This window comes from Ranitomeya imitator, chromosome 2 (genome assembly GCF_032444005.1).
Source record: "Ranitomeya imitator isolate aRanImi1 chromosome 2, aRanImi1.pri, whole genome shotgun sequence".
In the NCBI taxonomy this organism is placed as follows: domain Eukaryota; kingdom Metazoa; phylum Chordata; class Amphibia; order Anura; family Dendrobatidae; genus Ranitomeya; species Ranitomeya imitator.
In genome coordinates, this window is record NC_091283.1 from 478,557,288 (window position 1) to 478,701,466 (window position 144,179).

The 144,179-nt window shown below is 44.6% G+C and overlaps 3 protein-coding genes across 4 annotated transcripts in view; 2 read left to right on the top strand and 1 right to left on the bottom strand.

The window, feature by feature from the left end:
* Positions 1-26,744: 26,744 nt before the first annotated feature.
* Positions 26,745-92,869, top strand: SMARCD2 (SWI/SNF related BAF chromatin remodeling complex subunit D2). Its single transcript, XM_069751321.1, has 13 exons — positions 26,745-27,396; positions 65,459-65,643; positions 66,806-66,848; positions 75,704-75,826; positions 78,628-78,747; positions 82,626-82,721; positions 85,127-85,228; positions 85,686-85,847; positions 87,038-87,135; positions 87,230-87,365; positions 87,482-87,604; positions 88,184-88,285; positions 90,765-92,869. Exons 1-13 carry the CDS (start codon positions 27,337-27,339, stop codon positions 90,816-90,818), a joined length of 1,404 nt encoding a protein of 467 aa, XP_069607422.1. The 5' UTR covers positions 26,745-27,336; the 3' UTR covers positions 90,819-92,869.
* A 1,902-nt stretch (positions 92,870-94,771) lies between these two features.
* Positions 94,772-124,362, bottom strand: PSMC5 (proteasome 26S subunit, ATPase 5). The gene is made up of 12 exons (XM_069751322.1): positions 124,208-124,362; positions 122,549-122,620; positions 122,194-122,263; positions 119,022-119,119; positions 118,889-118,945; positions 118,570-118,800; positions 118,098-118,224; positions 117,534-117,724; positions 115,562-115,660; positions 115,205-115,315; positions 110,511-110,597; positions 94,772-95,213 (listed from the first exon to the last, which is right to left on the bottom strand). Exons 1-12 carry the CDS (start codon positions 124,253-124,255, stop codon positions 95,160-95,162), a joined length of 1,245 nt encoding a protein of 414 aa, XP_069607423.1. The 5' UTR covers positions 124,256-124,362; the 3' UTR covers positions 94,772-95,159.
* Positions 124,363-133,449: 9,087 nt separating this feature from the next.
* The window catches only part of LOC138664536 (uncharacterized), a 20,348-nt gene continuing 9,618 nt past the window's right edge, over positions 133,450-144,179 (top strand). For both annotated transcript variants that reach the window (XR_011318360.1, XM_069751323.1), the window contains exons 1-2: positions 133,450-133,587; positions 137,280-138,777. Coding sequence is in view for 1 of the 2 variants with exons in the window: in XM_069751323.1 (XP_069607424.1) it covers positions 133,473-133,587; positions 137,280-138,777 (1,613 nt within the window). In the remaining variant the exon portion in view is untranslated. The remainder of the gene's footprint in view (positions 133,588-137,279; positions 138,778-144,179) is intronic.

The window sequence follows — 144,179 nt, forward strand, 5'->3', positions numbered from 1 at the left end:
GCAAAATTGACTGGAATTGAGATAGGACGCTATGTCGCGTTTAGAGAGCCTCAGATGTGCCTAAACATTGAAACCCCCCACAAGTGATACCATTTTGGAAAGTAGACCCCCTAAGGAACTTATCTAGATGTGTGGTGAGCACTTTGACCCACCAAGTGCTTCACAGAAGTTTATAATGTAGAGACGTAAAAATAAAAAATCATATTTTCACAAAAATGATCTTTTTGCCCCCAATTTTTTATTTTCCCAAGGGTAACAGAAGAACTTGGACCCCAAACGCTGTTTTGCAATTTGTCCTGAGAACGCTAATCCCCCATATGTGGGGGGAACCACCGTTTGGGCGCATGGCAGAGCTCAGAAGGGAAGGAGCGCCGTTTGGAATGCAGACTTTGATGGAATGGTCTGAAGGCGTCACGTTGCATTTGCAGAGCCCCTGATGTACGTAAACAGTAGAAACCCCCCACAAGTGACCCCATATTGGAAACTAGACCCCCAAGGAACTTATCTAGATGTGTTGTGAGAACTTTGAACCCCCAAGTGTTTCACTACAGTTTATAACGGAGAACCGTTTTTTCCCACAAAAATGATTTTTTAGCCCCAAAATTTTTATTTTCCCAAGGGTAACAAAAAAAATTGGACCCCAAAAGTTGTTGTCCAATTTATTATCTTTATCATGAGTACGCTGATACCCCATATGTCGGGGTACACCCCTGGTTGGGCACACGGGAGAGCTCGGAAGGGAAGGAGCACTGTTTTACTTTTTCAATGCAGAATTGGCTGGAATTGAGATCGGACGCCATGTCGCGTTTGGAGAGCCCCTGATGTGCCTAAACAGTGAAAAAAAAACAATTCTAACTGAAACTCTAACCCAAACACACCCCTAACCCTATTACCAACTCTAACCATAACCCTAACCACACCCCTAACCCGAACACGCCCCTAACCCTAATCCCAACCATACCCCTAACCCCAACATACCTCTAACCCTAATCCCAGCCCTAACCAGAGCCCTAACTCCAACAAACCCCTATCCCTAATCCCAACTATAACCCTAACCACACCCCTAACCCTGACACACCCCTAACCCTAATCCCAACCATAAATGTAATCCAAACCCTAACTTTAGCCCTAACACAAACTTTAGCCCCAACCCTAACTCTAACTTTAGCCCCAACCCTAACTGTGGCCACAACCCTAACTTTAGCCCCAACACTAACCCCTAATCCATATTTTGGTCTACAGAGTAATTATTTTTTGCAGGACGAGTTGACGTTTTTATTGGTACCATTTTCGGGCACGTGACATTTTTTGATCGCTTTTTATTCCGATTTTTGTGAGGCAGAATGACCAAAAACCAGCTATTCATGAATTTATTTTGGGGGGTGCGTTTATACCGTTCCACGTTTTGTAAAATTGATAAAGCAGTTTTATTTTTCTGGTCAGTCCGATTAAAGCAATACCTCATTTATATTTTTTTATGTTTTGGCGCTTTTATATGATAAAAAACTATTTTATACTGTATAAAAAATAATTATTTTTGCATCGCTTTATTCTGAGGACTATAACTTTTTGATTTTTTCGCTGATAATGCTGTATGGCGGCTCGTTTTTGTGAGACAAGATGACCATCTGTCTTTTTGATCGCATGTTATTCCACTTTTTGTTCGGTGGTATGACAATAAAGCGTTTTTTGTCCCGTTTTTTTTTTATGGTGTTCACTGGAGGGGTTAACTAGTCGGACAGTTTTATAGGTCGGGTCGTTATGGACGCGGCAATACTAAATATGCGTACTTTTATTGTTTTTTTTTTTTATTTAGATAAAGAAATTTATTTGTTGGAACAATATTTTTTTTTCTTTATTTAGGATTTTTTTTTATTTATTTTTTTTTACACATGTAAATATTTTTTTTTTACTTTGTCCCAGGGTGGAACATTATGCTATTGTGTCAGATTGCTGATGTGACACTTTGCAAAGCGCTGTGTCAGATCAGAAATCTCACAGGCAGTGCTGCAGTCTTGCCGGCGCCTGCTCTGAGTAGGCGCTTGCAAGCCACCTCCCTGCAGGACCTGGAAGGTGCCCCACGGCCATTTTGGTTTTGGGCCTGCAGGGAGGAGACGCGCGTTGTTCCAAGGGTCTCAGGGAAGCATGCAGGGAGCCACCTCCCTGCGCGATGCTTCCCTATGCCGCCGGAAGGCTGCGATCATATTTGATCGCAGTGTTCCGGGGGTTAATGTGCCAGGAGCGGTCCATGACCGCTCATAGTGCCGGATGTCAGCTGTGATAGTCAGCTGACACCCGGCCGCGATCGGCCAAGCTCCCCCCGTGAGGGCGGCTGATCGTTGATGACGTCATAGGGGCCCAGACGGGATAGTACGTCAGATGTCAGAAAGGGGCAAGAGAAAAAAAAACTACTTCCTGTAGAACCATATCTCCAGATCCTTTGAAAAGTTGGCAATTCATTTGCCGTGTACAGTAAAATCACAGTGACAGGTTAGAATAGAATAGATAGAATAGATATATACACATAGAATACATAGCTATATAGATATCAATGACACACACATATGCAGCGCCCCAGGGTTTTAGTCGTTGCAGTAATGTAATTTTCCTCTAGGGGAGAGTGATATTACGTTTGGAGGCAAAGAAGGACAACTGAATCCAGGTATCACAAACATGCAACACATTTCGCACTCCAGGCCACCAGGGGGAGCTCTGTTCCTATTTATTAGAGCACTCCTCACACTTAGGTAAAACTGGTTGCCTGGGGGGGAAGTTAGTTAGTTGCTGGCTGAGCTTTGCTCAGTTAGTTAGTCCCTCACAGGGGTGGGATCCTGTCAGAGATCCAGACAGAAGGACATGGAGCTGTGCATGCCCTGAGAGCTGCAGCTTCCAGAACTTGACACTGAAGGAGAACTGTATTGTAGAGAGGGTGAAGAATTTGTAGCAAAGGAGTGGATATCAGATGAGAACAGCCTTACACAGGCTGCCTCCTTCTGAGGCGCAGGATCCCGGTAGCCGGAACACCGAGGGAGCAACAATCCTTTATGCCTTGCTCCAGAGACCGGCAGGTCAGCTAATTTCATGAAACCTGTCCACCCCTACACCCAGGAGGCAAGGTGGCACCCCTTAGAGGCTGGAGCATGATAGAGTCCCTGTAAAACGCCTTTAGCCACCGGTCATACGGGTTGTTCTATCCATCTGGGGGAGAGAGAGAGAGACATAACATCTACAACATCTGTGCGGACCTTATGAGAAGCTTAGCAGTAAGGGACTACAACACACGGCACTAGAGGAAGGCTACTGATTTCTACCTGGACAAGGGGACTCTGGATTTGCCTCCAAACTGGCCGGACTCTGCCTGCCCTGTGATCTGGTGCCCTGGACTGTCGATGCTGAAGTCTTCAGTAAAGGTAAAGAGACTGCAACATTGTGTCCTCGCTATTCTCTGCGCCATTCACCATCCCACCATCTACACATCGGGAAGCCCTGGAGAAATACTTCACCTGTGGGAAGGTATACTATCTAGCTGCCATAACATCACCCCAGCGGACCCCTTAAGGCAGCATCGGTCATTCTGACCGAATACCACAGGTGGCATCACGAACTATCTCTTTAAAGACCTTTCCCTTTTTACACGGACGTCCCAGGGCCACGGACCAGGTCAGCCACCGTGACATCCCCCTGTGAACCGAAGGACCCAGTACCGAGTACCCCACTGCCCTTAGGGACGATCCACATATATATGTATATATTACATAGATAGATAGATAGAAGCCGTCAATTCATCTGCCGTGTACTGTAAAAATCACTGCAGGAGCCAACAGGATAGAATAGATGGATTACATACAGTAAATACATGTAGAATAAGTAGATATATAGATGTCAGTGACAAATACAATTAGTACAGTGTGTGCAACATACTGTATTTAATTATTAAAAGATTTTTCTGAAAAAATGTTGTGGGATCCTGCATAATTTTCATAACCAGCAGAGGGAAAGCTGATGGCTGGGGGCCGATGTTTATAGCCTGGGAAGGCTGTAATACCCATAGAAATTTCCAGGCTATTAATATCAGCTCATAGCTGTATACTTAGCCTTTACTGGTTATTAAAATGGGGAACAAAAAAAATGACATAGGGTCCCCCTATAATTAATAACCAGCACAGGCTATGCAGACAGCTGGGGGCTGATATTAATAGTCTAGGAAGGTGCCATTGATATTTGGCCCCCCAGGCTAAAAACATCAACTCTCAGCCCCCTAGAAAAGGTGCATCTATAAGATGATGTGCCAATTCTGGCACTTAGCCTCACTCTTGCCACTTGTCCTGTAGTGGTGGCAATTGGGGTGATAGTTGGGGGGGTTGATGTCACCTTTGTATTGTCAGGTGACATCACGTCCTGAGATTAGTAATGAAGAGGCGTCAATAAAACACCCCAATTACTAACCACATAATCATATTAAATAAAAACACACACACCAAGAATAAAGTCCTTTAATTGAAAGAAAGATATAGACTCCTTTAATAAATCTTAATTAAACCATACTTATGACCTAACCTATTCCACCGACGCCATTGTCTACTGCAAGCGAAGTAAAATAAAAAAACAACCATATCCCTCACCTGTCCATCGTTCTGTCCCACACCATAATCCATGTCTAGGGAATAAACAGTTTTCAACCTGGATGGTGCCAAGATGTGACAGTCCAGGCTGAGAACTACTGATGAATGAGCTGCTGCGAGTGCAGCCTGAGTGATTAGTGGTGACATCATTGAGGCTGAGTTCCCAGCTGGGCTGAACTGCGGTGATCTCAGTGAGATCCCCGCTAGCACCGTGTTGCTTTTTATTTTTGTTTTATTACAGAAGATGAGGGCTTCGGTGGAATTAGGTGAGCATGTGCTGTTCCATGTATATTCCTCAGTTTCCATGTATGTTGTTATATTTTACTCTGCTGCCACCCAATGGCCTTTTTCTGTATGGCAGCTTGTTTTTCATGTATTTCTTGTGGGCATGTCTTACATCCGGTTCAGGGGTCAAATCTTCTCTTCCTCTGGCAGCCATTTCCAGTTTACTTTCTGTTGTGAGAGGACATGCTTTTGAACTGGGCTTAGGAAGGCATCAGTCTTTCGACCACACTCTCTCATGCTGCTCACACTTGCAGACACACTTGGTGCTACATCTTACTGTACCCTGTCTACCCTGCATTTCTGGAGAAGTTCTGTATTACCAGTTATACGCTGTATGTCCAGATCTACAAAATAAACAAGTCTGGATTACACAATCCCTGGAGTGCATCATCTCTCTGGACGCTGAGCAGCATTGGTCCTGTCTGCCTCATATCGAGGAAATACGAAGGTACGATTATCTCTCTCACAACTCTTATTAGTCTGCGGCACCTTCATTCGCCTCATGTGGGGACAGAACAGTCGAAAGACTGCCTTGAAGCCCGGCCAGAATCACCCTTATATCACTATTCACGTGCCCGCTCTCTGCCCGCTCACATACTGCAGCCCTGCTCTGCTAAGAAATCTCCTGCAGCATCACCTCAGACTGCATTGTACATAAAGACTCTCTGTGTATTATACCACACTGCTGCAGATCGTCGGACCGCAGAACCCCACAATTCTCCAACAACACCTTGGGAATCTTATCAGGGGGTCGCAACTAAGCTGCACCGCAATTTCCAGCCCCCAATTCAAAGGTTCAGTTTCTTAAAGGGACAGCGCACCTTAAATCAAAATGGCCGAAAAGGACCTTCCACAGTTCCCCAATGCTGAAACAGAGCAAATACAACCTGATACTGTCCATTATGAAGACCAGAAAGCAGAGCCCGCTTCCACAGCAGACCCAGATGCACGACCAGTACGTTCCATCAAGCCAACATTAAAGGTCCTCGAGAATTACTGTTCCACAAGGGATGAGTTCAATGACAACTTGGACGACCTATGGGAACGAGTCGCCTCCCTTATGTCAAGCGTCCAACGCCATAAAAATGATGCAGCGGGTTTACAGGACACTATAAGACAGCTAGACGTGGCCCACGGCAGATACAAGAGACTGTCCGCGAAGTATGCTGCCTTCCTAAAAGAATCTAAAATCGACGAAGCCCTATCAGAGTTAAGCAAGGCAGATTCCACAGACAGAGAAAGGGACGCCGCCGTGCAAGACGCCAAAGATAAAGCGGAGCTTCGTATCACCCATCTGCAAGAAACTAGATCGCACAGGTCAGCCTCGTCTAAACACTCTGCTCGGTCATACAAATCATCCTGCTCAAGAACTTCAGCCCTCAGCGACAGAATCCTAGAGGCCCGTTTAAATGCAGAGCGGTCCAAGCTAAGACGTTCATACACCGAAAAGAAAACAGAAGCAGAAGCGAAGAGAGCAGAAGCAGAGGCTAGAGCAAAGATTCTTCAAACAGAAATGGAGGAAGAAATTGCATTAGCCGAAGTAAAAATACTCGAGCAAGCATTGAAGCAAAACCTCGACCCAATTTGCCTGCCACCACAGGAAGAAGACGACCCAGCTGTTCGTACCAGAGACTACGTGCAGAAACAGATACCTGCAGCGCACACCTTCTCCAGTGACGTTCAACCCAACATTGTGGAAACGTCCAAGTCAGCCCAACCTATGGTGCCAGTATCGCCCACAGCCCCTACAGAGACCCAAGACCAACGCCGTGATGTACCCCCTCAGGAACAATCATCATCGCAAGACGACCACAAGGCACACTCCAGCCCGCCTCCACAGTTCAAGCAGCAGTCATCGGAATCTCTAGAGGTTAAACCTCAGCTCAACCCTGCAGCGACATCATTCTACCCGGGAACAATTCACCCTTCCACGCCACACGGCTTATACGCCCGAGGGGCACCACAAGCTAATATGGTAACAAGGAGTGAAGGATCAGACATGTCCGAGTTTGCCAGGTTCATGGTGAGCAGGGAGCTAATCAGCACTAGCCTCTCAAAATTCGACGACTGTGCAGAGAACTACAGAGCCTGGAAAGCAACCTTCAAGGCCGCCATTGCTGATCTCAACCTATCCGCGGAGCAGGAGCTCGACCTCATGGTAAAATGGTTGGGTCCTGAATCCACAAACCGTATCAAGAGTCTTAGGACCGTCTATGTGGGGCAAGCTGAAGCAGGTCTCGCTGCTGCCTGGCAGAGACTCGAAAGAACTTACGGCAGCGCTGAAGCCATAGAAAAGTCCCTATTCAAGAGACTGCAGAACGTTCCAAGGATCAACCTTAAGGAAGCCCACAAGCTTCTGGATTTAAGTGACCTGCTTATGGAGCTGGAACTTGCTAAAAGAGACCCTCGTCTGTCTGGACTGTGCTACCTGGACACTGCCCACGGGGTGAACCCGATCATCTCAAAGCTGCCACACAGTCTGCAAGAGAAGTGGGCAGTGTGCGTCTCCAGGTATAAAAGGTCACATGACGTCACCTTTCCTCCGTTCATTCAGTTCTGCAAGTTCATTGACGAACAAGCCCAAATGAGGAACGACCCTAGCCTCGACTTCCTGGAGTCTAACACTGCAGCTCCAGCAACACCTTCATCAAGGTATGAAAGCGTCGCACATAGACGCAAGGACTCAAGGAACAGTGTAAGCATCAGAAAGACTAACCTGCCATCACCTGCAGTACCTGCCGACAAGCAGTACACTATTCCGTCGAGGGATAAGTCTTTCAATCGTGAGTGTCCCATTCACAAAAATCCACACTCACTGAACAAATGTAGAGGCTTCAGGTCCAAAACCATGCAGGAGCGCAAGAAAATCCTCAAAGAACTTGGGATATGTTTCAAATGCTGCGCTTCATCAGAACACATGGCCAAGGACTGTAAATCTGCCATTAAGTGTGAAGAGTGTCATAGCGACAGACACCCATCAGCCTTGCACCCAGGCTCAGTCACCAGCGATCCAGCAGTCGCAGTTACCTCTGGTCCCGCTACAAACCATGGCGGGGAGCCACAGAATCACGCCAAGTCCACCACAGCTGTGTCCTGCTCATGCTCAGAGGTATGTGGGGAGAATCAAAGTGCTAAATGCTGTGCCAGGATATGCCTAATCAGAGTCTATCCAGAAGGGCAACCAGAGAAGGCTGTAAAAATGTATGCCATCATTGACGATCAGAGCAATCGATCCCTAGCTGGACCTAAGTTCTTTGAAGCCTTTAGAATCAAGGGACCAGCAACGCCCTACACTCTGAATACTTGCTCGGGGCGCATAGAGACTAGCGGCAGAAGAGCACAAGGTTTCATCGCTTCTCCTGTCAATGAAGACGTAGAAATACCCCTACCTACGCTAATTGAATTAAATCAAATACCAGACCAAAGGGATGAGATCCCTACCCCGGAAGCTGCTTTCCACCAACCACACTTAAGGCACCTAGCCAGCGTTATCCCACCTTTGGACACAGATGCTGAAATCCTACTTCTGCTCGGCAGAGACAATTTGAGGATACATAAGGTCCGCCAACAGTGTAATGGTCCTGACTACGCCCCCTACGCCCAGAGACTTGACTTGGGGTGGGTAGTCATAGGAAATGTATGCTTGGACCAAACAGGAGTCCATTCCTTTAAGACGTACGTACGCCGAGACGGGCGCACTACCTTCTGCAAGCCATGTCCTCATCACTATGAGGTGAAGGAAAAGCTTCCAGATTCTGTACAGCTGCCTGATGTTATCCCTTCTCCCTATGCAGACGACTTGGGAAAATTGGTGTTTCATACCACTAAGGATGACAACAAAGTAGCCCCATCTATGGAAGACAAGGAATTTGTCAGGATAATGGACAATGAGTTCCTTAAGGACGAAACCAATCACTGGGTTTTCCCCTTACCCTTCCGAGCTACCAGGGTAAGGCTCCCGAACAATCGTGAACAAGCCTTGTCCAGATTTAACTCTCTCCAGCGCACGCTAAGCAATAAACCGGAGATGAAAGAACACATTGTCACCTTTATGGGCAAAATATTCCATAACAACCATGCGGAGCCAGCGTCTCCCTTAAAGGAAAACGAGGAGTGCTGGTACCTACCCTCATTTGGAGTATATCACCCGAAGAAACCTAAACAAACTAGAGTTGTCTTTGATTCAAGCGCCAAACATCAAGGCGTATCTCTCAATGATGTCCTCCTCACAGGTCCTAATCTGACAAACAACCTAGTAGGAGTGTTGATGAGGTTCAGGAAAGAGCCCATTGCCATCACCGCCGACATTGAACAGATGTTCCACTGTTTCATAGTCCGAGAGGACCACAGGAATTTCCTCAGGTTCCTGTGGTACAAGGACAATGACCCCAGCAAAGAGATGGTGGAGTATCGCATGCGGGTGCACGTATTCGGGAACAGCCCTTCACCCGCTGTGGCAACATATGGCCTGCGGAGAACCGCACAAGAAGGAGAGTCCGAGTATGGAACAGACGCCAGAGACTTTGTAGAGAAAGACTTCTACGTAGATGATGGACTAAAATCTCTACCTACAGAAGAAGCTGCAATCGACCTACTCAAAAGGACCCAACATATGCTGTACCGAGCTAAGCTTAGACTGCACAAAATTGCCTCAAACAGCCCAGCTGTCATGAGAGCCTTTGAGTCAAGCGACCACGCACCTGGATTCAAGGACATAGACCTGGGACCAGACCGTCTGCCTGTGCAGAGAAGCTTAGGCCTGAGGTGGAACCTGTCAGCCGACACCTTCGGTTTCCAAATCAACTGTGCAGACAAACCATTCACTAAACGTGGTGTCCTGTCAGTGGTAAATAGCCTGTATGACCCACTGGGATTCGTAGCACCAATTACCATACAATGTAAATCCCTTCTGAGACAGCTGTCCGAAACTGTCAAGGACTGGGATGCCCATCTACCTCCTGATAAGGAACCAAAATGGGAAACCTGGAAGCAGTCTTTGTGTGCCTTGGATAAAATCCATATACCGAGATGCTACGCTGGAATCTCACTTGCTGCTAGCACCAGGACGGAACTCCATGTGTTCTCGGATGCATCCACGGAGGCCATTGCAGCTGTTGTCTACCTGAAGGTAACGGGATCTGACAATCAAGATCATGTTGGGTTCGTTTTCGGCAAAGCTAAGTTGGCTCCCAAGCCTGACCACACTATTCCCAGGCTGGAACTCTGTGGGACTGTGCTTGCAGTAGAACTCGCAGACTTTATTCAGCATGAGTTGGACACTCACATAGATGACGTACAATACTACAGTGACAGTAAAGTTGTCTTAGGTTACATCTACAACCAAACAAGGCGCTTCTACGTGTACGTCAGTAACCGCATTGAGAGAATAAGAAGGTCTTCCAAACCTGAACAGTGGCACTATATCCCATCTGAACTTAATCCAGCCGACCGTGCCACTAGACCTATGTCTATAAATTCCTTTGCTAACTCTTCTTGGCTTTCAGGTCCAAAGTTTCTGCTGGAACAGAAGGGAAGTGAATGTGTTCAGGAATTCTTCAGCATCCAGGATCCGGACGATGATCCAGAAGTCCGCTCCGAGGTCAGTGCTCTGGCCACGAATGCAAAACCAACCTCCACCCTCGGTTGTCAGCACTTCGAACACTTCTCCAATTGGATGAAACTCATTAAGACTATTGCAAGGTTAGTCCACATTGCGAGATCTTATCACAAGCCACATGGAGACAAAGACTGTCATGGTTGGCACGTCTGCCAAAAAATACTACCGATCGAGGACATTCCGGTAGGATAAACTATGAACAGAACACTGCACTAGTACTTTACCCATTGGATTACAGTGGGTCAGAGATAGTTTGGCCTAGTGCGGCTTCTCTGATCCGAAGATGGGTTTTCCATTGGATTATCTCAGGAACTGACTTAATGTCTTGTTTAAAGTTATTATTGCATTACATGCATGTTTGGTTTCATTTTCTAGGTTGTTGGACTTTTTAAGGACATTGATATAGTGAAATCCCTTTCGGAATTTCAGACGGGGAGTGTGCTGTTCCATGTATATTCCTCAGTTTCCATGTATGTTGTTATATTTTACTCTGCTGCCACCCAATGGCCTTTTTCTGTATGGCAGCTTGTTTTTCATGTATTTCTTGTGGGCATGTCTTACATCCGGTTCAGGGGTCAAATCTTCTCTTCCTCTGGCAGCCATTTCCAGTTTACTTTCTGTTGTGAGAGGACATGCTTTTGAACTGGGCTTAGGAAGGCATCAGTCTTTCAACCACACTCTCTCATGCTGCTCACACTTGCAGACACACTTGGTGCTACATCTTACTGTACCCTGTCTACCCTGCATTTCTGGAGAAGTTCTGTATTACCAGTTATACGCTGTATGTCCAGATCTACAAAATAAACAAGTCTGGATTACACAATCCCTGGAGTGCATCATCTCTTCAGACGCTGAGCAGCATTGGTCCTGTCTGCCTCACATCGAAAAAATACGGAGGTACGTTTCTCTCTCACAACACTTATTAATCAACCACACCTCCATTCGCCTCATGTGGGGACAGAACAGAGCATAATTGTGTCTTTTATTTTTAAATAAAATAGTAAAACTGTGTTTTGTTTTATTTGAAATAAAATAATTTATTCTGGCTGTGTCTTTATTTACAATATAACTATAGGATTAGTAATGGAAGGGTGTCTTACAGATGCCTCTCCGTTACTAAGCCATGGGCTTGATGTCAACTGACAATACAAAGGTGACATTAACTCCACAGATATGAACCCCACTTGCCACCGCTACAGGGCAAGTAGGAAGAGCTGGGCAAAGCACCAGAATTGGTGCATCTAACAGATGTGTCTTTTGTGGTTGTCTGCGGGCTACTATTTTTAGGCTGGGGAAGTTGGCAATATCCATGGCCCCTTACCAGCCTGAAAATACCAGCCTCCAGCTCTCTGCTTTAGCAAGACTGGTTGTCAAAAATGGGGGGACCCCACGCCGAATTCTTAAATGATATTCTTAAGTAATTATAAAACAGCATGGGAACCCCTCTATTCTTGATTACCAGCTTTGCAAACCCTGACAGCTGAGGGTTGCAGCCCCCAGCTGTGAGTTTTGCCTGGCTGGTTATCAAAAATAAGGGGGAACCCATGCATGTTTTGTTTTTAATTATTTATTGACAGCGCAGGAGTGGCTGATGAACACATACATCAGTCGCTCCTGCTCTCGCTGTTATTAGCGGCATGATGGGAGCAGTTGTCCCATCAGCTGACACCAGTGACCACAGGTAAACTGTATTCTTCCGATCACAGCTGAGTGCTCACGCTGTCTTTTGACAGTGTGGGAACCGTGGCTCTCTGACCGGCAAGAATGGTTTTACTGCCGATCAGAAGCGGTGTTTGCCAAGCTGTCATGCATATGTCAGCATGTCAAACACTGTATTGCTGGGCCCCCCATTCAAGTGAATGGTGTTCGGTGTTATGATTAGGTAATTCAGAACCACAATGGACCTTGAAGTTCAGAGCACACAAAGTGACCTGACAATAACCAAAAGACATAGGACGAGCTCTGAGACGTGGGAACTCTGCTGACCGCAATCCCTAATCCTATCCAACCACACTAGAGGCAGCCGTGGATTGCGCCTAACGCTCCCTATGCAACTCGGCACAGCCTGAGAAACTAGCTAGGCCTAAGATAGAAAAATAAGCCTACCTTGCCTCAGAGAAATACCCCAAAGGAAAAGGCAGCCCCCCACATATAATGACTGTGAGTAGAGATGAAAATACAAACGCAGAGATGAAATAGATTTAGCAAAGTGAGGCCCAACTTACTGAACAGACCGAAGATAGGAAAGATAACTTTGCGGTCAACACAAAACCCTACAAACAACCACGCAGAGGGGGCAAAAAGACCCTCCGCACCGACTAACGGTACGGAGGTGCTCCCTCTGCGTCCCAGAGCTTCCAGCAAGCCAGAAAAACCAATTAAGCAAGCTGGACAGAAAAAATAGCAAACAAAAATAACACAAGCAAAACTTAGCTTATGCAGAGCAGACAGGCCACAGGAACGATCCAGGAGGAAGCAAGACCAATACTAGAACATTGACTGGAGGCCAGGAGCAAAGCACTAGGTGGAGTTAAATAGAGCAGCACCTAACGACTTCACCACAACACCTGAGGAAGGAAACTCAGAAGCCGCAGTACCACTCACCTCCACAAACGGAAGCTCATAGACAGAATCAGCCGAAGTACCACTTGTGACCACAGGAGGGAGCTCTGCCACAGAATTCACAACAGTACCCCCCCCCTTGAGGAGGGGTCACCGAACTCTCACCAGAGCCCCCAGGCCGACCAGGATGAGCCATATGAAAGGCACGAACAAGATCGGCAGCATGGACATCAGAGGCAAAGACCCAGGAATTATCTTCCTGACCATAACCCTTCCACTTAACCAGATACTGGAGTTTCCGTCTCGAAACACGAGAATCCAAAATCTTCTCCACAATATACTCCAACTCCCCCTCCACCAAAACCGGGGCAGGAGGATCAACAGATGGAACCATAGGTGCCACGTATCTCCGCAACAATGACCTATGGAATACGTTATGGATGGAAAAAGAATCTGGCAGGGTAAAACGAAAAGACAGGATTAAGAACCTCAGAAATCCTATACGGACCAATGAAACGAGGCTTAAACTTAGGAGAGGAAACCTTCATAGGAATATGACGAGATGACAACCAAACCAAATCCCCAACACGAAGTCGGGGACCCACACAGCGTCTGCGATTAGCGAAACGTTGAGCCTTCTCCTGGGACAAGGTCAAATTGTCCGCTACATGAGTCCAAATCTGCTGTAACCTGTCCACCACCGTATCCACACCAGGACAGTCCGAAGACTCAACCTGCCCTGAAGAGAAACGAGGATGGAACCCAGAGTTGCAGAAAAACGGCGAAACCAAGGTAGCCGAGCTGGCCCGATTATTAACCCTGCTGTTCTGTTCGGTCTGGGGAGACCTATTTTGAACTTTGGTATTTTTTGGGGTGTTCAAGATGCGGTTCTGAAACTTGTGGTTGATTGACTTAAATGAGGATGGGTCGGTCGGCCACGGGTTTCAGAGCCGCATCTTGAATATTTTAAAGAATATTGAAGTTCAAAGTCGGTCATTTTTGACCAACAGAACAGCAGGGTTAAGGGCGAACTCAGCCAAAGGCAAGAAGGACACCCAATCATCCTGATCAGCAGAAACAAAGCATCTCAGATATGTTTCCAAGGTCTGATTGGTTCGTTCGGTCTGGCCATTAGTCTGAGGATGGAAAGCCGAGGAAAAAGACAAATCAATGCCCATCCTAGCACAAAAAGCTCGCCAAAACCTCGAAACAAACTGGGAACCTCTGTCAGAAACGATGTTCTCTGGAATGCCATGTAAACGAACCACATGCTGGAAGAACAATGGCACCAAATCAGAGGAGGATGGTAATTTAGACAAGGGTACCAAATGGATCATCTTAGAGAAGCAATCACAAACCACCCAAATGACCGACATTTTTTGAGAGACGGGGAGATCCGAAATAAAATCCATAGAGATATGTGTTCAAGGCCTTTTCGGGACCGGCAAGGGCAAAAGCAACCCACTGGCACGAGAACAGCAGGGCTTAGCCCGAGCACAAATCCCACAGGACTGCACAAAAGAACGCACATCCCGCGACAGAGACGGCCACCAAAAGGATCTAGCCACTAAATCTCTGGTACCAAAGATTCCAGGATGACCAGCCAACACCGAACAATGAACCTCAGAGATAACTTTATTCGTCCACCTATCAGGGACAAACAGTTTCTCCGCTGGGCAACGATCAGGTTTATTAGCCTGAAATTTTTGCAGCACCCGCCGCAAATCAGGGGAGATGGCAGACAAAATTACTCCCTCTTTGAGAATACCCGCCGGCTCAGACAAACCCGGAGAGTCGGGCACAAAACTCCTAGACAGGGCATCCGCCTTCACATTTTTAGAGCCCGGAAGGTACGAAACCACAAAGTCAAAACGGGAGAAAAACAGCGACCAACGAGCCTGTCTAGGATTCAACCGTTTGGCAGACTCGAGATAAGTCAAGTTCTTGTGATCAGTCAAGACCACCACGCGATGCTTAGCTGCTTCAAGCCAATGACGCCACTCCTCGAATGCCCACTTCATGGCCAGCAACTCTCGATTGCCAACATCATAATTTCGCTCAGCAGGCGAAAACTTCCTGGAAAAGAAGGCGCATGGTTTCATCACCGAGCAATCAAAACTTCTCTGCGACAAAACAGCCCCTGCTCCAATCTCAGAAGCATCAACCTCGACCTGGAACGGAAGCGAAACATCTGGTTGACACAACACAGGGGCAGAAGAAAAACGACGCTTTAACTCTTGAAAAGCTTCCACAGCAGCAGAAGACCAATTGACCACATCAGCACCCTTCTTGGTCAAATCGGTCAATGGTTTAGCAATACTAGAAAAATTACAGATGAAGCGACGATAAAAATTAGCAAAGCCCAGGAACTTTTGCAGACTCTTCAGAGATGTCGGCTGAGTCCAATCATAGATGGCCTGGACCTTAACAGGGTCCATGTCGATAGTAGAAGGGGAAAAAATGAACCCCAAAAATGAAACCTTCTGAACACCAAAGAGACACTTTGATCCCTTCACAAACAAAGAATTAGCACGCAGGACCTGGAACACCATTCTGACCTGCTTCACATGAGACTCCCAATCATCCGAGAAGACCAAAATATCATTCAAGTATACAATCAGGAATTTATCCAGGTACTCTCGGAAGATGTTATGCAAAAAGGACTGAAACACCGATGGAGCATTGGCAAGTCCGAAAGGCATAACTAGGTACTCAAAATGGCCCTCGGGCGTATTAAATGCAGTTTTCCATTCATCGCCCCGCTTAATACGCACAAGATTATACGCACCACGAAGATCTATCTTGGTGAACCAACTAGCCCCCTTGATCCGAGCAAACAAATCAGATAGCAGCGGCAAGGGGTACTGAAATTTGACCGTGATTTTATTTAGAAGGCGGTAATCTATACAAGGTCTCAGCGAACCATCCTTCTTGGCCACAAAAAAGAACCCCGCTCCCAATGGCGACGATGACAGGCGAATATGTCCTTTCTCCAAGGACTCCTTCACGTAACTCCGCATAGCGGCGTGCTCAGGTACAGATAAATTAAACAGTCGACCTTTAGGAAACTTACTACCAGGAATCAAATCGATAGCACAATCACAATCCCTATGCGGAGGTAGGGCATTGGACTTGGGCTCATCAAATACATCCCGGTAATCAGACAAGAACTCTGGGACCTCAGAAGGGGTAGATGACGAAATAGACAGAAATGGAACATCACCATGTACCCCCTGACAACCCCAGCTGGACACAGACATTGATTTCCAATCTAATACTGGGTTATGGACTTGTAGCCATGGCAACCCCAACACGACCACATCATGCAGATTATGCAACACCAGAAAGCGAATATCCTCCTGATGTGCAGGAGCCATGCACATGGTCAGCTGGGTCCAGTACTGAGGCTTATTCTTGGCCAAAGGCGTAGCATCAATTCCTCTCAATGGAATAGGACACTGCAAGGGCTCCAAGAAAAACCCACAACGCCTAGCATACTCCAAGTCCATCAAATTCAGGGCAGCGCCTGAATCCACAAATGCCATGACAGAATAAGATGACAAAGAGCAGATCAAAGTAACGGACAAAAGAAATTTTGACTGTACCGTACCAATGGTGGCAGACCTAGCGAACCGCTTGGTGCGCTTAGGACAATCGGAGATAGCATGAGTGGAATCACCACAGTAGAAACACAGCCCATTCTGACGTCTGTGTTCTTGCCGTTCAACTCTGGTCAAAGTCCTATCGCACTTTATAGGCTCAGGTTTATGCTCGGATAATACCGCCAAATGGTGCACAGATTTACGCTCACGCAAGCGTCGACCGATCTGAATGGCCAAAGACATAGACTCATTCAGACCAGCAGGCATGGGAAATCCCACCATGACATCCTTAAGGGCTTCAGAGAGACCCTTTCTGAAAATAGCTGCCAGCGCACCTTCATTCCATTGAGTGAGCATCGACCACTTTCTAAACTTCTGACAATAAATCTCTATCTCATCCTGACCCTGACACAGAGCCAGCAAATTTTTCTCTGCCTGATCCACCGAATTAGGTTCATCGTACAGCAATCCGAGCGCCAGGAAAAACGCATCAATATTACATAATGCAGGATTTCCTGGCGCAAGGGAAAATGCCCAGTCTTGAGGGTCGCCACGTAATAAAGAAATAATGATCCTAACTTGTTGAACTGGGTCACCAGAGGAGCGAGGTTTCAAAGCCAGAAACAGTTTACAATTATTTTTGAAACTCAGAAATTTAGCTCTATCTCCAGAAAACAAATCAGGAATAGGATTTCTTGGTTCTAACATAGAATTCTGAACCACAAAGTCTTAAATATTTTGTACTCTTGCAGTGAGATGATCCACACATGAAGACAGACCTTTAATGTCCATCACTACACCTGTGTCCTGAACCACCCAAATGTCTAGGGGAAAAAAAAGGCAAAACACAGTGCAAAGAAAAAAAAATGGTCTCAGAACTTCTTTTTTCCCTCTATTGAGAAGCATTAGTACTTTGGGCCTCCAGTACTGTTATGATTAGGTAATTCAGAACCACAATGGACCTTGAAGTTCAGAGCACACAAAGTGACCTGACAATAACCAAAAGACATAGGACGAGCTCTGAGACGTGGGAACTCTGCTGACCGCAATCCCTAATCCTATCCAACCACACTAGAGGCAGCCGTGGATTGCGTCTAACGCTCCCTATGCAACTCGGCACAGCCTGAGAAACTAGCTAGGCCTAAGATAGAAAAATAAGCCTACCTTGCCTCAGAGAAATACCCCAAAGGAAAAGGCAGCCCCCCACATATAATGACTGTGAGTAGAGATGAAAATACAAACGCAGAGATGAAATAGATTTAGCAAAGTGAGGCCCAACTTACTGAACAGACCGAAGATAGGAAAGATAACTTTGCGGTCAACACAAAACCCTACAAACAACCACGCAGAGGGGGCAAAAAGACCCTCCGCACCGACTAACGGTACGGAGGTGCTCCCTCTGCGTCCCAGAGCTTCCAGCAAGCCAGAAAAACCAATTAAGCAAGCTGGACAGAAAAAATAGCAAAATAGCTTATGCAGAGCAGACAGGCCACAGGAACGATCCAGGAGGAAGCAAGACCAATACTAGAACATTGACTGGAGGCCAGGAGCAAAGCACTAGGTGGAGTTAAATAGAGCAGCACCTAACGATTTCACCACATCACCTGAGGAAGGAAACTCAGAAGCCGCAGTACCACTCACCTCCACCAACGGAAGCTCATAGACAGAATCAGCCGAAGTACCACTTGTGACCACAGGAGGGAGCTCTGCCACAGAATTCACAACAGTTCGGGTCCACTGCTCAGTGTCTCTACTGGATGACAGGCTGTTTCGACACATCATGCAACCATGCAGCCTGCCATCTAGAAGTAGCGGAGCTGACTGTGAGGTCACATCCTGCTGTACTTGACAAATTAGCATAAAAAAGCAGCAAAAAAAACGCCCAGTGTGAACATACCTATAGAGTTGAATGGGTGAATCTCATCCGAGATTCAGGAGAAAGTAGCACATGCCGCAATTTTTTTCTCAACGACTGTCGGTCCGAGAGAAAAATCGTTCATTTGAATAACTGTTATGAACAGGTAATTCAGAACCACAATGGACCTTGAAGTTCAGAGCACACAAAGTGACCTGACAATTACCAAAAACATAGGACGAGCTCTGAGACATGGAAACTCTGCTGACCGCAATCCCTAATCCTATCCAACCACACTAAAGGTAGCCGTGGAGCGCTCCTGACCAGTCCTATGCGCCTCGAGCACAGCCTGAGAAACTAGCTAGCCCTAAGAAAGAAAAATAAGCCTACCTTGCCTCAGAGAAATACCCCAAAGGAAAAGGAAGCCCCCCACATATAATGACTGTGAGTTGAGATGAAAATACAAACGCAGAGATGAAATTTAGAGATTTAGCAAATGAGATTTAGCAAAGTGAGGCCCAACTTACTGAACAGACCGAAGATAGGAAAGATTGCTTTGCGGTCAACACAAAACCCTACAAACAACCACGCAGAGGGGGCAAAAAGACCCTCCGCACCGACTAACGGTACGGAGGTGCTCCCTCTGCGTCCCAGAGCTTCCAGCAAGCAAGAAAAACCAATATAGCAAGCTGGACAGAAAAAATAGCAAACAAAATAACACAAGCAAAACTTAGCTTATGCAGGATAGCCAGGCCACAGGAACGATCCAGGAGAAAGCAAGACCAATACTAGAACATTGACTGGAGGCCAGGATCAAAGCACTAGGTGGAGTTAAATAGAGCAGCACCTAACGACTTAACCTCATCACCTGAGGAAGGAAACTCAGAAGCCGCAGTACCACTCTCATCCACCAAAGGAAGCTCATAGACAGAACCAGCCGAAGTACCACTCACGACCACAGGAGGGAGCTTGGCCACAGAATTCACAACAAATAACCCATTTACATAATTGATCTAAAATTGGGCAGCACACATTCGATCTATATGCTTGTCTGCATGAGTCCTTCATGCATATAAATCGGACATGTGCTACTGACTCATGTTATTTAGTAATGTTGCTCAGATTTCTTTCTTGGGCCAAGCGTTCGTAAGAACAAAATTGCAGCATGCACTACTTTCATCTGAGTCTCAGATGAGAGTCACACATTCAAGTCTATGGGTGCAAAAAAAAATTTGGATCCCCCACGGACCATCAGAGTGGCATCTTATTTTTACAGATAGATATTATATTATTACTATTATAATATAATTATAATATTTTATAATATATTATATTATACTAGATGGTGGCCCGATTCTAACGCATCGGGTATTCTATAATATGCATGTCCACGTAGTATATTGCCCAGCGCCGTAGTATATTGCCCAGTCACGTAGTATATTGCCCAGCCACGTAGTATATTGCCCAGCCACGTAGTATATTGCCCAGCCACGTAGTATATTGGCCAGTCACGTAGTATATTGCCCAGTCACGTAGTATATTGGCCAGTCACATAGTATATTGCCCAGTCACGTAGTATATTGCCCAGTCACATAGTATACTGCCCAGTCACGTAGTATATTGCCCAGCCACGTAGTATATTGCCCAGTCACGAAGTATATTGCCCAGCCACGTAGTATATTGCCCAGCCCACGTAGTATATTGCCCAGCAGCGTAGTATATTGCCCAGTCACGTAGTATAATGCCCAGCCATGTAGTATATTGCCCAGCCACGTAGTATATTGGCCAGTCACGTAGTATATTGCCCAGTCACGTAGTATAATGCCCAGCCACGTAGTATATTGCCCAGCCACGTAGTATATTGGCCAGCCACGTAGTATATTGCCCAGTCACAAAGCGACAGAGTATATTGTCCAGTCACGTAGTATATTGCACAGCCCACGTAGTATATTGCCCAGCGACGTAGTATATTGCCCAGTCACGTAGTATATTGCACAGCGACAGAGTATATTGTCCAGCCACATAGTATATTGCCCAGGCACGTAGTATATTGCACAGCGACAGAGTATACAGCACAGAGCCACGTAGTATAGAGACTTAAAAAAAATAAATTAGCATATACTCACCTTCCAAAGGCCCATTGAAGTCCTGCTATACTTGCCATCCGCCGCCTTTCCGGCTCCTCGGGATGCTCCGGTGACCGCTCCATTGCAAGCTGCAGCTTCCGGTCCCAGGGCTGGTATGAGCAGGACCTGTGATGACGTCACGGTAGGTCCTTGTCGCACACCAGCCCTGGGACTGGAAGCTGCCACTTGCAATGGAGCGGTCCCGGGAGCGTCGCGAGGAGCGGGAAAGGCGGCGAATGGTGAGTATAGCAGGTTTTTTTAAATTATTTTTAACATGACATATTTTTACTATTGATGCTGCATAGGCAGTATCAATAGTAAATAGTTGGGGACACACAGGGTTAATAGCAGCGGTAACGGAGTGCGTTACACCGCGGGCCATTACCGCTGCCATTAACCCTGTGTGAGCGGTGAGTGGAGGGGATTATGGAGCGGGCGCCGGGCACTGACTGCAGGGGAGTAGGGGAGGGACTAATCGGACTGTGGCCGTCGCTGATTGGTCGCGGCAGCCATGACAGGCAGCTGCCGAGACCAATCAGCGAATGAATAACCATGACAGAAGGACAGACAGACAGACGGAAGTGACCCTTAGACAATTATATAGTAGATATATTATTATAATAATATAATATTACTATTATAAAAGTAGGAAACTGTATGTGATCATATACTGTACATGTTTTAATGTAGTTGTATGAAAAGGGATCCCACACGAATGTAAAAAAATACACGTATGACCCATGGATGAAAATGAGAAAAAAAATCTTCCAACTTTTCTGTTTGATTTTTCATATGCTCATCTGCGCCATCCCATCTGAGGATGGTGCTGCGTGATATTTGACAATGCCACGGTTTTTATTCATACAAATATAGTTTCTATTCAGTTTAAATTTGAGATGTAAACTGCCATAAGTGGTTAGTGCAAAACATATGAGTTTTAGGGCTCGTTTAGACAAGCGTATTATGTGGACATCTGCTGTCCCTGTAATATTCAGACAGCACTTGGATCAATGTAATTCAGTAGGGCTGTTCAGATTAATCTTTCACATGGACTGAGCACAGAAAACACTAACTACGGTAGCTCCTTCCGTATTTCGGATGAGACTCGCCTACACTTATAAAAGTCTGTGGATACGCACAAATCATTGAAACCCATACAGATCATCCACATGACGTCGGATTATTACAGATACGTTGCCATTGTTAACCTGAGAAACTGTATTTGATCATGAACACCTTAAAGGGAACGTGTCAGCAGTTTTGGCCGATATAATATGTGTCCACTACTTTTCAGGGTTGATATACAACATTCTATAATGCTGTAGATAAGCCCCCGGTCCGACCTGAAAGATAAAAAAATAAGTTTTATTATACTCACCCGGGGGGCAGTCCGGTCCGATGGATGTTGCAGGTCCAGCGCCTCCCATACGATGCTGTCCCCTTTGCTTCCTGCTGTGGCTCTGGCGCAGGCGTACTTTGTCTGCCTTGTTGAGGGCAGAGCAAATTCCTGCAGTGCGCAGGCTCCGGGCCTCTCTGACCTTTCCCGGCGCCTGCACACTGCAGTACTTTGCTCTGCCCTCAACAAGGCAGATAAGCATGCCTGCGCAGGAGCACGATGCCAGGAAGCGATGAAGCAACAGGAGGGTGGCATCGCAAGAAGATGGGAGGCGCCGGACCCGGACCTGCGACACTCATCTGACCGGACCGCACAGGACCGCCCCTGGGTGAGTATAATAAAAATTATTTTTCTTATCTTTCAGGTCGGATAGGGGGCATATCTACAACATTATTAAATGCTGTAGATAAACCCTGAAAAGCAGTGGCCTCATCTTATATCGGCCAAAACAGCTGATTAGAGTTGAGCGACTTTTACTTTCTTCGGATCGAGTCGGGTTTCGCGAAACCCGACTTTGTTAAAAGTCGGGTCGGGTGAAATCGGCCGTTTATTGCGAAAAGTCGGGGGCCGACTGAAACACGAAACCGAATGCAAGTCAATGGGGAATCAAAGTTGGCAGTGAGTGGAGGACAGGAAAACACCTACAGTGCCCATTTTAATGCCAAAAACATCAATTCTTATTACTTAAGCTTGTCAATCTTAATTTATTTTATAATAATAGTTAGGCATTGAAAACTGGGGGTCATTTGGCTAAAGTTGTGGGGGGGTAGGGCTGGCTCAAGATTTTCGTGGGCCCAGGAAACGCGGAATACGTCACAGCGGTGGAGCAGGGAGAGGTAAGTATTTCAACTTTGCAAGTGCTGTGATCCTGAGTAAGCAGGGGGGGCCCACTCGTTGGCACTGGCACAGGGCCCCTCATAGTACGGCGGTGTGTTTGACGGCGGGTGGTGCCTCCCACTGGCAGAGACACTTTTACATACTATGAGGGGCCCTGTGCCAGTGACGTCGCCAACGAGTATGCCCCCCCCCACCTGATGAAGGAACCTGCACTTTCATCTCCATCTTCCTCTTTGTCCCCGTGTAAGGTGGTATAGTATGCGGGAAGGGGAACCTGACTTTCAGCAGGGTCAGATTCTGGCTGTGTAGAGTGCAAGGGGAATGTAGTAGTCTGGGTCAATGTAGCAGCAGACTCATCTAGCAGTTGCTGGGCAATGGGCAGGGTGAGGAGGAAACACAGATATAGGCCCAAATAATAAAGTAGGCTAAATGCAGTTCAAAGTTGGTAACAGGACTAAACAGGCGGCATTGCTTTGTTCAGTGGAGGAAAACTGTAATGAGTGGCAGACACAGTTAGTAGGCCCAAATAATAAAGTGGGCTAAATGTCTGCCAAAAAATTGTTCATAAATAAACAGGTGGCATAGCTAGGTACAGGGGTGGGTTCCTCTTCTGAGCAGCAGACAGTGGTAGTAGGTGCAAAGTATTAACTGGTCTAAATGGAGGCCAGGGCCCCTGTATATTTTAACTATCATCTATCATTTCAACAAATTTGTATTGGCAGTGCCATTGAAGGATTTAACAGCACAGACTACACAGTGGTGGAGCAGGGAGAGGTAAGTATTGCAAGTGGTAGAGCTTGGGGGGGGAACACTCTCTCGTGGGCGGCGGTACTGGCTCAGGGCCCCTCATATTACGACGGTGTGTCTGACGTTGGTTGTGCACCACCACTGTCAGAGACACTTCATTGTACTATGAGGGACCCTGTGCCAGTGCCGTTGCCCAAGAGTGGGCCCACCCACCTGTCCAGGCAAACGGCACTCGCACGGTTGCTTGCGCCAAGTGGTGACCACGGCCCTGTGGGGGGAGTCAGCCCATTTAGGGAGGTATAAAAATGGCCTATGGTGGACATTCAGCAGCTGCAAATGGAGGAATTGGAGAAGTCAGTAAGAGGAGGCCAAAAGCAAGACATTTTTCAGGCAAGCTACGTGTCAGCAGGGGAAGGTGGGGCAAAATAATTTGACCTCCAGCCTTAGGTGCTATTGTGCTTTTGCCACTACCACCAGATGCACCACCACCACCATCAGTACCAGCTGGCAACCACCGCCCACGGGCTCTACCACCAGACTTCTTCATTTTTTGGAAAATCTAACCAAAATAACAACAATTTTATGTTACTGTAAAACAAGGTAGAAGGTAAATATAAACTTGTTGAGAATTAAAATCTCCCTTTTTTTGGGAGACTGAACCAAAACTCAGGCCCTGTGCATAAAACAACACAATGTAAGTGGCAGAAAGTGGCTGGCTGATATACGACAAACTAACAGGACTGAAGTATATCCACTTTGTGAGAATTTGAATCTCCCTTTTTTTTGGGAGACTGAACCACAACTTAGGTCCAGTGTATATAACAATGCTATCTAAGTGGCAGAAAGTGGCTGGCTGACATACGACAAACTAACAGGACTGAAGAATATCCACTTTGTGAGAATTTGAATCTCCCTTTTTTTTGGGAGACTGAACCAAAACTCAGGCCCAGTGTATATAACAACACAATGTAAGTGGCAGAACGTGGCTGGCTGATATACGACAAACTAACAGAACTGACGTAGATCCACTTAGTGCCAATTTAAATCTCCCTTTTTTGGGGGGAGACTGCACCAAAACTCAGTCCCAGTGTATAACACTACACAATATAAGTGGCAGAAAGTGGCTGGAAGATATATGAAAAAGTACAAGGGCTGTAGTACAATTTCAATCTCCCTACAATGATCTCAGGACAAGTATGGCAACACTAAAAAGGACTGCTGCACACAAAAGGGTGGACAAATAAACAAGATAACTGTGCTGAAAGGAGCAACAGGATTTGTGCTTTTAAAAAAGCAGTTGGTTTGCACAGCAGCGTGCACACAGCAATGCAGCTATCAGGGAGCCTTATAACGCAGCCTAATAAGCTACAGCGCTGAGGGAAAAAAATGTAGCCTCCACTGTCCCTGCAAAAAAATGGTGGTGTTGGACAGTGGAAATCGCTACAGCACAAGCAGTTTCGGGGTCAATCTTCCCTCCCTAACTATATCCCTTCTTCTGATGCAGCTGCAGCAACCTCTCCTTATACTACGATCGGCAGAAGTAAGATGGTGGCCGGCGTGCACGCCCCTTTATAGCCCCTGTGACGCTGCAAAAAGCAAGCCAATCACTGTCATGCCCTTCTCTAAGATGGTGGGGACCGAGACCTATGTCATCACGCTGCCCTCACTCTGCGTTCTCCTTCATTGGCTGAAAAATGGCGCTGAAAGAGTCATATGAAACGCAACTTTTGCGAGCAGATCGCCGACCTCATGGCCGATCACACACTAGGATCTGGTCGGGTTTCATGCCACTTACTTTGTCCGATCCGTTTCGCTCAACCCTACAGCTGATAGGTTACCTTTAATATGTTCATTTATTAACACGAATGGCACATGGCTATCACATTGACATAAAATACAGTACTGATCACACTTATAGTGACAGGTTTTTAAAGAGCTTGGAGGTATACACAGGCACCATACATTTTGCTTTTAGGCTACTTTCCGACGCTAGCGTTTGATGCGCCGCACAACGGGTGCAGCGGATGCATTTCTCCGGCGCATCCGCTGCCCCATTGTGAGGTGCGGGGAGGTGGGGGCAGAGTTCCGGCCGCGCATGCGTGGTCAGAAAAAGCGGTCCTTCGGCAGCAAAAAACGTTACATTTAACTTTTTTGCTCCCGGCAGTCCGCCACAACACGGCGCAACCGTCGCACGACGGTTGCGACGTGTGACAATACGTCGCAATGCGTCGGTAATGTTACTCTATGGGGCAAAAACGCATCCTGCAAACAACTTTGCAGGATGCGTTTTTTCCCCTAAACGACGCATTGCGACGTAGTCAAAAAAATGCCAGTGTGAAAGTAGCCTAAAGCTTAGTGAAAAGTATCCATTCTACCTATTTAATTGTGGAATACGTTAGCACTATATAAAATAAAATTATTATTACTATGTAGAGTCACAAAATGTATTATTTGTCTAATAGTAATAAGGCTATGTTCCCATAATGAGCTTTTGATGTTGCAGATTTTCTGCATCCATTACGTAAAATATTTTTCTAAAAGTCGCAGCGTAAAAAACTCATCATGGGAACATAGCCTAAGCGTATGCGTCCTTTAATAATACTGATTTATCTCCCCAATAGGGGCAAATAAGAAGCAACTAATAGGAAATGCACAGTCAGGCGGTATTACATTAGTTGTATATTAATGCACTCAGACAGGGAGGAGCAGATAAAAACCAGAGGCAAAGAGGTGAGGACAAACCAGATCAAAGTCTGCAAAGCACATGGGACACAAAACAGTGGAGGGGTCCTAAAAGGGGGTGAGAGGGCAGGGAAAGGGTGTAGAACCAGAGAGCTGTGTCAGAGCCCAGGACAGTGAGAGGGAAGGGAAAGCTGGGAAGGAGGAGAGAAGACGATCACAAGGAAAGAAACACTGTGTGCACAAGTAAGTGACACACAACAGACACACACCAAGGGGAAGAAAGGGTAGGAGTGGCAGCAACAGGGGTGAGAGGTGGAGTGAGGGCAGGGGATCATTCAAGAGGGTAGAAAGGGAGGAGATGGCAGAAGGAGGAGAAGCTGAAGGGAGGGGAGAGATAAGAAGAGGAGGAAAGGGGTGAAAGAGGGAGGGCAGAGATGAGATGGGAGGTTTGTTGCAAAACAGCTCTCTGGAAGTGATGACACCAACAGAAAAACCTTCCAATAACTTCCTATGAGACCAACAGCAGAAGCCTGAGCACAGGACCAGATACACAGTGGGGGAGGCTGCACAGGAGGAGGCACACGCATGAGGCTGGCTGCACAGCATACAGCACACATAGGAGGCTACACAAAACTTGTGCACATGGAGGCTAGACAGCACAGATGGGAGGCTGGATTACACAAGAGTTGTACAAAGGAGGTGCCTGAATACTGAGGACACACAAGGAAGACTGTGCTGGAGGTGGCATACAGGTTACACATACAGCCAGGAGCCCATGTTATAGCAGGCTGCAGTGTATGAAAGATACCAGGAACAGGAAGAATACAAGAAGTGACTAAGGAGGAGGGCGGCTGCTGATACACAGAAGGTAGAGGATCATAGCTAAAAGGGCAGCAGGGCGCCCACAGTGTATATACAGGGTCAGCAGAAAACGCTTGTGTAAGGGCATCGTCCCTCTGAAACTTGGTGTCCTGCAGAGGTCCACCTCTCCCACCTGGAAGCCCAATGAATATGATGCGAGGACCAAACCCAGGACTGTACAGGAGTCCGCCAGGACCTTACCAGGTAATCTTTATGGTGATCATACCAGAAATCCGAAATAACTACGGCCATATAGTGTCTGACTTTTATTGGTCCTATGACAATATGTAAGAAAATGGTTTAAGTAGTAATTCTTGAATAAGCGTAGCAGCACAAAATGTGAGGATGGATTCCCCAACACCGTGAACGTCCTCCTGTCCATCTAACGATGTCTGATAATCCGCCACTAACGGCACAAAGATGGAACATGAAATGGGATGTCACACAGCAGGGATAGATTTCCTTTTTGTGGAGAAGAATCCATAAAGATTCTTTACCCAACAAATGAGTTTCATATACTTTTTTATGACTGTCTTAAAAATCCAGAATGTATTAGGCCATAATGATTAGGAATAAAATAATTTTCCTTTATAATCTGGTAGGTTCACCACGCATTACACTCTAGGGCCTCACAACTGTAGCCAAAATAATACATGGATCCCATTCGCTAGCCAAATGTACTTCTATGGGAGCCCAGCTCTATACATAGGCCGCCACTGGTCTCATACGGCCCCATGGTGCAGAGCTGTACAGGACTCCATGTGGCACCATACAGGCGCTGTGCCATGTGCATAAAGATCTGCCATGGTCCAGGCATAGAGAACAATATTGGTATTTCTCTATTCCAGTAACTGAACCATTTAGGATTTTCCATGACTGGTTAGAATACTCAGTACATTGTTTTCTTTATGAAAGGAAAAAAAAACTTGTTTACATCTAAATACAGACTAAGGAAACACAATTTGTAAGAAAATCCCCCCTTTCCTCCTGGAGATGTCTCTCGAGGCTGCTGATTTCAGCTGCCATTTATTCACCATGTTCTTTTGATTAATATTATTTTATATCTGTGGCACTGACAATATTCTGCAGCACTTTACAATTCAGAGCGGACATGTGCAAACAAAATAAGACATTACAGAGAAATAAATAATTCAACATATACCAAGGAGACTGAGGGCTCTGCTCGCAGGCTTACAGTCTACCAAGAAATTGGAGTTTGATTTGCAAGGTTTAAAGGGAATCTGTCAGCAGGATTTCATCCCCCAAATTATATGTTCTATGTGCATGTAGCTCTTTCGATCACAAGTCAAGCAATACTTTTACATGGTCAGTCAGTTCCTCTGTTACTGAAAAATCAGCATTTGAATTGATATGAGGTTGAAGATCTGAAGCCTCTGTCACTCCAGCTCTATTCCCCACCAAGCACCGCCTCCTCCTGCTTGACTGGCATCTCTGTGCTTTGTGACTTCAGGCAAAGGAGCTTTAAAGGGACACTGTCACCTGAATTTGGAGGGAACAATCTTCAGCCATGGAGGCGGGGTTTGGGGGTTTTTGATTCACCCTTTCCTTACCCGCTGGCTGCATGCTGGCTGCAATATTGGATTGAAGTTCACTCTCTGTCCTCTGTAGTACATGCCTGCACAAGGCAATCTTGCCTTGCGCAGGCGTGTACTATGGAGGACAGAGAATGAACTTCAATCCAATATTGCAGCCCGCATGCAGCCAGCGGGTAAGGAAAGGGTGAATCAAAAACCCCGCCTCCATGGCTGAAGATTGTTCCCTCCAAATTCAGGTGACAGTGTCCCTTTAAGTGAAGCAGGACGAGGCAGCACTGGTGGGGAATAGACCTGGAGTGACAGAATAGCGGACACATAGTGTGACAAAAAAGGCAGAGGGAGTTTTGTCCTCATGAATGCATCAGATTCTGTAAAATCTCATGCACATGATTGTGGCTGATAGCATTACAGACTAAACTATGGAGGGATTCTTACATAAAAGCCATCAAAGCGGAATACAATTAATTTTACACTGCATTATAAATTATGTTGGTGTCCGAAGAAGAGGCTTTAATGTCAGATGCTGCTGTTGGTAAATGATCACAGCAAATTGGTCTTGGACAACTACTTTAAATAACACGACTTAGGCTACGTTAACATTTGCGCTGTGCGGGGCTGCGTCGGCGACGCAACGCACAACACAAACAAAAACGCATGCAAAACGCATTGTTTTGTGATGCATGCGTCCTTTTTTGGCATGATTTTGGACACAAAAAAAATGCAACTTGCTGCGTCCTCTGTGCCCTGACGCTTGCGCCAAAAAAGACGCATGCGTCACAAAATGCAAGACAACGCATGTCCATGCGCCCACATGTTAAATATAGGGACGCATGATGCATGCGTCGCCTCGGCTGCGCCCGACGCAGCCCCGCAAAACGCTAATGTGAACGTACCCTTACTGATGGCCACTTTTCTATTTTTGTTTGTGAATTACTAAGCTTTGTTTTGGCAAGTTTAACTTTTAATAGGTCATATCTAGTGATGAGCAAATATACTCGTTAATCGAGATTTCTCAAGCATGCTCGGGAGTCCTCCGAGTATTTTTTAGTGCTCGGAGATTTCGTTTTTCTTGCTGCAGCTGAATGATTTACATCTGTTAGCCAGCATAAGTACATGTGGGGATTCCCTAGCAACCAGGCAACCCCCACATGTACTTATTCTGGCTAACAGATGTAAATCATTCAGCTGCGGCAAGAAAAACTAAATCTCCGAGCAATAAAAAATACTCGGAGGACCCCAAGCATGCTCGAGAAATCTCGAGTAACGAGTATATTCGCTCATCACTAGTCATATCATAACACTTAATGAAGACGTACAGCAAAAATACAACTTTCCATTGTTGCTTCCCCTACCTTATTTTTGTGGAAGCTCTGGACTTCTTGTATAGTGCACTCATTTCCCTGCAGTTCACTCTTTGTCTTCTTTTGGTCAGAAACCATATTGAAATTTCATCATAGCTGTGTGAAGGAGCCGTCTAATCATCATCAATAACTGTGATGGAAGATCATGTTCCCTTATGTGAATGGCTAGTATAGAATAGTGTGAAAATTTATTGTACAGGAACTTCTGGTGCCTGTATCAAAGACAGATCCTCTTAGGCTACTTTCACACTGGCGTTTTTTTGAATACGTCGCAATGTGTCGTTTAGGGGTAAAAACGCATCCTGCAAAGTTGTTTGCAGGATGCATTTTTGCCCATAGAGTAACATTACCGATGCATTGCGATGTATTGTCACACGTCGCAACCGTCGTGCGACGGTTGCGCCGTGTTGTGGCGGACCGCCGGGAGCAAAAGACGTTAAATGTAATGTTTTTTGCTGCCGACGGACCGCTTTTTCCGACCGCGCATGCACGGCCGGAACTCCACCCCCACCTCCCCGCACCTCACAACGGGGCAGCGGATGCGCCGGAGAAATGCATCCGCTGCACCCGTTGTGCGGCGCATCAAACGCTAGCGTTGGAATCTGGGTCCGACGCAACTCGATGGGCCGAATCCGACGCTAGTGTGAAAGTAGCCTTAGACTCAAGTGAAAAAAAAAAAGCATTTCACCAAAACCTGATTCAACTATTAGTATGGAACGGTTCCATAAGTGGCAACAAAAAGAGCAGGTAAGTAGTGCTGAACAAAAAGATTTGCAGAACCCTGAGCAAGAGGCCACATTGGTATTCTGGGGATGCCAGACATGACCCCTGCTGAATTACTTCTATATGCTAGCATTTCCAATGCCTCTTCTGATCACTCAGTAGGCCAGGCTTGATGTCATGCCATAACAATGACTGCATCGGGCCTACTAATCAGAAGAGGTCGGAGATGCTGGCAGGTAGGAGAAGGTTTGCCGGGGCTCTGGTTTGTCAGTCACAGAATTCCAACATGGCCTTTGAACCAGCATCCATAAAATCTTTTTGCTCAACTCTACAGATAAGAGATTGACACATAATTCTATAGTGTACTATATGAGAAACTTTAGTTGTAGGTGAAGTTTCCCTTTAATTAATAATAGTAATGTGTACAGTCAAACTTTGCACCAACTGTTTATTTAAAGGATATGTACCAAGATTAGAAGTTACCTTCTATCAGGAGGATAGGGAATAGCTTTGGGTCCAACAACTAGGACCCCCGCTGATCCTGAAAACGATTCTCTGAAAAAACCCACCTAAATGGAGCTTAGGTCGGGCATGCACACCTCTGCTCCATTCATTAGTAAAGGGCCCGCCAGAGGGACCTGAGCGCTCCAGAGTCTGATGCTGAAATGCTTGGACTTTTCTGACTGTGAACTTCCGTTTAGGTCTTCTGTATTTCTTGGGAAATGGTTTAACAAACCACATGCAAGTCTTTTTCAAAGCAGACCTGTTATCAAATTTCAAAACACAAACTAGCAGCATTATTAAATAAATCTCTTAGACCTGATGAAACTGGTGTAGTTGCTTTGAGACACCTGCATATTTAATTTGAAAGCAAGTACATCTTACACCTGATCAAACATTTCGATTATGTATGTACTTTATATTGTGCTTTATATTGTGAAATAAGGTGACCAATTTCTGGGAGTTTCCAGGGTGGAACGTGTACAATCTGAAGCAGAATTGCTCAGAAAGCTAGTAGACGGCAGACAAATCTGAATACTGAGTGGTGGTACTAACTAGGCCTTTGTTTGACTGCTGTGCCTCAACTTGTCTAAGCCCGGTGGTGTTGAGTGATTTATAGGCTGTGCAGGTGAAAAAATAGGAGATCAGGCAGATAGTGATTTTTTTTTCTCTTTGAAAAAGTCCGTAAAAGCCCTCCAGAGGCGAAAGAAAGCTCATCCACACAAATTGTGCCAAAAAGGAAAAAAATAAATATGTTGGGTTTTTTTGTACAGTTTTAGGAAGTTGATGTAAAGTTATTGAAAGACAGTATCAAGGAATTAGGGTTTAAATTGATTTAAAGGGGTAGTCTTGTGAAAAGAGTCATGGAATGGAGGGTTCCTCGATCAGAACTACCAAAGTAGACTTTTTACGGGTGTCTTATGTTTTTGCAGACTCAAAATGTCTTTATATTATATCAGCTGTTGGCCGGGGCTGCCAGGAGTCAAACCAGAATGTGATCACCTGATTGCCCTTCTGGACCAATCTTGAAAGGGTTGTCTTCGTTGATGAATTGTGCCCAGTTTTACAACCACATTAGACAGCCAACACCAAGTTGCAGACTTAAATCTTTACACCCTTCTACTAGAAACTTGTTGGGAGTACTGAGGAATAAAATCCTAGTTCCCAGTGAGGAATTTGGCTATGTTCACACAGAGTCAGAAACTGTGCGGAAACTCTCCTAATCCTCCTCCAAAAAAATGGAGTTTCTGCTCAGTTTTTGCTCTGAAAACTCAGCAAAAAGACTTTGTGTGCACATACCCTTAAGCTTTTTACCAACTGTGCTTTTTTGAGAAATGTTGTAGGCAGATCTGCTCTAAATACTCCTCAAAAAAGCTTGCAAAATTGTTTGCTCTTCATTTTTATGGCAAATCAACTTTGCTCGTCATGTTGGAGCTTTTTTTAGCTTTTTTTTTCTTAATTTCCTGAAGAGATTTGGGAAAAACAAGGAAGGAATCCACTCCGAACTAGATAGACACTGTCAAATCAAAAGCTCTTCAAGAAAAGAATAACTTCCCAAAAAAATAAACACTTCCTGAAGTGGTTTATGCTAAAAAAAAAAAATAAAAATTAAACTTGACAATCTGGAGTAAAATGCGTTAATATCCAAAATAATATCCAAAATAATATCCAAAATGACAAGAATTTGCTTTCTGATAAAATATTGTATCTTTCGTTTTCTTCTAACTCCTATTTCCCCTCCCCGACTTCTAAACAGCAGTATCGTATGACTACCACATGACAAAACCACAAGATTAATATTTGCAACGCAAGAAAGAAAAAAACAACTACAAATGTACGAAATAAACTCACACAGATAATATAGAGAACTTGTTCTATGTAAAAAGGGAAGTAAGTGATACAGTAATTGTAGCGTGGAGCGAGAGGGATTGAGAGTCACTACGTGCAGCCATACTCCATAACATCTTACAATAAACCTTGGCCCCACGTTCGTCAGATTTCCCTCCCACATTAGCAATAGAAGTGTTAAGTGTAACAGCCACTTCCCGGCATGCACTGGGCAGTCTTTGGAGAGGAATCTGGTCTTTCCAGCTAGGTGAGGCATGCAAACAGCACACCTGGTCTAGGGGAGTGGAGAGGGAGGTGGTAAGAAGTCAGTGGAGAGAAAGGCCTCCTGAGAAAAGCATAAAAACTGCAATAATACAGCATAAAACAATGGCTTTGCCTAGAGAATACAATGCATGTATAAGGCCCTAAGGCCTCGGAAATAAATCGTACTAAGGTTCCAATTTGTACAATGCTGTAACAGGAACGGCATCCATTCCATAAATGTTACCAAGGGTTGTGGTGGTACACAGGGCTTTACTGATGAGAACGTCGCGTGCATTATTTGCTGTGATTTTTGGTGTTTATTTTTAGTCAGAGATCTTTTTTTTCTTGCGTTTTCTTATCCTATTGAGAAGCCTATGAAAAACCCATGACAAAAAAAACAACACCTAGCATATTCCTAGTTTAGATAACTAAGAAATGTATCAAAAGTATAAAAATACACTGCAAAAATGCACCATTAGTAGGGTGAAAAAACATAAAAAAAGAAAGTTTTGTGTGACCCCCCATCCCCTCCCCAGCGCCATCCCACAAAGCATTTTGAGAAAGTGATGGTGGCTTTTATTTCCACTGCCACCAGATGTTGGCTGTAAAGGTTTACACCTCCATGATATATGGTCTGTGCTCAGATTGAGGATCTCCTGACCTGACATAAATGCCTCATAGGCATATACTGTATGAGGCAGTTAGTTCAGGTAAACAGAACTGTACGTAATTTGGGTTAGGAGACTCGCTGGTTGGACCAGGTATTTGAATCCGAGCAAGGACTGTATATTTCAGGAGGAAATATTTCTGAGCACATGAAGTCATTTGCACAACCAAACCATGACTGTCTTCAATACAGTGCCCCCTGAGGCTTCGTAGATCACGAGCATCCAATTTTAACCATCAAACATGTCCCTTGTGCACATGGATTTCTCCAGAATCTGATTTTTTTTATATTATGTGCTGTAGATGATGAAATATTCAAAGTCTTTGTAATTTTACATTGAAGAACATTTTCTGAAATTGTTCCACAGTTTTTAGATGCAGGTGTTCACATATTTGTGAGCCTCTAACCATCTTTGCTTCTGAGAGACTACGCCTCTCAAACATGCTTTTTTTATCCACAATCATGTGACTTATGGTAGTTTAAAATGAACCCTTTAGCTGTTTTTCATTAATACCACTTACCTTTCCAACCCTTTGCTAATCCTGTCCCAACTTTTTTGAGATATGTTGGTACCAACCACCATGTTTTTGTGAGATGCAGAAGAGGTGGGCGGATGGTTTCTACAACCCCAATTCCAAAAATATTGGGTTGCTGCCATCAACTTAAATTACTTTTATTTTTTCTTCTGAAATGTCAACTTCTGATCTGTGTTCTATGTTCTGTTAAGAATATGCGTAAAAAAGATTTCCAAATTCTTGCATGTTTGTTTTTATTATATTTTACGTGGTGTCCCAAGTTTTTTTTAAATTGGAGTTGTAGAAACCATCTACTCACCTTTTATGTATCACACAGACACAGCGATTGGCAAGAAAAATCTCAAATTTGGACTCGTCAGAACACGGTACAGATTTTCACTTCTCTAATATCCAGTCCTTTTATTGCTTGGCCCAAACAAATCTCCTTTTCCAGTTTGTGGTCCTCAGTAGTGGATTCAACCATAAAGGTCTGCTTCGCACAGTCTCCTCTGGACATTTCATCTTTAGATGTGTCTACTTGATGTGTGTGCATCATTTATGAGGGTTGTTATCTGGGGTGCTGTCAATTAGCGGTTTCTGAGGCTGGTAACTGATTAATTTACCCTTTGCAACAGAGGTATTTTTTTGTCTTCCATTCATGGGGCTGGTCCTCATGATTCTTCATAGCAATTCATTGTTTTTAATGCTGCATTACAGTTTACCTTCAAGGTTCTAGCAATTTTCCAGATTAACTGATGTCAGGTTATGCTCCCAATGTGTTTTGTAGGTTAAGCGCACAGACACAGTATGGACATCGCATTAGGCACATGCGAATTTCACAGTGTGAGTAAAGACAGCGTTGTCCAGACTTGCTTTGGGTCTCCTGACTAGAATTGAATGGGCCTAGTCATAGTCACATGTTTCTCTCAGTTTGGTTATGATATGCACCTTCATCGCTGTGACATAGGAGCATGTTGTGAAAATTATATGGATATGATCTACCAAAAACAAATTTCTTCAGGTACTAATTTTCTATTTGACATGTTCAGTCTCTACATGTACATAGTCAGTGGCTTAACCATAAAAAGTGCAGAGGTTGCAGATGCATCTGGGACCTGATGTCAATAGGGGCCCAAAATGTCTCTTTGACCCATATGAAAAGACCAATATTAATAAAGATAGTTGAGGGCCTTGTTGGAGATTTTGCATTGGTGCCTATGAGCTTCAAGTTATGCTACTGTATATACAGTAGTTCTACAGATTATCAGCTAAACTATTACCACAGATGACATGCTGCATACCAGTCATGTTATTTCCATTCCATTGGTGCATCAAGTACAATGTGGACCACAAAAGGATGTGAGACACTTCGCATCAAATGTGATTACGTGTAACTCAGCAGCATGGTACTTTCTCTGGTTATTGACTTCATGCTCGTGAACATAGTTTCATATGTGGTACGGATTTTATTTCTTCTAGGCCACATTTAGACATGGTGAATGTGTTGTTCATATTTAATGAAGGAAACCAAAAATCTGCAGTTAACTGAGCTTTATAATGCAACGATAGACTGAAAAATCCAACAGGGCTGGGTATTTGTGACGGCTATAAGCGACCCCAACAGATGCTATGTCACATGAGTACAGTCACTGTTTAGCCTACATTTGCACGAGATGGTAGCACATTGTATTTTGATGAGATGTCCTTCTTTCTTTCCATAGTAACACTTATTTTATCCAGTGGGACCTGGCAGAAGTCTTGAAAAATAAGGAACAACACTTTAAATATTGAGTCTTTCCATTAACTTGATGTATCTCTAAAGAAAATCTTAAAATCTTATTAAATGCTTATAAGGGTAGGTGCACACGGTAAGTACTTGCCAGCACTTTGGACGCAGTACATGCCTGTGCGGAATCGCCACGTCCATTACATTGTACGGGTGAAAATTCTGTTGCGGAGACTCGTCTCCGCAAGTTAAATTGACATGCTGCAGTCTGGAATGATGCACCACATGTCTGTCTCCGTGAGTGACCCGCGGGCACCGGTGCACGCATAGTGGGCATGGGATTTCTTGAATTCCCATCCACTGTGTTGTAACATCTGGCAGCTGCAGGTTGGATGCTGCGGAGGTACGCAACATCCAAACCGCAGCGTTTACTGACCATGTGCACCTACCCTAACTGTACTTCAGTAATCATAGAAACATCTGAATAAAAGAGCTAAAATATGTAGTAAACGTAGTAAAAAACAAAATTTGTGTAAGTCTGAAAACTTTTTTGTACTTCTGTACAGTTAGAAAGTAAAAAAAAATAAGGGTTTATATAAAACAGGCAGATGCTATGAGACCACTTTGGATGTGATGTAGGTTGTGTAGCCAAAGATTGCTGGATCCCGCTGCTACATCGCATCATGTCCTGAGTCAGTGGAGTCACATTACAACCCACGAAGTACTGCAGCGAGCAAGTCATAAAAAAGTCGACAGGTTTTGGTTTTCTTCTGCAACTTGCTTGTTTCAGATACCTTGTAGGTCAATTCAGCCCCATCTACTTGCACTATGTTCTAGCCGGGGCATAGAGTGATTTTTTTTTTTTTTTGGGGGGGGGGGGGGGCTGCGCTACCTGTGCCACAGCCAAAGTCACCATGTATCGATTCAATATATAGCCACTATTTTTCTTCAGGATTTGTAAGCCAAAATAAGGAGTGGAGCACAGGGCTGCCACTAGAAATTTCGGGGCCCCATACTGGCAAAATTTTCGGGGCCCCCTTGAGACTCCGCCCAGGCTCCACCCCAGCCCCGCCTCCACGCTCCACCCCTCGAACTGTCCACAGTCCCACCGCTCTCTCTTGGAAAAACTCCACTTCTCACCTATCACACATTAACAGTTCCCGTCACTAGATCACACATATAGCCGGCAGCTTTTGTTTTGGCCAAAAAATTTTTTAAGCTGCTACCATAACATGGTAGACACTTTTGGCCGGGCCCCACTCTACTGTAACCTATTAAATATTTGTTAAAATATGCAATACAATTTAGGTATATTTTTATTTATTTTTCCATTTTTAAAATGACCAATAATATCACATACAAAGAACAAATACCGCTACACCATGACCAGATGACATATTACCACCACAGTGATCGAATAATATCACATACAAAGAACAAATACCACTACACCATGACCAGACCGCATATTACCACCACAGTGATCGAATAATATCACATATAAGGAACAAATACCGCTACACCATGTCCAGACCACATATTACCACCACATAGTGACTGAATACTTCAATTCTGATCAGTAATTAAAAAAAAGCACCATACTATCACCATAAGTGCCATTATACACAGGAGATCTGTACTTAGTATGCAGTGTCTGTGTACAGATAATACAGTGATCACTAGTAAAATTATACACAGGAGCTCTGTATACAGTATACAGTGTATAGTGTCAGTGTATAGGTAACACACTGACTCACCAGTGACGTCTCTAGGTGAAGTCCTTCATCTTTCATCCAGCACAGACCGCCATCATTTCATCCAGCCATGACTTCTCTCTGCAGGAAATAACACAGTTATCTCGATCTCCGCTTGTAGAATACATTACTTAATTTTTCCCAACTTCTACATTACACCACATGAAGAAAAAGAGGCGACATAGTGTCACTCTACACAGTAACAGGATCGCCCCCCCATTTAAAACCGTGTCCTCAAAAAATAAAATAAATACATCACTGCAGTAATAATATCCCTAAATTAGCCACTATGGTAATAATATTCCCCATCCTGGCCACCGTGTGTCTCATTCCTGGCGTCAGCCATATGTTCTCCCATCCTGCCCTCATGAGTATCCATTCTGCCCCATATGATCTCCCCATCCTGCCCCATATGATCGCCCCATGTGATCTCTCCATCCTGCCCCATCTGTCTCCATCATATCCATCCTGCCCCATGATCCTGCATGATCTGTCTCCAATTCTGCCCCCAGTGTCTCCAATCATGCCCCATGTCTCCATTCTGCCCACTATGTCTCCAACAAAGCCCCCATGTCTGCAATCCTGCCACTTGTCTCCAATCATGCCCCCTGTGTCTCCATTCTGCCCCATCTGTCTCCAATCCTCCCCATCTGTCTCCAGTCATGCCCTCATGTCTTTCATCCTGCCCCGTGTCTCCAATCATGCCCCGTATCTCCATTCTGCCCCGTGTCTTGCATTCTGCCCCAATGTCCAGCATTATGCCCCAATGTCCAGCATTCTGCCCCCGGGTCTCACAGTCTGCCCCTGTGTCCAGCATACTGCCCCTGTCACTGTGTCCAGCATACTGCCCCTGTCACTGTGTCCAGCATACTGCCCCAGTGTGTCAAGCATTCTGCCCCAGTGTGTCCAGCATTCTGCCCCAGTGTGTCCAGCATTCTGCCCCTGTGTGTCCAGCATTCTGCCCCTGTGTGTCCAGCATTCTGCCCCTGTGTGTCCAGCATTCTGCCCCAGTGTGTTCAGCATTCTGCCCCTGTGTGTCCAGCTTTCTGCACCAGTGTGTCCAGCATTCTGCCCCAGTGTCCAGCATTCTGCCCCAGTGTGCCCAGCTTTCTGCCCCTTTGTGTCCAGCATTTTGCCCCAGTGTGTCCAGCATTCTGCCCCTGTGTGTCCAGCATTCTGCCCCTGTGTGTCCAGCATTCTGCCCCAGTGTGTCCAGCATTCTGCCCCAGTGTGTCCAGCATTCTGCCCCAGTGTGTCCAGCATTCTGCCCCAGTGTGTCCAGCATTCTGCCCCTGTGTGTCCAGCATTCTGCACCTGTGTGTCCAGCATTCTGCCCCAGTGTCTCCAACATATTGCCCCCAGTGTGTCCAGCATTCTGCCCCAGTGTGTCCAGCATTCTGCCCCAATGTGTGTCCAGCATTCTGCCCCAGTGGCTCCAGCATTCTGCCCCAGTGTGTCCAGCATTCTGCCCCAGTGTGTGTCCAGCATTCTGCCCCAGTGGCTCCAGCATATTGCCCCCAGTGTGTCCAGCATTCTGCCCCAGTGTGTCCAGCATTCTGCCCCTGTGTGTCCAGCATTCTGCCCCTGTGTGTCCAGCATTCTGCCCCTGTGTGTCCAGCATTCTGCCCCTGTGTGTCCAGCATTCTGCCCCAGTGTCTCCAGCATTCTGCCCCTGTGTGTCCAGCATTCTGCCCCTGTGTGTCCAGCATTCTGCCCCAGTGTCTCCAACATATTGCCCCCAGTGTGTCCAGCATTCTGCCCCAGTGTGTCCAGCATTCTGCCCCAGTGTGTCCAGCATTCTGCCCCAGTGTGTGTCCAGCATTCTGCCCCTGTGTGTCCAGCAATCTGCCCCTGTGTGTCCAGCATTCTGCCCCAGTGGCTCCAGCATTCTGACCCTGTGTGTCCAGCATTCTGCCCCAGTGTGTGTCCAGCATTCTGCCCCAGTGGCTCCAGCATATTGCCCCCAGTGTGTCCAGCATTCTGCCCCAGTGTGTCCAGCATTCTGCCCCTGTGTGTCCAGCATTCTGCCCCTGTGTGTCCAGCATTCTGCCCCAGTGTGTCCAGCATTCTGCCCCAGTGTGTCCAGCATTCTGCCCCTGTGTGTCCAGCATTCTTCCCCAGTGTCTCCAACATATTGCCCCCAGTGTGTCCAGCATTCTGCCCCTGTGTGTTCAGCATTCTGCCCCTGTGTGTCCAGCATTCTGCCCCCCGGGTCCCCCTGGATCGCCACTCTCAAAGAAAAAAAAAACACGAGTTCTTACCTGGCCATGCTCCTGCGCCGGGCGAAGCTCCCTCCAGGCTCCACGCAGACGCACTCGCCGGGCCCGGCGGCTGAGAATGACGTCAGACGCCGGCGAGTGCGCACTGCGGCCCTATTCAGCTGCCAGCCTCAGACTGGCTGGCGGCTGTTAACTATTGACGTGCGGGCGCGGGCCCGCACGTCAATAGCGTGCCGCAGGGCCTGCAGGGGGGGCCCGGGGAGCAGATGAGACGGGGCCCGATGCGGGCCCCCTCTGCTCACCGGGTCCCATACGCCAGTCACGGCTGTAATGCCCTGATGGCGGCCCTGGTGGAGCAATCCGAGGAAAAGATAAAAGCACGTCACCGCTTCTGTATTCATCACCCACTCCTGGTTTTGGCTTACAAATACTGATGTAACATACTGACCAAATACTGAATGTCTGTATGTGGCATAATTGTGTTTCTTACTTCATTATTGCTTTTCTGGGCTTTCTGAGAAAGCATGTTATTGCAGTTCTGTGCTGAAACACATGCTAGATTATCAGACTTTCTAGATTGTTACTGTTGTTGCATATACAGTGGAGAAAAAAGTATTTAGTCAGCCACCAATTGTGCAAGTTCTCCCACTTAAAAAGATGACAGAGGCCTGTAATTGACATCATAGGTAGACCACAACCATGAGAGTCAAAATGAGAAAACAAATCCAGAAAATCACCTTGTCTGTTTTGGCAAGATTTATTTTGCAAATTATGGTGGAAAATAAATATTTGGTCATTAACAAAAGTTCATCTCAATATTTTGTTATATACCCTTTGTTGGCAATGACAGAGGTCAAACGTTTTCTGTAAGTCTTCACATTGTTGGCACACACTGTTTGTATTATGTTAGACAATTCCTCCATGCAGATCTCCTCTAGAGCAGTGATGCTTTGGGCCTGTCACTGGGCAACATGGACTTTCAACTCCCTTCAAAGGTTTTCTATGGGGGTTGAAATCTGGAGACTGGCTAGGCCACTCCAGGTCCTTCATATGCTTCTTACGAAGCCACTCCTTCATTGCCCTGGCTGTGTGCTTGGCATCATTATGATGCAGAAAGACCCATCAACGTTTCACCTTCAATTCCGTTGCTGATGGAAGGAAGTTTGCACTCAAAATCACAATACATGGCCCAATTCATTCTTTCATGTACACGAATCAGTTGTCATGGTCCTTTTGCAGAGAAACAGCCCCAAAGCGTGATGTTGCCATCCCCATGCTTCACAGTAGGTATGGTGTTCTTTGGATACAACTCAGCATTCTGTCTCCTCCAAACACGACGAGTTTTATTTCTACCAAACAGTTCTACTTTGGTTTCATCAGACCATGTGACATTCTCCCAATACTTTTCTGGATAATCCAAATGCTCTCTAGCAAACATCAGACATGCCCGACATGTACTGGCTTAAGCAGGGGAACATGTCTGGCACTGCAGGATCTGAGTCCCTGGCGGCATAGTGTGTTACTGATGGTAGCCTTTGTTTCGGTGGTCCCATCTCTATGCGGGTCATTCACTAGCTCTCCACGTGTGGTTCTGGGATTTTTGCTCTTGTGCTCTTGTTCTTGTGATCATTTTGAACCCACCGGGTGAGATCTTGCGTGGAGCCCCAGATCGAGGGAGATTATCAGTGGTCTTGTATGTCTTCTATTTTCTTATTATTGCTCCCACAGTTGATTTCATCACACCAAGCTGCTTGCCTATTGCAGATTCAGTCTTCTCAGCCTGGTGCAGGGCTACAATTTTGTTTCTGGTGTCCTTCGACAGCTCTTTGGTCTTCACCATAGTGGAGATTGGAGTGTGACTGTTTGAGGTTGTGGACAGGTGTCTTTTATACTGATAACAAGGACAGAGGAGCCTCTTAAAGAAGAAGTTACAGGTCTGTGAGAGCCAGAAATCTTGCATGTTTTTAGGTGACCAAATACTTATTTCCCACCATAATTTGCAAAATAAATCTTGCCAAATCAGACAAGGTGATTTTCTGGATTTGTTTTCTCATTTTGACTGTCATAGTTGTGGTCTACCTATGATGTCAGTTACAGGCCTCTCTTATCTTTTTAAGTGCGAGAACTTGCACAATTGGTGGCTGACTAAATACTTTTTTCCCTACTGTATGTGTGTATATTAAAAGGGTTGTCTAAAGTTCTTTCTCAAGGAGCGCATCGCTCCTCTCCCTTTTGACTACCAGCTTGTTGGCGATTGATGAGTTTTGGAAGATTGACAGTTTGGCCCAGCAGCTTGGTTTTGTTACTGGTCAGAACTTGTAACAACTCTGCTGGCATCACGGCATGGCCTCTCATTTCTCACACTTTCTTACCCACTGCTCCAGGCCATGATGTGGTTTCTGTTTCATGCCAGCTTCATGTTCTGTGTCTCTGCTCTCTGCATGCCTCATGGCTGTGTGTATAGGGGGGCGGCGCCTGAACTCTCTGGTTCTTATAGGAATCAGGTGCATCTGTCTAATCTGTTCCTGACCAATTGCCAAGAGGCCTCCAGTATATAGTGCAGCTCCACCCTGTGGTCTGGGCCTGTGCAATGTGTTAGCTCAGTTAGTGTTTAGCTTCTGAGTTTGCCAGGCCTTGCTCTGAGTTACTCCCTCTCTGGTGGCTTTTCTCTGTGCTATTGCCTTGATCTTGTTGTCCGCCCTCCAGGAGGCAGAATATACTGGTCCCTGTGTCTTTGTCCTTGTGTCTTGTTCCATTGCCTTGTCTGTACTTTGTCTCATCTCGGTCTCCTTGTCTGTGGCTTCCTTCCCTGCTGTGTCTTTCCTTGTGTTCACAGTCTGCTTCTGCTCCACACTCTTGCGGCTCTGCCTGCTCTGTAGCTTTGTGGCTTGATCTCTACTCCGCACTCCTGCGGTTCTGCTCCATTCTGGTCTGCTCCGCTCCCGTTGCTGCACTAATCTCTTGCTGCAGCTCCTCTCCGCAATCCTTGCGGTTCCACTCTGCTTAGCTTCAGCAGTATCTATTGCTGCAGCTCCTCTCCGCAATCCTTGCGGTTCCACTCTGCTTAGCTTCAGCAGTATCTATTGCTGCAGCTCCTCTCCGCAATCCTTGCGGTTCCACTCTGCTTAGCTTCAGCAGTATCTCTTGCTGCAGCTCCTCTCCACATTCCTTGTGGCTCTGCTTAGCTTTTATTGCTGTCCTATCTCTTGCTGCTCTACCGCTCCTATTCGCAGCCTTGCAGTTCGCTTCCAGTCTGAACAGGTCCCAACCTGTTCCCTCTTACTTCTTTCTGCTTGTTTCCTTATCTGCACCTCTTGTGTGAACAGGTCCCTACCTGTTCTTCCATATTACATTTCCGTACCAGCACCTCCAGGTCCCTTCCTGTTTATTCATTCTACATATCCATACCTGCACCTCCAGTGTGTCTCTACCTGTTCCTCCTAACTACATATCCGTACCTGCACCTCCAGTGTGAACAGGCCCCTACCTGTTCCTTCATAACCAGTCCTGAGTTCTCTGCCGTGCCTTCCAATCCAGTGTTCCCGCCAGTCCTGCCGTTCCTGCCGTGCCTTCCAGTCCTGTGTTTCCTGCCATCCCTGCCAGCCCTGTGTTCTCTGCCGTGTCTCTGCCAGCCCTGTGTTCTCTGCCATGTCTCTGCCAGCCCTGTGTCCCAGCCGTGCCAGCCTACTCGTCTGAGTTCCTGCCGTGCTCTTCTGCCAGTCCTGCCTGATGCCCGCACCAATCCTGGTGTTCCTGTCTCCCAAGTGGGATCAGCAGCCACAGCCAGACATCACCCTGGAGTAGCACCTGGCAGCTGCCTGCTGCACAAGCCTGACCTCACCATCAGAGGCTCCAGTGAAAACCCAGGCAGCTGTCATAGTCATGCCCCTTCCAGGGTAGTCTGGTTTGTGGTACAGTGGGGCCACAAACCCCACGAGTTCACGCCCACCAGTCAGGGCGTGAGCGTGACAGAACTGTTCTCTCAGATTCCGCTAACAGATGTAGTTTTACCTCTGTAGCATCGTAGGAGTGTAGGGGCACATCCAGTCATTGCAGACTTTAAACCAAAATGCTCTTTTTCTTGGAAACCGACCACATCTGATAGTCTGAAGAGATGGAAAGAACCTAAGCCCCGAATAGTAGACTAGAGAATTTAAAATCCCTCAGTTCTTTGGAACAAGGAGGCTTTTTATAAGAATTAAATTGCAATGTTGCTTGATTGAACCCCTTGAGATGCAGCTCTGGCAAAAATTAAGAGACCACCACATCAAAACCCTGTCATGGGCAGCCCAATCTCCAGACCTGAACCCCATTGAAAACCTCTGGAATGTAATCGAGGATGATGGATAGTCACAAGTCATCAAACAAAGAAGAACTGCTTAAATTTTTGTGCCAGAAGCAGTGTGAAAGACTGGTGGAAAGCATGCCAAGGCGCATGAAAGCTGTGATTCAAAATCATGGTTATTCCACAAAATATTGATTTCTGACCTCTTCCTGAGTTAAAGCATTAGTATTGTTGTTTATGAATGATTATGAACTTGTTTTCTTTGCACTATTTGAGGTCTGAAAGCACTGCATTTTTATTTTAATTTTGACCATTTTTCTTTGTGAGAAAATAAATACAAAATTTATTGCTTGGAAATTCAGAGACATGTTGTCAGAAGTTTATAGAATAAAAAAGAACAATTCACATTTTACTCAAAAATATATCTATAAAGAGAAAAATTAGACAAACTGAAAATTTTGCAGTGGTCTCTTAATTTTTGCCAGAGTTGTATACCTTTTAAGGCTGTGTACACACTGTTAGGGCTAGCGGAACGCACCAAATAATAAGACTGATAGTGTACGGTGCGTTCGTAGCCCGGGGTCCACCGTGCAGAGATGGAACCTGCTGCTGAGTAATGACAGACTATATGGCGGTACTCATAAGTATACTCGCGTGGGTTAAACTTCACCCAACGTGAATGAAGCGATCCTGTTGCGTCACAGGATCGCAGTACCGCAGATAGAAGGCGAGCAAGCAGTCAGCGAACTTAACCCCAACTAGGATTGAAGTCCGATTAGACCACTTGCTGACACAACACCGCAACAGGGTGTGTTAGGCAACTCTTATAATTAGAGCACTGAAGTGCGAACTGTGCCGTGCTGGCAGGCACCACTAAGCACCCAGACGTGGGTCAGGAAGCGCACTACTGGCGCGTGGCGCCGCACTGGCGGTCACAGCAATAGACGCTGATACGTGTGTGACACGTTGAGTGATTTGTCGGGTGCTAGATAGCAGCCATACTCCATACGCGAACAGTCATACAATAGGGTAGGGGTATTTAATGAACGACTTGCACTCACAACAAACACACGTATTCAATTGTACACTAGCGCATGGCCGTGCGGTCATGCGCAGTTTATATACTTGCAGGACAGGAAGTGGCCACAGAAACTTTGCCCTTCCAGGGCCTGCCAAGAGGACCAATGGAATGCGCTGCAGAGCCAGAGCACATGACCCTCGATCTCCAACGGGAGATCTTGCTCTGGGCATGCTCAGTGTGCGCAAACAAGGACTTAGTCCCAGGGAAGTCCGCTCGCCGCTGACCAGCACTGACTTTAATGGCAGGAGCTGAAGAAGCAGCAGTAACTCTCTGTACAGAGTGAGAGCGAGCAAGTCACTGGGAGCGACGTCCCTGCTGAGCAGACTCCACTGCGGCTGGAGGAGAATGGGAGACCGCAGCGGAGACGGATCGAGATTCCCCCTGTGCAGCAGAGGAAACTCGACTCCTAACATTACCCCCCCCCTAGGGCCCCCCCCCCCCTCCTTGGGCCTCGCTACGCTCGAAGGCAGCAATGAGCTGTGGGGCCCGAATGTTTTCAGCAGGCTCCCAAGACCTGTCCTCTGGACCATAACCCTTCCAATCCACCAAATAAAACTTTTTGCCACGTACCACCTTGCACCCCAAAATAGCGTTCACCTCGTAATCGTCCGTAGACGAACCCGATGTCCCGGCAGATGACTCGGGAAAACCGGGACATGTATACGGGTTTCAAGAGGGACACATGAAAGGTGTCGGTGATACCCAAGCGTGGAGGAAGAGCCAGGCGGTAGACCACAGGATTAACCTGTTCGAGAACCTTGAAGGGACCCAAGTAGCGAGGAGCAAACTTAGTGGACTCAACTCGCAGCCTGATGTTACGGGCGGAGAGCCACACCAAGTCGCCAGGGGCAAAAGTCGGAGCGGGGCGCCGATGAACATCGGCGGAGGACCTCATTCTCTCCTTGGAGGCCCGAATGGCATCCTGCGTGCGATCCCAAATGTCCCGTGCCTCCACAGCCCAGTCTGCCACCCTGGGATCAGCGGAAGACACAGGCATGGGCACAGGAACACGCGGATGCTGGCCGTAATTTAAGAGGAATGGAGTCTGACCGGTGGAGTCGGCTACGGCATTGTTAAGTGCAAACTCTGCCCACGGTAGCTAGGATGCCCAGTCATCCTGTCTGGCAGAAACAAAATGTCGCAGATATGTGACCAAGGTCTGGTTGGCCCTTTCTACCAACCCATTCGTCTCGGGATGATATGCCGAAGAGAGATTTAACTCAATACTGAGTAGACGACATAGCTCCCTCCAGAATCGAGACGCAAACTGGGGACCCCGGTCACTAACAATTTTGTCTGGCATACCGTGTAAGCGAAAGATATGCTTGATAAACAAGACAGCCAACGCCCGTGCAGATGGTAGCCGTGGAAGAGGCACCAAATGCACCATTTTGGAAAAATGATCGGTGATCACCCAGATAATGGTGCAATTACGAGACTTGGGTAAGCCAACCACAAAGTCCATCCCGACCATCTCCCAGGGCCTGTCAGCCACGGGCAGAGGATAAAGCAACCCAGCTGGCCGTTGCCGAGGAGTCTTGTTCCTGGCGCAAGAGACACACGCCCGAACGTACTCCGTGACATCACGAGCCATATGCGGCCACCAGTATGTCCTCGCCAGTAACTCTGATGTCCTTTTAGTACCAAAATGTCCACCCACCCTGGACGAGTGTGCCCAAGAGAGAACCTCCGGTCGCAAACTAGATGGAACAAAAGTCTTGCCCGGGGGCACAGACTCCAGCGAAACCGGGGCCACGGTTCTCAAACTCTCGGTGGGGACAATAAGCCGAGGCTCCTCCTCCTCCGCAGATGACACAACGGAGCGAGAGAGAGCGTCGGCCCGAATGTTCTTCTCCCCAGAAAGGAAATGGAGGGTGAAATGAAACCGGGAGAAGAACAAGGACCATCTGGCCTGGCGAGAATTCAACCGCTGAGCTGTCTGCAGATACACCAAATTTTTGTGATCTGTGAAGACTTGGAAGGGAAAACGTGCTCCCTCCAAGAGATGTCTCCACTCCGAGAAAGCCAACTTCATGGCTAGCAACTCCCTGTCCCCGATGGAATAATTCCTCTCTGCTGGTGCGAAGGTCTTGGAGAAAAAGAAGCAAGGATGCTTCCGACCTTGAGCATCCTTTTGGAAGAGGACTGCTCCAGCACCAACAGAAGAGGCATCTACCTCCATGATAAATGGCTTATCAACATCGGGGCGATGAAGAATGGGAGCGCTAGCGAAGTGTGACTTTATAGAGATAAAAGCCTTGGAGACCTCCTCAGATCACAATTTGGGATTCGCCCCCTTCTTGGTGAGGGCAACCAAGGGAGCTACCAAAGTTGAGAAATGCGGGATGAACTGGCGATAATAAATGATGAACCCCATAAAGCGCTGCACCGCTTTAAGAGAATGGGGTTCCTGCCAGTCCATCACAGCCTGTAGTTTGGCAGGATCCATAGCCAATCCCTGGGCTGAGATGATGTAGCCTAGGAAAGGTAAGGACTCCTGCTGAAACATACACTTCTCCAACTTGGCATAGAGGGAGTTTGCCCGTAGGAGGTCGAAGACTTTGCAAACATCTCTCCGGTGGGAGCCCATCCCTGGTGTTAAAAGCCGTCTTCCATTCGTCCCCCTCACGGATGCGAATCAGGTTGTAAGCACCCCGCAGATCTAATTTAGTAAATACCCTTGCTCCCCGAAGCCTATCGAACAGTTCAGATATCAAAGGCAAAGGGTATTTATTCTTAACGGTGATGGCGTTAAGACCCCTGTAGTCTATGCATGGATGCAATTCCCCACTCTTCTTCTGCACGAAGAAGAACCCTGCCCCAGCAGGTGACACTGACTTCCTGATGAACCCTCTTGCCAGATTTTCCTGGATGTACTGTGACATTGCCTCCATCTCCGGGAGAGATAGCGGATAGACTCGACCCCGAGGAGGCTCAGCACCAGGCAAGAGGTCAATAGGACAGTCATAGGGGCGATGGGGCGGAAGGGTCTCCGCCGCCTTTTTGGAGAATACGTCTGCATACGACCAATATTGCTTGGGGAGAGAGGAAAGATCTGCGGGTACCTCAGTTGTAGCTACCTGAACGCACTCCCTCTGACACCTACCCCCACAAGATTCACCCCATCCCAGAATTCTGCCTGAGGACCACTCGATATGAGGAGAGTGGTACCGTAGCCAAGGTATTCCCAACAGGACTTCATCAATTCCCTCTGGAATGACGAGCAGAGAAATAATCTCCTGATGAGATGGCGACATGGACAGAGTAAAAGGGATGGTCTGGTGAGTTATCTGTGAGGGCAGAGTCGACCCATTCACCACTCGTACCGTTACAGGTTGAGCTAGCATAACCAGAGGTATTGCGTGGCGTTGGGCGAAAGGCAGAAGACATAAAATTGCCCTCCGCCCCAGAATCCACGCAGAGCTCTACCGAGTGGGAGAATGAGCCTATAGTAATTGTCCCCTTAAAGGACAATTTAGAGGCAAACGTCGCCGTGTCTAGTGTACCTCCACCTACGACCACTAGACGCTGACGTTTCCTCGACCGCTGAGGACATCTGGTGGCTAAATGTCCAGACTGCTGGCAAACATGACAGACCCTGAGTGCACAAGCGGTCCGGGACTTAGGTCCCGCTTGTGACACTTCCCTGGCCTCATGTGACTCAGGAACCAGGACCGGAGATTCCAGAGGTTTGGCGAAAGTAGGAGCCAGCCGAAACCTCTGCCTACACTGGGCTCGCTCTAACCTCCGCTCGTTAAAACGGAGGTCAATTCGAGTGGAGACTGTTATTAACTCCTCCAGTGTGGCAGGAATCTCCCTAGTGGCCAGAGCGTCCTTTACATGGTCAGCCAAGCCCCTCCAAAATATGGGGATAAGAGCTTTATCCGACCATTCCAGCTCAGATGCTAAAGTGCGGAATTGGACGGCAAAATGACTGACTAAGGACTCACCCTGAGTTAATGCCAGCAGTTGGAGCGCAGTGTCATGGGTGACTTGAGGTCCTAAAAAGACCTGTTTTAAAGTGCTCAAAAACAGAGGAGCACTCTGCACCACATGATCGCCACGCTCCCACAGCGGCGTAGCCCATTCCAACGCCCTGTCCGACAATAGAGACACAATAAATCCCACCTTAGCCCGCTCTGTGGGGAAACGTGCAGCCAGAAGCTCGAGATGAATAGAGCACTGACTCACGAATCCCCTACAAAATTTGCTATTACCAGAAAATTTTTCTGGCAGCGGGAGGCGAGAAAATGTCGGAACAGGGGTGGCAATGGACAAAGTTGCTGCAGCCACGCTGGCAGCCTGTACAGCAACTGCGGTAACATCCACAGCTGAGGTTGCGCTCTCGAGAGCCGCCAACCTACCCTCCAGCTGCTGTATATACCGCAGGGATTGCTGTTTGTCCGTCATCACTAGCCAGACCCTGGCGCTAGTGTAATGTTAGGGCTAGCGGAACGCACCAAATAATAAGACTGATAGTGTACGGTGCGTTCGTAGCCCGGGGTCCACCGTGCAGAGATGGAACCTGCTGCTGAGTAATGACGGACTATATGGCGATACTCATAAGTATACTCGCGTGGGTTAAACTTCACCCAACGTGAATGAAGCGATCCTGTTGCGTCACAGGATCGCGGTACCGCACATAGAAGGCGAGCAAGCAGTCAGCGAACTTAACCCCAACTAGGATTGAAGTCCGATTAGACCACTTGCTGACACAACACCGCAACAGGGTGTGTTAGGCAACTCTTATAATTAGAGCACTGAAGTGCGAACTGTGCCATGCTGGCAGGCACCACTAAGCACCCAGACGTGGGTCAGGAAGCGCACTACTGGCGCGTGGCGCCGCACTGGCGGTCACAGCAATAGACGCTGATACGTGTGTGACACGTTGAGTGATTTGTCGGGCGCTAGATAGCAGCCATACTCCATACGCGAACAGTCATACAATAGGGTAGGGGTATTTAATGAACGACTTGCACTCACAACAAACACACGTATTCAATTGTACACTAGCGCATGGCCGTGCGGTCATGCGCAGTTTATATACTTGCAGGACAGGAAGTGGCCACAGAAACTTTGCCCTTCCAGGGCCTGCCAAGAGGACCAATGGAATGCGCTGCAGAGCCAGAGCACATGACCCTCGATCTCCAACGGGAGATCTTGCTCTGGGCATGCTCAGTGTGCGCAAACAAGGACTTAGTCCCAGGGAAGTCCGCTCGCCGCTGACCAGCACTGACTTTAATGGCAGGAGCTGAAGAAGCAGCAGTAACTCTCTGTACAGAGTGAGAGCGAGCAAGACACTGGGAGTGACGTCCCTGCTGAGCAGACTCCACTGCGGCTGGAGGAGAATGGGAGACCGCAGCGGAGACGGATCGAGATTCCCCCTGTGCAGCAGAAGAAACTCGACTCCTAACACACACTCAGTGATTTTGCTGCATTTTTTTTCTGCAGACAAAACCTGCTCTTTTGCCACTAAAAACGCTGTGTTCAAAACGCCTCGTTTTCACACTGGTTTTGCCACGTTTTATTTTTTATCTTTTGCAGCATTTTTTGGGTGTGATTATATGTGTGCTTTTTCTACAGTACATGTTTAATAAAGCTAGTTTTATGCTTTCTCAATGTTTTTTTGATGGGGAAGAAAAAAAGCTGAAAGTATTGGCATTCTGCAGATTTAAAAACAATGCTACAGTTCTCAAATTCAGTTTGGAAAAAAAACAAGCAGGTGCATGAGATTTTTAAAATCTCATAACTTTTGCTGGTACTGTAAAATGCAGCTTTCAATTTGCATTAAAAATAAAGCACAGCAAAATGCTGCGTGTGAACATAGTCTAAGTGGTATATTTTAAATAGATTGTAAAAATAGTCGTTTAAATATTAAATAGGTTGCAAATGAGGCTACATCATCTCACAACTGTGATATATAAGTGGTATCACAACTTAAAGTATTGTATGACAGAACTCCTCATTGTGCTCAAACGCTTTAAAGCAACCTCTGCAATTCATTTTTTGCTCTGCATAAATATAATAAATCTTCATTTGGGCAGATACAATATCTATATTGTTGCTTTCAGCTTTCCTTTGTGTAGACACACTTTACATTTGGATGTAATTCCAGCTCATTTAGAATTCCCAGCTGCCTGATTATAAATCACACAAGCTTTAGCTATTATTGGTGTACTAGATGGTAGCCTGATTCTAACGCATCGGGTATTCTAGAATATGTATGTAGTTTATTTATGAAGATTTTAGAATAATACATTGAATACACAGGAATCGCCCGGCCGCGACCAATTAGCGAAGCGTGGTTCAAATCCTGCGCCAATTCGCGGCCGGACTGCGCTTGTTGCTGATTGTACGTGGCCGGCCACGTAGTATATAGCACAGCCATGTAGTATATAACAGCCCACGTAGTAAGTAGCACAGCCACATAGTAAATAGCACAGCCACGTATTATATTGCACAGCCACGTAGTATATAGCACAGCCCACGGAGTATAGGAGTATATAGCACAGCCCACGGAGTATATAGCACAGCCCACAGAGTATATAGCACAGCCCACGGAGTATATAAGACAGCCCACGGAGTATATAGCACAGTCACGTAGTATACAGCACAGCCCACAGAGTGTATAACAGCTACATAGCATATAACACAGCCACGTAGTTTATAACAGCCCACTTAGCATATAACACAGCTCACGTAGTATATTGCACAGCCACATAGTATATGGCACAGCCAACGGAGTATAGGAGTATATAGCACAGCCCACGGAGTATATAACACAGCCCAATGAGTATATAGCACAGTCATGTAGTATATAGCACAGCCCACGGAGTGTATAACAGCCTACATAGCATATAACACAGCCACGTAGCATATAACACAGCTCACATAGTATATTGCACAGCCACGTAGTATATTGCACAGCCCACGCAGTATATTGCACAGCCCACGCAGTATATTGCACAGCCCACGTAGCATATTGCACAGCCCACGTAGTATATTGCACAGCCCACGCAGTATATTGCACAGCCCACGCAGTATATTGCACAGCCACACAGTATATTGCACAGCCCACATAGTATATTGCACAGCCCACGTAGTATATTGCACAGCCCACGTAGTATATTGCACAGCCCACGTAGTATATTGCACAGCCCACGGAGTATATAATACAGCCCACGGAGTATATGGCACAGCCACGTAGTATATAGCACAGCCCACGAAGCGTATAACAGCTACATAGCATATAACACAGCCACGTAGTTTATAACAGCCCACGTAGCATATAACACAGCTCACGTAGTATATTGCACAGCCACGCAGTATATTGCACAGCTCACATAGTATATTGCACAGCCCACGCAGTATATTGCACAGCCCACGTAGTATATTGCACAGCCCACGTAGTATATTGCAAAGCCCACGTAGTATATTGCACAGCCCACGTAGTATATTACACAGCCCACGCAGTATATTGCACAGCCCACGCAGTATATTGCACAGCCCACGTAGTATATTGCACAGCCCACGCAGTATATTGCACAGCCCATGTAGTATATTGCACAGCCCATGTAGTATATTGCACAGCCCATGTAGTATATTGCACGGCCCACGTAGTATATTGCACGACCCACGTAGTATATTGCACAGCCCATGTAGTATATTGCACAGCCGATGTAGTATATTGCACGGCCCACGTAGTATATTGCACAGCCCATGTAGTATATTGCACAGCCCATGCAGTATATTGCACAGCCCACGTAGTATATTGCACAGCCCACGTAGTATATTGCACAGCCCACGTAGTATATTGCACAGCCCACGTAGTATATTGCACAGCCCACGTAGTATATTGCACAGCCCTCGTAGTATATTGCACAGCACACGTATATAGCAATGTGGGCATCATATCCCTGTTAAAAAAAGAATTAAAATAAAAAATAGTTATATACTCACCCTCCGTCGGCCCCCTGGATCCAGGCGAAGCGTTTACCGATGCTCCTCGTGACGCTCCGGTCTCAAGAGTGCATTGCGGTCTCGCGAGATGATGACGTAGCCAGCTCGCGAGATCGCTATGTCATCATCTCGCAAGATCGCAATGCATGGAGTGGTCACCGGAGTGTCGCGAGGAGCGGGAAAGGCCTGTTCTGGATCCGAGGGGCCGACGGAGTATGTAACTATACTATGTGAGTATATAACTATTTTATAATTTTTTTTAATTATTTTTAACATTAGATCTTTTTGCTTTTGATGCTGCATAGGCAGCATCAATACTAAAAAGTTGGTCACACAGGGTTAATAGCAGCGTTAACGGAGTGCGTTACACCGTGGCATAACGCGGTCCGTTAACGCTGTCATTAACCCTGTGTGAGCGCTGACTGAAGGGGAGTATGGAGCTGCCATTTTGCCGCCGGACTGTGCCCATCGCTGATTGGTCGTGGCTATACATCACTGTATATGGGGTACATCCCACCTCAGTTTATCCTCCTATACATCACTGTATATGGGGTACTTTCCTCCTCAGTGTATCTTCCTATACATCCCTGTATATGCAGTACTTCTCACCTCAGTGTATCCTCCTATATATCACTGTATATGGGGTACTTCTCACCTTAGTGTATCCTCCTATACATCCCTGTATATGCAGTACTTCTGACCTCAGTGTATCCTCCTATACATCCCTGTATATGGGGTACTTTCCTCCTCAGTGTATCTTCCTATACATCCCTGTATATGCAGTACTTCTCACCTCAGTGTATCCTCCTATATATCACTGTATATGGGGTACTTCTCACCTTAGGGTATCCTCCTATACATCCCTGTATATGCAGTACTTCTGACCTCAGTGTATCCTCCTATACATCCCTGTATATGGGGTACTTCTCACCTCAGTGTATCCTCCTATACATCCCTGTGTATGCAGTACTTCTCACCTCAGTGTATCCTCCTATACATCCCTGTATATGCAGTACTTCTGACCTCAGTGTACTTTTTCATTTTTACGGATCAATTTGTGAAGCACCTGAGGGTTTAAAGTGCTCACTAGGCATCTAGATAAGTTCCTTGGGGGGTCCAGTTTCCAAAATGGGGTCACTTGTGGGGGAGCTCCAATGTTTAGGCACACAGGGTCTCTCCAAACGCGACATGGTGTCCGCTAACGATGGAGATAATTTTTCATTCAAAAAGTCAAATGGCGCTCCTTCCCCTCCGAGCTTTACCATGTGCCCAAACAGTGGTTTACCCCCACATGTGAGGTATAGGTGTACTCAGGAGAAATTTCCCAACAAATTTTAGGATCCATTTTATCCTGTTGTCCATCTGAAAATGAAAAAATTGAGGCGAAAATAATTTTTTTGTGAAAAAAAAGTACTTTTTCATTTTTACAGATCAATTTGTGAAGCACCTGGGGGTTTAAAGGGCTCACTATGCACCTAGATAAGTTCCTTGGGGCGTCTAGTTTCCAAAATGGGGTCACTTGTGGGGGAGCTCCAATTTTTAGGCACACGGGGCTCTCCAAACGTGACATGGTGTCCGCTAAAGAGTACAGCCAATTTTTCATTCAAAAAGTCAAATGGCGCTCCTTCCCTTCCAAGCCCTGCCGTGCGCCCAAACAGTGGTTTACCCCCACATATGAGGTATCAGCGTACTCAGGACAAATTGGACAACAACTTTCGTGGTTCAGTTTCTCCTTTTACCATTGGGAAAATAAAAAAATTGTTGCTGAAAAATCATTTTTGTGACTAAAAAGTTAAATGTTAATTTTTTCCTTCTATGTTGCTTCTGCTGCTGTGAAGCACCTGAAGGGTTAATAAACTTCTTGAATGTGGTTTTGTGCACCTTGAGGGGTGCAGTTTTTAGAATGGTGTCACTTTTGGGTATTTTCAGCCATATAGACCCCTCAAACTGACTTCAAATGTGAGGTGGTCCCTAAAAAAAATGGTTTTGTAAATTTCGTTGTAAAAATGAGAAATCGCTGGTCAAATTTTAACCCTTATAACTTCCTAGCAAAAAAAAATTTTGTTTCCAAAATTGTGCTGATGTAAAGTAGACGTGTGGGAAATGTTATTTATTAACTATTTTGTGTCACATAACTCTCTGGTTTAACAGAATAAAATTTCAAAATGTGAAAATTGCGAAATTTTCAAAATTTTCGCCAAATTTCCGTTTTTATCACAATTAAACACAGAATTTATTGACCTAAATTTACCACTAACATGAAGCCCAATATGTCACGAAAAAACAGTCTCAGAACCGCTAGGATCCATTGAAGCTTTCCTGAGTTATTACCTCATAAAGGGACACTGGTCAGAATTGCAAAAAACGGCAAGGTCTTTAAGGTCAAAATAGGCTGGGTCATGAAGGGGATAATTCACATTTTATCTGCAGAACAGTACATGCCATCGGCTTCAGCACTAACAATCCTGTCAGACAGTAAACACACGCTATGCTTATGGGACTGCGCGTTCTTAATACGTGTATTATAGAAGTCTGACCCAATAGATTATTTACTGTAATTCGCTTTTAATTAAACAGTCCTAGCACATAGGCTAATTATGCAAGCAATATGTCGTTAACAACTGACATAGGCAATTAAATAAGCATGTCATAATATTGGAAAAATGGTGCCTAAATATCTGAGTAATGCATCATGGAACGTGTAGTTCCAGATCCTGGAAGGCTGTGAAGTACCTAGAAGTGAACTACAATCCCATAATGCACTGCGGTCACATGACACGCGACGACCAGTGAGATTCAGAGCCATCATTTTGAATACCCTGGAGGTTCAGGTGAAATATGTGGAAGTCTCCAGAAGCTTGTTACAGCCAGAGAGTGAGCGTCCTGGTCAGCTCAGCGTCCATCACTGTGTTATGTGTCTGTGAAATGGGGTAGTGTACTTGCAGTGATTGGAGACGGTCTAGTTTTTGACAAACCTAAACTCCCGAGGAGCCTAGATATTCTGTGCTGGCATTCTGGGTCTTGTAGTTTTGCTATTTAACCCCTTAGCAACGCCGATATGCAATAAAACGGCGGCCGGTAAGGGTACTTATTCCCGGCGATTGGGAATAGAGCTGTAGCGCCCCCCCAATCTGCAGGGTCTCGGTTAACGGGGATAGCTGAGACCCTGGAGAACATAATCAGGGCCGGATTTTCCGTGATTGCCGTTATTCAGTTAATAACGGTGATAACAAAAAAAAAGTGTACTGGCTGTTTCAATGATTTTTCTCTCTTCAAAGTACTTGTTCTCACCCACAAAGCTCTCCACAGTGCGGCACCCCATTACATCTCCTCCCTTATTTATGTCTATCCGCCTAACCGACCGCTGCGCTCTGCAAAGGACTTTCGACTAACCTCTGCACTTATCCGTACCTCCCACTCCCGACTACAAGACTTCTCCCGTGGTGCACCAATCCTCTGGAATGCTCTACCCCAAGAAATTAGGACCATTCACAATTTGCATAGTTTTAGATGCTCCCTCAAAACACATTTGTTCAGAGCGGCCTATCACATTCCCTAATCAGTCATTTTATGTTTGTGTGTGTGTGTAGCCCATTCACTATCTCCATCTATCCCCACCCCCTGAAGATGGCTGGACCATCATTGTAAATACATCATTGTAAATACACACCTGTACTTTGTATCTCCCCCACCTCATTGTAGATTGTAAGATCTCACAAGCAGGGTCGTCTTATTGTGCTTTAATTATTGTATTGTTAACGTTGCTACTTATGACTGTTGCGTTTGAAACTGTTAAACTGTAAAGCGCTGCGGAATATGTTGGCGCTATATAAATAAAGATTATTATTATTCTCTTCTGACATGATATACATGTCAGAGGAGAGAGAGAAATGATGTCCACCGAGACACCCGGGTACCTCCACTATATCCCGGTTCTTCCCGATCAGACCCCTGCCCGGCGTTATCTTCCTGGAAAACAAAAATGGAAGGCACATGCATAGTGCGTCCGCCGAGATCTGCTGGTAAATTTTTCCTATTGGCTCCTTTTGATCACTGTTGATCACTGAGATTTCTCCTTTTTCCAACAAAATTTACAAAACCATTTTTTATGGACCACCTCACATTTGAAGTGACTTTGAGGGGCCTATATGACAGAAATTTGAACAAGTGATGTACCATTCTAAAAACTGCACATCCTCAAGGTGCTCAAAACCACATTCAAGAAGTTTATTGATGATCCCTCTACACTGTGACATCCCTTCAGATATTTGTAAACAGCTATTTAGTCTCCTCTTAGCCTTCTTTTTTGCAAAAAACCCATTCTTCGTAGGACATACTTTGCAGTCTGCTTACTATACTGGTAGCTCTTTTCTGAACTTGCTCCAGTTTTACAATGTCTTTTATAAGTTTGTAATGTTGAGCTGTGAAAATCAAAAAAAATTCCAACAAAACTGTTTTTTAGCCCCAAATTTTGCATTTTCTCAAGGGTAACAGGAGAAAATGGACCCCGCAATTTTTTTTTGCAATGTATCCAGAGTACACCGATACTCTGTATGTGGTCGAAGACTACTTTTGAGGCACTATACAAAGCTCAGAAGGGAAGCAGCGCCATATTGAAGTTCAGATTTAGCTGGACTGGTTTGATGGTGCCATGTCACATTGGTAGAGCCCCTGAGGTGCTAGTCCAGCAGAACCCCCCATAATTGAACCCATTTTAAAACTACAAACTACACCTCTCAATGAATTAATCTAGGGGTGATTTTATACCATTGGGTAGTGAAGAAAAAATATTAACATTTTTACCACCAAGATTTTGTGCTAGCCCCATATTTTACATTTTCATACTGGGAAATGGTTAAAAATGGCACAAAAATTTGTCCCACAATTTCTGCTGTAATACCCCATATGTGGCTATACAGTACTGCTTAGCCACACAGCAAGATTCGGCTGTGGAGGGCAAGATTCGGGATGGAGGGCAGATTTTCCTGTGGACTCCATGAACAGAACCCATGTGAGTGTTAGAAAAGCAGAATTCCCCCTCAAGTGACCCCATTTTATAAATTATACCCTTTTGGGAATTAGACTACATAGGTGTTTTCCAGAAACAAGCAGTAGTGTACTTTGCTGAGTGAAAATTGCAAACTGCCATTGTAATGACTAGTAGACTATAGTGCCCAATTCATTGTAGTTACCAGTTCATGCTCCTGGAGACACACACCAGTAAATTAGGTGGGCTCTGATCACTACAGAAATGCCAAACATGTGGATGCTTAATGTGATTTAGACACACTGGGCCTCAGAACGGAGGGGGCCTTTGGATTAGGGAGCACATAATTTGCTGAATTTCTTTTGGGGGGACGAGGAGCCATTTTCGCTTTTCCAGAGCCTTTGTACTAGAAATGAGGACTTGCTTTTTTGTGGATTGAGTTGAAGCTTTTATTGAGAGCATATTACATAACATTTCGGATCACATTTATCCTTCACTCAATGCTGAGCACTTCACTATAGTGAGGCAGCAGAGTTGCTCTGGACTCCGTCTGGCCTCTGTTCAGCAGTGTCCTTCTTTTCAGAAGTGCACAAAACTGTGGTCGACATGGACACCGCCGAATCACAGGTCCTACGGCGTTCAAAGTGCCTCTATCTGTCTCATTATAGGGGATTTAGCACCCGGGAGAGCGCAGGATAAATGTGCGCCGAGCCTTACTGTGATCTTTGGGGGTCAGAATGAACAAATCAACAGCAGGTGAAGGATTGGATTTATTTATTTTTTACGCCTTTCCTTGTGCGGTATAAGTGATTAGACGACTTTATTATTCAGGTCGTTGTGATTACAGCGATACCAGATTTATTTCTGGTATTTATGTTTGACAGCTGTCACACACTAAATGACGCCTTTTTTTGCAAAACCTAGTTTTTGCATCCCCATATTTAGACATCTACACTGTGTGCAGAATTATTAGGCAAATTGTATTTTAGACGATTATTTTTATTATTGATCAACAACTATGTTCTCTATCAACCCAAAAGACTCATAAATATCAAAGCTTAATATTTTTGGAAGTTGGAGTCGTTTTTTTTTTAGATTTGGCTATCTTAGGAGGATATCTGTTTGTGCAGGTAACTATTACTGTGCAGAATTATTAGGCAACTTAATAAAAACCAAATATATTTCCATCTCGCTTGTTTATTTTCACCAGGTAAACCAATATAACGGCACAAAATTTAGAAATAAACATTTCTGACATGCAAAAACACAACCCAAAAAAATTAGTGACCAATATAGCCACCTTTCTTTATGATGACACTCAACAGCCTTCCATCTATAGATTCTGTCAGTTGCTTGATCTGTTTACGACCAACATTGCGTGCAGCAGCCACCACAGCCTCCCAGACACTGTTCCGAGAGGTGTACTGTTTTCCCTCCCTGTAGATCTCACATTTTATGAGGGACCACAGGTTCTCTATGGGGTTCAGATCAGGTGACCAAGGGGGCCATGTCATTATTTTTTCTTCTTTGAGACCTTTACTAACCAGCCACGCTGTGGAGTAGTTGGAGGCATGTGATGGAGCGTTGTCCTGCATGAAAATCTTCTTTTTCTTGAACGATACCGACTTCTTCCTGTACCACTACTTGAAGAAGTTGTCTTCCAGAAACTGGAAGTAGGTCTGGGAGTTGAGCTTCACTCCATCCTCAACCCAAAAAGGTCCCACAAGTTCATCTTTGATGATACCAGCCCATACCAGTACCCCACCTCCGCCTTGCTGGCATCTGAGTCGGAGTAGAGCTCTCTGCCCTTTACTGATCCAGCCTCTGGCCCATCAAGAGTCACTCTCATTTCACCAGTCCATAAAACCTTAGAAAAGTCAATCTTAAGATATTTCTTGGCCCAGTTTTGACGTTTTATCTTATGTTTCTTGTTCAAAGGTGGTATTTTTTCAGCCTTCCTTACCTTGACCATGTCCCTGAGTATCGCACACCTTGTACTTTTGGTTACTCCAGTAACGTTGCAGCTCTGAAATAAGGCAAAACTGGTGGAAATGGCATCTTAGCAGCTTCACGCTTGATTTTCCTCAATTCATGGCCAGTTATTTTGCGCCTTTTTTGCCCAACACGCTTCTTGCGACCCTGTTGGCTATTTGCCATGAAACGCTTGATTGTTCGGTGATCACAATTCAAAAGTTTGGCAATTTCAAGACTGCTGCATCCCTCTGCAAGACATCTCACGATATTGGACTTTTCAGAGCCCGTCAAATCTCTCTTCTGACCCAATTTGCCAAAGGAAAGGAAGCTGCCTAATAATTAAGCACACCTTATATAGGGGTTTGATGTCATTAGACAAGAGGTCCCCAACTCCAGTCCTCAAGGCCCACCAACAGGTCATGTTTTCAGGATTTCCTTAGTCTTGCCCAGGTAATAATTGCATCACCTGTGCAATGCAAAGGAAATCCTGAAAACATGACCTGTTGGTGCGCCTTGAGGACTGGAGTTGGGGACCTCTGCATTAGACAACACCCTTCCTCATTACAGAGATGCACATCACCTGATTTACCTAATTGGTAGTTGGCTGTCAAGTCTGAACAGCTTGGAGTAGGACAACATGTATTTTTATTATTATAGCGCCATTTATTCCATGGCGCTTTACATGTGAGAAGGAGTATATATAATAAAAAAAGGTACAATAATCTTGAACAATACAAGTCACAACTGGTACAGGAGGAGAGAGGACCCTGCCCGCGAGGGCTCACAATCTACAAGTATAAAAAGTATCATGTGATCAAAATACAACTTGCCTAATCATGAGATGTGATGAGTTGACATTTTTTTATTGGCAAAGTATAGATATAAACACTGGCGCTCAGCAAATAACTGACGCAAGGATAAGATTTGTATAAAGAGCTGCTGGTGATTGAAGCAGGTTCTGTGTATACCTGCTAGAAAGCAAAGCCTAAAAAAACAAGAATATATCACCGCGCTACTCCATACATGTGTAAAGCCAAATTGTGAAGATGTGAAATATGCAAATGAAGAGAAACTTACTGCGGTTATGCCAAAAGGACGGATCTGATGAGTGGCACTTAGTTTAGTGAGGTGATGATCCCAACAATTTGTGGGAGAGGGTATGATCTCCCCTATGAGAAAAAAAAGGGAGTTTTGCTGTCACCCACAAGACTTTTAATATGAACAGTAAAGAGTACTGATGTGTTCGTAGTTGTACTTACTGAATTGCCTTGAGGTGGTGTGACTGCTAGAAGATCGATAGTGCTGGAGAGTTAGTGGTGAATCCTTTCATAATGCATGAATATGCTGTTATTCAGATGTGGATATAGTATCCTGTTAGGTTGCCCCTAGTAACAGCACAATAGGTATTCGTAGTGAATTGTCTGTATAAAATATGGTGGACTCAGTGGTTAATAGTCCGTGGGAGGGGAGGAGGATCTAACAGGGTTTGATGGCAGTAACCTAGTGTGCTTAATCAGGTTTAAGGTGGTACTCACTGTGTTGATCCTGGGTGTGGGGACGACAAGTGGTGTGCCTGCGTCCGGAAGACTAACCGCTGTGCTGCAGAGGGTGACCACAGTCGGTGTGCGGGAACCGCTGCACTGGACGCCAACAATGATCACAGGTGCCCCGGCCGGAAGCACGCTGTGTATGCGGCAGAAATGGGATGGGCGGGGTTTCGGAGTGATGTCACCGATTGAGAGAAGGACGGGTGCGCAAAAGGAACAAGAAACCAACGCGTTTCGAGGGACAGCAGCCCTCTTCATCAGAGTACTACCTTGACATGTACTTTCTTTTTTCCCACTGGGAACTTTTTAAAATCTTAAGCGGAAAAAAATCCCACTCATATAGAAAGGGTCTTTTGATAATTTTTTTTCAGGTACTTTTTAAAAATTCCTAAGCAAAACTCTTTTCACATACACCAATTTATGCTGCTCATAGTCTGGGCAACGCGAATCACATGTCAGGTTCTCTTTAAATCGCCCCCTTTTCTTTCTTTTTTAATGAAAACATAAATAGCGAAATCTAAAAAAAAAATGAAAAAAAGTTACATATTTAGCATACATAACATCATTGTCTGAACTAATAACGCAGAACAAATATTTATCCCATACAGTAAATATTGAAATTGGAAAAAAATAGAAATGGCAGAATCTGTGTTTATTTGTTACTTTGCAGCTAAAAATGGGAATTAAAAGAGACTAGTTGGCCCGTGCAAAATTTTCACACATTGGTTGTCAGGGCGCAGTAATTTCAGGAAAATCAAGCTGGTCAAATGTTAATGTATTTAATGAGATGATGAACACAGAGAGGTATTTATATATGTAGATTGGTAATACAGTAAATTGGTTTGATAAGTAGAGGCTAAAAAAATGTTTTGAGGTTGTGGTGCCACCTGCAGGTTATTGATTTTTTTCTGCAGGTTTCTGAAAATGAATGTTTAAACTGTATTTATTGATCAAATCATGAATGTGTGTTTTGTTTGTCTTTTCTTGCTGAAGGGGGCAAGTTTACCTTTCAAATGGTGTATTATTTGTGTGTGTGGGGCGAAGTAATCACCGAAAAAGCAGTGCATGTTTACAAATGTGTTTGCATATGTGACTCACCATTTGTGTGTGTGGGGCGAAGTAATCACTGAAAAAGCAGTGCATGTTTACAAATGTGTTTGCATATGTGACTCACCTGCAGTGAAGTGTGCAATTCTCGAATTTGCCTGTAACAGGCTGGGCAAGCACTTCGGCAAGCTGGAAAGACCCCAAGTCAAATACCACCTGCAGGTAATTTGACCTTTGAAATGGTGTATCATTTGTGTGTGTCGTGGAGTATAAAAGGAACAAGTGTGCAATTGAATAGGCAGTGCATGCTTACAAATGTGTTTGCATATGTGACTCACCTGCAGTGAAGTGTGCAATCCTCCAATGTGCCTGAAATCGGCTGGGCAAGGAGCTCGGCAAGCTGGAAAGCCCCCAAGGCAAATGTTAGGATTTGTTTGTGATGTCTGTAAGCAGCTTTGGGGTAGTGTGGTGCCACCTGCAGGTCATTTTTCCTTACCGCAGGTTTATGAAAATTAACGTTTAAACTGTATTCTGTGATCACATCGGGGATGTGTGGTTTGTTTGGCTATTTTCTTGCTGAAGGGGGCAAGTTTACCTTTCAAATGGTGTATCATTTGTGTGTGTGGGTGCAGTATGAATTGAGATACAAAGTAATCACCGAAAAAGAGTGTTTTGAAATAATATAGGAGGATCAAAAATTTTTATGGACCTCAAAAATTTTGGACCAGAAAAACAAGCTGTTTTACAACTTTATTGACCGTTTCTTGCAGAAATTTTCCTGGCAAAAACCGGACATTTCTGCCAGAAATCCGCATGCGTTTTTTTCGTGTTTTTGACGCATTTTTGGTGCGTTTTTTCCCAAATGCATAGAATAGCGGGAAAAACGCAGAAAATCCACAAAATTAATGAACAAGCTGCTTTTTTTTACCGTGATGAGTTTTTTTCGCGGAAAAAATGCATCATGTGCACAAAACATGCAGAATGCATTCTAAATGATAGGATACATAATGTATGCGTTTTTAATGAGTTTTTATAGCGTTTTTACAGCGAAAAAACGCGAAAAAAACGCAAAAAAAAACCTGAACGTGTGCTCATAGCCTAAAAGTTAGGAATTTTGGCAGAAGGGGAGGCAAATTATATCACAGAACCAATAATAAAGGTGCCAACAAAAAACAGAAATTCACAGCGAAGGAACACCATATATGAATAGAATAAGATACACAATAAAACTTAACATTTAATAATCTTCTTTATAGTAAAAAACACATACCACATACAACCTAAAACCAGTATCTACTGTTTGACATATAAGATAAAGATACAGGGTGCTCTCGATCCCTAGGGTCCCGACTATCTGTCCCCTACCTTGCTGCAGAGGTTGGCACCCTATATAACCTGCGCAATGGCGCCCCCGCTCAACGTAGGCTATCCCTAAATCGCCCTAATAGACCCTTACGTGCAAGAAAAAATAGAAAAAAATCAAACAGCAGAGCATACACTCATAAGCTAACAATAACTAAAGATAAACATATTGCACTTACCCAGATACTTAAGTGCATACCCCAACACTCGTTTGGATGTTGCATAAGTGGTAATAAGCAACAAACTAAGGAAGCCTATATCAGCACCCTAGTTCACCCTACCTGCCAGTGGGGGTTGGCACCCTAAGATCCTACGCAAATGGCGCCCCCACTCAACGTAGTCTACCCCTAGTAAAACCCTAGGCTGCCTAAAAGTTAGGAATTTTGGCAGAAGGGGAGGCAAAAATGAAACCAAAAATAAACTAAACATGTCCACGTCTTCCAAGGGGGAAAATGTATCTTAACATATCACTAGAGTGCCAAACTACAAACAGCCTTTAACCATGGAGACACATTGGTCTGCACAGGAGATGTACACTATTTTATTTATTTTTTGCTTTTTTTTTTACTTCAGCTGCAAAAAATTTGCTGAAAAATTGTACCCTTCAATTAAAATAACTCTAGTGCTTGTATTGTGCTGTGCTTTTTAATGCAGCTTATATTACAAAACTACTGTATGTGTTCTGTTTCTCAAAGCGTACGGCTAATAAAGTTTACAAGCACTTTAACAGATGGCGTGGCTTGGTGTATTTCGATGAACAGCTTTGTCGACTGGAATGACTGAGAACGATCGTTATGACCAATTATTCCTATGTAAATCAAATAAACGATTTCACTTTTTATTGTGTTTATCTCTAGGCTATAACAGCCATCTTTTTGATTTTAATTCTCTTACTGATATTTTTTTTTCAGCGCCCCGGTATGATGCCTGGTGCTCGCATGCCTGTATCGGGCATGCCGGTTGGATCACCTATGCTCCCCACTTATGGACCGGGATCCCCTATGCGACCTGGTATGAACCCTATGTTGATGGATTCATTTAGAAAAAGACTAATGACTCCACAAGGACATCCTTCTGTAGCAAACCAAAGGAGGGGGTGAGTAGTTGTACGAAAAAATTTCACAGCATTTTATTAACGTATATAATTAGAATATGTTTCCACGTTCCGGATAGGCAGCACTTTGGATACCCACTCCGTCCAAAGTGCTGCTGGCTTTTGTACGCGTGGTGATTCCGCATGTGTTCAATGAAGCAGAGAAGAGAGTAGCTGTGAAGAGTGTCTTAAGACTCCTCAGACGTCCATGATAATCGGTCCGATCTCAGATGGCAGTGCATACACTAGCCATGCATCTCTCGAGCGTTACAGCTTCATATATTTCTATGAGGTTGTCACGCTCGGGGTCAGGAGACATGCAGCCAGTCCACGCATTGCCATCTGAGATCAGACCGATGATCATGGACATGTGAAAGAGCCCTAACTCTGCAGGATCTGTCCTGTCCTATATTACACGTCCCCTTTTTAATAGTTACAGTGTAATGCTTAATTTCTTATGTGATGGCACTGCATAAAAATTACACACTTAGGCCAGTTTAACACGTCTGACATTCACGGATCGCGATATCCATACTCAACAGCTTCATTGGGGTATATGAGAGTATTGAGTTCTGCTCAGGAGACCCGCAGTCATATTGCACAGATGTTTGATGCCAACCTTAAGCTGAATTTACACTGAAGGATAATCGTGGATGATCGTTCTTAAAAACTATCGTTTTACGATTGTCTTGCAATGTTTTGCTGATCGCGCAATGAATGAGTAAAACTCTCATTCGTCGGGTGAAATGATCTTTTGCGTAGCATTAAGGATCATCTTTCTTTTGTGTAAACAGGGCTTGCACTGTTGAGAACTATGGCAGCCAATGTGCACTGAATGATCTATTACAGCTCTACTACTGTTTGTTCAGTGAATACCATTTACTTTGATCTGCCTGTGTAAACAGGCTTTTAAATGACCGCCAATAGGTAAAGGTTTATTGATCTGGGATCATATGGTGCTGTTAGTTGGTCCGTGTAAACTTACTCCCCGATTTCCCCACAGCCTCTCTCAAGATTTTACCAACAAGGGAACATTTTGTCAAGGGACTCTTCAAATAAATAGTTATTGTCCAAAGCGGACAACTCCTTTAAATACATTAGTGCTTTGTAAGATTATGCTGCATTTTATACAGCTTAATTACTAGTCGCTTATTGATTTTTCTAGAATGAAGAGAAGGAAAATGGCAGATAAGGTTTTACCTCAGAGGGTAAGTTTCTGATTTATCACCTACTTCAATTTCTTTTAGAATTTCCCTTTTTATTTTTGCAAATAAAATGTATTCACTGACTTCTTAAATGAGAAAAAGACCTATTATTTAAATCAGGTTTCTCCTTCGTCTCATTGGGGGACACAGACCGTGGGGTGTATGCTGCTGCCACTAGGAGGCTGACACTAAGTGATACAAAGAAAGTTCTCTCCTCCCCTGCAGTATACACACTCCTGCTGGCTCTCAGCTAACCAGTTCTTGCTTAGTGTCTGTAGGAGGCACATGGGTCTGGTTCAGACCCCAACGTTTTTATTTTATTTTTTACTTTTCTGTAAATTTTTAATTAATGAAGTGAAGGGGGCGATGGATCATTTTAAGGTTCCGATCTCCCCCGAATCATCAACAGGCGAGCACGCAGAGTATACCTCCCTGTACCCTCTCCTGCGACCTGGGAAGCCATGCCTGAGCTCACTTCAGGGGCGACGGTTCCTTCGAGTCCCGATCTCCCCACACCAGCTGCAGGCGACCACATGGAGTGTCGCCCCCATGTATCCTCTCCTGGAGCCAGGCCTAATGCCGGACAACTGACCATGTCCACCCGGGGACTGAACTCCGTGGATGTACAGAGGCCCCTCTCTATGTCGTCTGAGCAGCCCCCACTGTCCCACCACTGTGAAAGCGGATGGCACAAGGAGGCGGACGGTTCCTCTCTACCTCCCTAACAAAGGGATGATGGATTGAGGTTTACACCTTTATCCCTGCAGCGTCAACGCTGCAATACCTGAACCTGCAGCAGAACAGCGCTGAAATCCACATCCGCGGCGGCTCCATGCCAGGACGCGCATCGATGGTGAGTGGATCCATCTGCAGCGGGATATCCACATGCTGACAGGCAGCCTCAGCCACTTTCCTGTGGCCCACCTCTCTGAGGTAACGCTCCGGCCGGCTGCAAAAATTTAGCCCCCGGCTTCGGCCGATGTGTGAGCCGCATCCCGGAAGCCTCGCCCGCACTATGGCGCCTTAAGGCTGCGTACAGAGGTCTACCTGCACCTAGGTGAGGCATGTTTCCATTTATTTCCTGACCTATAAGTGTCTGATATGAGGTACCAATTATAGGTTAGGTCCCCTGTCTATTCACGCACCTTACTTATGGTTTACTCCTAATAGGATCAATACTGATGGGACATTTACTTGGGATATTTTTGCCTGCACCTTTAAATCTAACAGAGTGTATCTCAAGTGTGCATATTATTCGTGTGCGGTAGACTCAATTGTCTGGTGTCTAGTGCAATTTGTGTGTGTGTATTGCACTGTCATTAGGTGACGGTTGCTTGATTTTTAAATATGGTATTGTTGTTAATAAAGTTCGTGTTTATACCTTTTAAATAAGCTTCCATTTGTCCTCTTGATTCGTATCTGATTATTACATGGAGATATATGTGATTGTTTGTGACTGACAGCGGTCACTAAAATGAAGCTGGAAATTTTGATACTAATACCTGAACCTGCAGCAGAACAGCGCTGAAAGCCACATCCGCGGCGGCTCCATGCCAGGACGCGCATCGATGGTGAGTGGATCCATCTGCAGCGGGATATCCACATGCTGACAGGCAGCCTCAGCCACTTTCCTGTGGCCCACCTCCCTGAGGTAACGCTCCAGCCGGCTGCAAAAATTTAGCCCCCGGCTTCGGCCGATGTGTGAGCCGCATCCCGGAAGCCTTGCCCGCACTATGGCGCCCTAAGGCGGCACCGCCCGCTTTTCTGGCACTTCTTGCCTGGCAACAACACCCCTCACTTCTACCGCTAGTGTTGCCCGCCGGCTGCAGAAATTTAGGCCCCGGCTTGGGCCTATTCACGGAAGTCTCAAGGCTCCGCCCACAGAATTGGCGCTTCTCGCTCTCTGCAAGATTTTTTCAACTCTGCAACTTCTGGTGGCCATCTTGGTCCACCCAGCCGGCTCACACAGGGGCGACGTTTTTTGTATTAAAGGGGCACAACGACTCTACATCAGTACCCGGGTAAGGAAGTACCTGACCAGTTGGCGATCAGTATTCCCTGGTCTTAAAGGCACACGACCAGTATTCCCTGGTCTTAAAGCCGCATGACCAGTATTCCCTGGTCTTAAAGGCGCATGACCAGTATTCCCTGTTCTTAAAGGCGCATGACCAGTATTCCCTGGTCTTAAAGGCGCATGACCAGTATTCCCTGGTCTTAAAGGCGCATGACCAGTATTCCCTGGTCTTAAAGGCGCTTGACCAGTATTCCCTGGTCTTAAAGGCGCATGACCAGTATTCCCTGGTCTTAAAGGTGCATGACCAGTATTCCCTGGTCTTAAAGGCGCATGACCAGTATTCCCTGGTCTTAAAGGTGCATGATCAGTATTCCCTGGTCTTAAGGGCACATGATCAATCCGAAGCCGGTCACCTAAATGAGCTCAGGAGCTCTCCGCTGCTGATCCCAGTTTATCCCAGAGTACCTAGTTCCCCTCAATGGACTTCATCACTGACCGCAATCCATGGTTCTCTGACCAAGAGATTGAATCCCTCCGCGTACCCTCTATGGCTCGGATGCTCGCAGGACCGATATACATGGTCCCTATCCTACATGGGAGCCGTCGGCTAGCAGGGGCCACAAGTATTCTAGAAACGTACAGGCGTCTAGAAACATACAGGCATCTAGAAAACGGAAGTTTTCATTTCCTGATCCCTCACCAATGATTTGATGGCAACAAGGCTCTGAATATGGATCGGATATTGCCTAGGACCTGGACTTGCCAGAGCTTCAGAAAAGGATGGACTCGCCTATTTATACCATCAACCAATCCCGCTACATTGACAAGGACTCTGGTTCTGCTCTAGACTGTGTCCCTCATAAGGAGACTAAACTCCCTCGTAGAGCATTTGCCATTCAGTGTGGATAAGCGATTCACTGGTCAGAAGCCTCTACATGGGATGCCATGCCTGGTCTGATTTTTAAGGTCGACGAGTCCTTTAAAGGGCACCGATCTCCCCACACCATCAACAGACGAGCACATGAAGTGTTGCCTCCATGTATCTTCTACTGCATCCAGAACTAACGCCAGACAACCTGCCCTGTCCACCCGGGGACCTGAACTCTGGGGATGTACAGAGGCACCCCTTTTTGGCGTCTGAGCACCCCCCTTTGCATCACCACTAGCGGATGATGCAAGAAGGTGGACGATTCCTGTTATGACCTGGTGGTCAGGACAATAATGGACCTGGTGGTTAAGAGCGCACGGAATGACCTGATAGTTACTGATAATAAAGGACGAGCTCTGGGACGTGGGAACTCTGCTGACCGCAATCCCTAATCCTATCAAACACACTAGAAATAAGCCGTGGATTGCGCCTAACGCTCCCTATGCAACTCGGCACAGCCTAAGGAACTAGCTAGCCCTGAAGATAGAAAAATAAAGCCTACCTTGCCTCAGAGAAATTCCCCAAAGGAAAAGGCAGCCCCCCACATATAATGACTGTGAGTAAAGATGAAAATACAAACACAGAGATGAAATAGATTTAGCAAAATGAGGCCCGACTTACTGAACAGACCGAGGATAGGAAAGGTTACTTTGCGGTCAGCACAAAAACCTACAAAAAGACCACGCAGAGGGCGCAAAAAGACCCTCCGCACCGACTCACGGTGCGGAGGCGCTCCCTCTGCGTCCCAGAGCTTCCAGCAAGCAAGACAACAGTAAAAATAGCAAGCTGGACAGAAAAATAGCAAACCAAAGAAATACAAGCTAGAAGTTAGCTTCTGCTGGGAAGACAGGTCACAAGAACAATCCAGGAGTGAACTAGACCAATACTGGAACATTGACAGGTGGCATGGAGCAAAGATCTAAGTGGAGTTAAATAGAGCAGCCAGCTAACGAATTGACCTCGTCAGCTGTGGAAGGAAACTCAGAAACACCCACCAGAGGAAGTCCATGGACAGAACCAGCCGAAGTACCATTCATGACCACAGGAGGGAGCCCGACAACAGAATTCACAACAGATTCCTCTCCACTTCCCTGTTAAGAGGATGGTGGATCGAGGGTTACTAATTTTCTACTCTGCACCATCAAAAGAGAGCGATGATGACAAGAGACGGTTTTTTCCTGACCTGCTTGATGCAGCCCAGCATTCTGCCACTTGGCAGACTAACCGGGTAGAATCTCTTGTGGTATACCTAACAGTATCCCTGCCCAGTGTATCATCAATTAAAAATACCACGGACTGTCGGATAGCAAATCTGGTTCGTTCCGTCTTGCAGCTTTGGGTTCAGGGCTCTACCCTTCCTTAGCCGCCACATGGGTTGTTTGAGCAATGGTCTCCTGGTCGGAGACCTTAACTACTTCGATTCACACAAGTAACCTTTCCCCGGAGACAGTACAGCTGGCCAATCAAATCTTCTGAGCGGGAGGCTAACAAGGGATCGTATTTTTTCTACAGACCCAACCAGCAGTGGAAGGGTTGTCCAGGACAGTTTAGATCTAAGGGATCTTGGTTCCAAAAAGGGCGAATGAAAAGTAAGACCAATCCTGGACCTCAAACTTCTAACAACCTTTAACAAGATCCTCCTTTTTCGGATGGAGTTCCTCCCCTCAGCCATTACTTCAACAGAAAAAGGTGGAGTTTCTGGCATCCATCGACATTTGGGATTCTTACCCTCACATTCCTATTTTTCCCCTCTACAAAAATCCCTTCGCCTTTCCATTCGCGAAAGAGCATTTTCAAGTCACGACCTTGCCCTTCGGCCTGGCTACCTCACCCAGAGTGTTCGCAAGGGTCATGGCGGTTGTCATGTTCCTCTAGCACTCTAGTAGCGTGGTCGTCCTACTCAATTTGGTCGACTTTCTAGCCAGGACTATGCTGAGTTATCTATATCACTTGCGATACCATCTCACCTGTGCTGGCAGCAAAACTTAGACAAGTTTTCCCCATTTCCAGCCCAGCAGATCCTTTTTGAGGATGATCCTGCACACTTTCAGAAGGATGGTAATTCTCTCTCGAGTCAAGGTCGTGGCCCTTCAACAGGGAGCTCGCGCACTTGATTACTTATCCCCTCAGTTCATTCGATTTGCTAGGAGGGTTCTGAGGAAAAATGGTGATGACAATGGAAGCAGTTTCCTTTGCTCCGCTCGTTTTCAGCAAGTCAATCAGGCTTTCAAAGGGTAGTCCCTGAGCTCCTTCCTCATCCTGGTCCAATGGTTATTAGTGAGCACCAATGCCAGTCTTCTTCTCCCGATCATTGCTCTGGGGATCCGAACGGTAGTCCTACAGCAGGTCCACTGCCTTCAGGCGGGTCACCACATCCGACTGCAATTGGAGAATGCCACGGCTGTGCTATACGTCTATCATCTAGCAGGTACCCACAGTCAAGCGCCATGGCCGAGGTACCTCACATTCTCTGATGGGCCGAGATCTATCATTCGGTGATCTCGGCAGTACATATCCCTGGAGTAGAACACTGGGCAGCAGACATATTCAGCAGTCAGGGTTTCTCCTCAATTGAGTGGGAACTTCACCCGGAAGTCTTCCATCAGATCTGCCTTCACTGGAGTACTCCAGATGTAGGTCGGATGGCATCCGAACTGAACGCCAATGTACTCGAGTTCATGGTTCGGCCTCGAGATCCAAGAGCCATCGCAGTGCATGCTCTGTTCTTCCATGGTACCAATTTCCCCTCTTCCACTACTTCCGGGATCTTTTTGGAAGCAAGAAGGGCTCCAGTGATCCTGGGAGATCCGCACTGACCATGTCAGGATTTTTGTGGTATTAGTATTTTTCTGTCTTATTGCAACGAAACTGCAAATATGGACTTCCTCGCAGGGGGTCTTCACCTGTGGTTCTTCCCTATTGCATACCGTTAGATCTTTGGGACATTAATGGTCCCAGGGGTCTTACAGTAGACTCCTTTTTTGATCCGGACAGACTTTACTATCAGGGAAGGTCGCTCCCTTTTTTCACTGCGATCTTGTCATCCTGATTAGTCTTCAGAGCTTGCCGCTCTGTTCTTTCAGACTTTTTTCCTTATTATCATAAAGGCAAGGTTGTCCTCAGGCCATCCCCTTCCCTTGTTACCAAGGTGGTATTGTATTCCCACCGTTACAAGGGCATCGTCCTTCCCTCATCTCTTTCGGCTCCAGTCCACAAAACGGAATGGGTTCTCCATACTCTGGACAAAGTGAGTGCTCCAAGTAGGTACGTATCAAGGACGGTGTCCTTCCGAAGGTTGGACACTTTATTTGGGCTTCCTGACGGTAAGAAGAAGGCTTCCTGACGGTCACAGGAAGGGTTTAGCCGTTTCATCGGCCATGTTTGCCTGGTGGATTTGTTTCACCATCCAGGAGTCCTTCCGTGCTAGATGTCATCCTATCTCCCTGTCTGAGGGCTCTAGGCACCAGACGTTGGCAAGCATGGCTGAAAGCTTGCGGATTCGTCCAGTCCTCATGAATTCTTGAAGCACTATAATTCCCACACTTCCACAGATGTGAGTTTGGGCAGGCGGACTCTGCAGGCCGCGGTGGTGCACTTGTACGTAATGGTTACACAGGGCCTGATCTGATGTTGTCCCCACCCAGGGACTGCTTTGGGACGTCCCACGGTCTGTGTCCCCCAATGAGGCGAAGGAGAAATAGGGATTTTTGTGTACTCACCGTAAAATCCTTTTCTCCAAGCCAATCATTGGGGGACACAGTTCCCACCCTGTTATTAGCTTGTACTTGTTTTATAATTTGACATGCTATACTCACATAAATAATATGACATGCTATACGCTCATATGTTGTTATTGATCTCCTACTGCTTTTGCACTGAACTGGTTAGCTGAGAGCCAGCAGGAGGGTGTATACTGCAGGGGAGGAGCTAACTTTCTTTGTATCACTTAGTGTCAGCCTCCTAGTGGCAGCTGCATACACCCATGGTCTTTGTCTCCCAATGAATGGCTCAGAGAAAAGGATTTTACGGTGAGTACATAAAAATCCCTATTTTACACTTCAATGTATTTTTTTCTTTTTTTATTTTCATTATCACTATCTACAGTCATGGCCAAAAGTATTGACACCCCTGCAATTCTGTCAGATAATGCTCATATTCTTCCTGAAAATGATTGCAAACACAAATTATTTGGTATTATTATCTTCATTTAATTTGTCTTAAATGAAAAAACACAAAAAGAATTGTCCTAAAGCCAAATTGGATATAATTCCACACCAAACATAAAAAGGGGGTGGCAGTATTGGCACTGTTCGAAAAATCATGTGATGCTTCTCTAATTTGTGTAATTAACAGCACCTGTAACTTACCTGTGGCACCTAACAGGTGTTGGCAATAACTAAATCACACTTGCAGCCAGTTAACATGGATTAAAGTTGACTCAACCTCTGTCCTGTGTCCTTGTGTGTACCACATTGAGCATGGAGAAAGAAAGAAAACCAAAAGAACTGTCTGAGGTCTTGAGAAACCAAATTGTGAGGAAGCATGAGCAATCTCAAGACTACAAGTCCATCTCCAAAGACCTGAATGTTCCTGTGTCTACTGTGCGCAGTGTCATCAAGAAGTTTAAAGCCCATGGCACTGTGGCTAACCTCCCTAGATGTGGACAGAAAAGAAAAATTGACAAGAGATTTCAACGCAAGATTGTGCGGCTGTTGGATAAAGAACCTCGACTAACATCCAAACAAGTTCAAGCTGCCCTGCAGTCCGAGGGTACAATAGTGTCAACTCGTACTATCCGTCGGCGTCTGAATGAAAAGGGACTGTATGGTAGGAGACCAAGGAAGACCCCACTTCTTACCCCGAGACATAAAAAAGCCAGGCTGGAGTTTGCCAAAACTTACCTGAAAAAGGCTAAAACGTTTTGGAAGAATGTTCTCTGGTCAGATGAGACAAAAGTAGAGCTTTTTGGGCAAAGGCATCAACATAGAGTTTACAGGAGAGAAAAAGAGGCATCCAAAGAAAAGAACACGGTCCCTACAGTCAAACATGGAGGAGGTTCCCTGATGATTTGGGGTTGCTTTGCTGCCTCTGGCACTGGACTGCTTGACCGTGTGCATGGCATTATGAAGTCTGAAGACTACCAACAAATTTTGCAGCATAATGTAGGGCCCAGTGTGAGAAAGCTGGGTCTTCCTCAGAGGTCATGGGTCTTCCAGCAGGACAATGACCCAAAACACATTTCAAAAAGCACTAGAAAATGGTTTGAGAGAAAGCACTGGAGACTTCTAAGGTGGCCAGCAATGAGTCCAGACCTGAATCCCATAGATCACCTGTGGAGAGATCTAAAAATGGCAGTTTGGAGAAGGCACCCTTCAAATATCAGGGACCTGGAGCAGTTTGCCAAAGAAAAATGGTCTAAAATTCCAGGAGAGCATTGTAAGAAACTCATTGACGGTTACCGGAAGCGGTTGGTCGCAGTTATTTTGGCTAAAGGTTGTGCAACCAAGTATTAGGCTGAGGGTGCCAATACTTTTGTCTGGCCCATTTTTGGAGTTTTGTGTGAAATGATCAATGTTTTGCTTTTTGTTTCATTCTCTTTTGTGTTTTTTCATTTAAGACAAATTAAATGAAGATAATAATACCAAATAATTTGTGTTTGCAATCATTTTCAGGAAGAAACTGAGTATTATCTCACAGAATTGCAGGGGTGTCAATACTTTGGCCATGACTGTATAATTCATAATTATAATAATAAGAAAAAACACAGAAATCTTGTCAAGTTAAATAAATTCAGAATACCCATTTGAAAATGAAAGTAAACATTGAGTTCATTGGGACGTGTGTTTGTTTTATGACCTTTATTTATGGGACAGTTTCCATTTTTACATCTCCTTACCTCTTATTTCTTCTTGGCAGATCCGAGAGCTAGTCCCAGAGTCCCAGGCATATATGGATCTCTTAGCTTTTGAGCGAAAATTAGATCAGACAATTGCCAGAAAGAGGATGGAGATCCAAGATGCCATCAAGAAACCTCTGACTGTAAGATGAGTGATGACGGGGAGGCTGTAGGAGAGATGTGTTTGAAACCTTGGGAACGTTGATTTCAATTTCTTTTCCAAGTCATATAAATGGTTTAGGTGCTGTACTATGACTACTATTTATTACAGAACCCATGACGGCTATGATTGTTTTTTTTTTCAGATACCATTTTTTTACCTATAATATTTTTTTAGGTTTCTGTCAGCTACTGTATCTTCTTTTTACTGGATAAATTACCGCACCATGCTACATTATTCGGACATGAAAAAGTTATGGAAATCTGAAGATGTAACATAAATGTGCACAATATGTCCTGGTCTGCTCACAAAGGGGCTCTCTCCAGTATTGTGCAAAGGGGCGTTCTCTCCAGTATTGTATAAAGGGGCGCTCTCTCCAACACTGTGTAAAGGGGTGCTCTCTCCAGCATTGTGTAAAGGGGTGCTCTCTCCAGCATTGTGTAAAGGGGCGCATTGTCCAGTATTGTGTAAAAGGGGGGCTCAGCCTGTATTGTGTAAAAGGGCGCACTGTCCAGCATTATGTAAAGGGTCGCACTGTCCAGTATTGTGTAAAATGGGGGCTCTGTCCAGTATTGTGTAAAATGGCGCTCTCTCCAGTATTGTGTAAAGGGGGCCTCTTTCCAGTATTGTGTAAAGGGGCGCTCTCTCCAGTATTGTGTAAAAGGGGCGCACTGTCCAGTATTGTGTAAAACGGGGGCTCTGTCCAGTATTGTGTAAAATGGCGCTCTCTCCATTATTGTGTAAAGGGGCACACTGTCCAGTATTGTGTAAAGGGAGCACTGTCCAGTATTGTGTAAAATGGCGCTCTCTCCATTATTGTGTAAAGGGGCGCACTGTCCAGTATTGTGTAAAGGGGGCACTGTCCAGCATTGTGTAAATGGGCACACTGTCCAGTATTGTGTAAAGGGGCGCACTGTCCAGTATTGTGTAAAATGGAGCTCTCTCCAGTATTGTGTAAAGGGGCGCTCTTTCTAGTATTGTGTAAAGGGGGGCTCTTTCCAGTATTGTGTAAAGGGGCGCTCTCTCCATTATTATGTAAAAGGGGCGCTCTGTCCAGTATTGTGTAAAGGGGGCTCTGTCTAGTATTGTGTAATGGGGGGGCTCTCTCCATTATTGTGTAAAGGGGCGCACTGTCCAGTATTGTGTAAAGGGGGCTCTGTCCAGTATTGTTTAAAAGGGCGCTCTCTCCAGTATTGTGTAAAAGGGGCGCTCTGTCCAGTATTGTGTAAAACGGGGGCTCTGTCCAGTATTGTGTAAAATGGGGGCTCTGTCCAGTATTGTGTAAAGGGGCACACTGTCCAGTATTGTGTAAAGGGGGCACTGTCCAGCATTGTGTAAAGGGGCACACTGTCCAGTATTGTGTAAAACCGGGGCTTTGTCCAGTATTGTGCAAAATGGCGCTCTCTCCAGTATTGTGTAAAACGGGGGCTCTGTCCAGTATTGTGTAAAGGGGGCTCTGTCTAGTATTGTGTAATGGGGGGGCTCTCTCCATTATTGTGTAAAGGGGCACACTGTCCAGTATTGTGTAAAATCGGGGCTCTGTCCAGTATTGTGTAATATGGCGCTCTCTCCAGTATTGTGTAAAACGGGGGCTCTGTCCAGTATTGTGTAAAGGGGGCTCTGTCTAGTATTGTGTAATGGGGGGGGCTCTCTCCATTATTGTGTAAAGGGGCACACTGTCCAGTATTGTGTAAACGGGGCTCTGTCCAGTATTGTTTAAAAGGGCGCTCTCTCCAGTATTGTGTAAAGGGGCGCTCTCCTTAGTATTGTGTAAAGGGGGGCTCTGTCCAGTATTGTGTAAAGGGGCGCACTGTCCAGCATTGTGTAAAGGGGCGCACTGTCCAGTATTGTGTAAAAGGGCACATTGTCCACCATTGTGTAAAGGGGCGCTCTCTCCAGTATTGTATAAAGGGGCACTCTGTCCAGTATAGTGTAAAGGGGAACGCTGTTCAGTATTGTGTAAAGGGGCATTCTGTCCAGTATTGGGTAAAGGTACACACTGTCCAGTATTGCGTAAAGGGGCATGCTGTCAGGATCCTCTGATATTGCTGGCATGACCAATTGGTCATGTAGCCGAAAGTATATGATTTGCATACTTGCGGTCATATGCTGACTAGAGGTGTTCACCCTCCCTCAATATAAGTGAATTGAGTAAGGCTGTGCATGTCTAGTAGGAATGTGGCAGAAGTATGCAAATTGCATACTTGCAGTTACGTGACCGCCTGCTTTCGCCGGCATCAAAGAATGCTAATAGCGTGTGCCGTGCACACAGTAAAGATCCAGAATTGGAGTCAGATAGAGTGATTGCAGACTATTATCAGAAGACTGGACAATCCTTTTAAAGTGGATTACATTATTCATTCAAATGAGCATTGCAAGCAAAATTGATATTCTTAGTATATACCAAGTGCGTGGTCTGAAATAAGGCAGATTCTCTTTGTGGTGCTATTTGAACCCCTGTGTCATGTTTTGCTCTCTGAGGCACTAGATACTGTATAATACAATGCATTCACTTTGCCTGAAGTCTTATTTTAATTTTATGGGGCTGATGGTTAGGCATTTCTGTACATATATATATTTGCACAGAACATGTGTGATATGTGTCTTTCTAGTGATTAACTCTCCCTGGTGATATTGCTACGTTACTTTCATAAAGTCAATTGTGTATTTAATATTTTGTCTTTGATTTAATTTATGGGTAAATTGGGGCTAAAAGAGATTTCATTTAGTTCATATATCACCTTATCCAATGCCCAGTTTTTTAACTCTCTTCTTACTTTACAGCAAAAACGTAAGCTGAGGATATATATTTCCAATACTTTCACTCCAGGCAAACCTGACGGAGAGGAAGCAGAAAAAATCAGCTCCTGGGAGCTACGGGTTGAAGGAAAATTGTTGGAAGATGTAAGTATGAGTAATTTTGCTAATGAGGGCTTCAGTCATCACACACTTATCTGCTCACACACCGGAGTACCATACCTCACTGTTAGGCACTCACTGACATATACCTCTATTGTCTATGAACTGTGATGGTTATGGCTCCCAGAGTGGTTGATCCTTGCTGTGATAATGAGATTATTGAAATACTTTTGGAGATAAAATACTTTATGACATGGTTTTAGAAGTCCAGGTTCTGTTCTTCTGTAGAGCTTCCCTTTGATATGATATTTTTCTAGTTTTCTACAGTAGTCCCTAAAGGAAATACAAATCTAAAAGGAGTGGCGCAAAGTGTCAGAAGGGCTGAATCCTGCAGCGAATCCAACAATTTCCCACAGTAAATTGTAAATAATAAAATTCAGTGCCCAAAAGGAAAATATACGTGAGTATATTAGGTTCGCGCTAAGGAAAAAGCCACTAGTGTGTCAAATATATATCCACAATATAGTAGTGCCTGTAATCATACAATCTAAAAAAGCTCCAATATTTAAATGGTATCCATAAAATCAAGCAAAAAAAAAAATATATATATATATATATCTCCCTAAAAGCTAGCTGAGAATAATTAACCTGCACGCAGTGTTAGTCCGTGCCGGTGGGAAAGTATGTTCTTACCCGCCGTGTTGAAGTTCTCCTGAATGCAGGTAATAATCCAGTGCAATGAAATATGCAATGAAGAAAAGTCTTCAGCGAAGTCTTTAGCAAAATCAGTGGCTGCACCGGCCGGTAGCAGCCACCACTCACCAGGCTGCAGATGATAGCGGGGTCCAGTAATGCCGGCGCCGCGTGTAGTACGAGCGGCAGTTCCGGCTGGAGTGCAGGACCTGTCTGACGTAGTGACCCACGTGACCGCTACTACAACCCGGTGATGTGTGCACAGTGCGGTACGGACCTCTATCCTACGCATTTCAGAGACGCCGGTCTCCTTCTTCAGGGATGGGCCCAGTTTCAGAGACCGGCGTCTCTGAAACGCGCATCCCTGAAGAAGGAGACCGGCGTCTCTGAAAATGCGTAGGATAGAGGTCCGTACCGCACTGTGCACACATCACTGGGTTGTAGTAGCGGTCACGTGGGTCACTACGTCAGACAGGTCCTGCACTCCAGCCGGAACTGCCGCTCGTACTACACGCGGCGCCGGCATTACTGGACCCCGCTATCATCTGCAGCCTGGTGAGTGGTGGGTGCAGCCACTGATTTTGCTAAAGACTTCGCTGAAGACTTTTCTTCATTGCATATTTCATTGCACTGGATTATTACCTGCATCCAGGAGAACTTCAACACGGCGGGTAAGAACATACTTTCCCACCGGCACGGACTAACACTGCGTGCAGGTTAATTATTCTCAGCTAGCTTTTAGGGAGATATATATATATATATATATTTTTTTTTTTTGCTTGATTTTATGGATACCATTTAAATATTGGAGCTTTTTTAGATTGTATGATTACAGGCACTACTATATTGTGGATATATATTTGACACACTAGTGGCTTTTTCCTTAGCGCGAACCTAATGTACTCACGTATATTTTCCTTTTGGGCACTGAGTCCCTAAAGGAAGCTAAGGAAATTAATGAAAGGGTTAGGCTGGGGTCACACTTGCGTGTGTGATGCGAGAAACTCGCACAAGTGTCTTGTATCAATACCCGACACTGCCGCCGGCACTCGGAACGGAGTGTTCAGCTACATAGAAATACATGCAGCCGCACGCTCCGGCCCCGAGTGCCGGCGGCAGTGCCTCGTATTGATGCGAGAGACGTGCGCAAGTTTCTAGCATCACACTCGCAAGTGTGACCCCAGCCTTATTGTCATCTTCTATATTCAGGAGCACATCGCTCTTCTGCCTTGCAGCTTTCTGCATGCTGACAGATGGTGTGCACTTGAATATTGATACTTTGGACCAGCAGCAATGCTGAGTCGCTGGTCTGAACTGTGCGCTCTAGTGTTGAATGCAGAAGTAGCTTTTGCCTGCTGGAAGAGTGCACTGATCACCTTCAAAGCGATCCAGCCAGCTTTGGAGAGGCACTTGCAAGCTCAACAAAAATGAGCTTGTAAGCGTGTTTCATGCCTAGGAAACCAGCCATCGCTGATAGACTGCAGAGGTGGCTGTTAACATAGGAAATAAGCTGTAAACAATACAATTATACGTCTTTCTATTATTCACTGCAGAAAGAATTTTTTTAAACAGATAAAGTTTATTAAGAAATAACAGGTTGAAGTGCACATCACATTACAGCATACGAAGGAGATAATCACGCACAGTGTATACATCCGTATACAAAGAAGACAATATTAAAAGTATATCCACATGTCATATGCAGCATACAGAAGTTCTGTACAATGAGTGCAGATATGAAGCAGATCTGAGTAGAAACAAATCCAACAATAACACAAGAGAAAAAAATCAATCAACTTCTTCTGCTGTGTGTCTGTCTGATTCCATCGATGGTAAAGGGAACCCAAGAAATATGCTTGAGGTGACACAGGGACAACACTAAGCAGTCAGAAGGGACTCAACCCGTCTACCCCAGCTTTCAGTATTCTTAACATGGAAGGCCAACATATTTAATTACATTTTTTAAAAGCATAGTGAAGATTCCCTGACTATTTCAATTCAGCAATGGTGGGTAGTCTATGAGACATCCACTGCCCAACCTTACACTTCAGACCAATAAACAAAGACTCAATCAGGTATCAAGGACTACTGTTCAGGGACAATAAACAAAAGGCAGGCCCCAGGTCCTCTGTGCCGAACATCCCCATGCTGTCATGTAGAAATCTAGCCACCTGGGCCAGTACTCTCCAATCACTGGCCAACTCCACAGGAGGTTAAAGCATGTTTCTGAGCCCATATGCCACTTGGGGGCCACATTTGGAAGCTAAGGGTGAACCCTTTACATTTTGGCTGTGGGATAAAAGGTACAATGTAGGATGAAGAACTTGTGTGGTTCTCTCAGAATATCTTGGAGAGACCAACTTTGTGTTCTCCAAAGTGAGCTCCCATTGTTCATCAGATATGAGGCCTACATATGACTTTCAATCCTATCTCTCACGCTCATGTGACGGCCTAGTACGTTCAGCCAGTAGCAGAGCAAGCAAGACAGAATTTTTAACAAGAGATAAATCACAAAGTTGTGTGTTTTTACGAATACTTTTTAATTTTGCCCACTTATGATGAGAAAACCCCATAAAGACTGATTTATTCCTGAGTTTCAAGAGGTTGTCTACGACTGAACTGCCCCTTTTTCACAGCTAAATTCATAATGATAAAATTAAAAAACATACCTCCTTTCGGAGAAGCGCCACTCTTCCAATACGATACGATACACTTTATTGATCCCGTGGGAAATTATGGATATTGCAGTATCCTGCAATATTGCAGCTCTGTCTCCTAGTGGACTTGTGATTAGTTGCAGGGTTCACATGACATAACACTGTGCCAAAATTAGAGGAGTAGAGTCAGTCCAAGAGGTAAGTATATGATTTTTTAAATTCTTTAAAGGGCATTTTAGCGCTTAATAAAAGGGTGGTCCAGCGATGGACAACCCCTTAGAAGTCTGTTTTTCATGTGCGCCCCCTTAGTGGTGGCCAATAATAACCCAAATAAGAACTTGAACTTGAATGGTGGGGTGAAGCATAGGAAAGGGTTTGAAGCACCATGGGCAAATAAGTCATTTAGTTGCAAGCCATGATTGTAGTGACAGGTAATACAGCTCCTATATGGCATCTGATATACACATAGCTGATGCTGGGTACAACTACAAAATAGTAATGTTATGCGACATTTAACAAGTATTGATAGATCAGAGTTAGTCTCTTACTTATACAGTATTCCTACATTTGCAGCCCAGCAAGCAGAAAAGGAAGTTCTCTTCATTCTTTAAAAGTCTTGTTATCGAGCTAGACAAGGACCTTTACGGACCAGATAACCACTTGGTGGAGGTAAGCGAAATAAAGGGCATTGGTCCAGATGGCAGTGTTCTCTGTATACCTATAGATATCGTTTGGGCACGATTTCTACACATTTCTGTGTGTCGCTCTAGGGTACAGCATTTACATACATTGAGATCAATCACATGCATTAATAAAATATATGCTGGAAAAAATATAAAAAATAGTAACATAACTTATACCAATGTGATCTGTCCGTGTGAGCTTGTAACTAGTACATTCTAAGCACTCAAACAGTGGAAGTATCCTACAATTATGGCGGCCAATCGGTATGCCAGTTAAAAAAAGGCTCCGTAATTTCCTTTATAGGGTTAATATCCTATATATTAAAGTGTACCCCCAATCTTATTACGTGGCTGGATGTTAACATGCTGTAATAAAGGCCACATCCACCTACACAACTATTTTTGTATTTGATCAAATGCATCCAAACTTTAAAAGTAAAAAGTCTTAATTAAAACAACCATCCTTATCGGAAAAGAAATCTGACTATACATTTCTCATGTACTGTCGTCCAAATTGGTGCCCTCGATTTGCCTCCCACAGCTTCTGCTCAGATCGGCCTTCATTCCTCCTGCATCCATTATGGCTACTAGTGACAAGGTAAGTCCAGATCACATATCCCCCTTGTCTCTCCTGTGCGTTGGGATACGAAAGGCAGTGGAGGCTTAGTTTATCCTTGCCACTGCACTGCTCACGCCATCTTAGATGCAGGAGAATTAACTGCGATCTCACCAGAAGAGGCTGCGGGAAGCAAATGGAGGTAGTGTAATTATACTTTAGAAATGTATGGTCACCTTTTATTCCCAAGGATCACTGTAACAAACTCTTACTGTTTTTATTGTCAGCTCCTATATAAATTTATGTGTTTCCATGGTAACAGGCTACAAGCCTGTAACCTGATCCTGCAGTCTTAAGGTACCGTCACACATAACGATATCGTTAACGATATCGTTGCTTTTTGTGACGTAGCAACGATATCGTTAACGAAATCGTTATGTGTGACAGCGACCAACGATCAGGCCCCTGCTGGGAGATCGTTGGTGAATGATCAGGACTTTATTTCGTCGCTGGATCACCCGCCGACATCGCTGAATCGGCGTGTGTTACGCCGATTCAGCGATGTCTTCACTGGTAACCAGGGTAAATATCGGGTTCTTAAGCGCAGGGCCGCGCTTAGTAACCCGATGTTTACCCTGGTTACCATTGTAAATGTAAAAAAAACAAACACTACATACTTACATTCCGGTGTCTGGTCACGTCCCCTGCCATCAGTTCCCACACTGACTGTGAGCGCCAGCCGCCGTAAAGCAGAGCACAGCGGTGTCGTCACCGCTGTGCTTTACGGCCGGCGCTCAGTCAGTGCGGGAAGCTGAAGGCAAGGGACGTGACCAGACATCGGAATGTAAGTATGTTGTGTTTGTCTTTTTTACATTTACAGTAAATCCACTTTAACCAGGGTAAACATCGGGTTACTAAGCGCGGCCCTGCGCCTAGTTCCCCGATGTTTACCCTGGTTACCCGGGGACTTCGGGATCGTTGGACGCTGGAGAGCTGTCTGTGTGACAGCTCTCCAGCGACCAAACAGCGACGCTGCAGCGATCGAAATCGTTGTCTAGATTGCTGCAGCGTCGCTAAATGTGACGGTACCTTTACTCCCTACCATCTGTCTTCAGCTTGCTCACCTATTATACCTAGTCAAATAAATATGCTTAAAGCGGTACTCCAACCTAAGCAAAATATTATCTGGCAAGTGCATCTCTTGGAGTCATCATTGTAAGGCTAGTTTCCTTTATTTTCTTTTGTCTGTGGGAGCGCTCAGCTAAGTCCCAGAGGTGGTTCCCACACCGATGTAGCAGTTATCACCTATCTAATACACAGGTGTTAAAGAGGTTGCCCAGTACTTTAGCATTGATTGTCTATCATTAGGATAGGTCATCAATGTCTTATCGATGGGGATGTGACATGCGGCACCCCGATGGTGGCGGATGGAACTGCACAGCACTGTTGACAGAATAGTAGCCACAGCCGGGTACTGCACATCCGCCCCTATTCATATCATTAGGAGTATGATGTGCAGCAAGTGGCTGCGGATACTATTACATCGACAGTGCTGCACTGCTGTAACTCAGCAGCTACTGTGAACAGCTGATCGTGGGCTCAGGGTGTCACACCCCACCATTGATCAGACATTGATGACCTATCCTAAGGATAGATAATCAGTGTTAAAGTACCAGACAATCTCCTTAACTGGTTTGGGGTCTAATACCCCTTTAATATAGAGTGTGGCACAGATGAATACAGCCTGCTCATTCTCTTCTGGTCTGTAGCGATAGTAAAAATAATAGCATTGAGGTGACAGATGCATTATTCTTATTATCATCTGCCTCTTACAGTGGCACAGGATGGCCACCACACAGGAGACGGATGGCTTCCAGGTGAAGCGTCCCGGAGATGTGAACGTGAAGTGTACTCTGCTCCTTATGCTGGATCATCAGGTAAGACCTGAAAAAAGGAAGAAGAAACAGGGCATGCTAATACAGAATTATGAGCTGAAAATCCATTGCGTATTGCAGTAGCAGCATTTTAGATGAGATTTCCTGAAATGCCATCCAGACACTGAAGAGAAAATCCTCAGCACATTTCACGTTGCCATTCGGAGGATATAATGTGAAGGCATACATTTTCACTATGGATTTTCGGTTGCTTATAACGGCTGGTATCAGAATCTGGTTCTTGCAGGTCAAAACAAGTAACAGACACATAGGCCAAAATGTGGTGTGATTAGAAGTAGTAAGACTCCTGAAATAGACGGCATGTGTTGTGTGGCTCCTGTGGACCTCACCAGTAGTAGTCCATGCTCAAAAGTGCAACACGTGGACTAGATATTGATTTGAGTGGGATGTATACAGTTAATGCAAATGTTTTCTCTTTTCTTCCATATTACGATGGCAGCCTCCTCAGTATAAGTTGGACACTCGCTTGGCGCGCTTGCTGGGTGTTCACACTCAGACCCGAGCCAACATCATGCAGGCTCTGTGGCTGTATATTAAGACTAACAAGCTGCAAGACAGTCATGAGAAGGAATACATCAACTGCAATCGCTACTTCAGACAGGTAGGAGAGTCATCAAATGCTGATCACTGAGAAGCCAAAGCCAAGTCCTCACATATGTTAGTACTGCTGCAGGGGCGTAAGTCTAGAGCTACTTCTCATTCACAAGACTATGGGCATGTATTCTGCATTAGAACCAACATCCTTAAATGGTTTGTCTCAAGTTTGAAAATTATCTTTCCAATCGTTGGGGGTCCAACTGCTGAGACCCCCACCGATCCCAAGAACTGGAGCCCTTAAGATCCCCATGTGAATGGAACAGTGGTCAATAACGTGCACATCCACTCCATTCATTCTTGTGGGAATGCACAATGCTTGGCTATTTCTGTAAGTCCAGTTAAGAATAAATGATACTCTGGAACTCTCTACCCCAACACATCAGACTCTCGCCTACCATAGAAACCTTCAAAAAGAACCTGAAGACTCACCTCTTCCGACAAGCCTACAGCCTGCAGTGATCCTCAACCTACTGAATCGCCACACAACCAGTTCTACCCTCTCCCAGTGTATCCTCACCCATCCCCTGCAGAACTGTGAGCCCTCGCGGGCAGTGTCCTCCCTCCTTATGTACCTGTGTGCCTTGTTTTTTGCTCATGTTTAATGTATTTGTCTATATTTGCTCCCTTTTTCACATGTAAAGTGCCATGGAATAAATGGTGCTATAAAAATGTATAATAATAATAATGATGTGGATTATCGACCACTGCTCCATTCACATGGGACCCTGAAGAGCCTCAGTTATTGGGATCATAGGGGGTCACAGCGGTTTAGCTCCCAGCGATAACAAAATGATCCCCTATTTAGGGGATAACTTGAAAATACCCCTTTTAAGGTTATTACTCAGCTGAATACACCGTTATGGGCAGAAGGCCAGATAATGTGTATGTGTATATGTATATGGGCCTTCATCTGTTAGGGAAAGCAGGGATCAAAGACTCGACCCATCTTTTCTCCAGGGAATAAGCTGCCGCCAGAACTATCTGGCAGCTGCTTACTATGTTCTTATTGAAAACACATGAACACTCTGCTGAGCTGAACGTTCATGTGTATGGGGGACTGGAAGAGATTGTTGTCAGCCAAGCAAGCGTTGAGCCGACAGGTATTACATGTGTATGGCCATTTTAGGATTATTTATCTACTACTCTCCTCCTTATGTCTCTTCTCGTGCTTCCTCGTCTGATCTTTTCCCACAGATATTTAACTGCATCCGAATGAGATTCTCAGACATTCCCATGAAGTTAGCCAGTCTCTTGCAGCACCCAGACCCTATAATAATTAATCACAGCATTAGGTAAGTGCACTTATGACAAATGGGATAATCCTTTCTAATAAAAAAATAACCTAATACACAAGCTTACTTTTATGTTATTCACCGTTTTGCCTAGTGTTGACCCAAACGATCAGAAGAAGACGGCCTGTTATGACATTGAGGTTGAAGTGGATGACCCTCTAAAGTCCCAAATGAGCAACTTTCTTGCATCTACTACAAACCAGCAGGAGATCGCCAGCCTAGATACCAAGGTCAGACTCATCAATCTTTGCCAAAATCCATATACCAACCTGTTCTCTTCCGTCTATTAATTGCACTCTTGGATGCTTGACTTTTAAATGTATTTTCTGACTTTTACCCCTTTCAGATTCACGAGACAATCGAATCCATCAACCAGCTGAAGACACAGCGAGACTTCATGCTAAGCTTCAGCAATGATCCACAGGAATTTATCCAAGACTGGCTGAAATCTCAAAGCAGAGACCTCAAGGTAATGTTAAAAATCTATTCACTTTCATTGGTTTTAGGCATGACGAAAGCCCCGTATATATAGATTAGACGAACTTTGGCCAAACCTGCCAATGTCGATGGGTTTGGCCAACAGTAAAATGTGTTTGGGGACTCTTGACAGATTATTGTCTGGGAAGTTAAGGATCTGACGTACGATTCTTTTGCTCACTCTGAGTCAACCTGACACCAGACATGTCTGGTAGTTGCCCTCTCAAACAGCACAGAAGCACTTGGTCAAGTGAATGCTCCTGTATATGGGAGAGATGGCCGAAATAGCTGCTGGACAAACAATAAGGCAAACTATCGTTCAGCTAACATATCTAAGGTGAATTTTTATACATTAAAGTGGATGTCCATCAGTATCAGATCCATGGGGGTCTGACACCAAGGGTATCCCACCTATCAGCTCTGGGGGCGCCTGGATGTAAATACTGTAGTCAATAGAGCTGTACTATTCATCACTAATCATGATCTCCTATCAATCAATATCATTATGAAGGAAAACACTAACAACTGATACAGGTGATTTATTACATTCCTGTTTTATTGATTATTTTAGATCATGACGGATATGATGGGAAATCCAGATGAGGAAAGACATTCAGAGTTTTATCAGCAGCCGTGGGCTCAAGAAGCTGTGGGAAGACACATCTACTTTAAGGTCAGTTTCTACAATTAAAAGATATCAACTCCTATCCCATTCATTACATCCCCTGTAACGGTGATAGTGATTAATAAATGCAGTTATGGAATAATGAAGAAAACTTAAGCTGGCCTTAGATATTAGACAGCAGGTGGCCAGACGATTGCTTGGCTAGCAACTATCTTGCCCAAAGTTCATACACACAAACTCTCAGCTCGACCGAGTTCGCCTTTGTTTTCAGTGGAAGTCCTATGGCTGCCTCTTAGCTCCAGGGATAAAAAAAGGATTTTGTGTTGAAATTCAACAGGCCGGATTATTCTCTGCCTCAACGTCATCTATTCACATCGCATTAAGTGGTTGGCTGTTCCTGTCGAAATCGGGAGGTTCGGCCTACTTTAACTAATGTGTAAGGGTGCCTTAACGGTGTGATGCCCTCTGTATGAAAATGGTGCACATGCAGAAAGCAGGCTCTCTTGTACCTTGAGGTTATTTGTACATGGTAAATGGTTCCACCCCAGTTACTAGCAATCTAGCTAGAGAAGATCAGGTCTCCATTAGTCAGAGCCAGCTGGGAACCAAGAGGAGAAGACAACAGTGGTTTATTACAGATTCTGTCTTCTCTTATTCAGGCTACTTATCGCAGCGAGAGCTGTGTAGCGTATACAAGCATTAACGAGGGTTGTGTAGTGGAGGACTTGTGGTATTGATGTGCAATACAGTATGGGGCATGTTTTTTGCAATGATTCATTATGGTAAATGGGCGTCACAGCATCCATCTGTACTGTACATCATAAGCATATATTGCAGCATTCAAAAATGCTATTTTATATTAGCCTTATAGCTGCTAAAATGTAGCAAGTCAAAAAAAATGGCGGATCATCAAGGAGGGCCTGTCACAAGGTCAGAAGTGACCAATTTTAACTCTTATTTTATTCCCACTGCTCCCTTGACTACGGTTTGTTTTGAAATCTACCATACAGGGGATTTTTTTTGTATTTAACCCCTTAGTGACGGAGCCAAATTTTTGAAATCTGACTAGTGCCACTTTATGTGGTAATAACTCTGCAACGCTTCAACAAATCCCAGTGATTTTGAGATTGTTTTTTCGTGACACATTATACTTTATGATAATGGTAAATTTAGGTCAATATGTTTTGTGTTTATTTATAAAAAATATGAAAAAATTGAGAAAAATGTTAAAAAATTAGCAATTTTCAAAGTTTGAATGATTATCCCTTTAATCCAGATGGTCATACCACAGCAAACCATTAATAAATAACATTTCCCACGTGTCTGCTTTACATCAGCATCATTTGTAAAATGTTTTTTTATTTTGTTAGCATTTTAGGAGGTTTAAAAATGTAGCAGCAATTTTCATTTTTTCAAGGAAATTTACAACATTTATTTTTTTAGGGACCTATCCATGTTTAAAGTGACTTTAGGGGTCTCATATATTGGGAAACCCCCAAACGTGATACCATTTTAAAAACAGCACCCCCTGACATATTGAAAACTGCTGTCAGGTAGTTTATTAACCCCTCAGGTGCTTTACAGGAATTAATGCAAAGTGGCATGACAGAAATGAAAATGTGTATTTTTACCACCTAAATGTCGGTAACTTCTGAACAGATTACAACAGCCGGCAGACTCTAAGGCCGCTATTTGGTCATGAATTGCCATCGCAAACATCAGGACCACACAATCATGACCTGAGGGTACCAGTTTGGTTAAATAGGAAGCCCCCACACTCTGTTAACCATTTATAATGTTGTAGTCACTATTGACAGCAGCATCTAAGGGGTTAAACAGATATGTACGGTGCCAACACTGATCGTGGCTGATGCAGAAAGTTGTCAGCTATAGTGCACAGCCGACAGCTGCTGGATTGTCACCTGTATGGGGAGGCTATTCTCTTAAATCTCAGGTCAGTTAAAAGACGTATTGGCGGTCATTAAGGGGTTAAAGCTAATTTTTATGGTCTTTGCCAAGAGGGCGATGCTCACAGGATTCCCTAGGGGGGGATCTATTCAGGCTGTTCAGCATAATTACCCTGTGAACAATGCCTCCTAGGAAAGACCGTACAAGTTTGCATGTTGGGGCTACTACATATAAAGGTCCATATGTCTGAACTCCAAGGCTGGAATAAAAAAAAAGACAATACTCTGACAAGCAGTGGGAGTAAAATAAGGGTAATACTATTTTCCACTTTTGACAGGTTTTCCTCCAGGCCCTAGAGCTGGTCATTAAGAATTTAGGAAGTGCTACCCGTTAGATAGTTGTCAGGGGCTGTTCTTTTACATTAACTATGTCTCCATCATCAATCACACCATAAATCTGCATGATCAATTTGGCCAAATGTGAATTTTTATTTCAATGGCAAAGCACAGAGTATCAGCACATAGAAATCCATACAGGCCTTGGCTGAGTGTGCATATTATTTCCTAAGTATTTTGCTTATCTCCTGTGGAAATTAATTTCACTATTTTTTTCCTTTTAGGTCCAGCAAAAGCGACAGGAACTTGAGCAGGTTCTGGGGATTCGTCTCACCTAAACTTTCTCCAGAACAAGCTTTCTATACATTCCATGTGCCTTGTTTTTATTGTCTTTTATCTGTTAATGTAAATCTTTGTTATGTACCCAATCACCTTGGAATGACTGTGTGACAGCTCTCAGGTACGATAGGATGTGCTGCCTTTGATTTATTTTTATAAATGCTTTGCTTTAGACCAGTGTTTCAAAAAATCCGGTCCTCACAGGTCATGTTTTCAAGATTTCCATAGTGTTGCACAGATGAGAGAATTCCTGAGGGCTTGATGAAACTTTCACCACCTGTGCAATACTAAGGAAATCCCGAGAACATGACCTGTGGGGTCCGTGAGGACTGGAGTTTGGGAAACACTGCTTTAGACAATCAGCAATGCCAAAGCTTAAATCAAAGTCATACATTAGTTTTATACAAATATTTCCACATAGAGCAATAGTCATCTGGTGGGTAGCGTCAGCATACGCACCGCACAGATTTACTACTAGAAGGTTAGGCTGGTTTGAGGGTATCACCACAACAGCTAGTAGGAATGGGATTTGCTACTGAAGCCACGTAATACAGTCACAACACACTCGAACAATACATGCAATGATTATTCAGTTTTTCTAAATATATAGTTTAAAGTGATATTTAGAGCAGGAATATTTGGCATTACATGCAGCTTTAAAAAGAATAAAAAATCTTCAGGAAGGAAAGAAAGTGATTGACGTAGCATCAGTGCTGCAGTACTGCATGGCCAGAATTGTGCCGTCATGCCAGAAACAGTGCTGCAAAAAAACAAAAAACTCCCAAAACTGCCATGTACAGATTGTGCAAAGCTGAATTTATCATTACTAGTTTCATAGAAGAGCTGCATCAAGTGGCTCTATTACATACCAAACCATTGGACGCCCACCCATCATGGGTTGTGTTGCTCCAAGTATGGGTCAGTGCAGAACAGTATGGGGACCTAAGGTTCATTCAGAAGAGCTACAGAAATGCTGCGGCCATCAGAAAGCAGTATCTGGTTCCATGCAAACCATCTTGGATCACTGAAGGTTCCACTAGTGATCAAAGTTTAGAGCAGCGGAACCATGGGAGATCCAGTTGGAATAAAACCCAATGCATAGACCTATCATAGCGCACTAAGCAGGGGATGCAAATAGTCAAAATACTATGTGCACCGTCTGTCTATGCCTAAATAGGGAATCAAAACATTTTTAACTTTTAGGCTGAATTCAGACATCCGTGTATCATTGTCCCCGATGCACAGACAGTCCACACGTCTCCTGACCCAAACTTAACAGCCTCATAGGGCTGCCAGTGTTTTCCTGAAGAGGCATTGCCATGGAAAAACTAAGCAGCATCTGAAAGACGGTGCGTGCAGCCTTAGTGAGTTTTTGAAAGGGCATTGTGCTGAGAGTAGTAGTTCTCATGCAATAGTCTGTATACATGGGCTGAAGTGCCAAACACAGATGACATTTTAGATCTTCACATTACCAAAGCTCAGGATTAACCCGGTGGAGATTCGCAAAACTTTGTAGGGTTGGAGTTTCTTTCTTCCTGCTTGTACATAGAGCAACATCCAAGTCAGTTTCTTACTAGTCAGTTTCCATGTATATTCATTAGATCAAACATATGTACCATTTGCACTATATTCTGGTGGAGGATGCTGGGTACAAGGGTTTTTGTTTAAAAAAAAAATTTTTTTTAGTAGTTTGAGGATATTGCGAAATGTTATGTTTTCCTCTTTCTAGGGGACTTAATATGCAAATTGCTAATATATAAGATCTTTGCACTACTTAGTCTAAGGTAAATCACCAGCAGCAATGTTTGTAAGAATATATTTGTTCCTTTTTCTGCTGGTGCGTCGTATCATTTCCTGTGTATAAAACATGACATCCCACAGCCAGCATAACCGAGGATGCATGGGATCGATGCTGTGAATTTGCCTTGCAAAATGTAATCAATTGTGCAATTTGGAGCCATATTGTTATTTTCTCAGGGCACGTCCTATGGATGGATGCAGATATGGGTTGTTCTTCCAGTTCTAATAGGAATTCTTACAAACCTTGTGATAGTTTATTCAGGAAAAGTTGTGATATAGGAACAAGGTATTTGCTTGAATGTATGTTAGGCTAGGCCACACTAGGGTCTGCTCTGGCAGGAGCCACTCCTCCCCCACCTACTCATTACCTGGATTATTGGATGAGGGCTATGGCGAAAGCCACACGGCCGTAAGTTGTAGACAAAGGTGTAAAATATTTACCCCTCCAAGTTATCAAAGCAGTTTGGCATAAATCACTTTGCAAGTCTCAACATTTTTGCGCAACTCGGAGATGTGCAGAAGTTGTGACAATTTGGCATTTCCATCAGCTCTGCGAAAACGAACAAACCACAATCCATGTAATCCATGACTAGCTGTGGTGTTCCTTATGCCAGAAACTTTACCCCAGTCACAGGCGTACATCTATTAATGACTCCAAAACGCCCCCTCATCAAGAAGACCAAGAAAAAAAAAAAAAAAGGGAAAAAAAAAAAAAAAAAAAAAAAAAAAAAAAAATCGCTGGTCTGAATGGATCGAGGCCATAGTTGTGACACAGATTTTACTACACAGTTTTACATAAATCACTGTAGAATATTTTTTCCCCCCTTATTCGTCCACAACAGTCCAGCCCCTTGTCTCTGGCTATGTTCACACTTGGCAGATTTATTGTAATAAATACTACATCTGAATGGAAGGTGTAGAAAATCCATTCACAAGCTACAGTAATCGCTCCACTCACATGTATGGCTCAGATGTTCAGCCGCAGAGATTTCTGCAGCATGTGAACATATCTTACAAATGGCACTGTATAGACAATTGCACATATTCTGTTCCCCTCAGGGGGCGAAAGGTGAAAAAAAAAAAAAAAAAAAAAAATCCATCCGTCTGAACTTACCAGATAGCAATGTAGCATTTTTTTTTGCATAAATACTTAAAGGATATGTAAAGAATTTGAGATTAGCGGGGGTGGACACCCACACCGGTCAATTGTATGGGGTGGAGCACCACAGCCATTCAGGTGAATGCGAGAGAATGTGCAGTACTCGGTAGTGGCCACTAAAAGTAGAAGACTGCCGTGTTCCTTCCATGTCACAGAGGGGTTATTTTATATCATACACGGAACCTGTCCACAGTTTACACCATGCAAAACTATTGACAGGAATGGATCAACCTGTGTAGGTTATTAACCAGTTTTACACATCCATGTGTCACAGCCTAAGTTATGACCGGCCATGGGTCTCCTGACCAGAACTCAACAGCCCTGTGGACATATACAAAGCTGTTGATCTCGGGTCAGGCGACCTGTCCGTGGAAGGTCTGTGATACACGGATAGGGGAACTGGTTTCGTTTGCATCATTCTGGCACTGGAGGCAGTCACTAATAATGTATTCTCCCGCCTGTAAGAGCACTGTACAGCTCCTGTACTCTATTGATGACATATGGGTATTCAGTGCTCAGGGTAATGCAGGTTATTACTCCAGTAGTGACAGCACATAAATGGACACATGCTTAAAGGGGTTGGCCATTATTTTATAGATGGCCTATCCTTAGGATAGATCATCAATATCTAATCAGTTGGGGTTCAATGCCCGGCACCCCAACAACTTCCTGACAGTGCCGGTAACCGCTGATCAATAGTGATCCTGGGTGTTGCATCCCCACCCATCATATATTGATGGCTATCCATCAATAATAATAACAGTATTGGCCAACCCTTTTTAATGAATAACTGCATTTGAAAGTCTGATCCCCCTGTATGGCCACTGCAGTCTATGGCAGATAGGCACGTGGTAAAATGGCCGCAGTCGTTTCTCATGATCTGTTAGTGATGTGCAGCTTACAGCGCTGCGGGAGCGGGGTCTGAATGTTTCCTTGCTAAAAGATTTCTTTGTTGTTGTTGAATGGTTCAGAAATAACAATAAAAAAAAAAGCTTTTCTTTTTTTAAATTTGTTCTGTTCTTTATTAAAAACAGATGACAGATTCAGTTCCAGTAATATTACAAAAACAAATCCAGATCTAGATCGCTAGTAATTGAAAAAGACATCTCACAATCCAACTTGCTGCTATGTGATCATCAATTACACAGCCGAAATACAGAATGAGGGCTTTTACATGCATGTCAGGGTAACGGGATCGGCAATTCGTGGCGTCCTGTGACAGGAGCTGTTCCCCCTGGCAGGTTACAGTAAGATGGAGACAATAACAGCTCAGTTCTCGGTGTTTGCCCTCGGGTGCCCTGACTACACAAGGGAGGCTGGAAACAGGAGCAGCAGCTGTACATCGCACACAATGGGGCTGACAATAGCTCGGATGGCGTGATCATTTCCATAATTTCTTTATAGACATGTTCTTCTCGCTGTCCTTCTGCATCACCTGAAAATAGCAACAATATGTTAATGCCCATTTCACTTTATGTACATGAATTAATACTTGGGTACAGTCTGTATTGTTCCTACATTCGTTGTATAGATGTAGCACAAAGCATCTCCTGTCTGAAAAACTCAGCACAGAACTAAACAGGCTAAGGGTATGTGCCCACGATCCGGAGTTGCTGCGAGTTTGATATCAGTGGGTGTCGGGAAATGTGGCAAACAGGAGACCAGACCACCCCGTCGTCGCTCGGAGGCCCTTCTAATAGTGGCCTCAGTCCACGGACGGTGGTAGGCCGGTAGCGCCCCCCCTGGAGTCCGGTTGTTTGCGAATGCAACCCAAAGGAGGTGGTACACTCCATCTAATGCTAAATACTGGTGCAAAACCGATAGTGGACAAGAACCATGAGGGAAACACGTCAATTTATCTTGCGGAGATGTCAGTCTCCGCAAAACAAAATTTCACCCATAGAATGTATTGGCCGCGGTGAATCCGTATGGTTCAGTGAACACATGAGGATTCACCAGCGTTCAATAGACAGAAGTGCTTTGGACGCAGCAAACATGCTGCTACTTCCAGATCATGTGCATTCGACCTTAAAGGGCAGGGCAAGCTAGCGTATTTGCTGGCAGAGTGCGATTCCACAAAACATCACATCACTCTGGCACAACACCCATCTACTCATCCAAGGGAATTGGTTCACACTGTGATCAGAGTGTCATTGGCATAATCGGCCATCTACACCTACAGAGTGTCATTGGATCTACAGCCATCTACACCTGCGTGACCAAAAGCCAGATTGCGATTCACGTGCCCATGGTTTACTCAACATAAATCTCCCCTCCCTGGTCTTTGTGTATATGTGTGTATAGGTAGAGACCGGTCAGTCAAAGACCAGGGAGGGGAGATTCATGCTAACCAAACCAAGGGCAGCAAGCATTGGACACCAACTTCCGACAAACTGCATTTCAGGGAAAACAGCAACAGGCTGTCCGGGGACTATGCATCTTAGATGATTAGTTCAAGCCCATTCCCCGGCCAGATTTAGAAATGCTGCATCGTTTCACACTAAAAACATACACAGTTGTAATAACTGGGCTGATTTCTGATGTCAGAAGAAGGGAGACATAGAAGAAATCTATTTCCCATAACAAAAGACCACGAGGTCTGTTATCCATCCTTAGTAGTGATGAGCGAGTATACTCGTTGCTCGGGTGGTCTCCGAGTATTTGTGACTGCTCGGAGATTTAGTTTTTTGTTGACGCAGCTGAATAATTTACATCTGTTAGCCAGCCCGAGTACATGTGGGGGTGGCCTGGTTGCTAGGGAATCCCCACATGAAATCAGGCTGGCTAGTAGCCGCAAATCATGCAGCTGCGGCAAGGAAAACTAAATCTCCGAGCAGTTATAAATACTCGGGAGACCACTCGATCGTCCTCGGGAAAACCCGAGCAACGAGTACACTCGCTCATCACTAATCCTTAGTATCCAACACAAAATATTTTATAGAGATAAGGATCTGGTTCCTGAAGCTCCCACCATCCTTTACCCTCCCCTCCCCCCCCAAGGTGGTTTGCACGTTAATGACCAGGCCAAATTTTCACAATTATGCTCAGTGTCAACTTTGAGTTAATGTTCTTTCATGACATATTGTACTTTATCATAGAGGTAACAATTCTTCGATGCGACTTAAATTTATTTGTGGAAAAAAACTGAAATTTTGGCAAAAATGTAGCAATTTTCAAACTTTTAATTCCTATGTCCTTAAATCAGAGTTATGTCACACAAAAGTTAATAAATAACATTTCCCACATGTCTACTTTACATCACAATTTTTTACAACTTTTTTTGGTTAGGAAGTTAAGGGTTAAAAGTTGACAAGTGATTTCTCATTTTTCCAATTCTCTTTTTTTTTTTTTTTTAGAGACCACATCACATTTGAATTGACTTTGAGGGGTCAATATCACAGAAAATAAGCAGACTGACACCATTCTAAAAACTGTACCCCTATTAACCCTTTAGATGCTTCACAGGAATTTTTGGAATGTGGGAAAAAACATTAACAGTAACTTCTTTTCACAAAATTTAGCTTTAGACCCCATTTTTTTATTTTCACAAGGGTAACAGGAAAAAAAATTGGACTCCCAGTCTGTGGGAGAAAACTACTGATTGGGCGCACGGCAAGGTTTGGAACGATAGGAGCGTCATTTGACTTTTTTAAATGTACAATGTGCAGGACGCCATGTCCCATTTTACAAACTAGACCCCCCCCAATGAATTAATCTGAGGTTGCAGTGATCATATCGATACCACATGTGCCTCACAGGATTTTATACCATTGAACGGTGGAGAAAGAATAAGCTACATTTTTAAGGCTAGTTTCACACTAGCGTTTACCTGAACTGCGGCGGGCTGCAGACTTCCTCCGTGAAGCCCCGCCCTCCGCCGCACCTCCGCCTACATCTGCATGCGGCCTGCGTACCTATATTTAACATTAGGTACGCAGATCGTGCGGCTGTATGCGGATTGTGCCACATGCGTCGTTTTGACGATACGGAAAAAAAAAAAAAAAAAGGCTACAGGCTGCGTCCTACGCTGGTCGCCGCATCGTCAAAACGACGCATGCGGCACCATCCGCATGACCTGTGTACCTAACGTTAAATATAGGTACGCAGGCCGCATGCAGATATAGGCGGAGGTGCGGCGGAGGGCGGGGCTTCACGGAGGAAGTCCGCAGCCTGCCGCAGATCAGGTAAACGCTAGTGTGAAACTAGCCTAAATCAATAAAATGTTGTAATAGCCCCAAGGGAGTGTAGATTTTTTTTGGGGTGAGGAGCCATTCGGCTTTGCCAGTACCTTTGTGCTACCAGTAACATGGAAGCCCCCTATATTTCCATTAACAGATGACGGACCTGAGTTGAGACTTGCTTTTTTTTTGTGGATTGAGTTGAAGCTTTTATTGGGAACATTTTACATCACAATGTGGATCACGTTTATCGGGCGCTCTATGCTGAGCACTTACATTGGGGTTTCCGTGTAAATTTCTGAGTGACGTGATTCAGATGAATGCCCCCCCCCCCCCCGAGGGAGGATCCATTCACTATAATGAGGCAGCAGAGTTGCTCTGGCCTCTGATCAGCGGTGTCCTGTTCAGAAGCGCAAACAACTGTGGCCAACTGCACTTTTATGCATGCTACCGCATCACAGGTCAGAAGGCACACAGTGCATCAATCTGTCTCATTATAGGGAATCTTCTGCCGGGGATTCCATCTGAATCACGTACTTCAGAGATTTACATGAAAACCCTGGTGTAAAAGCTCCACGTAGAGCGCAGGAGAAATATGCGCCGAGCCTTAGGCTGTGTGCACACGTTGCAGATTTTTCGCTTTTTTTGCTATAAAAATGCATACAAAACGCATACATTGTGCTTATCATTTAGAATGCATTCCACAATTTGTACACATGATGCGTTTTTTTCTGCGAAAAAAAAAACGCATCGCGGTAAAAAAACGCAGCATGTTCATTAGTTTTGCTATTTTCCCCGCTAATTAATGCATTGGGAAGCTCCGGAAAAAACGCGTCAAAAACGCGCAAAAAAATGCGGCAAAAACTAGCAAAACACGCATGCGGATTTCTTGCAGAAAATGTCCGGTTTTGCTCAGGAAATTTCTGCAAGAAATCCTGAACGTGTGCACATAGCCTTACTGCGATCTTTGGGAGGCAGAATGAAAAATCAACAGCCGGTAAAGAATTGATTTTTTTTTACGCCGTTCCTCATGCAGTGTAAGTGATAAGGCGACTTTATTCTTCGGGTCAGTGCGATTACAGCAATACCAGTTTTATATCTTATGTTTGGCTGCTGTCACTAAAAAACGCTATTTTTGCAAAGTTGACAACAGTAATTTTTCCATATTTCGACCGACAGTCATATGAGGGCTTGTTTTTTTTGCGAGACGAGTTGACTTTTTTTTATTTTTTTTTATTGGTACCATTTTTGGGCACATGAAATTTTTTGATCGCTTTTTATTCTGATTTTTCGGAGGCAGAATGAACAAAAACCAGCCATTCAGGAATTGTTTTTTGGGGGATTTGTATGCCGTTCCACGTGTGATAAAATTGATAAGGCAGCTTTACTCTTCGGGTCAGTACGATTACAGCGATACCACAATTATAGTTTTTATGTTTTTGCGCTTTTACAGCATGAAAACTATTTTAAAGAAAATTATTATTTTTGCATCGCTTTATTCTGAGAGCTACAACTTTAATTTTTCCGTTGATGGAGCTGTATGGTGGCTTGTTTTTTTTTCGGGACAAGATGACGTTTTCAGTAGTACCACGTTTATAGTCTGCCTTTTTGATCGCGTTTTGTTAACCTTTTTGTTCGGCGGTGTCGTGATAAAGCATTGATTTATATTTATTGTTTACAGCGTTTACTAAAGGGGTTAACTAGTGGGACAGTTTCATAGGTTGGGTCGTTCCGGACAATGCAATGATAGGGACCCTGCGATGACGTTGCAGGTCTCCGATCCAAGGGCTTTTTCTCCCTCTACATGCTCCCAAAATGCTGCGATGGAGTTTGATTGCAGCATTTAGGAAGTTAAAGTGCTGGGAGCGGTGCGGGGCTGCTCCTGGCACTGGGTGTCAGAATCCGCTGACACCTGGCGGCAATCCGACGCGTGCACACACAGCGTTTGTGAGCGCAAGATCTCCTGGAAATATCCATACGACACAGGTGACCTGAACATATGGATATGTCTAAGGTCAGAAAGGGGTTAACACCGAGAACCATGTGAGGGTATCCTATGCACATGTTGGCCTTGACTCCATAGAAACTCCACACTATAGTTGGGTGAGTGGAAGGCAGTGAAATTGTAGGCCGTGCAGGCCATGGTAGCACATTTAGGCCACACAGGCTGCTCACAATAGCACTAGCAACATGTAGCCTGGTGGTGTTGTGATGAAAAGGGACACTTTGGTATACCACTGGTTCAACAACCATATCAAAGTAACATCTAGCCGTTGGTGTAGCTGCAATGAAGATTAAAGGGGTGACGTTTCCTCATGACCTCTTCATGACTTCACGCCACCACTCTTAACCCCTTTACCCCCAAGGGTGGTTTGCACGTTAACCCCTCTGTGACCTTAGACGTACTATCCCGTCGAGGTGCCCTGGGCTTATCTGACCCTGGACGGGATAGTACGTCATAGCCGATCGGCCGCGCTCACGGGGGGAGCGCGGCCGATCGCGGCCGGGTGTCAGCTGCTTATCGCAGCTGACATCCGGCACTATGTGCCAGGAGCGGTCACGGACCGCCCCCGGCACATTAACCCCTGGCACACCGCGATCAAAGATGATCGCGATGTGCCGGCGGTACAGGGAAGCACCGCGCAGGGAGGGGGCTCCCTGCGGGCTTCCCTGAGCCCCCCGCAGCAACGCGATGTGATCGCGTTGCTGCGAGGGTCTCCTCACCTCCCTCCCTGCTCGAGCCCCGGATCCAAGATGGCCGCGGATCCGGGTCCTGCAGGGAGGGAGGTGGCTTCACAGAGCCTGCTTAGAGCAGGCACTGTGAAGCCTGCAGCGCTGCATGTCAGATCAGTGATCTGACAGAGTGCTGTGCAAACTGTCAGATCACTGATCTGTGATGTCCCCCCCTGGGACAAAGTAAAAAAGTAAAAAAAAAAATTTCCAAATGTGTAAAAAAAATAAAAAAAAATATTCCAAAATAATGAAAAAAAAAAAAAATATTATTCCCATAAATACATTTCTTCATCTAAATAAAAAAAAAAAACCAATAAAAGTACACATATTTAGTATCGCCGCGTCCGTAACGGCCCGACCTATAAAACTGGCCCACTAGTTAACCCCTTCAGTAAACACCGTAAGAAAAAAAAAAAAAAAACGAGGCAAAAAACAACGCTTTATTATCATACCGCCGAACAAAAAGTGGAATAACACGCGATCAAAAGGACAGATATAAATAACCATGGTACCGCTGAAAGCGTCATATTGTCCCGCAAAAAAAGAGCCGCCATACAGCATCATCAGCAAAAAAATAAAAAAGTTATAGTCCTGAGAATAAAGCGATGCAAAAATAATTATTTTTTCTGTAAAATAGTTTTTATCGTATAAAAGCACCAAACCATAAAAAAATGATATAAATGAGGTATCGCTGTAATCGTACTGACCCGAAGAATAAAACTGATTTATCAATTTTACCAAACGCGGAACGGTATAAACGCCTCCCCCAATAGAAATTCATGAATAGCTGGCTTTTGGTCATTCTTCCTCACAAAAATCGGAATAAAAAGCGATAAAAAAATGTCACGTGCCCAAAAATGTTTTCAATAAAAACGTCAACTCGTCCCGCAAAAAACAAGACCTCACATGACTCTGTGGACCAAAATATGGAAAAATTATAGCTCTCAAAATGTGGTATTGCAAAAAATATTTTTTGCAATAAAAAGGGTCTTTCAGTGTGTGACGGCTGCCAATCATAAAAATCCGCTAAAAAACTCGCTATAAAAGTAAATCAAACCCCCCTTCATCACCCCCTTAGTTAGGGAAAAATAAAAAAAAATGTATTTATTTCCATTTTCCCATTAGGGCTAGGGTTAGGGCTAGGGTTAGGGCTAGGGCTAGGGCTAGGGCTAGGGTTAGGGCTAGGGTTAGGGCTAGGGTTAGGGTTAGGGCTAGGGTTAGGGCTAGGGTTAGGGCTAGGGTTAGGGCTAGGGTTAGGGCTAGGGTTAGGGCTAGGGTTAGGGCTAGGGTTAGGGCTAGGGTTAGGGTTAGGGCTAGGATTAGGGTTAGGGTTAGGGTTGGGGCTACAGTTAGGGTTGGGGCTAAAGTTAGGGTTAGGGTTTAGATTACATTTACAGTTGGGAATAGGGTTGGGATTAGGGTTAGGGGTGTGTCAGGGTTAGAGGTGTGGTTAGGGTTACCGTTGGAATTAGGGTTAGGGGTGTGTTTAGATTAGGGTTTCAGTTATAATTGGGGGGTTTCCACTGTTTCGGCACATCAGGGGCTCTCCAAACACGACATGGCGTCCGATCTCAATTCCAGCCAATTCTGCGTTGAAAAAGTAAAACAGTGCTCCTTCCCTTCCGAGCTCTCCTGTGTGCCCAAACAGGGGTTTACCCCAACATATGGGGTATCAGCGTACTCAGGACAAATTGGACAACAACTTTTGTGGACCAATTTCTCCTGTTACCCTTGGGAAAATACAAAACTGGGGGCTAAAAAATAATTTTTGTGGGAAAACAAAAAGATTTTTTATTTTCACGGCTCTGCGTTATAAACTGTAGTGAAACACTTGGGGGTTCAAAGTTCTCACAACACATCTAGATAAGTTCATTGAGGGGTCTAGTTTCCAATATGGGGTCACTTGTGGGGGGTTTCTACTGTTTAGGTACATTAGGGGCTCTGCAAACGCAATGTGATGCCTGCAGACCAATCCATCTAAGTCTGCATTCCAAATGATGCTCCTTCCCTTCCGAGCCCTCCCATGCGCCCAAACGGTGGTTCCCCCCCACATATCGGGTATCAGCGTACTCAGGACAAATTGGACAACAACTTTTGTGGACCAATTTCTCCTGTTACCCTTGGGAAAATACAAAACTGGGGGCTAAAAAATAATTTTTGTGGGAAAACAAAAAGATTTTTTATTTTCACGGCTCTGCGTTATAAACTGTAGTGAAACACTTGGGGGTTCAAAGTTCTCACAACACATCTAGATAAGTTCATTGAGGGGTCTAGTTTCCAATATGGGGTCACTTGTGGGGGGTTTCTACTGTTTAGGTACATTAGGGGCTCTGCAAACGCAATGTGACGCCTGCAGACCAATCCATCTAAGTCTGCATTCCAAATGATGCTCCTTCCCTTCCGAGCCCTCCCATGCGCCCAAACGGTGGTTCCCCCCCACATATCGGGTATCAGCGTACTCAGGACAAATTGGACAACAACTTTTGTGGACCAATTTCTCCTGTTACCCTTGGGAAAATACAAAACTGGGGGCTAAAAAATAATTTTTGTGGGAAAACAAAAAGATTTTTTATTTTCACGGCTCTGCGTTATAAACTGTAGTGAAACACTTGGGGGTTCAAAGTTCTCACAACACATCTAGATAAGTTCATTGAGGGGTCTAGTTTCCAATATGGGGTCACTTGTGGGGGGTTTCTACTGTTTAGGTACATTAGGGGCTCTGCAAACGCAATGTGACGCCTGCAGACCAATCCATCTAAGTCTGCATTCCAAATGATGCTCCTTCCCTTCCGAGCCCTCCCATGCGCCCAAACGGTGGTTCCCCCCCACATATCGGGTATCAGCGTACTCAGGACAAATTGGACAACAACATTTAGGGTCCAATTTCTCCTGCTAACCTTGGAAAAATACAAAACTGGGGGCTAAAATATAATTTTTGTGGAAAAAAAAATATTTTTTATTTGCATGGCTCTGCGTTATAAACTGTAGTGAAATACTTGGGGGTTCAAAGCTCTCACAACACATCAAGATGAGTTCCTTAGGGGGTCTACTTTCCAAAATGGTGTCAATTGTGGGGGGTTTCTACTGTTTAGGTACATTAGGGGCTCTGCAAACGCAATGTGACGCCTGCAGACCATTCCATCTAAGTCTGCATTCCAAATGGCGCTCCTTCCCTTCCGAACCCTCCCATGCGCCCAAACGGTGGTTCCCCCCCACATATGGGGTATCAGCGTACTCAGGACAAATTGGACAACAACTTTTGGGGTCCAATTTCTTCTCTTACCCTAGGGAAAATACAAAACTGGGGGCTAAAAAATAATTTTTGTGGGAAAAAAATTTTGTTTTATTTTTATGGCTCTGCATTATAAACTTCTGTGAAGCCCTTGGTGGGTCAAAGTGCTCACCACACATCCAGATAAGTTCCTTAGGGGGTCTACTTTCCAAAATGGTGTCACTTGTGGGGGGTTTCAATGTTTAGGCACATCAGTGGCTCTCCAAACGCAACATGGCGTCCCATCTCAATTCCTGTCAATTTTGCATTGAAAAGTCAAACGGCGCTCCTTCCCTTCCGAGCTCTCCCATGCGCCCAAACAGTGGTTTACTGCCACATATGGGGTATCAGCGTACTCGGGACAAATTGGACAACAACTTTTGAGGTCCAATTTCTTCTCTTACCCTTGGAAAAATAAAAAATTGGGGGCAAAAATATAATTTTTGTGAAAAAATATGATTTTTTATTTTTACGGTTCTGCATTATAAACTTCTGTGAAGCACTTGGTGGGTCAAAGTGCTCACCACACCTCTAGATAAGTTCCTTAGGGGGTCTACTTTCCAAAATGGTGTCACTTGTGGGGGGTTTCAATGTTTAGGCACATCAGTGGCTCTCCAAACGCAACATGGCGTCCCATCTCAATTTCTGTCAATTTTGCATTGAAAAGTCAAACTGCGCTCCTTCCCTTCCGAGCTCTCCCATGCGCCCAAACAGTGGTTTACTGCCACATATGGGGTATCAGCGTACTCAGGACAAATTGGACAACAACTTTTGAGGTCCAATTTCTTCTCTTACCCTTGGAAAAATAAAAAATTGGGGGCAAAAATATAATTTTTGTGAAAAAATATGATTTTTTATTTTTACGGTTCTGCATTATAAACTTCTGTGAAGCACTTGGTGGGTCAAAGTGCTCACCACACATCCAGATAAGTTCCTTAGGGGGTCTACTTTCCAAAATGGTGTCACTTGTGGGGGGTTTCAATGTTTAGGCACATCAGTGGCTCTCCAAACGCAACATGGCGTCCCATCTCAATTCCTGTCAAGTTTGCATTGAAAAGTCAAATAGCGCTCCTTCCCTTCCGAGCTCTCCCATGCGCCCAAACAGTGGTTTACTGCCACATATGGGGTATCAGCGTACTCAGGACAAATTGGACAACAACTTTTTGGGTCCAATTTCTCCTGTTACCCTTGGTAAAATAAAACAAATTGGAGCTGAAGTAAATTTTTTGTGTAAAAAAGTTAAATGTTCATTTTTATTTAAACATTCCAAAAATTCCTATTAAACACCTGAAGGGTTAATAAACTTCTTGAATGTGGTTTTGAGCACCTTGAGGGGTGCAGTTTTTAGAATGGTGTCACACTTGGGCATTTTCTATCATATAGACCCCTCAAAATGACTTCAAATGAGACGTGGTCCCTAAAAAAAAATGGTGTTGTAAAAATGAGAAATTGCTGGTCAACTTTTAACCCTTATAACTCCCTAACAAAAAAAAAAATTGGTTCCAAAATTATGCTGATGTAAAGGAGACATGTGGGAAATGTTACTTATTAAGTATTTTGTGTGACATATCTCTGTGATTTAATTGCATAAAAATTCAAAGTTTGAAAATTGCGAAATTTTCAAAATTTTCGCCAAATTTCCGTTTTTTTCACAAATAAACGCAGGTACTATCAAAGAAATTTTACCACTATCATGAAGTACAATATGTCACGAGAAAACAATGTCAGAATCACCAGGATCCGTTGAAGCGTTTCGGAGTTATAACCTCATAAAGGGACAGTGGTCAGAATTGTAAAAATTGGCCTGGTCATTAACGTGCAAACCACCCTTGGGGGTAAAGGGGTTAATGACCAGGCCAATTTTTACAATTCTGACCACTGTCCCTTTATGAGGTTATAACTCCGAAACGCTTCAACGGATCCTGGTGATTCTGACATTGTTTTCTCGTGACATATTGTACTTCATGATAGTGGTAAAATTTCTTTGATAGTACCTGCGTTTATTTGTGAAAAAAACGGAAATTTGGCGAAAATTTTTAAAAATTTCGCAATTTTCAAACTTTGAATTTTTATGCAATTAAATCACAGAGATATGTCACACAAAATACTTAATAAGTAACATTTCCCACATGTCTCCTTTACATCAGCATAATTTTGGAACCAATTTTTTTTTTTTGTTAGGGAGTTATAAGGGTTAAAAGTTGACCAGCAATTTCTCATTTTTACAACACCATTTTTTTTTAGGGACCACGTCTCATTTGAAGTCATTTTGAGGGGTCTATATGATAGAAAATGCCCAAGTGTGACACCATTCTAAAAACTGCACCCCTCAAGGTGCTCAAAACCACATTCAAGAAGTTTATTAACCCTTCAGGTGTTTAATAGGAATTTTTGGAATGTTTAAATAAAAATGAACATTTAACTTTTTTACACAAAAAATTTACTTCAGCTCCAATTTGTTTTATTTTACCAAGGGTAACAGGAGAAATTGGACCCAAAAAGTTGTTGTCCAATTTGTCCTGAGTACGCTGATACCCCATATGTGGCAGTAAACCACTGTTTGGGCGCATGGGAGAGCTCGGAAGGGAAGGAGCGCTATTTGACTTTTCAATGCAAAATTGACAGGAATTGAGATGGGACGCCATGTTGCGTTTGGAGAGCCACTGATGTGCCTAAACATTGAAACCCCCCACAAGTGACACCATTTTGGAAAGTAGACCCCCTAAGGAACTTATCTGGATGTGTGGTGAGCACTTTGACCCACCAAGTGCTTCACAGAAGTTTATAATGCAGAACCGTAAAAATAAAAAATCATATTTTTTCACAAAAATTATATTTTTGCCCCCAATTTTTTATTTTTCCAAGGGTAAGAGAAGAAATTGGACCCCAAAAGTTGTTGTCCAATTTGTCCTGAGTACGCTGATACCCCATATGTGGGGGGGAACCACCGTTTGGGCGCATGGGAGGGTTCGGAAGGGAAGGAGCGCCATTTGGAATACAGACTTAGATGGAATGGTCTGCAGGCGTCACATTGCGTTTGCAGAGCCCCTAATGTACCTAAACAGTAGAAACCCCCCACAAGTGACACCATTTTGGAAAGTAGACCCCCTAAGGAACTCATCTTGGTGTGTTGTGAGAGCTTTGAACCCCCAAGTATTTCACTACAGTTTATAACGCAGAGCCATGCAAATAAAAAATATTTTTTTTTCCACAAAAATTATATTTTAGCCCCCAGTTTTGTATTTTTCCAAGGTTAGCAGGAGAAATTGGACCCTAAATGTTGTTGTCCAATTTGTCCTGAGTACGCTGATACCCGATATGTGGGGGGGAACCACCGTTTGGGCGCATGGGAGGGCTCGGAAGGGAAGGCGCATCATTTGGAATGCAGACTTAGATGGATTGGTCTGCAGGCGTCACATTGCGTTTGCAGAGCCCCTAATGTACCTAAACAGTAGAAACCCCCCACAAGTGACCCCATATTGGAAACTAGACCCCTCAATGAACTTATCTAGATGTGTTGTGAGAACTTTGAACCCCCAAGTGTTTCACTACAGTTTATAACGCAGAGCCGTGAAAATAAAAAATCTTTTTGTTTTCCCACAAAAATTATTTTTTAGCCCCCAGTTTTGTATTTTCCCAAGGGTAACAGGAGAAATTGGTCCACAAAAGTTGTTGTCCAATTTGTCCTGAGTACGCTCATACCCCATATGTTGGGGTAAACCCCTGTTTGGGCACACAGGAGAGCTCGGAAGGGAAGGAGCACTGTTTTACTTTTTCAACGCAGAATTGGCTGGAATTGAGATCGGACGCCATGTCGTGTTTGGAGAGCCCCTGATGTGCCGAAACAGTGGAAACCCCCCAATTATAACTGAAACCCTAATCTAAACACACCCCTAACCCTAATTCCAACGGTAACCCTAACCACACCTCTAACCCTGACACACCCCTAACCATAATCCCAACCCTATTCCCAACTGTAAATGTAATCTAAACCCTAACCCTAACTTTAGCCCCAACCCTAACTGTAGCCCCAACCCTAACCCTAACCCTAGCCCTAACCCTAGCCCTAACCCTAGCCCTAACCCTAGCCCTAACCCTAACCCTAACCCTAGCCCTAACCCTAGCCCTAACCCTAGCCCTAACCCTAGCCCTAACCCTAGCCCTAACCCTAGCCCTAACCCTAGCCCTAACCCTAACCCTAGCCCTAATGGGAAAATGGAAATAAATACATTTTTTTTTATTTTTCCCTAACTAAGGGGGTGATGAAGGGGGGTTTGATTTACTTTTATAGCGAGTTTTTTAGCGGATTTGTATGATTGGCAGCCGTCACACACTGAAAGACCCTTTTTATTGCAAAAAATATTTTTTGCAATACCACATTTTGAGAGCTATAATTTTTCCATATTTTGGTCCACAGAGTCATGTGAGGTCTTGTTTTTTGCGGGACGAGTTGACGTTTTTATTGAAAACATTTTTGGGCACGTGACATTTTTTTATCGCTTTTTATTCCGATTTTTGTGAGGAAGAATGACCAAAAGCCAGCTATTCATGAATTTCTATTGGGGGAGGCGTTTATACCGTTCCGCGTTTGGTAAAATTGATAAATCAGTTTTATTCTTCGGGTCAGTACGATTACAGCGATACCTCATTTATATCATTTTTTTATGGTTTGGTGCTTTTATACGATAAAAACTATTTTACAGAAAAAATAATTATTTTTGCATCGCTTTATTCTCAGGACTATAACTTTTTTATTTTTTTGCTGATGATGCTGTATGGCGGCTCTTTTTTTGCGGGACAATATGACGCTTTCAGCGGTACCATGGTTATTTATATCTGTCCTTTTGATCGCGTGTTATTCCACTTTTTGTTCGGCGGTATGATAATAAAGCGTTGTTTTTTGCCTCGTTTTTTTTTTTTTTTCTTACGGTGTTTACTGAAGGGGTTAACTAGTGGGACAGTTTTATAGGTCGGGTCGTTACGGACGCGGCGATACTAAATATGTGTACTTTTATTGGTTTTTTTTTTTTATTTAGATGAAGAAATGTATTTATGGGAATAATATTTTTTTTTTTTTTTCATTATTTTGGAATATTTTTTTTTATTTTTTTTACACATTTGGAAAATTTTTTTTTTACTTTTTTACTTTGTCCCAGGGGGGGACATCACAGATCAGTGATCTGACAGTTTGCACAGCACTCTGTCAGATCACTGATCTGACATGCAGCGCTGCAGCCTTCACAGTGCCTGCTCTGAGCAGGCTCTGTGAAGCCACCTCCCTCCCTGCAGGACCCGGATCCGCGGCCATCTTGGATCCGGGGCTCGAGCAGGGAGGGAGGTGAGGAGACCCTCGCAGCAACGCGATCACATCGCGTTGCTGCGGGGGGCTCAGGGAAGCCCGCAGGGAGCCCCCTCCCTGCGCGGTGCTTCCCTGCACCGCCGGCACATCGCGATCATCTTTGATCGCGGTGTGCCAGGGGTTAATGTGCCGGGGGCGGTCCGTGACCGCTCCTGGCACATAGTGCCGGATGTCAGCTGCGATAAGCAGCTGACACCCGGCCGCGATCGGCCGCGCTCCCCCCGTGAGCGCGGCCGATCGGCTATGACGTACTATCCCGTCCAGGGTCAGATAAGCCCAGGGCACCTCGACGGGATAGTACGTCTAAGGTCACAGAGGGGTTAAAGGACATCATGGAGCACAGCAAGATGGCATTGGAGGTCTATTTTCTGCATTTCTTGCTTTTGTCTTGGATGCAACAACTGCCAGAGATTGGTCTGGAGACCGAATGCACAATGCCATGAAGATACCCTCATGGGCAACGTCATACTGGTACTACTCTCGGGATTATGGTGGGATGGCATGATGTATGGCAGCTGGACTAACCACTCAGCACTCCAATGATTTGAACAAGAAATCAGAGGCCATTTCTTCAAAGTGTCTCAAGAGTCGTTTTTTCAACACACCAGGCTGCATGTTGTTCATGAGCAGCCTGTATGGTCTAAACATGACGCCATAGCCTGCAGTGTCTTCAGACTTGTCTCCCATCGACACATCTGGGACATCATTGGTTGATTTCTGTGCCCAAACATTCCTCAGACAAATATTAGCAATAATTTGTACCAGGAGTCCTAATACATTATATAAAACGTAGGGAGACCGAGGATTCCAAGCTTGCTGCAGCAGCATCCATGGGTGACTTTAGGAGCGGGGAGCACGGAGCTGCATCCCTAATCAGCCATTGCAAAGTGGCAGGCATTAATCAGACAACCCTTCTAGTATTAATATACGAAGCCATTCTCAAAATATTGTGAAGTTAGACGTCCCAGCAAACCAAGTCAACCTGAAGCTTTATAGCAGCCACAGACGTTCAAGATGAAGGTCTTTTTGCACTTCGATACGTCAGAAGTTCATAGAGCAGCTCTAATATAACCACCTCCTCAGTGACTGCAGCTAGATTTAATAGGAGCCTTTCATCTTTACATGATTAAGCCATTATTACAATTGCATTATCTAAGCAGAGACACAGGGACAGGGAAGCCATCATCTTACCTTTGCTACAGCCATTTCAAAGTCTTCTTGTGTGACATGTACCCTTCTCTCACGCAAAGCGTACATTCCTGCCTCCGTACACACGCCCTGTGATCAGAAGGAAGCAGGCGAGAAACACATTAGGGGAGCGAGTGTGCAATTATAATGTTCTTACAGGCGTATTACATGCAAGAAGGAATAGTGCTGAGGAACATTCAAGAAGTAAAATGGATTTTAACAGCTTCCAGACTGTTCACAGATATCGAGCGCCCAGGCAGTCCACGTTCTACGCTGCAGTGAACTTCTAAAGAGCAGCTGTTAAAAGCGGGGATTCGGCTGTCAAAACACAGCCGAGCTTCCCAAAGATAAGGCACAGACGGTTTATAACAGGCTCTGCCTTCTCAATCGCTGGATACACACAGCATTGAACAAGAGCCATGTATAAATTAACAGGAAGCACGAACTGCGATTCCTCCCCCTGACCCAGCAGGTAAATGATGGCAGTAAATTGCTGGAATCCAGAGCGGACGCTAGGTCGCATTTGGGGCCCCTGATGTGCCTAAAACATGGAAACCCCCCACAATTTTGGAATTTACACCCCTCAAGGATTTTAACCAGGGGTATAGTGAGCATTTTGAACCAACAAGTACAAACACAGAATTTGATAACATTAGGTCATCATATTGAATAAGTCGTCATTAGTGTTGAGCGCAAGTGCTCGCTACTCCAGTTTGCCGCGGGTGCTCAAGTGACATGCTAATGTCCCCGACCCGCATGTTTCTTGACTGTTAGACACCCAAAAAAAAACATGGGGGAAGTGGGGCGGGGGGAATCTGCGATAATCTTTGCATACCTGAGCAGTGAGCATTTGCACTTAACCCTAGCCTTCAATTTTTTCTTTTGAAAAAACCCCAACCATAACCCTAATACAGACCCAACCGCAAAGAATGGAAATCAATAAAAAAAATAATTTCATAATTTTTATCTAACTAAGGAGGTGACCACGGGGCATTTGATTTACTAATTTTTTTTCTTCTGATCACTGTGATATGGTCTATCACAGTTATCTCAAAGGAAACCAATAGGAAAAATTCCCTATTGTTGCTGGCCGGCCGATCTCGCCCGGCCCACTGAGCCCACCATTTTGTTTTCCAGGAAGATGATGCGGAGGGCTGGAGCAGGAGGGACTGGGAGACATCAATTCTTTCTCCTCTGACATGTATATCATGTCAGAAAAGAGAAATCATTGTAACAGCAGGTAGGTTTTTTCATGATCGCCATTATTCACTGAACCCCAACCCTATCCTCAATCCTATTCACTGAATAACGGCAATCACGTGATCGGGGCCCGGAAAATACAGCCCTGATCATGTTCTCCAATGTTTCAGCTACCCTTGGTAGCTGAAATCCCATAGATTTTCTGACTCGGGGGGGCACTACAGGCTTATTCCCAATCACCGTATTAAAACGGCAATGAGGGAATAAGGCCCGCAGTTTTAATACAGCATTTAAAGGGTTAAAAAGGATGATAGTTTAGCAAAGAGGACAGGCTGAATATGAAAGAGTGAAATTTATACAATATTTCAGCATGGACTGTGGTAAAAGGAGCATGTAATGTCAAAAATGCTGTTTATCTGCAGGTCAATAGCATTCTGAAGCCGTGCGGCCGCCACACTGAAAGCCCATCTGCCAGGAGAAAAAAAAAAAAAATGTATTCCGCCTCAGTTTTTCAAACTTAGATATGCGGCTGGGTGTAACTTCAGTCACAGGTCACTACATCATGAGCAGCGGCTGTAACCGCACCCCGACATAGATTGACCGCCACTCACTATATACAGAGCAGTAAGTGAAGTTGCGCAACGGCCGTGCCTCGATGACTGAAATCCGGAGGTTGAATACAGTTATTTTATTTCCCACTGGGCAGAAACTATTTCCTATTTAATTTAACTACATCTAAGTCAATCACCGTGAACTGTAAATGGGCTGTCTTATGATGGACATTACTGGTATATGCTATAAATATTTAATGAGAGTATAGGACCCACAACAATCTCCAGAATGAGGGTCTCCCAAACCCTTTGTGTGACGAGTGCCTCTGCTGCAGTGAAAGAAGAGATGGCTTAAACCACTGACTACTGATAAAACCTTTAAATGCGTTAAATGTATGCCACGCCATCTATAACTGTATTAACATGCAGATATAAAGCTCCACTGCAGAGCATCTCTGTTCTGTAGACTGCAGGTCGCTTTAAGCCTGTGTTCTACAGGACAGCAGGTAATGCGCCGGCGTAAGCACAGTACTTCAGAGTCCTGACGCGGTGACATCATCGCTCTGCGCCAGGACACTGATGTCGTCGGATGTCGGAGTTTGTATGTTCTCCCCGTGTTTGCGTAGGTCTCCTCCGGGTTCTCCGGTTTCCTCCCACATTCCAAAGACCTACTGATAGGGAATTTAGGGACAGTGATGATAATGTGTGCAAACTGTAATGCACTGCGGAATATGTTAGCGCTATATAAAAATAAAATAAAGATGACAGCACATTGGTCCACCCAGGCCTTGTCAGGATTCTGGATTAGGCGAGTATAGGATGTGATGTATTTTATTTGAAACGTGTGGTGGAACTCTCATACAATACTGGGGCTCCGTTATACAGCACGGGAGCCAATGTGAGGAGCTATTGTACAGTGGTGGAGCTACTGTGAGGGCAGACAAGGAGAGATTTTACTAAGGGCACAGTGGTGGGCATTACTATGTGGGGCAGTAAGAAGAGTTGCACCAACAGCTGGTGCAGTAATAGTGACACATACGGCAGCAGTGGCTCAGTATTGGGGTATCAGCAGGATGACATGTTGGGGACGGTGCTGGAAATATGAGAAGTCAAATGTGTCTTTGTTGTAATCTCTGCAGACAAGTCCTGGCTGGAGAAGTTATGTCAGTCTGAGCAAGGTAGAAAAGATGGGACAAGTGAACACCTCCACTAGAAAGAATGTCAGCTGTAAGTCACTATATACACACACGATTATTCGTTCGCTGATTGGTCTCGGCAGCTGCCTGTCATGGCTGCCGCGACCAATCAGCGACGGCCACAGTCCGATTAGTCCCTCCCCTGCACTCACTGCCCGGCGCCCGCTCCATAATCCCCTCCACTCACACAGGGTTAATGGCAGCGGTAACGGCCCGCGGTGTAACGCACTCCGTTACCGCTGCTATTAACCCTGTGTGTCCCCAACTATTTACTATTGATGCTGCGTATGCAGCATCAATAGTAAAAATATGTCATGTTAAAAATAATAAAAAAAAAAAAAAAAAAAAACATGAAAAACTTGCTATACTCACCCTCCGCCGCCTTTCTCGCTCCTCCCCACGCTCCCGGGGCCGCTCCATTGCAAGCGGCTCCCGTCCCAGCGCTGGTGTGCGACAAGGACATATGGCCGCGACGTCATCATAGGTCCTGCTCACACCAGCGCTGGGACAGGACCGTAATATATATTATCTACATCTCATTGGGGCAGCACAGTGGCTCAGTGGTTAGCACAGCAGCCTTGCAGCGCTGGGGTCCTGGGTTCAAATCCCACCAAGGACAACATCTGCAAAGAGTTTGTATGTTCTCTCCGTGTTTGCGTGGGTTTCCTCCGGGTTCTCCGGTTTCCTCCCACATTCTAAAGACATACTGATAGGGAATTTAGATTGTGAGCCCCAATGGGGACAGCGATGATGTGTGCAACCTGTAAAGCGCTGCGGAATATGTTAGCGCTATATAAAAATAAAGATTATTAAAATAAAGATTATTATCTCATTTGACTCCCTCTATAATGTGTTGGTACACTCACTATACCAAAGCGTTATTGCCTGTTAAATTTAATACTGGCAGGAAATCTATGAGTTTGTACCTCTTGTACATTCTAATAGAAACGTAGACTTGGCAGGCTTGTGAACATTTTATGCCTCATCTGCCCCAAATTGATCGGCATCCTGTGCTCAATCTGCAGAGAAGTGATAGCCAAGGCGCTTCCTCCATCATCCTCTGTCTAGTCACCTACTGTCCTCCTGATAAAGTGCTCCAGGGTCTTCCCTTCACTTGAGGCCTCAGCCATCTAGGACAGTGATCACAGGATCCGCAGCACCACCTGGTGCAGACATATATTTCCACTGTGTATACACAGTGACCTACAGTTATCAGGCCGCTGCAGTGACCTCCACATACATGCAGGGATAAAGAGGATAAATCACGTAGTATTACTGGCAATGGTTTCACATAAAAGCAGCCAAAATGTCACTAAGAATTGTGCTCTGCTGGCCATTACAAGTCACAATGGCTTCCTGAAAACTTGCCTATGTACAGTTGCTTTAAAGCAAAATTTAAAAAAAGGCAGGAAAAAAACTAGCTCTGAAAATAACTGGCATCCATTCCCATTGGAAATACTCACAAAATATAGTCATGGCGTAACAATTTGGGAATGGGTGTTGGACACAGATATGTCCAGGGGGTATACTGGGATTTCACAATAGTTTCCACATCTGTTTCCCAGTGATCTGCGTTCTGGGACTGTGGGCGGCGATGAGCGCTATAGAGCAGTCTCACAAATATGCATCTGCTCCGTATTAATCTATCATCTGCAAGGACCTGGGTGCTGGGCCAATAGCACAGATACGTCCCTCTGCTTCAGTTGTGTGACTGAACTGGCACTCTCCAGATGGGTCCCTCAATTCCTACCTTCACCTCCGCTCCGGATGCTCCGGGCATAAGCTCGGCAATTTTACGCAGGTTGATACCACGTGTCAGATTCATCTTTCGGGAATGGATCTTGAGAATGTCCAAACGAGCCTACATAGAAGAAAAACATTTTAGTTTACACCCGGCCACAGTCACTTTCTGTATGGAATTACAGATTTTGGTAGAACCTGTGCTAATTATTTATAGGAGCAGGAAAGTCTGCATTAGACAAAGAGGTTCACTCTTTATAGCACCAATGCAGAATGTATACGGAGACAAATAATATAATAATGGACAAGACAGGTGCACTGAGCAGACCGAACAAGAATCCATACAACCAACAGTGCAGATAATTACCTCTTCATTAGGAGGGGGGAACTCAATCTTCCTGTCAATGCGACCTGGGCGCAGCAAAGCAGAATCCAATATATCAATTCTGTTGGTTGCCATAATGACCTAGGTAGAAAGCAGAGTGGAAAATCCATTAGTTTAATACAAAAAAAAATATATATATATACGCTAAATGCCAATTGTCCTTCACCTGGTAAAGACCAAGAACTAGTGGCTAAAAGAACAACGTTGAGCAAACAGACATCCATCCCAGGGTAGAATTATCTGATATTTACTATTTATTAAATCAAAAGTTTGTTAACCTTCGTCAGGCTGCATAATTTTACAAACGTTAACAGGCTGCAGATATATTTTATTGAAATTTGGCCAATATATTCTGGACCAAAACTGTAGAGATGTCACGAAATTTCAGCCCTCTACGGCTTTTCGAAAAAAAAAGTTATTGCAATTTTAAAACGGAATAGTTACAATTGTACCTACTCAGCCGGACGAAGGTTGAAAGTTTCAGCAATTTTTTTGATTTACCCCTGCCTTCAAGGTTTTTGGATTTAACCCCACAAGGTTTTTGGATTTAACCCTTTTCCAGTTGTCACGTGATGAGCTCTCTAATGCAGTCTAAAACGGGGTTGTCTAGGTTTGAGAGCCATGTCTGCAGTCTATCTCTACAAGGCAAAAGGGTAACCAAAGTAAGTATACTTACAAACTTTGATTTCCTTTTTGCCATTGTAGAGATATATTCTATCTGAACGAACATCAGCTTCCAAGAAGTTGTTTGACAATTGTAGACAGCTTATTGCATGTATCCTGAATAGCATTTTTATTAGATACAATGTTAGAAATAAATGTATATGCCTACATGATGATTATCATCATTATATTTAATTTTTATATTTATCATTGGTACTATATCCTGCTGTTAAAATTCTATTGTGACATATGCCGATATATATATCTTTGACAAAGGCCTGAATTGTTGGAAATTATTTCTGCTATACATAAGTCTGAAGACACAAAAGAGAATAGTAAAACCAAAAACACTCAGTTTGAAAAAATGTTGCAGTAATCCGCAAGTGCTAGTAAAAGATGTAAAAAACAGGGTATTTGGTTGATACGTTTTTTGCAAAAAATGTATACTAAGCTGCTCTACCAATCTTCACGGTATACCCTTATCAGAGCAGTGATACATAAGTCTGCTTAATAAATTGAAGTTAACACCCCCCCCCCCCCCCCTCTCGATTCTGTGCCAAAGTTTTTTCTCTTCTATTGGAACATACATTTTTTCCTTCTGAGCAAGATAATACAAAGGAGTGCAAGTACTTTTATAATCTTCATTTTCAAATTCACTGACCATAATAACCCACAAGACTATGGGTCTCAGGGGCACATACAGCATATGAATTCTATGTGTGCCATCGGACTGCTGTCACTAAAATAGGCAGGAGAAACTTTCCAAATGTGTGGTTCAGTTTTTTTAACATATGAGAATATTACGGATGGTAAACACAGACTCACTGACCAAACACTGATGAAAATCTGATGAAAAACTGGTCCATTTTTTTTTTTGTTTGTTTTTTTACACTGACGTTTGAACGAGGCAGATCTCCCAAAAGGTGGAGGTCATATTTGAGTGCCTCAGGCAAGCCTCCATATAGGATAAAAACAATGTATTGAAAAGACATGGATGGATTTTAGCATTCTTCTGGAGTTTGCGACTCATAATTTTGATGGAAACTTCATGGGACCGTATTGTTGCTGCATTTTTTGTCAGTAGCAAGCAACTTCTATTCTTTTGAACCAAACTAACACTTAGATAGATAATGTAATACAGAGAAATCTAAGAATGTGTCAAGGAAATACAAGGGAAACCTAAATGTAAAGATAACTGGAAAAGGGGCAAGTTACAAGAATAAAAATTTGTACTAAAATATGAAAGCCAAGACGTCAGCCGTGTTTATTAATGAACTAAGTATAATATTACCTTAATATTCTTTGTAGCCTCAAAGCCATCCAGCTGGTTCAGCAGCTCGAGCATGGTACGCTGCACTTCACTGTCCCCACCAGAACCGCCTTCCAACCGTGAAGATCCAATGGAATCAATCTCATCCATGAATATGATGGAAGGAGCATGCTCTCGAGCCATGACAAAGAGCTCTCGTACCATACGAGCTCCTAATAATGAACCAGAGGTTAAGAATTAATACAGCTAGTGGTGTAGTAATGTACTTTAGTCACACAATCAATCCAATTAGTGTCAGGACACGTTTAACTGTCTTGCTCATCTTTAATAGGGTTCATATTCAGACGGCCATAATATGGCTCCGTGCAAGAGCTGAAAACTTAAAGCCAACGACAAGTAGCTTCTTTAAGGCGATATGAGAAATGGATTTATCCAAAATGATTAGAACCCAGAATTGGATAGGATCTTAATGTATATCTTCTGTAATTTTATCTGATGGCATCCTTATGAAGAGTCTATAATTTCTTGTTGTTTCAGTGGAAAGTCATGGCCCCAAATATAATTCCCAAAAACAGTTACACTCACCCTCCCCAATAAACTTCTGAACAAGTTCGGATCCAGACACACGGATAAATGTGCAGTCTGTATGATGTGCCACAGCACGGGCCAGTAATGTCTTCCCTGTACCTGGGGGTCCATAAAGAAGCACGCCCTGAGAGAAAAAAAAATAAATAAATTTTAATAATACGCAAGAGCATAATAAGTACATTATAATATACTATAAACACTTAAACTCCATGAAACACCTTAAAATGAACCCTTTAAAATAAATTGCCGCAGAGTTCTGTTTACTGCCGAATCACAGCGTAGATCCATTAAATCTACTGAAGGAGCAAGTAAGAAAATTAGGCAACCTTTCCAGAGAGAAAGTCCTGTAAGTTTGCAGCTCTCCTCTTTGATTCCCTGACAAGTGCCCTAAACGTCACACCCCTCCTCATCTACCTCTTTTGTTGTCAAGATCAGAAAACTAGGATACAGTACAAGCTGAATCTCAAACCTTAGGCTGTGCAATCCCAAGTGCCTCGAACAGCTCAGGATGTTTGACTGGCAGCTCAATGACTTCCTTTATCTCCTTGATCTGCTTGTCCAAACCTCCAATCATCTCATATGTGGAGTCTGGGACCTTCTCCACCATCATCAGCGACACCAGTGGGTCCACCTTATTGGGCAGGATTTTGTGCAGGGTGTAACTGTCGTTTCTTAAAGCCACTCTACAGTTTGGCGTCACCTAATGAAACGTTTTGGAGGGGTAGTAAGTACTAAATATCTTACAGCATACATGTCACAACATCTAGCTTTCCAGAGAAAATACTCACGTCATTTATATCAATGTTTTTGTCAATGTCCACAACAAACTTCCCCTCGGGATGGACCTGTAAGGTGACAAATCAGTTAAGTTACGTGATGTCTTTGTACAGGTCATCAGTAATGTGCGGTGTATACAGTCACCTTGACCAACACCTTCTTCTTGTCCATGGCTCGCACCACTTCTCCAACGTAGGATCCCTGCTCCTGAAGTAACTGCAGCTCCTCCCGCAGCAGACGCACTGGAGAAAGCAGAAACCAGGACTTCAGAGATTATACATACACACAAATGGTAAATATATTGCAAATGATAAACTGCAGAGTATGCATTTATCATATACACTATGCGGACGAAAGTATTGGGACATCTATTTTATGAGCTGCCATTTTAAATCCATAGACATTACTATGGAGTTGTTCCCCCCCTTTGCAGTGATCACCATTTCCACTCTTCTGGAAAGACTTTCTACGAGATATAAGTCGGTCTGTCAGAATTTTTGCCCACTAATTCACAAGAGGATCAGGCTCACAATAACAGCATTAGCTCATCCCAAAAGTGTAGGATGGTCTTGAGGTCCAAGCTCTGTACAGCCAGTCATGTTATTCCACCACAAACTCCCCCAACCATGTCGTTATGGACTTTGCTTTGTGCACGATCATGGGAACAGATAAGGGCCATCTCCAACCTGTTCCAACAAAGTTGGAAGCTATTAATTGTCCAAAAATACTGAAGCATTAAGATTTTTCCTCAATGAAACTAAGAAGCCAAGGTCAAATCCTGACGAATAACCTCATAGCATTATCCCTTCTCCCCAAACTTTACAATTGGCAAGTAACATTCTCATGGCATTACCCAAGCCCAGATTTATCCATCAGATACCAGATAGAGAAGTGAGAGCCATCATGCCACACAACACGTTTCCACTGGTGCAGAGTCCTGTGGAGTCGGATTTACACTACTTCATCCAACACTTTGTGCTTGGTGACGTAAGGCTGCAAGCAGATGATCGGCTATAGATCAGATGCCGTGAAACTCAGGGCACACAGTATTTGTGATGTTAATACTAGAGGAGGTTTGGACTTGCATTGTGACTTTTATGCCCTCTGCTCCCCAGAACTCGCTTACTCCGCTCTGTAACAATCTATTCTATCATTACATGTTATTATGGGCACACTGCATGGCGAGGGGCTGAATGCCATACATCTGTCTGACAATGGAGCTGAAAAAAAAAAAAAACCCTACATGCAATGATTATGATGTGCTCAGCAAGTGATAAATATCTACTACGCAACTCAACTTATGATTCAAATAAAGTAATGATTTTACAATTCTGCTCCGGATATCAATGACTATTGCATCGGCGCTGGCTCACGTTGAGCGCTCAGCAAGCTGTACTACCCTTACAGTCACAAGTCTACAGCCAATCTGGAGGGATTTTTTGATGCTGGTCCTTACACGTACTTATTCTCCAACTTCATTTGAGGACTCCTCAGATTTTAAGGGGTTATCCATGGCTTCTCAGTTCCATATCTGATAGTAAGAGGTGCTACCAAGTCGCTTCCACTGGTTGCTAGCCAGTTCTTGAGTACAGTCAGCAGCCAGTCTGTACCTACCCTATTAAAGTGAACCTGTCTGCAGATACTTGCTGCCCAATCCACAGGCAGCATATATCAGGAACTGGCTGTATGATCTCAGTCACTTAAAATTCGCCAGGGCCCAAGATGTGCTGGAGACTAGTCAGACAGGCGGATCCCCAAAAGCTTCTCGCCGCCCGCTGTCCAGGATTGACAGGTCTCTGTCTATACAAGCACGTAGGCCAATTTGGATGATAAACACAATAACGGGCTGTGCTGCTGTAATGAAGAATCCTTAGGACCAAGACTACTTGAAATGCGTAGAGAAAATAAAAAACATTCAACTCATCTTGGTCCTAAGGATTGCTCATTACAGGATCGCAGCCAGATATTGTGTTATCGTCCAAGCTGGTTGACTATCCTGGAGGAGATCATCTCCAACCACAAGGCAGCAGCAGCTAAGATCGGGTATTCATAGGAGTTGTGCCTGCACACAACCAGCTCAAGTGAGCTTCATCCTTTTACTTTCCTTAGCACCCAAAAGGGTGTCACCCAATAGTCTTGTGTGCCTTTGTTCCCCTACAGTGTTTTTTTTTTTTGCTTTATACAAGCACGTAGACAGAGACCTGTCGATCCAGAGCAGTGGGTGGGGAAAGCTGCCAGGAATCCACCTGTCAGACTAGTCTCTAGTCTTTTTGGATATGTGCAGACGTTCAGTAATTGGCAGCACTTTGGACACAGCACATGCCCGTTGCATCCAAAGTGCTGCCGGCTACTGAACGCAGGTGAATCTACAAGTGTTCACCAAACCGTATGGTTTCACTGCATACAATACATTGTAAGGGTGAAATTTATCTTGTGGAAACTCATGTCTCCGCAAGATAAATAGACATGCTGAGGTCTGAAAAGACGCGCTGCATGTCAGTCTCCGCGCGGTGATCCCTGGGTGTCTCTGGACACATAATGGACATGGGATTTCTTGAAATCCTATCCATTATGCTGTAACATCTGGAAGGTGCGGGTTGGAAGCTGTGCAAGCATTTACTTATCGTGTATACATACCCTTAAAGTAGAATTTTCTCCGAAACATTGTAGCGTTTCAGAGTCAGACTAATCTGGCATAGATAATACAGCCAGTGCCTGATACATGCCGCCCAATCCACAGGCAGGATGAATAAGTTGTCATGTTCACATTAAAGAATATGTTGTGCACCATACATGCCAAGCGGCTGGCAGACATCACATCACCAGCGGCTTTCAGTTCTGATGTGGACATAAGGGCACTGGATATCCCTTAATTAATGAGTGAACGTGCTGGGATGAGGTGTTATCCGAGCATGCTCGGGTACGAACTAAGTGTGTTTGGCATGCGCGTAAAATAAGTTGCAGTCTAACAGCCATGAGATATGAAGCCACAGGGACACGAATATATTTTTCGAGCAAGCAGAAGACACTGGGTTAGCAACTGAGCATGCTCAGATAACACCTTATCAGAGTACGTTCGCTCATCACTACCCTTAATGTAACAGTTGTCATGTTGTATACAGGTTCCAGGAAGTATCTACCCGAAGTCACTCATGGACCCACAATCAGGTGATACAACATTGGCATGGTCAGCTCTAGCTGTAGGGTTAACTGAAGGGACAGAATTATCTAAGACAATAATCAAAAAGCACAATAATTATACTGAGGCCGAGAGCATATTATGGTATAGCTCTCCCATTTTAACTTGTCGGCTTACCTTTTGCATTGAGCTCATTTCTCTGGGCTTGAAGACGTCTCAAGTTTTGGCTTTTTTCATTGACAACCAACTAAAGAGAAAATATTAATTTGTGATTGTTTCATATGAAGCGAAACAGGGAGTGATCGAGGAATAACTGAAGAAATAAGCTGCCGTGTACGGTACACTTACAATACTCTGAACAAAATGAACAAGTTGTTTAGACTTCACTAAAGACAGTATATTCACATGCAGTAGAGAAAGAAAAAAAAAAAATCTGTCCCAGATAATTAAAGGACGTCTGCAACACAAGAAGCATGAAGCAGGTTTATAAATGCATTAGAAGCTGCAAGGAAGTGGGAATCTCATTTTTTACCTGTAAATCCTCGATCTTTGACAAATAATACTGACGTAAGCCGGTGCCACCACGAGTCTCATCCATTTCCATCTACATGCCGGAAGAAATCATTTTTATTTTTTCTACTACACGGTAAGAATACAGATAAAACTAATATCAGAGACAGACACCTGGTTCTGCTAGGTTAGTGGTAGATCACTGCAGTAAGTGATCGCACAATGCCTCAAAGATGGCCTCCCCAAGTCCTGAGAATGGCGCACCATGAAGGTACATATAGGTGCAAATACCCTAAAACTTTTGGAACTTTTCAAAGCCTTTCACACCAGAATTCTAGATGAAAAGCTTTGATGAATCAGGTCCCTGAGTGTTATCTGAGAGCTGTCCTTCCTCTCAGATGCAGAGTATGGGGCCTGCACCATACACCCGCTACTGACTTTAAAGGGTTACACCTTTAAAATAGGGGATAACTTACTGATCACTGGAACCCCTAGAGACACCGAGAAGTAGGCTCTGCAATGCTCCGTCATGAATGGAGCTGATGTGTACGTGCTGGACCTCTGCCATATCTGGCAGTAACATAGAGAATGAATGGAGCAAGGCTCTGTGCTCCGCTTTCTCTGGCAGTCCCATGAACGGTGTGGGGGTCGAGCACACACACGTAAACTCAATTCTCGGGATCTCTTGAAGTCTCAGACATCCCTCATCCTATAGATAGGGGGGAATTCTTGAAAATTTAAAAGCAAATTTCGCTATTTTGTGATCAGTCACTAAGAATGTCACTGTAAATACAGGTGTGCACAGGTACATTGCTCGTAGTTTCCTTCTTGCATCGTACAGCAATTACGCTATTAAAGAGTTACACATCATCATCCACAAACTGAAAAAAAGGCAGGTCCAGTTCTACATTAGCATTAGATTATTTGTATCTTGCAATACCATTATTAGCCAATATAGTGTGTGCTGTTACTGCATTGACGGTACAGTCTGCCTGCTCTAACTGTAAAGAACCCTTTCCTATATACATGCTGGAGTCACTTTTCCTCAAAAGCCATAGTTAACCCTTAATGTACCTAAGATGAGGAATTACTCTCCATAAAAAGCCATATCACTCTGCGCATACATAACCGATTGCCTACAATGGAGCCACGACTCTGCTGGCTTCATCGGCACCAGATGGAAACCACTTCAGAGGGATTTTCGGGGCTCCATGTTACTGCTTGTTGCCTTGATGAGTCAATGCCTATGAGGTCACCGCTGCAGACAGTGACTGAACTGAGCCAGGGCCAGACAACCGATCTGCTGCTCTATGTTGTTACTGGACTAAGCGTTTCTCAATCGGTGCTGCTCCCAGGGGTCAGACACCCACCAATCACAACATATCACTTACCCTGTGCATGATAGCCTGCTTTCACTGGACAGCCCCTTTAAGGCACCTACACACTGTGAGGTAGACATACCCTTTAAATCTGCTTGGAAGCTTTTTTTTTATGCAGCACTCCAAGTCCCAACATAGCCCATCTGACATGTGGTGCTAGCAGAGTTGTAAGACATGCAGGCTGCTTGCTATCCGGTGACAACAGGCTCCAACTACGATAAAAAATAAAAAATGCCGCACAGAATCCGCAGCCCCCACTACGTGCCTAGCATTATATATACACACGCCCGCACAGCCGGTACCTGCTCGGTTCCGTCCCCCGACATCTTGAATTCACCCGGGGGAGCCATTCTCCTTCTCACCGTGACTCAGGAGCGGAAGCGGCGCAAATACAGCTACGTACGAGCCGACTTCCTGTCCTGACCATAGAGTCTTGTTGAACACTGAACAGCGGCTACGTCCTTTACGTTTATCTCAAAGCTCTTGAGCGCCACCTGCTGCACGGGAAGGTAATGGCATAAAGTGGAAGTGCTGCACAGTCATGTGTCCAGAATAGTGACGTATGATGGTCACATGACCAATTATGCCGCCCAGCATCCCGCGCCCCGCAGGGATGCCTCACATGCCGGCACAACTGGAGCGCACCGCTGTATACACATACTGGGGCTGAGGATTTTAGCTGCATCATTTTCCACATGGAAAGGGACCTATTTTAACCCCTTCCCACCATCGTCAAACTTCATTCTTCCTTCTAAGAAACATAACTTTTTTATTTTTATTTTTTTTTTGCAGGACGAGGTGTCGTTTTAAATGACGCCATTCACTTTACTATAAAGTGTAATAAAAGGGCCTTGGGTTTTTTTTCTTTTTTTGAGGGGGGAGATGCAGCAAATAAACAAAACAGAAAATCGGGTGGATTAATTTTTTTCTTTTTGGCTTTTTTTCACTGAGGTGAAATTATATTATATTTTGCTAGAACAGAGGTGAATTTACGGATGGAGGAAACGGGGGTTTTCAGTGAGTCCCTGGCTGCCAGGCAACCAATCGATACCCCACAAATGCATTGCAAGAGGGGGCAATGAAGGCCAAATGGGGTTCATCGCTAGGATGGCACTGCTGACGTCAGAGATTGGTGTGTTTAGTGGCTACACAGCATTGATCAGAGCGCCGACCACTGATGCAGGTGCTGGCTGTGGAACAAAGCTGGAACCCAGCATGAATTGAGCAGGCTCAGATCCTGAGCCCGCCCCATACTCCCCACACCCTCCCTATAACTTACTATCATACAGCTCTGGCAAAAATTACGAGACCACCACATCAAAACCCTGTCATGTTCAGCTCAATCTCCAAACCATTGAAAACCTCTGGAATGTAATCAAGAGGATGACGGATAGTCACAAGCCATCAAACAAAGAAGAAATGCTTACATTTTCGTACCAGGAGCAGTGTGAAAGACTGGTGGAAAGCATGACAAGACGCATGAAAGCTGTGATCAAAAATCATGGTTATTCCACAAAATATTGATTTCTTAACTCTTCCTAAGTTTTAACCCCTTAGTGACAGAGCCAATTTGGTACTTAATGACCAGGCCAATTTTTGCAATTCTGACCACTGTCACTTTATGAGGTTATAACTCTGGAACGCTTCAACGGATCCCGCTGATTCTGAGATTGTTTTTTCGTGACATATTGTACTTCATGTTAGTGGTAACATTTCTTCGATATTACTTGCGATTATTTATGAAAAAAACGGAAATATGGCGAAAATTTTTAAAATTTTGCAATTTTCAAACTTTGTATTTTTATGCCCTTAAATCAGAGAGCTATGTCATGAAAAATAGTTAATAAATAACATTTCCCACATGTCTACTTTACATCAGCACAATTTTGGAAACAAAATTTTTTTTTGTTAGGGAGTTATAAGGGTTAAAAGTTGACCAGCAATTTCTCATTTTTACAACACCATTTTTTTTTAGGGACCACATCACATTTGAAGTCATTTTGAAGGGTCTATATGAAAGAAAATAACGAAGTGTGACACCATTCTAAAAACTACACCCCTCAAGGTTCTCAAAACCACATTCAAGAAGTTTATTAACCCTTTACGTGCTTCACAGGAACTGAAACAATGTGGAAGGAAAAAATGAACATTTAACTTTTTTTTGCAAACATCTTAATTCAGAACCATTTTTTTTATTTTCACAAGTGTAAAAACAGAAATGTAACCATAAATTTTGTTATGCAATTTCTCCTGAATACGTCAATACCCCATATGTGGGGGTAAACCACTGTTTGGGCGCACCGCAAAGCTTGGAAGTGAAGGAGCGCCGTTTGACTTTTTCAATGCAGAATTGGCTGAAATTGAGATCGGAAGCCATGTCACATTTAGAGAGCCCCTGATGTACCTAAACAGTGGAAACTCCCCACAAGTGACACCATTTTGGAAACTAGACCCCTTAAGGAACTTATCTAGATGTGTGGTGAGCACTTTGAACCCCCAAGTGCTTCACAGAAGTTTATAACGTAGAGCCATGAAAATAAAAAATCGCTTTTGTTTACACAAAAATGATCTTTTCGCCCACAAATTCTTATTTTCACAAGGGTAACAGGAGAAATTAGACCACAAAAGTTGTTGAGCAATTTCTCCTGAGTACGCTGATACCCAATATGTGGGGGTAAACAACTGTTAGGGCGCACCACAGAGCTTGGAAGAGAAGGAGTGCCGTTTTACTTTTTCAATGTAGAATTGGCTGGAATTGAGATTGGACGCCATGTCGCGTTTGGAGAGCCCCTGATGTGCCTAAACAGTGGAAACCCCCCACAAGTGACACCATTTTGGAAACTAGACCCCTTAAGGAACTTATCTAGATGTGTGGCGAGCACTTTGAACCCCCATGTGCTTCACAGAAGTTTATAACGTAGAGCCGTGAAAAAAAAAATTGCATTTTTTCTACAAAAATGATCTTTTTGCCCACAAATTTTTATTTTCACAAGGGTAACAGGAGAAATTAGACCACTAAAGTTGTTGTGCAATTTCTCCTGAGTACGTCGATACCCAATATGTGGGGGTAAACCACTGTTTGGGCGCACCGCAGAGCTTGGAAGAGAAAGAGTGCCGTTTTACTTTTTCAATGTAGAATTGGCTGGAATTGAGATCGGACGCCATGTCGCGTTTGGAGAGCCCCTGATGTGCCTAAACAGTAGAAATCCCCCACAAGTGACCCCATTTTGGAAACTAGACCCCCCATGGAACTTATCTAGATGTGTGGTGAGAACCTTGAATGCCCAAGTGCTTCACAGAAGTTTATAATGCAGAGCCGTGAAAATAAAAAATATTTTTTTTTTCCACAAAAAAGATTTTTTAGCCACCAAATTTTTATTTTCACAAGGGTAACAAGAGAAATTGGACGCCAAAAGTTGTTGTCCAATTTGTCCTGAGTATGCTGGTACCCCATATGTGGGGGTAAACCACTGTTTGGGCGCACGGCAGAGCTCGGAAGGAAGGAGCGCCGTTTTGGAATGCAGACTTTGATAGAATGGTCTGCGGGTATTATGTTGCGTTTGCAGAGCCCCTGATGTACCTAACCAGTAGAAACCCTCCACAAGTGACCCCATTTTGGAAACTAGACCCCCCAAGGAACTTATCTAGATGTGTGGTGAGAACTTTGAATGCCCAAGTGCTTCACAGAAGTTTAGAATGCAGAGTCGTGAAAATAAAAAATATTTTTTTTTCCACAAAAAAGATATTGTAGCCCCCAAGTTTTTATTTTCACAAGGGTAACAGGAGAAATTGGACTGCAATAGTTGTTGTCCAATTTATCCCGAGTACGCTGATGCACCATATGTGGGGGTAAACCACTGTTTGGGCGCACGGCAGAGCTCGGAAGGGAAGGAGCGCCTTTTTGGAATGCAGACTTTGATAGAATGGTCTGTGGGCATTATGTTGCGATTGCAGAGCCCCTGATGTACCTAAACTGTAGTAACCCCCCACAAGTGACCCCATTTTGGAAACTAGACCCCCCAAGGAACTTATCTAGATGTGTGGTGAGAACTTTGAATGCCCAAGTGCTTCACAGAAGTTTAGAATGCAGAGTCGTGAAAATAAAAAATATTATTTTTTTCACAAAAAAGATTTTGTAGCCCCCAAGTTTTTATTTTCACAAGGGTAACAAGAGAAATTGGACCCCAGAAGTTGTTGTCCAATTTATCCCGAGTACGCTGATGCCCCATATGTGGGGGTAACCCACTGTTTGGGCGCACGGCAGAGCTCAGAAGGGAGGGAGCACCATTTGACTTTTTGAGCGCAAAATTGGCTGTCGTATTTGGAGACCCCCTGATGTACCTAAACAGTGGAAACCCCCCAATTCTAGCTCCAACCCTAACCCCAACACACCCCTAACCCTAATCCCAACCTCATCCATAATCCTAATCACTAACCCTAACCATAATCACAACCCTTACCCCAAAACAACCCTAATGTCAACCCTAACCATAACCCTAATCAAAACCCTAAATCCAACACACCCCTAATCCTAATCTCAACCCTAACCTCAAACCTAACCCTAATCCCAATACACCCCTAATCACAACCCTAACCTTAACCCTAATCCCAAACCTAACCCTAATCCCAAGCGTAACCCTAATGCCAACCCTAACCCTAATACGAACCCTAATCCAAACCTTAACCCTAATCCCAGCTCTAACCCTAACTTTAGCCCCAACCCTAGCCCTAACTTTAGCCCCAACCCTAACCCTAGGGCTACTTTCACACTTGCGTCGTTTGGCATTCCGTCGCAATCCGTCGTTTTGGACAAGAAACGGATCCTGCAAATGTGCCCGCAGGATGCGTTTTTTGCCCATAGACTTGTATTGCCGACGGATCGTGACGGATGGCCACACGTCGCGTCCGTCGTGCACTGGATCAGTTGTGTTTTGGCGGAGCGTCGGCACAAAAAAAGTTCAATGAAACGTTTTTTTGTACGTCGCATCCGCCATTTCTGACCGCGCATGCGTGGCCGTAACTCCGCCCCCTCCTCCCCAGGACATAGATTGGGCAGCGGATGTGTTGAAAAACTACAGCTGCTGCCCACGTTGTGCACAATTTTCACAACGTGCGTCGGTATGTCGGGCCGACGCATTGCGACGGCCCCGTACCGACGTAAGTGTGAAAGAAGCCTAACCCTAAGTTTAGCCCCAACCCTAACCCTAAATTTAGCCCCAACCCTAACCCTAAATTTAGCCCCAACCCTAACCCTAAATTTAGCCCCAACCCTAGCCCTAACCCTAGCCCTACCCCTAACCTAACCCTACCCCTAACCCTAACCTAACCCTACCCCTAACCTAACCCTAACCCTACCCCTAACCTAACCCTACCCCTAACCTAACCCTACCCCTAACCTAACCCTACCCCTAACCCTACCCCTAACCTAACCCTACCCCTAACCCTACCCCTAACCCTAATTTTAGCCCCAACTGCTGTTCTCCTGCCGGCCGGCAGATGGAGACAGATGGCGGGCGCACTGGGCATGCGTCCGCCATGTTCTGCTGCCGGCGGCCAGGGGGAGCAGCAAGAGGATCCAGGGACCTAGGTGAGTATGCTAGGGTCCCCGAATCCCCCTATTTCTCTGTCCTCTGATGTGCGATCACATCAGAGGACAGAGAATTACACTTTACTTTTTTTTTTTTTTTTGCGGTCGCCGGTAAACAGTTAATTACCGGCGATCGCAAAACAGGGGTCGGTAATACCGACCCCGATCGTGCTCTTTGGGGTCTCGGCTACCCCCGGCAGCCGAGACCCCAAAGATTGTCCCGGTGCCGGCCGGCGGGCGCACTGCGCATGCGCCCGCCATTTTGAAGATGGCGGCGCCCACCGGGAGACACGAGGAGCATCGGGGGAGCTAGGTGAGTATTGGGGGGCCACCTGGGACCCCTTTTCTCTGTCCTCCGATGTGCGATCACATCGGAGGACAGAGAAATTAAAAAGAGATCGCTTTTTTTTTTTTTTTTTTTTTTTTTGCGATCGCCGGTAAACGGTTAATTACCGGCGATCGCAAATGCGGGGTGGGTTAAAAACCCCCCGAATCATGTTCTCTGGGGTCTCGGCTACCCTCGGCAGCCGAGACCCCGGAGAAAATCGGCCTCTGGGGGGCGCTATGGACTTTTTCCACAGCGCCGTTAATTAACGGCGCTGTGGTTTAAGTACCCTTAGCGGCCGCCGTTAAAAGGCGTATCGGCGGTCGCTAAGGGGTTAAACATTAGTATTGTTGTTTCTAAATGATTATGAGCTTGCTTTCTTTGCATTATTTGAGGTCTGAAAGCACTGTTGTTTTTTGTTTTTTTTTACCATTTCTCCTTTTCGGAAAAAAATACAAAATGGATTGCTTGGCACTTCGGAGACATGTCAGAAGTTTATAGAATAAAAGAACAATTTACATTTTACTCAAAAATATACCTATAAAGAGAAAAATCAGACAAGCTGAACATTTTGCAGTGGGCTCTTAATTTTTGCCAGAGCTGCATATTAAAATCTGCTTCACTTGAGTTTCTGTTAAAGGGAACCTGTCACCCCGTTTTTTCATGAGATAAAAATACCGTTAAATAGGGCCTGAGCTGTGCTTTACAATAGGGTATTTTTTGTCCCCTGATTCCCTACCTATGCTGCCGAAATACCTTACAAAAGTCACCGTTTTCGCCTGTCAATCAGGCTGGTCTGGTCGAAAGGGCGTGGTCACAGCGCTGTTTCTCCCCCACATCTTGCTTATCTTCCCGTTGGTGGCGTAGTGCTTCTCGCATGCGCAAGTGCCGAATGCACTGCGCAGCTGTAGAAAAAGAGCGTGATCTGCACTATTCAGCGGTTTATCGGTGGGCACGGCCATCTTCCTGAGGCCGCGCGTGCGCAGATGGAGTGCCCTGCTTCCCGGGGCTTCAGGAAAATGGCCACGGGATGCCGCGCGTGCGCGTGCGCAGATCGAGATCGCGGTGGCCATTTTCCTGAAGCCGAGATGCGAACTCGACTTCAGGAAAATGGCCACCACGATGTATTTAATGCTAGCATAACCAAAAAAACAGGAAAAATATAATTCCACCAAAAAATTAAAATGGTGCTGTTTGAGCTATAGCACAGATAGTGAATGTAAGCACAATAAGGCCAGTCTCACACGTGCAGATAATTCCGGTACCGGAGAAAATGGTACCGGAGTTATCTGTGTCCGTGTGCTCACGTAGGCCATCTGTGTGGGATCCGTGTGATGTCCGTGATTACGTTTTTAGGGTCCGTGTGCTGTACGTGTGTTTCCAAGGCTATTAATATCATCTCACAGCTGTCTACTTAGCCTTTACTGGTTATTAAAATGGGGACCCCCAAATAAAATGACATGGGGTCCTCCCTATAATTAATAACCAGTAAAGGGTTGATTGTGACTTGTAGGATCGCTACTTCCAACAGGTGGCGCTATAGAGTTTAAGTCCTCTTTTTCTCAGAAGAGGCAATTTGCATATTTAATTTCCCAGAGGAGCATTGTACGGCGAATAAGCCTCCTTACCTTGACAAGCCAGAGATGGTATGTCACTCTCCATAAGGATAAACGATACCCCTTAGACCCCAGTCCAGAGCCTCTCACCTAGCCAAATCAGTTCTCATGCTTCGCACTGACGAGGGCCAACAGCCTGAAACACCGTGTCTGCGAATTGAGATATTGATTTGGCTTTTATCCTAAGTCATGTTGCACGACTCGTTAAAGGGTTGATTGTGACTTGTAGGATCGCTACTTCCAACAGGTGGCGCTATAGAGTTTAAGTCCTCTTTTTCTCAGAAGAGGCAATTTGCACAGTAAAGCCTAGGCAGACAGCTGTGGGATGATATTATAGGCTAGAAAGGGGTCATGGACATTAGCCCCTTTCCAGACTAAGAACACCAGCTCTCAGCTGCCCTAGAAATGGCACATCCATAAGATGCGCCAATTCTGGTGCTTAGCCTCCGCTCTACCCACTTGCCCTGGTGTGGTGGCAAGTGGTCTCATAGGGTTGGCGTTGATATCAGCTATGTATTATGGGGGCAGCACGGTGGCTCAGTGGATAGCACATGTAGTTTACTATGCGGTTTGTCCATGTGGGCTGGTATATGTTGGTCTAACGTCACGTGAACTGCGAATACATATTCACGAACACGTTAGGGATATTAAGGCCGCTCGCGATGTGGAAGATGTGAATATGTTGAAAACAATTCCTAAGCATTTTTGTCTTAAACATAAATGTAATCCAACTGGGTTCCAGGCCTGGGGGATTGACAGGATCCATTCTGGCATAAGGGGGGTGACACAAAAATGTATAGATAGTTGAAACCAGACGTTTACATACACTATATAAAAAGACACATATGCATGTTTTTCTCAATATCTGACATGAAATCAGAATAAACGTTTTCCATTTTAGGTCAATTAGGATTACCATAATTATTAATTTTTACCAAATGCCAGAATAATGAGGATATTTTAAGGCATTTTTATTACTTACTACAAAATCAAAAGTTTACATGCCCATATGATGATGACATCTGTTTGGAAGCTTCTGTTTTTTGGCACCATCTGAGTTACCGTAATTAGAGACTCACCTGTGGATGTATTTTAATGCACACCTGAAACACACTGTTTCTTTGTGTAGTATCATGGGAAAGTCTCAAGAAATCAGCCAAGATATCAGGAAAAGAACGGTGGACTTGCACAAGTCTGGCTCATCCTTGGGTACAATTTCAAGATACATGAAGGTGCACTGAATCATTTATCAGAGTGCAATCCGAATTTTTAACAGAGATCAGTATGAGCCCCAACACAGTCCCTCCTCAGTATAAGCCTGCAGTGGTTGTATACTCCAAAACACACATGGCTGAGAGCAGAGGTAAAAGAGCTTTCCCAGGAGAGAAGTATAAATTTGTTTTCGTTATACTCAAGAGATAATCAATAATAATAGATTATTTCTGAATTATCCCATAAGAAATAAGCTGGCCATACATCTTAGACTAATCTGCACGACCACGATACACAATTAATCTCGGGTTGGTCAAAATTGCATATGAATGTGAAGGGTGCAGGTCACTGCCAGTCCTCTTGGAACAACGTATTAGGAATATTGAAATCCAACATGCCCAATCTTTCTTTTCCTCAACCCGCCTAAACATTAGATGTTAGATACTGCCTCCTAATTCTGCAGGTTCTTTCTGTGTTGATCTGTGCAACTTATAGACCCTAGTGGATACTGATTTTTTCCCAAAGTCACATGCAAAAAAAGGCTCTTTTTTTACTGGATCTTTAGTGTCATAGCCTGGGATCCTTTGGTACGCTGGTGGACCAATCGAACACTGGGTCCAATCTACATGTTACCATCTTTACATATAGATCAATCTGTAAAACAGTTGGAAAGGCAGGGAGGGAGGCACAAGCTATATTTCCCACGCGCTTGAAATAGAATCAAGATCCTAATTAGAGATGGGAATTGGATGAAGTACACAGAAGAGGTAACGCTATAATAAAGCACATAAGATCTCACAGACTCCATGTGAGATCACTTACCCTGGATGCAGAGCTGCACAGGACAAGCTGGGAACATATTAGGGACATTATTTTGGAGGATGCGGCTCAATAGTTTTGTGCTTTGCTGTCTCGGACATTTATTCTGTATTGCTGGAGCAGGTAAGTCCTTCAAGAAGGGGAGTAGACACAGTATGTGGTTGTGAAACGATTTCTGATATGTGCATGGTAATAAATGGTGATAAGCGAATATACTCGTTACTCGAGATTTCTCGAGCATGCTCGGGGGTCCTCCGAGTATTTTTTAGTGCTCGGAGATTTAGTTTTTCTTGCCGCAGCTGAATGATTTACATCTGTTAGCCAGTATAAGTACATGTGGGGGTTGCCTGGTTGCTAGGGAATCCCCACATGTAATCAAGCTGGCTAACAGATGTAAATCATTCAGCTGTGGCAATAAAAACAAAATCTCCGAGCACTAAAAAATACTCGGAGGACCCCCGAGCATGCTCGAGAAATCTCAAGTAACAAGTATATTCGCTCATCACTAGTAATAAAGGAAGCCGTTCATTAGAAGCTATTGTAATCTCATATATTAGTATAGTGTCCAGCATAAAAAATAACAAGGACATAAAAAGTGTAATTCTTTAAGTCTCAATTGGTGGTGGGATGAAAAATAATATTTCCCACTCCCCCCCAGAAATAGCGCCACTCTCATCGATAGGCTGTGTCTGGTATTGCAACTCAGAATCCATTTAGTAGAGATTGTTCTCTTCCAAAGTAATGAGCAGCCAGAATTTTCATTAGAATTATACTAAACCAATTATCATTCCTGCATGTTATTATATATTAAACATTACTGGCTGCAGAGGAAAGAGAGACAACCAGGAAGATGTGCATGTGAATATGACATGCATTTATATACAGTGCTCAACATAAATGAAAGAAAGATTTTAATCAATATCTCATTGAAAACAAGAACATTTTCTGAAAATGTGACAAAACTGAATGTCATAGAACATTGTTCTCCCCCTAACATGAAAGTAAGGTAAAAAATACAACTTTCAGGACAGTTAGTTGATTAAAAAATGAATACACCCACATCAAAAACTTCTACATTTCTTATTTTGTATGAACTCAATTAATTTTAAGGACAGCACCAAGTCTTCTAAGCATGGAATAAACTAGATGGTATCATATTGTAACATCTATATTTTTCCATACTTCAGTAACGACCTCTTTTACAGCCTGGATGCTGGATGGAGGGTGATGTTCAACTTGTCTCCCCTCAGAATTCCCTATAGGTGGTCTGTGGGGTTCAGATCAAGAGACATTTGGCCACTGAATCACTTCCATCCTGTTCTTCTTTAGAAATACAATCAATATCTATCTATATAATCGTCTAAGGGGAACTTCTGTCTGTCTGTCTGTTTGTCTGTAACGGAAATCCCGCGTCACTGATTAACGCATACCACAAATCATGATGCACAGATATGGCAGAGAAATATAGGTATAGTACAATGCCAAAAATTTCACTTACGGTACTTCTTACATTACATGAGAGATATATATTGTAAACTCTACAATCAATAGCTCAGAAACCAGACAGTATAGTGCTCCATACTGTATTATGGGCACCACATAGTGCTCCATACAGAATAGTGAGCCCCATATATTGCTCAATACAGAATAATGGGCCCCATATAATGCTCCATACAGAATAATGGACCCCATATAATGCTCCATACAGAATAATGGACCCCATATAATGCTCCAAACAGAATAATGGACCCCATATAATGCCCCCATACATAATGAGCCATATATATTGCTCCATACAGAATAATGGACCCCATATAATGTTCCATACAGAATAATGGACCCCATATAATGCTCCAAATAGAATAATGGACCCCATATAATGCCCCATACATAATGAGCCATATATATTGCTGCATACAGAATAATGAACCCAATATAATGCCCCATACATAATGAGTTCCACCTTTTTTGCACTTTTTGGACTTTTGCACCCAAAAAATCTTCTGGGCCCTAGGCTGGAGACTGCCCCAGGACCTGCACGAGACTTCAGATCTATCTTCATACTGTTTGGAGACTTGGTACTGACAGGACCCCTTTGCCGCTGCTGTATCACTGCCTTGGAACCTGTCAATCACTGTCACTGCTGAGCACTTCCTCTGAATGAACTCTCCTCCACTACCACCTGACTCTTGACTGACTAGAAGCAGGAAGTGCTTCCCCTTCTTATCAGATCTAACCCCTCCCAGTGTGTGGGCTAATCCCAAGCTGTTAACTGTATACTACCCTTCGTGATGCAAACCATACCCCTATGCCTTGTAATATTTCCCCCCTCTGGACAGATCTCCCCAATCCCTGTAACTGGCCTTGAGACAGAACCGCCAGAAAAACTGAGACACAAACCGGCCATAAAGATAATATGCAAAACTTTTAAAAACGAACCCATAAAACATTCATTTTCACATTAACCATTCTTGACCCGACATCTTCTTCTACCCCACTACAGTTCCATGTCCTCTTCCCGCTTAAGGGAACTGGTTTGCCAGTGTGGCCGCTACTTAGCTTCTTTGATGCCTTGGAACTCCCACCCGGGGCACTCTCTTTGTCTCGCTCTCTCTGTTCTATCCTGGACCTTTATCTATCCGAGTTAACTTTATCTCTCATGTAACTTGGGGCTGTACTGCTAGGCGTCTGTCCCAGGATCTGTCTCCGGTGCATCACTTCTGTCCTTCTGTCAATTTTCCTTTTTCTGCTCAGGATCACGCTGTTCACTGTCTCAGTCTTCACTCACATCAGTGACAATCATGTCATGTGGCTCTGCTGACTAGTTAGACCATAGGTCACTGGGCACTAATTGATTTCTTAACAGGAAACTGTCTCTATCCCTTCTCCTTGTCTCCTCCCACTGTGGGCTAATCCCAAATATTAACCCTAACTCTCCCTACTGTCGGTCAAACTACAACCTACCACTAATAACACATCACAATACACATTACACATCAAGATACACATGTATTCAAGGGGGAACATAGGCAGCATGTTCATCTCCTTACACAACACTGTCTCAATCACTTGTATGAAGCTTTGGTGCCGTTCCCTTTAAAGTAGATGACTGGAGGTGCAACCATGCAATAACTGGTGGGATGTAGAGATCTGTCTCTGTTTTGGGGCTAAGAAGGCATCCCAGATATCAGCACAAGTATTGTATTACAGCATTATGCCATTAAGTGGTAGGAATATCCCTTTAAAGGAAATAATTATTTGGCCAAGAGATTTCAAGACTTAAAGTGGTTGTTTGGTCTAAATTGAGTGAGGCAGCTTGCCGTCTAGTGGGTGTAGGCTTCTAGTAGGGTGTAGGCCTTGCGCGCTCTGGCCAGGACGGGCTCTGGCTGGGAGTATTTATAACGCATACACCACAGTCGTTACTGGTTCAGAAACTGGAGAATCTTTGAGGCACAAAGTGTGTGCGCTGGGGGGATTCATAAGTCTGCAGCACACAGAGTAACTGCAGACTTGCGATTTAGACCAGACAATCCCTTTAGATAGGTTGTACAGGGGCCAGGGCTTAGGATAATATGACTGCTTCCGTTTAGAAAGATCACCCTCACCTGTTTATGAGCTGTGTTTAATTTTGCAGCTTGGTTACATTGAAATAAATGTGACTGAGATGCAATACCACACACAAACTATAAGAAACCCTTTTTTGTACCTCCATTACCCATGTAAAACTTTGCTGTCTGCATAAAGGCTAATTGTGTGTCATGGATACTGATGTGAAGGGACGACTTAATATTTTTCAAATTTTTTTTCCATGGTAGTGGATGAAATGGAAATAATGGAGGAGAGAAACATTTTAAAAGAGTTCTTGAAATACCCTTTAAATAACCCAAAGAAGGACCTTGATCTCCGAGTAGTAAGCTTTCATTTACGTCCGTTAACTAAGAAGTCTACAAATAATGGTTTGAAGAAAGTTGATAAAAGTCCTCACAGTGGTCACACCATACAGCTGGACTGGAGGAGGAAGGAAGGAGTGAAAGCATCAGTTAAACCCCAAACAAACCATAAGGCTCCTCTAATTAAGATACAAAAAGTGTATGAAAAAATGCAAAAACAATTTTCCCAGAGGAAAGATCAGTCAAAAAAGCACAACAAACCCCGAACGACTGATAAACTTGGAGAGCCAAAACTAATGAACCAAACAGAAGAAGGGGAGAGATACAAAGAGGTTAAACATAAGAATTTAAGGTCCAGAAGATTTGAACTTTTCTCCAAATCTTTTAGTAAGAAACAACTTAAAGGAGAAAAACAGTCAATATCTGGAAGAATCAAAGAATTCCAAATAAGTGAATTACCAGGGAACTGGGTAGATCACCTGACAGTACCTCCTATGAATGATGGGGAGGTATTAAATGAGGATGTCCAAGTAACATATCAATTTAGAGGAGAAAGCTCTAACGATACTCAACAAGTGGGTGTCCTACAGAAAAGAGATGAAAAAAAAGAAAAGCAGAAGGAGGTCAAATGGGATGGCTCAAGAGAACATGTTCCCCTGGATTATGCTAGACATCGAAAACTGAAATTCTTCTCAGAGAGTGGAGGAGAGGTGACTTCTAAAAAACCCGACCTCATAAAAGATCATCTGGAAGAAACTGAGGTGACTATTGCAAATGAACACTTCAGTTTTCCTCCTAATAGAGGAGCAGAACATCGTTCAGCGATAGTCCTTCCTACAAGTAATGGAGTCCGTAAGCTTCCTCCAGATAATCTGCAGTTTTGGAGAGTGCTGGTGCCTGTAGATGAAAAACCCTTAATAGATGTTTACTCTGATACTATACAGCCTGTAGAAACATTTACCAAACCCTATACAGGTGACCACCAGACTCCTCTCTTGTCACAAGGTGTCTTTCTTGTCAAAGAAGAAGGTAGTGGGCGGTATAATTCTATAAGTCCAAACCTTAAGAATAACATTGTGACTTTGACCTCAAAACAAGGTAAAGCTCAAACGACTAAAAAAACACCGGAATCTCTCCTGACACAATCCATAGCAGATATACAGCAGCCTTCATACAGCACATCCACAGCTCCTACCGATAGTAAAAGCAGTGAGGTACCAAGAGCCACAGACAGCAAAAAGTTACTGGATGGGATATTCAGCCGGTTGGAGGCAACAATGACACATAATCCTGGACCAATATATTGTAACCCTGGCTATAAGGAATATGGCGGTGTTTGTAAAAGTCAGTGTGACATTGGTGGCATCTCCTGTGGAAAGAATGGGCAGTGCGTTATTGTGGAAAATATTGGGGCAATGTGCAGGTTAGTATATCTGTATCAGTGAAAAGTCTTAAAGAGTAATTAAGCATTTATTTTATCATTTTTTTCATCATGGAAAGTTATAAGACTTTGCAAATCACAAGTAAATTTGTCTTTATTCCTGTAAAAAAAAATTGCATGCAAATTGCTACCAAATCCTCTGCCTTACCCCAGTCTATTTGCCTGCATTTAACAGCATTAATACCAGAGTGTACTCATTTGGAGTACAGATGATGACAGTGAAAGGGTCAGATCCTGAGTCTCACTAACTCTGGGGATAAGCTGCTGCAGGTGATTGTTCAGATAAGCACAACACTCAGAGGAGGAGACAGGTGCTGGCCCTCTCACAGCCATCATCAGTACTCCAAACGAGTATGTTCTGCTATCAATGCAGCTGAAGGCAGGCAACTAGACCAGGGAAAAGCAGAGGTTTGGAAGACATTTACATGTAATTTTATTTTACAGGACTTAGGACAAATTCCCGAATTATTATTTATTGTTAGAGCACCATTGATTCCATGGTGCTGAAGATGAGAATGGGTTAGATACCGGATACAAATTTAAAATACGGTGAACAAACTAACAATGACAGACAGGTACAGAGGGGAGAGGGCCCTGCCCTTGGGTTTACAATTCACCGGATAATGGGGAAGGAGACAGTAGGGTTGTGGCAGCTCCGGTAGTGGTGAGGTGGCATTGGGGTTATTGCAGGCTGTAAACTTTCATGCATGAAAATATGGGTTTTCAAGTTCTGTCTGAAAGCTCAGAATGTTGGAGACAATCGGACGTGTTGGCGCTCAGAATTCCAGATGATTATTATTATTTATTTATATAGCACAATTAATTCCATGGTGCTGTACATTAGACAGGGTTACATCAAAATACAATTATCACTTACATTAAACAAAACTAATAATGACAGACTGGTACAGAGGGGAGAGGACCCTGCCCTTGCGGGCTTACATTCTACAGGATTATGGGGAAGGAGACAGTAGGTTGAGGGTTGCAGTAGCTCCAATAGTGTTGAGGTGGCCGTGTGGTCATTACAGGTTGCAATCTTTTTTGAAGAGGTGGGTTTTCAGGTTTCTTTTGAAGGATCCAAATGTGGTGGATAACAGGACGTGTTGGGGCACAGAATTCCAGAGGATGGGGGATGCTCGGGAGAAGTCTTGGAGGTGATTGGGTGAGGAGCGAATAAGCGTGGAGGAGAGAAGGAGGTCTTGGGAGGACCGGAGATTACGTGAGGGAAGATATTGATAGATTAGTTCAAAAATATACGGAGGAGAAAGGTTATGGATGGCTTTGTAGGTCAGTGTTAGTATTTTAAACTGGATACGCTGGGAAATTGGGAGCCAGTGAAGGGATTTGCAAAGAGGGGAAGCAGGAGTGTAGCGAGGAGAGAGATTAATTAGTCGAGCAGCAGAGTTAAAGGGAACCTGTCACCCCGAAAATCGCGGGTGAGGTAATCCCACCGGCATCAGGGGCTTATCTCCAGCATTCTGTAATGCTGTAGATAAGCCCCCGATGTTACCTGAAAAAGGAGAAAAAGACGTTATATTATACTCACCCAGGGGCGGTCCCGCTGCTGGTCAGGTCGGATGGGCGTCTCCGGTCCGCTGCGGCGCCTCCCATCTTCCTTCCATGACGTCCTCTTCTGATCTTCAGCCACGGCTCCGGCGCAGGCGTACTTTGTTCTGCCCTCTTGAGGGCAGAGGATAGTACTGCAGTGCGCAGGCGTCGGAAAGGTCAGAGGCCCGGCGCCTGCGCACTGCAGTGCTTTGTCTGCCCTCAACAGGGCAGAGCAAAGTACGCCTGCGCCGGAGCCGTGGCTGAAGATCAGAAGAGGACGTCATGGAAAGAAGATGTGAGGCGCCGCAGCGGACCAGAGACACCCATCCGACCTGACCAGCAGCGGGACCGCCCCTGGGTGAGTATAATCTAACGTCTTTTTCTCCTTTTTCAGGTAACATCGGGGGCTTATCTACAGCATTACAGAATGCTGTAGATAAGCCCCTGATGCCGGTGGGCTTACCTCACCCGCGATTTTCGGGGTGACAGGTTCCCTTTAAGGAAGGACTGGAGGGGTGCGAGAGTGTTAGAAGGTAGGCCACAGAGGAGGATGTTGCAGTAGTCGAGGCGCAGAGATGATTAGGGCATGCACAAGCATTTTGGTAGAGTGAGGGTTGAGGAAAGGACAGATTCTGGAAGTATTTTTGAGCTGGAGGCAACAGGAGGTGGCGAGAGCTTGGATGTGCGTTTTTTTTAAGGACAGGGCAGAGTCAAGGGTTACTCCGAGGCAGCGGATTTTGGGGACAGGGGAAAGTGTGATTTAATTTATTTTGATAGATAGATCAGGTGGGGAACATATGCGAGATGGAGGAAAGATAATTAGTCCAGATTTGTCCACATTGAGCTTGAGGAAGCGAGAGGAGAAGGAGGATATGGCTGATAGACACTCTGGGATTCTGGAGAGCAGAGAAGTGACATCTGGTCCAGAGAGGTAGATCTGAGTGTTATCAGCATATAGATGGTACTGGAAGCCATAGGGCCTTATGAGTTAATGAGGAGATCCCAGATAGGGTGAGGACTTTGACCCCAAAGGAAGAAAGGATCTGTAGTAGGCAGTGGTCAACTGTGTCGAAGGCAGAGGACAGGTCTAGAAGGAGGAGTATAGAGAATTGTCTGTTAGCTTTGGCTGTAAGTCCTTAGTAATTTTGGTCAGGGCAGTCTCAGTGGAATGGTGGGGACGGAAGCCAGATTGTAGGTTGTCGAAGAGAGAGTTAGATGCAAAGTGAGAGGAAAGTTCAGCATGGACGTGCTGCCCAAGGAGTTTGGATGCAAATGGGAGCAAAGATATGGGGCGATAGCTGGACATAGCGCTTGGGTCAAGGGATGGCTTTTTGAGGATAGGTGTGATTGTGGCATGTTTGAAAGCAGTGGGGAAGGTATGATGGCGGATACTTGGGAGAAGTCTTGGAGGCGATTGGATGAGAAACGTACAGTATAAATGAGTCGCCCGCCAGGGCCGTAGGGTACTTGGTACCGGGTCCAGTACTTAAGGGGATGTGCCACAGCGGCGATCCGGTCCGTGGCCCTGGGCGCCCATGTAAAAGGGATATTGATTAAAGTTTATGTTCGTGAGTCGTGACGCCAGCTGTGGTATTCGGTCAGTAGGGACCAACGCTGCTTAAAAGGGTCCTCTGGGGTGATGTTATGGCAGCTAGATGGTATAACTTCCCACAGGTACGTAGGTCCCCAAGGCTCCCGGTTTATAAGTGAAGATGGAGAGAGGTGCAGTGAAGAACGAGGACACAGGTTTACAGTCTCTTTACCTGGTTTAGTGTAGTTTCAGGCAACCGCAGTCCAGAGCACCAGACAACAAGTACCGGCAGGGTCCGGCCATCTTGGAAGCAAATCCAGAGTCCTCTGACCAGGTAGAGGTAAAAGCCTTCCCCAAAGCACGGTGGTGTTGTAGTCCCTTACTGCCTATGGCTTCTAATAAGGTCCTCACATTTCCTCTCTGTCCTCCACATAGGTTAGGAAACAATCCGTATGACAGGTGAACTGGGCCTTTTTACAGGGTCTCTATCATGACCCGGGCCCCATAGTTATCACTGTGTCTCCTGGGTATCAAGATGGACAGGTGATTTACAATCCAGCTGTCCTTCCAGTTTCAGCCATGCCACTTTAGAGTTCAGCACGGCCATGGTCTTCCGGCTACCGGAATGTACGATAGCCAGGGAGGTAGCCACTTCACAGCTCTGTTTTCTTTCTCCTGCACTCGTTCTACAAGTTGTTCTTTCCTTCTGCTCTCTTCCTCCAGGAGCTGTAATAACTCAGACCACATGGCTCTTTCTGACCTTCTGACACTATATGTCAGTCTGCTCCTTTCTCTGTCCTCTGACAGAGTTCTAATGCTATCTAACTTCCTCTCCAGCCAGAATATAAGGAAGTTCCCCTTAATCCGGGTTCAGAGCTCCCTCTCCTGGCCTGGAGTATGAACGTGTTGTATGTAAGTGATTACCTGGTGAAAGTTATCCTTCATCGCTTCCTCTGGTGAAAGTTATCCTTCATCGCTGAAATACTTTGATAGGCCCACGTTCAGACACAAAGGTCTCAGAGTCAGACCCTGATCCAGGGATTGGTTGCACACCGACTGGGAGGCAAGGTTCAGGCATGGCAACACAGGGACCAGGGGTTTAGGTTCAGGACTAGCCGGACATGGACCACGGGACGAGGTTCAGGCCCTTGTTGCACTAGTACTAGGGACTTCAAGTTCAGGACTGGCCACACAAGGATCACAGACTTCGTGTTCAGAACTGGCCACACACGGCAAAGTGGACGAGGTTCAGGCCCTTGTTCCACTAGTAACAGGGACTTCGGGTTCAGGACTGGCCACACAAGGATCAGGGACTTCGGGTTCAGGACACTGACCACACCAGGACCAGGGGACCTCACAGTTCACTAGTAGGCTACCACACAATCTAATGATACTTGGCTGCTTGGCACCTCCCTATTGGGAAGGGTGCCTTTTAAACAAGGTGCTTCTCAGCTATTGGCTAGGAGCCATCTTGTAGGTGTACTCTATACTAAATGCCTGGGGGCATTTAACTTTGTGCGCAAATTGCCCCTTTAATAGCAGGGGAGCGCATGCACTAGATGCGCTGCCAGGAACTGTGACTCGTACAACACCAGTAGACAGGGAAAATGCCAGGGACCTGTGTGGAGGGGTAAGGGGTACCATGCATGGGTGCCACCAATAGCGTTACATAAGGAGGTCTTGTGAGGAACCGCGATTACTTATGGGATGATATCGGGATATTGGCACACAGATATTTGGAAAAGACAGATTATAGACAGAGTGACTCTCAAATTTTTATAGCTTCCGATGCTGGACAAGATTATATATACAGGTCCTTCTCAAAAAATTAGCATATAGTGTTAAATTTCATTATTTACCATAATGTAATGATTACAATTAAACTTTCATATATTATAGATTCATTATCCACCAACTGAAATTTGTCAGGTCTTTTATTGTTTTAGTACTGATGATTTTGGCATACAACTCCTGATAACCCAAAAAACCTGTCTCAATAAATTAGCATATTTCACCCATCCAATCAAATAAAAGAGTTTTTTAATAACAAACAAAAAAACCAACAAATAATAATGTTCAGTTATGCACTCAATACTTGGTCGGGAATCCTTTGGCAGAAATGACTGCTTCAATGCGGCGTGGCATGGAAGCAATCAGCCTGTGACACTGCTGAGATGTTATGGAGGCCCAGGATGCTTCAATAGCGGCCTTAAGCTCATCCAGAGTGTTGGGTCTTGCGTCTCTCAACTTTCTCTTCACAATATCCCACAGATTCTCTATGGGGTTCAGGTCAGGAGAGTTGGCA

What these genes read in the sequence shown, in the direction of transcription:
- SMARCD2 (XM_069751321.1), top strand. Translation starts at nt 27,337, where the DNA reads ATGAATATGATGCGAGGACCAAACCCAGGACTGTACAGGAGTCCGCCA. An exon ending in CCATCAAGAAACCTCTGACT is followed by an intron (nt 75,827 to 78,627) that starts GTAAGATGAGTG and finishes CTTACTTTACAG; the next exon opens with CAAAAACGTAAGCTGAGGAT. An exon ending in CAGATAACCACTTGGTGGAG is followed by an intron (nt 82,722 to 85,126) that starts GTAAGCGAAATA and finishes TGCCTCTTACAG; the next exon opens with TGGCACAGGATGGCCACCAC.
- PSMC5 (XM_069751322.1), bottom strand. Translation starts at nt 124,255, where the DNA reads ATGGCTCCCCCGGGTGAATTCAAGATGTCGGGGGACGGAACCGAGCAG. An exon ending in CAAAGATCGAGGATTTACAG is followed by an intron (nt 122,264 to 122,548) that starts GTAAAAAATGAG and finishes TTTTCTCTTTAG; the next exon opens with TTGGTTGTCAATGAAAAAAG. An exon ending in AAAACATTGATATAAATGAC is followed by an intron (nt 118,801 to 118,888) that starts GTGAGTATTTTC and finishes ACGTTTCATTAG; the next exon opens with GTGACGCCAAACTGTAGAGT.